We start from the raw sequence: 121896 nt of genomic DNA on the forward strand, positions 1-121896 counted from the left end.
TCTGCTAAAGGTTCAAGCCTAAAGAGACAAATCAAGGTTCAAAGTAGAAAATGAGGTACGATTCCCCACAAGTGATATGAGACAAAATAGGAAAGGAATTAGGGCTTGTCTGCACAGGGAAATTCACAGGCACAACTATTCTTCCATAGCTATTCTAGAATAACAGTGTACACATGGGGAGTCATTCCAGAAGAGCTATAAAGCTTTAAATTCTCACCCTGCCTTATCCAGAATAGCCTCCCCATGTAGACAAGGCCTTAGACTTGATCAGTGCTACCTGCCTCTGCGTATTTCCTGAACATTGCCATTGGGTCAGATGCCTAAAATAAAGCCAGGGAACCCCACTTAACATATCCAGATGGCGGATCAGTGAATGGTGCTATTGGCTCATGCTTTGTTCTACTTTAAATAACAATGTTTCAGGGGCAAAATGCCAAATTTTCCACATGTTTTTCATTAAATCTGCTCTCTGTTCCTTCTCAGCTATTTTCATTGCTGGCTGTGGCATTTGCTGGGAAGTCTTACTTCCCAGCAAATGACACAGCCAGACAGATCATTGCCTGTGGCTTGTTCTATGTCTAGCATACCTTTGAGGCTTTTACCACACTCTGCTAAGAACCTTGACAAGTGGACTGCACCATGGGGCATTCTCTGTTGTTTGAACTTCTTGAGGTGTGGAGCACACTGTTACTGGTGAGCTTTAAGCTGTATTTAATCCTGAATTTTCTGTATGCATTCTTGTTTGTAGGCTTGCTGTGGGATGAGACAAAGTGACATGCACTTGGTCTCTCTGCCAAAGGAAGAGAGCTCTGTGTAAGCTCGAAAGCTTGTCTCTCTCACCAAAAGAACAGGTTTCAGAGTAGCAGCCGTGTTAGTCTGTATCCGCAAAAAGAACAGGAGTACTTGTGGCACCTTAGAGACTAACAAATTTATTAGACCACTGATCAGGTCTTAAAAACATTAACAACCTGAAGTCTCTTGTCCACATCCACATGTGATAGCTTACACACACACACACATTCAATAAGGAGCCCTCACTACTGGACAAGGTTACTTATCTCAGCAGAGGATTAAATCCCATTGTACAATTTGTGGCAAAGACCATTTAGCACATTTACATTAAATGCTATTCATTTAAAGAGTATTTTGTTTGCAGAGAGAACAGTTGCATCTCTATAATTAATGGTGATATCAACAGAGGTTGTTTTCCCATTCCATTTTTTTGGTTACATCTTCATGTCATAGCATTCATAATGTTGCTATGGCTGGTCTACACTAAGGCCTGGTCTACACTAACCCCCAAATTCGAACTAAGGTACGCAACTTCAGCTACGTGAATAACGTAGCTGAAGTCGACATACCTTAGTTCGAACTTACCGCGGTTCAGACGCGGTCCACACGCGGCAGGCAGGCTCCCCGTCGACTCCGCGGTACTCCTCTCGCCGAGCTGGAGTACCGCAGTCGACGGTGAGCGCTTCCGGGATCGATTTATCGCGTCCAGACCAGACGCGATAAATCGAACCCGGAACTTCGATTGCCAGCCGTCGAACTACCGCGGTAGTGTAGACCTGGCCTAAGGTACCACAAGTACTCCTGTTCTTTTCACCAAAAGAAGTTGGTCTAGTAAAAGATATTACCTCCCCCACCGTGTCTAATATCCTGAGACTGACACAGCTAACAATACTGCAATTCAGTGTTGCCAACTCTCATGATTTTGTCAGAGTCTCATGATCATTATTGTTTTTCTTAAAGTCCCAGCTCCTGGAGTCAAGTGGATATGTGATGATTTCAGTCTTCATTTGTAAAGAAAAAGTAAGTTTCTAGCCCTTGTGGCGGTGGAGAAAGCTTCAAAATGTGACCCCAGTGCACCCTAAAGGTTCAAAAAGCAGAAGGCAAATAAAAATCTATTATTTTTACATAATCTCATGATTTTTAAAGTCAATCTCATGATTTTTGGTGAGCCTGACTCAGGATTTTTGAACATTTGGGGTTGGCAATATTGCTGCATACTATTACAGCCCTGACATTCCTCTGTATCAGGTTACTCATAGCCCTTGTCTACATGGGGATTTCCCTTCATCTGAGGTGCCAATGTCGCTGCACCAGTGTTAACTCCTAATGTAGACAAAATACGTGTTATTTTACTGAAGCATTTTTCTCTTGCTTGAAACCAGGGAAAGTTGCAGTGGCACAAATTGCAGCTTGCCTCGTCTATGCTAGGGGGTTGCATGGGGGAGCTACAATTCTTGCTGGACACTGATGGCTGGAATCAAGACAAGTCCCCAGAGTGCAAATCTGCGACTCTGTAATAACAGAAAATTACAGCAACAAAAGCAACTGTGATACAGCTTCAGTGGGGAAATTGCCCAGATTTAGGCTTGTCTACATTGGGAGGTTGACCAGCATAGCGAATCAGGAATAACTGTTCCACTACATCTGTTCTTGAATAGCTCCCCACATGGACCTTCTCATTCCAGAATAAGAGTATCCAAACAGGCAGTTATTCAAGAAGAACTATTGCTCTTTAAATTCACACCCTACCTTATTCTGGAGTAACTTCCCTGTGTAGACAAGCCCTGAAAGCTGCAGGACTTGGCCCTTTGAACGTAAGCATCATTGATGTCAGATTAAGTAGTGTCCTGGGCTGTACATATTCTATGAATTGTAGGCAATTCTCCCACTATTGGTCCCATGCCAGGGCAGCTTCATTGAAATGAACAGAGCAGTTCATATCCCTCGTGACTATAACTTCAGTCACTCAACAGACTTAAAAAGGCAACACTGCATAAGTAACACTCAGTTCACAATTTCATGAAAACTGATTCCAAGCCATGCATTACAAACATCTCTGAGGCCAAATAAATGATGAACATTGCAATGTAAACAGAAAGGGTTATAACTAATAGTGTTAATGAATCAAATATTTTTGCATAAATAAACTTAGTCCGTGTGTTAGATTTTGAAATGGTCTTCAACCATGCCATCTTTCAACTCTCCAACCTCAGGAACTTAGTGAAAGGATCTGAAAAAAGAAGAGACTTCCCAGATAAAACTATCAGAAAGGGTGATTTTTAAAATAATAATAACTTGCTAACTTGCAAGTACTTTAGGGAAGATATTTATATATTATATATTTGGGACAGGGACCATCTTTTTGTTCTGTGTTTGTACAGCAACTAACGCAATGGCGTCCGGACTAGGGCTCCTAGTCACTAAGATAATAATAATCATTCAAACAACAAAAGGATTTAATATGTGTTTTTAATGCAAATCTCAATGCTACCTTTAACTATGGGACTATTATGGTGCTGGATGATGCATTGTGATGTCTTGCATTACCACGAACTCCATTAGCACCAATTAATTGCCTAGACAAGATTAATGATTTATCAAGCTCCTATAGGTATTAATACTGCATTTAATGATTGTACAGTACGGCACTTGATATAAGGATCACAAGAGCCCTGCCGTGAGGTTTAGACTCTAATTGTTCTCACCCTCCCCCCGAGTGCTTATACTTTTCAATTCTTCAAAGCTGGTTGAACATGCCATACGAATAGAGTGGAGGGAAATGAAAACATGCTGCATATTTAAGACATTAATATCAGAATGTGTATGAAACAATAACAGTCAGTATATAGTATACATGACCAATCTAGGACCCAATATTTTATTTTTAATTATATCTATCCATTCCTAGATGAAAACTATATTAAACTCAAATTAAAGGTTGAGTACATATCACTAATTTAAGGGTGAAAAACATACAGGGGTGTTGTAATTATCTGAAAAACAAGCATCATAAACCCAGGAAAGTCAGAGTTAAGGTTAAATTTAAAATAAATCCAAACCTAATGAGTTATAGAAATGCACAGTTAAGGAAGGCCAACAACTTTAACTCTGCCCTGCAGCAATGCCATGCATCAACATATGCTGACTAGCACTTAATAGTGCTCTGCGTCCCAGATTAGATGGAACTGATCTTTAAAGGCACATTAGATAGTTTCAGATTTTCCCCATCATCATGTCTCTACAGGACAGATTTCATTAAGAATTAAACTCAATTGGTATAAGCTTTAGATTGCAAGCTCTGTGGGGCACAGACTGTCTTTTTCTGTTCGTACAGCACCTACCTACTGCAATACAAATAAATAATAATTAATATCTAAGTGTTTAAGGGTTTAAACCAATTTATAACTATTAGGAATTGGGATGATAATCTTCACAGCAGGCAGATGTATTGTAGGGTTTTTTGCGTCTTCCGCTAAAACATTTGGTCCTGTCCACTGTTGGCCACAGTATACTGGACTAGATAACCAGAGCCAGTCTGTCAATGTCTGTGTCTCTATGTTCGTCCACAAGATCTTTCTTCCTAAAGCTTCAATCCCAAATCAATTAATTAAGGAGCTGAATTAAGGGGCTGATCCTATGCCCACTGAAATCAATAACAAAGCTTCCACTGATCAGGTCTTAAAAACATTAACAACCTGAAGTCTCTTGTCCACATCCACATGTGATAGCTTACACACACACACACATTCAATAAGGAGCCCTCACTACTGGACAAGGTTACTTATCTCAGCAGAGGATTAAATCCCATTGTACAATTTGTGGCAAAGACCATTTAGCACATTTACATTAAATGCTATTCATTTAAAGAGTATTTTGTTTGCAGAGAGAACAGTTGCATCTCTATAATTAATGGTGATATCAACAGAGGTTGTTTTCCCATTCCATTTTTTTTGTTACATCTTCATGTCATAGCATTCATAATGTTGCTGCACTGACTGATTTAGATCATGATCTCTTTGGTGCAGGGATCATGACTTCTTCCTTTATATTTGTACAGAGTCAAATGCGCACTCAGTCATTAAGAATGATATGCAAAGGGTTATGCATGTTAATGGTTACTGACCATGTCCAATAAGAACAAACAGCTAAATTCATGCACCGTGTAATATGGTATGTTTGCTCATAGGCAAATAAGCCCAGTGGTGGTGTATTTTTGTAAAAGATTTTGACCAATATTCTTAAAACAGGGCCTGATTCTGCTCCCCTTGAAAACAATGGATGCCTTGCCACTGATTTCAATGGATGCAGAAATGAGCCAAAGCCCACTGAAGGCAGTGGAAAAACTGCCATTGACTTCACTGGGCCATTGACACAGGGGCAGCGCTCTTCATTTGTATTTCCTAGCTGATTTAGGCCTTGTCCTCGTAGAACAGTTGCAGCCATTTCACGTAAATTGATTTTTTAACTGACATAGTTAAACCAGTGCAAACTCCTAGGCTGACATTCTTGTTTTGGATTCAAATGGTTCATTTCAGTTTAACTTCAACCTGTTCCCAATTGACTTAAGCTAAAGTGAAAAATGCCTCTCTTGTGCCAAAATGAGCGTCCACACAGAGGGTTTGCATCAGTTCAACGATATCTGTTTAAATTCACCCATCAGGTTGTACCAGTGCAACTCCCCCGTGTAGACAGGGCTCAGTCTGAGTAAAATGAGGCTGGAAGCAAAAAGCAGCAGTGCTGAGTGGTGACATGCCACAGATAGGTGCTCAAGGATGTGACATCTTGGACATGTCCCTAGGAAATGTACTGTACTCAGTGTACAGGGAAGAGTACTACTTGAAGCAGCCCATAGTGACTCACCCATGGAGTGATAACATACAGTGTGTGCTAGAAGAGCTCTTTTCCTGCTATCTGGCAGAAAGAGAAGTTTTCCAAGTGGGAAAATGGAAGGAAAGGGACAAAGAAGGGGGAGTTCTTAACAACAACAAAAATGATGGTTGTACAAGTGAGTAAAGCCTGGCTTTATACAGTGCATAACCTTTGGAAACAAGGCAACTGATTTTTCTTCAGTAGCTTCTGTGTCTTTCTACAGTAGGTACTTCTATGGGCCTCATCAGGATGGTTTCCTAGCCACTGCCTTTGTATAGTGGTGAGTCAAATCACAATATACAACTTTACAAATCAAATTGCCGTTCTATTAACCCCTTGTGTGCTATGACTCTGCAAAGGCCCAGAGCCCTCTAATATCTGCAAGATGATAATTTTACTTAAAAATTAAGGGGCTACACACTGAGGGACAAGGCGCTACATACCCGAGGGACAAATCCACTGCGGTGGAAGTGGGTGGCACCTCCATTATTTCATGAAAATAACAGGAGTACTTGTGGCACCTTAGAGACTAACAAATTTATAATTTTGTTAATAAATTATAACTAATTATAACTAATTATTATATTAAATTATTATAACTAATAAATTTGTTAGTCTCTAAGGTGCCACAAGTACTCCTGTTATTTTTGCGGATACAGACTAACACGGCTGCTACTCTGAAACCTGTCATTATTTCATTGGAGTTACACTCAGTTATGCCAAGGGATTATGCCCTACAAACCCCTTACCCACTTGAGTAGCCACTGCCTGTGAAAACAGCCTTGATGTCAATGAAGTATTTGAATGAGCCAGGACTATCTGTCTAGGAAGAGATAAAGGAACAGGCTCTTAAATGCTGGGTCTAAATTGACCTGAGAGTCCTTGTGTATGGTGTAACTAAGTCAGTACTTAATCATTTGTAGTAGCACTTACTGGCATGTTTAAGTTCTTACAATTAGACCTTTGACATAAACATCCAGGACAAAGCCTCTCTGCTTTAAATAGCTTTTGCCTCTGTTTTGCCCTGTTGCCTAGGTTTCTGTGCTGCTCTCCCCGGGCTCTGAGGAAGCTGTGTCATCATCCACCTACAGCAGCAACTGAAAGATTTTCCAAACCCCCAGTATAACTTTTGTTTTATTTCAAACTCCGACATCCTTCTCCCATTCCTGCCCTCTTGGGTGATGTCCAGAGAGCTCAAGTTACTTCTGAGTGAATATGGAAAACATTTTTAAAATCAAATCATTCTGGGTCAAGGCAGTTCAGAGATGCTTCTCACAGTTTCAACCCCAGACCAGGTCTACACATAGTTTCTGTAGCAATTTAACTATTTATGTTAGAGGTATGATTTTTTTTTCCTACCAAAATAGTTAAATGAGTACAACCCTCGGTGTGGACCCATATAAAGATGCCTTATACCAGTAAAGTTTACTCCTTTACCATACAGGAATAAGCTATACCAGTATAAAAGCACCTTTATACCAAAATAACAGCATCCACTTTGGGGGATTGTATCATTTTATAGTACTATAGACTTCCCAAAGAGGAGGTCTGTGCAGCACGGTTCTGGCTGGGTCCCCCTATCCTAGCTCTCAACAGGAATTGCTCCAAAGGCTTCAAACACTGGACTGTGGATACAGGGAGCGAACTTGGCCTGCACATCCTGCAGCTGCAGTGCTACTTCAGATTCCTTCTTTCCCCAAACTACCAATCCAAGCAGTGACGGATTAGCCACTGGGGCCCGAGCCCCGGGGCCCCGGCCAATTGGGGGGCCCTGGAAAAATGGGCACCCCCTTGCCCTCACCTCGCTCCCCCCGACCGCCAGGCGCTCCTGCCAGAGAGCAGGGTCAGGCTGTGGGGGCTTGCCCCGCTCTGCTCGCCTGCCCAGCGCTCCTTTCCGGGGAGTGGGGTCGGAGCGCAGGGGCTTGCCCCACTCCACCCGCTCAGTGTTCCTGCCGGGGAGCGGAGGAAGCCCCTGTGCCCCAACCCTGCTCCCCAGCAGGAGTGCTGGGCAGGGGGACAGGGCTGGGCAAGCCCCATACCCTGACTCCACTTCCCCAGCAGGAGCGCCGGGGGGCGGGGTGGGGGGAACTGCAGGCGGAAGGAGTAGGGAGGGCCCCCCACTTGCTCTGGCTCAGGGCCCCACAAAACCGTAATCTGCCTCTGGCTCCAACAGCAGTTTTTTCTTGGGCCTCCAGATCCCCTACAGTGCCACAACACTGCAAGGATGACTTTCCCTGACTCTAGCCTAATGGAACTTCTGCTTATGACTGTTTGGGAGGGTGACTTTGTGAGAGTGGATGGTTGTGTGTGGTGTGTGATTGTTGGGGTACCATTAAAAGCAACTATATATCATGGCCCAAAAATTGAAACACCCCTCAAAATGCATGCACAGGAAAATGTCTAATGATTCACAAACAAACCTAAACTTTAAATAAAAAAACAAACCCATGTTTAAAGAAGATAAGAAATGTGGACATTAATGAATCACCAATTTCCCCTTCCCTTTCTAGTAGATTCCGGGTAGCTGAGATATACTGAGATATATAATTGAAATATAAAATGAAGAATTATGAATTGTAAAAATAATAGCTTTGGTAGTTGGGTAATTGAAGTTTGTGCATGTATAATGTACGGGTTATCTGAAGTCCAAAGGGCTGATGTGCTAAAAGTCAATTGGACAAAGATTAAGGAATCTGTAATGTAGAAATGTTTTAAAAAAACAAACAAAAACCTAAGTAAACATGAAAGGCTGGACCAGAAACTAAAGAATGAGACTGAAGGATCAGAGAAGGCAACAACTACCATAGAAAGTAAAAGAACTTCCTGGTGCCCCAGAATGTGGTAAATTGGGCCCATTTACCAATTCTGTCTTGTCTGTTATTATTTATCTGGCACAAACGTATGTCCAGACACTATAAGTGACAATAATTCTGTCTGAAATTGTATAAATAAAGGCAAAAATTGATAAAGCCTAAATTGGGTAGACTTGTGACTCAGTTTTCCAACTTTTTACCCCCAACAGTGATGGAAAGAACAAGGGTGGGGGAGGAGGAAGAGAATGAACATGATTGAGAATGGATGAGTGAGGGAGTGAGAGAGACAGGATGAGTGACCCCTGGAAGGGAAAGGCTAGGGCAGCTGGGGATTACGTGGAGGTAACAGTAAAGGCAAAAGAAAGTTGAGATGAAGATTGAGTAAAGCAGAAAGTTCAGGAAGAGCTGGACAGAGATCACATGAAAAGTAATGGTGCCAAGCAGGGCAAAGTAAACCATGGACCAAACTAAGGGTACGTCTATACTACCCACCGGATCGGCGGGTAGTGTTCGATGTATCAGGGATCGATTTATCGCGTCTCATCTGGACGCGATAAATCGATCCCCGAATCGACGCCCGTACTCCACCTTGGAAGGGGGAGTAAGCGGAGTCGACGGGGGAGCCGCGGCCAGGTAAGTCGAACTAAGATACTTTGACTTCAGCTACGCGAATAGCGTAGCTGAAGTTGTGTATCTTCGTTTGAACCCCCGCTAGTGTAGCCCAGGCCTTAAATAAACCAGGCAGGAAGAAACAGGATAGAAAGTACTGTAGAGGGTCTGGGAATATGAGCACAGCAAAAGGCATGCAGGGGAGCACTTTCCAGTAGAGCTGGTTGGGAATTAATGCTTTTTCCTATGGTAAATTTCAAGAAAAATTATTTTTTATTGACATTGTTCAGGTTTTCATCAAAAAACCTAAACCCCCCACATGATTAATGTTTCATTTTTCACCAACTGAAAACCAACATTTCTTAGCTTAAAGTGAAGTTTTTGGGTTTTTTTTTTTGACAGAAACAGAAATGTCCAATTAATTTAAAAGCCATTATCCGTCAATAAAAAAAAAGGAGGCGGTCCAGTGGAAAATTTTCTATCAGCTCTAGTGTTTACTCCTTCCCTCCCCTTCATTGTAATGTCTCCCAGCATCCCACTGGAGGAGGTTCTGGTGCAGGAGAATAAAAGGGGGGGGGGCTTTTCCTTCTCCCTTCTCCCCCATAAGGGGGCAACAGACACAAAGGGGCTAATGGATAGAATGGTTATCTCCCCATCTGTAGGGTCACCATATGTCCCATTTTGTCTGGGACAGTCCCTTTTTTAAGCCCTGTCCCAATTTTTTTGGCAAAAGTTTTGGCAAAACATTTCTACATTTTTTTGAGTGATCAGTTGGCAAGAGCAAATGGAACAAATGCCCACGTTTGTCAAAAAGTGGGTGTGGAGGAACATGCGGGGGGAGGGGAGGAGGGCAAGTGGTGACGCTAGCCCCGTGCAGGAGGGGAGGCAGGGCTTGGACCTGGGGTAAGAAGGGCTCGAGGGAGCAACAACGCCAGCCTCAGCCTCGCACAGGCGGCAGGCAGGGCTCGGGTGAGCAGCAATGCCAGCCCCACATGGGGAGGGGGGCTCGGGCTAGCCCCACACGGTGTCCCATTTTCCCTTTGGGAAATATGGTCACCCTAGACTAAACCACCTCCTATTTGTCACAAACTGTTAAATTGTCTCGTCACACACAAAGAGGAGACACTTTGATCTAGAGAATACTTCAGTCTGTGCTAAGTAGTTGCTGCTCATAACAATTTCAAAATAATAAAATAGAATATTTCAGCTATTATATTATGTCATAATCTGATATGCTTCAATGTGATGGAACACTTCATATTATGCACTGCTACTAATGACACTCTCAAACAGATCCTCACAGCTCCTACCACTGTGACGGAGGCAGGAGAGGATTGTTATCCTTACTTGACAGAGGAAGAAACTAAGGCTGAGAAAAGTAAAGCGATTTGTGTTAGGTCACCCAGCCAGTCAGTGGCAGAGTTGGGAATAGGACCCAGGAGTCCTGACTTTAAAACTAACTGTCACATTTTGAATTTCATACATCGAATGATCAGAATAAAGTGCTCTCAGATAAGCTACCGACTAACAATTGTAATTATTCAGCAAGTATACTAGAACATTAGACAGAATCATGAACTGCTCAGAGACAATTATTGGAGAGAAGCAGCAAGATTAATGAAATACATGATTGGTTATGACTTATATGCTTGGTCTTAAAAGAGAACAAAAGGACCTGAGTCTCCTCCCTGTCAATAGCCCTCTGCTCAGCCAATCAGTATTGAGAGTCTGAGAGATGGGAAGTTGAGGGATCTCACCAGATGTCCCGAAGGATGGCTCACTCTCAAATCACTATTCCAGCCCTACCTCTTGGTGAGGGCCTCCCACAATGAGAGCAACCCCCCACCCCAAAACACAAACCTCCTTGGTGCAGGGAGGGAAGCAGGTAAAGGGGGGGAAAGCAAGAGAAGAAGAGAAAGGAGGGAGGAAGGAGGAAAGAGGAAAAGGGAAACCTAAAAGGTCAAACCCCAATGTCCCCAGTGATTCTACCGGACAAAGTCCTAGGTAGGAAATCAAATCCTGCCACCTTAACCTAGTGTTTTCTGTGCCTAGAAATCAGCCAGCGCCAGGTGGATCAGACTGAGCAGGTTCCAAACCTCTCTGAGGCTCTTACCTTCTAAACAGGGACATTCATTTTCTAGAAAAATCAGTAGTAGGAAAGGAGAAAGTTCCGAAGAGGTTCCTCCTCACATTCATGTATGTGACTCCTACTTCTCTCTCAGTCCTCAAGGAGAGAGCTCAAGAAGGAGCCTTGCTGCAGCAAAGCCATGGGGGTCTCTGAGGTTGCCCCTGCCCTGCACCCCTGTCCTGCCGGGCTGATGTCAGGGTCTCTCTGTGAGGTCGCCACCTCCACACCACCTTTGCCCAATAGGCTGAGGTCCTGCAAAAGGCCTTTGTGATGTCACTGACACACCCACCCCTCCTCTGCAAGGCTGATGTCATGCCCCTGGCCAGCCCCTTTGGATACATTGACTGATCAGAATAAAGTACTTCCAAATGAGCTACAGTTCAACAATTGTTCATAGTCACTATTCAGCAAGTATTTTAGAAGAACTAGAACATTAGAAAGAATCCTGAACTGCTCAGATACAACTATTGGAGAGAAGTAGCAAGATCAATCAAATACATGATTGGTTATGACTTATATGCTACGTCTTAAAAGAGAACAAAAGGACCTGCGTCTGCTCCCTGTCAATAGTCCTCTGCTTGGCCAATCAATATTGAGACTCCGAGAGCTGGGAGGTTGAGGGGTCTCACCAAATGTCCCAAAGGATGGTCCAGTTCACCACCAGAGGGGATCATTCTCAGAGTTCTATTCCAGCCCCACATCTTTGCGAGGGCCTCACACTATGAGAGCAAAGCCCCCTGACACACACATACTTTCTTGGTGGAGGGAGGGAAGCAGGGAAAAGGGAAAAAAAGAAGCAAGAGAAGAAAAGAAAGGAGGGAGGGAAAGAGGAAAAGGGAAACCTAAAAGGACAAACCCCAATGTCCCCAGTAATTCTAAGGGACAAAATCCCCAGGTAGGAAATCAAATTCTGCTATCTTAACATAGTGTTTTCTGTGCCTAGAATTCAGCTGGTACCAGGTGGATCAGACTGAACAGATTCCAAACCTCTCTGAAGCTCTTACCTTCTAAACAGGGACTACAAAATCAGTAGTAGGAAAGGAGAAAGTTCCAAAGAGATTCGTCCTCACGCTCATGTACGTGAATCCTAATTCTCTCTCAGTCCTCAAGGAGAGGCCTCGAGGAGGAGACTTGCTGCAGCAAAGCCCCCAGAGTCTCTGAGGTTGCCCCTGCTCTGCACCTCTGTCCTGCCTGGCTGTCCGGGTCTCTCTGTGAAGTCAACACCTCCCCACCTCCTTTGCCCAATAGGCTGAGGTCCTACAACAGGCCTTTATGATGTCACTGCCACACCTACCCCTCCCCTGTAAGGCTGATGTCCTGTCCCTGGCCAGCCTCTTTGGATGTTTGAGTTGCTTCCCCTGGCTCACCCCACTTAATGACTTCTGAGTATGGGGATCAAGCCAGCTACACAGTAAAACATCAGAGGTTGATCCCCAGGCCACAATAAGTTTTTAATAAAGTAGTAGTCTTTAAGGCCAGAAGGGACCATTAGAGCATGTAATCTGACCCCCTGCATATCACAAGCCTCCTGTATATCACAATAGCTCGGTTTTGATCCAAGCATGTACCAGATAGGCAGCTAGTCTTCATTAGAAGACCTCAAGAGATGGAGAATCCATCACTTCCTGTAGCAGTTTGTTCCAATAGTGAATCATCCTCACTGTTAAATATTTGTGCCTTATTTCTAATATGAATTTGTCTGTTTTCATCTTTCATGGGTTTTGTTATGCCTTTCTCTGCAAGATTAAAGAGCCCTTTAATACCCAACATTTTCTCTCCATGAAGGCACCTAAATACTTCAATGAAGTCATCTCTCAATCTTCTTTTTCATAAACTAAAGAGATTGAGCTCTTTCAGTAGCTCACAAGAAGGCATTTTTCTCCAGCTCTCAAAACATTTTATGGCTCTTTGCTGCCCCATCTCCAATTTTTCAACGTCTTTTTAAAATATGGACATCAAATCTGGCTGCAGTATTCCAGTCAGTCTCACTGATGCTGTGTCACTTCCCTACCCTACTCACTACTCTACTCAAATGTCTAATGATGGCTTTAGCCCTGTTCATCACAGCATCACTCTGGGAGCTCATGTTGAGGGCTTGCCCAGTATGACCCCTACATCCTTTTCAGAGTCACTGCTTTCCTGGATAGAGTTCCCCATTCTGTAGGTGTGACCTGTATGCTTTGCTGCTAGGGATATGACCTTGCATTTGGCTCTGTTAAAACTTATTTTGTTTGAATGCATCCAGCTTCCCAAGTGCTCCAGATTGCTCTGTATGACTGCTTTGTCCTCGTTATTTACCACTCTGCCATAATTTGGTCACCCACACATTTTATCAACTGTGATTTTATATTTTCTTCCAATTCATTGATAAAAAATATATTTTTTAAATTAGTTCTTGAGAACCTCTTCAGACTCCTAGTACCAAGTACCTGCTCCCTACAGTACAGTGGGAAAAAGCCATCCAGCCCTGGTGTTACATAGGGGCCAATTACAGAACGAACACATGCTTAGGAGCTGTGTTATTCATAGGTTCTGAACGTGTGGGGGTCAGCAGCTTACAAATGCTCTACAATCCCGTAGTCTAGACAGACCTCAACTCTGTGTCTTAGTCTCCCACCCTGTGAAATGGAGATAATACATGAAACCTTAATTATCGCTATTTTATAGTTGGTGAAACAGAGGCACACAGAGGTTAAGAGACTTGCTCATGGTCACAAAGCCAGGAATAGAAAATGGCAGGTCTTTTGATTGCCAGTCCTGGGCCCTAGTTCTGATTATCATAGACTCATAGAAGATTAGGGTTGGAAGAGACCTCAGGAAGTCATCTAGTCCAACCCACTGCTCAAAGCAGGACCAATTATCCTGGCTTCTGTGCTCTAACTTTAGTCTCAGCTCAATTAGAGTTTTTCTTCTCTGTGTCCCTTAATTCCACATCACTACAGAAAAAAGATTTTCTGTTATCCATCTGGCGCTAATGTATGTGGATGCCTTTCCAAAAGACGTGCTCTGTCTCAGTCACATGTTATGGGTTTAATAGAGGAACCACTTAGTGACATTCTATGGGCTGTGTTATATAGGAGGTCAGTCACCAGATGGACATAATGCTCCTTTCTGATCTTAATATCTATGAATCTATACATTTTTCTGCTTCTAGTAAGATAACTCTGGTCATATTTTCTATCATTCACTTTCAGTTGGAATAATAAAGCAATACTGACAAGCACACTGTATTCAGGGAAGTTTATTTATCCACTATTGACTCCTAATCCATAACACCAAATTAGCCTTCTTCCTTCTCTGAGCACGTGCTTTATCTTGCCCTTTATCTTTTCCCACCTCCTCCCGCACTCTCTCTTCTAACAATTTGCAGTAATACAGGATAGAAGCAGGCAGAGTTATATAAAGAGAGCTTAGGAGAGACAGGGTGAGTTACCAGCAGAGTCACACTGATTATAGCGTCATCTGTTTATTTTTATTAATGAACAACCTCAGAGAGGGGTGCATATGTTTAGCACTGGAAAAGAAATTACATGTTGTCTGCATCCATACAGTAGTGTGCTGTTGTAATATTTCACAAGCAAAGCAGCGTCAGGGTTGTTGGTGCTTAGATAAGTGACCTCTGAAGAACACCATGTGCTGTTGGGAGTAGTGTGGATGTTTTAGTAGGAAGCACTTCTGTTTGAGTTAGTTTGGAATTAATGTTCCAGCAAGGTGCTGCTGGACATGCAGCTTTTTGGAAAAGATGGAAAACGGTGCTACTGGCCACACTGGCGCTCAAACATCCTAGTCCCAGTCTCCTGGCCACATGCCAATGTAAGAAGCTACAATCTGCCTTCCCAAACCCCCTTTGAATATAGTATGTTTTCTTAAATACCTGTCCTCAACAGTTTCTCAACAGTTCACGTTCATGCTGCACAACTATCACCTTCCACCCCAGAGGAAGCTGCATTTTAATAGACAATAAAATGGTTCCTCTTTCATGAATTTGATTCAAATCCCAGTGAAGTCAATGAAGTTGACAGAAAGACTCCCAGTGAGCACTGATGCAGGTCCTATAGGCATTAAGGATAAGCCTTATTTGATCATAACCTGATCAGACCTTTCCAAGAGTTATTTTATATAAGAAGCACCTACTGTAAAGGTTAATCCTATGGTAAGGCATTTATCAGCCTTCTGAAGATCCCTTGATTATGTCTGGAATGGATTTCAGGCCAGCCAGAGAAGCGAATGATTCTAGAGTTTAAACACCTCTATGATGGGCTTCATTGTAAAACAGGAAAGTGAACGTCGAGAATGTTTTTATTTATTTTTTTACTATAAATTAACTTGCATTTCAAAATGCAGTTGTATCAACGCCAAAAAATTAGACCTTCTTTGTTTAGAAAATGTTGAAAGTGGGGAGTCTTTTGATAATATTTTTTCAATTTTTTGTTTAAGCGGGAAATTTGTTACAACCATTCTTTTCCCACGAATAGTTTCGGTTTCAACAAATCAGCATTTTCCAACGAAAAAGCCTTTCATCAAGAAATTCCCACCATGCCCTAGATCCAAGGGTTAGCCCCACTGCTGCTGTGAAGCTCCGAGGGGCCAGAACACAAAAACGATGAGCTCATCTAGGAGGTCCAAGGTGACCTCTGGCTACTTGCTTAATACAATTCAACTAAAAGGCTACAATGCTGGATTCAGACACTGCCAATCTCTCCTGTTGGAGCTGTTCCACTTTGTATAAATATTCATTGAACCAGAAACAAAGACTGACCCTATAACTTGGTGGGTAGGAGTCTAAGGGTCTAGTCCCTGCGCTCGCTGATTCAGTTCAGGGACTTGAGCTGGGGTCTCCCACATCCGAGAACATTGTCCCAGCTACTGGTTATTCTGGGGTCTTTCTTGTGTTTTTTCACAACAAATTTCAAAAGGCCTCATTTTCTTTCTGCATTGGAATGAAAATAAACTTCAAAACCTGGCCAATTTTTACAAAACAGAATTGCTGTTTTTCAGTCAGCCCCAGTTACTACCCCATATGCACTTTGTGAGTCACAGAAAAAAACAAATACATATTCTATGGCAGCCACTTCTAACGCCTGACTGCCTCGCGGTGCGTAGCTCATCATGACAGAATGGATAGACGGTTACGCAGGGGCACCACGCAGCCTCACAGCTCAATTCTCTCCGAGCGAAATTATAAAATACATTTTCTTCTCCAACAGGAAGCGTTGGGTGACCATACATTCCACTTTGGCCAGGACAGTCCCTTTTTTTAAGCCCTGTCCTGGCTGTCCCAACTTTTTTGGCAAAAGTGGGCATTTCCAACTTGAGCAGTTGACAAGAGCAAACGGGACAAATGCCCACTTTTGTCAAAAAGTGAGGTGCAGAAGAACGTGCGGGGGGGAGCAGTGATGCCAGCCCTGTGCAGGGAGGAAGGCAGGGCTTGGGCGAGGGGCAGGCTGGCCTCCAGCAAACAATGACACCAGCCCCACAGGGGGAGGGGGACTCAGGCGAGTGGCTTGGGCCAATCCTGCATGGGGGAGGAGGGACTTGGGCAAGCGCCATGGGCCATTTCTGTGTGGCGGTGGGAGAGGGGGAGAGCTAGCCCCATGCAGTGTCCCATTTTCCCTTTGGGAAATAAAGTCACCCTAAACAGCTGGGGTGTAAGACTGCAGCTCAGGCAGAAGGGGGCAGCTGCCAGAGACGCTGGGGCCTACCCCGAGGAAGCTTCTCAGCAGAGGCTGGCCAGGAATCACCTAAAGCACAGACCCAGCAACCCCACAGGGAGTGGGGCGAGATTGCTGGGAATAGCAGCAGATTTCTTCTCCTCTACCCTGCCAGGCAGGGGAAAGGGCCTGGCTTTCTAAGGCCTATGTCATCATCTTGAAAATCTGGTCTCCCCACATGAGTACGAATGGAGCAGTGCGGGGAAACCCTCAGCATCATCAGGGACAGAGGTGTCATTTCAGAATAATTCGGGACAGGACCGGGGGAAGCTGTTTTAGCATACAGAACATGATGTGTGATTATTTTATAGCCTGCGAAGTTGCGGAGGGGTGAGGAATGGAGCTTATAGACCTATAAAAAGTCTGGGGGGCTTATCAAGGTCAGCGGGGACAACTGCCCCCCCTTTTGCCCCATAGCAAATAACACCCCTGACCTAAAGACCAGAATAGGTGTGACAAGGGCGTGAGGGTGGAGCTTCAGGAGACAATCCAGGGGGCTGCTAGTGAGGAGGTGGAGGGTCTGCTTTGACACCTTGTTCCAGGCCCTGTCAAAGCTACTGAAGACAATGGGGTTGCATGGGTGTCCCTCATGGCCTGTCTGTCCTGCAGCACCTCTGAGTGATGATGTTTGCATCAGCGTGTGTTCGCAGGGCTGGCTGTTAGAAGAGCCATAGTCTCCCTTCTAAACTGAGCGCATCTGTGCTGGACTCCTTTGGCAGCATTAAACGTGACACACCCTGATACCATTTTGGAGTCACTCTTCAGCACTCTAAGCCATTTGTACCCATTCGCTTTGTTTAGGTCTCAAGTATTCCACCTCCAAGACTAGTCAAGTCACCGGGAAATATTAACTGTGGGACTTTGCCTGGATCTTCCCCAGTCCAGGCCAAGCACAATGGCATAGCTTGAAAATATAACAGCTATTCTGACTTTCATAAGAACTATAAAAAGAGTGCACAAAACATTCCCCCATTGGACCTAAGCCCACTGAAGACAATGAGAAAGGAATATACACATTTTAACCTGCCAGCAAAGAATGAAGACAGCAGATTTACGTGCTAGGAAGGATGGCCTTGTGTTTAAGGTATTGGCCTGGGAGCCTGCAGTTTTGAGTTCAATTCCTAGCTCTGCCATTAGCTGGCCTTTGGCAAGTGATACGTGAGGGCATTTTGGACATGCAGCAGGGAACGCAAGCACTCGGTTAAGAATGCTCTGCAATCCAGAGACATTCCCAAACCTGAGGATGGGCGCTGCAAGAGTTCTGAAAATTGGGTCCCTGAACTGGGTGCTCAGAGCCTGAGCTAACCAAAAGGCAGCTGTCCCAGTACCAAATGTGACAGCTGTTGCTAAATGCAAAAGTGTTCCTCCACTGATGTTGGGCCCCCAAGCTCTGAGCAGGAAGCTGGCCATGCTCTTTCTGGGGACCCCATACATGACAAGAAGGGCCCACAGAGACCACCCCCCACGGCAGAAGAGAACAGAAGATACACGGGTATTCACTCCACGGGTAGGCAGGACCATTTCAGAAGCATGAAAGTAAAGTATGTGGCTTCTCAAGGGTTAAAACAGATTAGGAATTGCATCCAGTTTGAAAAAGATCCAGGTCCATTTCCTCAGTCAAGAACCTGGCCCACAGCTTTTAATGTAAACAGCGGGTGAATAGTCACTATGAGAAAGTGACTCTGGGTGTGTTTTCAAAGTGAGAACTTCTTAGTATCCCAAAAGGAAGAGAAATAAATCACAATGAACAAACATTGCCTGACTCAGGGTCTGGAGAGCACAAGCTGTCCTGGGCATTTTTAAATGCGCACCCTTAAATGCTAGGGCAAAGTAAAGAACTTTTAACCCCCCCAAATCCTTCAAATGAAAGGATCAAATTCTGCCACCAGCTGCATGCAGCCAGGGCCGCTGAGAGCGGGTTCGGGCCCTGGTGAAAAAAAATTTTCGGGCCCCCCAGCAAGGGCAGACCGGCTAAACAGGGCCAACAAGGCGGGGGGGGGAAGCCAGGGAAGCCAGGCCCCGGGCCCCCTTCCGGACTGCCGGGCCCCGGTAATTTGTACCAGCTTCCCCTCCTCTCGTCGGCCCTGCATGCAGCTGCCAGTGAAGTCAATGGCAGTTGTGCATGTGTTGTGTATCTGAGGGCAGAATGCACAGCTTTATAAGTAATAGACTTATTAAGTAATAGTACAGAAATCTGACTTCTGCCTGGGCCTGTGGGCATCCTCAAAATTTCTTGTGGCGGGGAGGGATCGTAGTTAGTTACTATAGTGTTGAACTAAGGAAAGGAGAACTGGATTCCATTCCCAGCTGTACTGCAGCCTGTGACATTGAGCAAATCCTTTACTCTTCTCCAGAGCCATGTGTAAAAAGGGATAATCCTTATTCACCTGTAAGGTGTTTTTAAATCCCTGATGAAAGGCACTGTTGCCAAATGTTTGATATTAATTCTCTGGGGTGCTTGTTATAAGAACATAAGAGTGGCCATTCTCGGTCAGACCAAAGGTCCATCTAGTCCAGTATCCTGTCGTCCAACAGTGGCCAATGCCAGATGCTTCAGAGAGAATGAACAGAACAGGTAATCATCAAGTGATCCATCCCCCTGTCATCCACTCCCAACTTCTGGCAAACAGAGGCTAGTGACACTCAGAGCATGGTGTTGCATCTCTTCCCATTGTGGCTAATAGCCATTAATGGATCTATCCTCCGTGAACTCTAGTTCTTTTTTGAACTACTCCTGTTATAGTTTTGGCCTTCACAACATCCCCTGGCAAGGAGTTCCACAGGTTGACTGTTCATTGTGTGAAGAAGTACTTCCTTTTGTTTTAAACCTGCTGCCTATTAATTTCATTGGGTAACCCCTAGTTCATGTGTTATGTGAAGGAGTAAATAACATTTCCTTATTCACTTTCTCCACATTAGTCAAGATTTTATAGACCTCTATCATATTCCCCCTTAGTTGTCTCTTTTCCAATCTGAAAAGTCCCAGTCTCTTTAATCTCTCCTTATACAGAAGCTGTTCCATACCCCTAATCATTTTTATTGCCCTCCTCTGTACCTTTTCCAATTCCAATATATCTTTTCTGAGATAGTGACCAAAATTGCACGCAGTATTCAAGATGTGGGCATACCATGGATTTATAGAGAGGCATTATGATATTTTATGTTTTATTATCTATGCCTTTATTAATGGTTCCTAACATTCTTTTTTGACTGCCGCTGCACATTCAGCGGATGTTTCCGAGAACTATTTACAATGACTCCAAGATCTCTTTCTTGAGTGGTAAAAGCTAATTTAGACCCCATCATTTTGTATGGTACAGTTGGGACTATGTTTTCCAAAGTGCATAACTTCACATTTATCAACATTGAATATATGTTATAGTACTACTTTAATTATTTATAAAGAAGGATAGAAGTGCAGAGTGCTTTATAGGTGTATAAAAATAGGGGGTTTATCATCTAAATTCAGGAAAGAACCCACGCAAACTGCAAAGCCGGTTACTGTGCATGGAGAGTACTTTCCCACCTCAAGCAGTTATAACACGTCACAAGTAGCGTATGTATCTGCTTAGTGTTGTAACACAAAAATGGTAACTCTGTGAATGCTATCACAGCAGCAACCCACCAGGACCTAATAAACAGAAGCCCAGGCAAAACAAGAGACTCTAGGATTATGCCAGGTTAGTGGGAAGGACTCCAGGTACCAGCTGATGATTGCTAGTGAGGTGTGGACAGTGATCATTGGGAGAAGACAGAGAATAATTGCACATCTGAAAGAGTTTACACAGATGTGAAAATGTTAGAGATGAGGCCTAAACCAGATGTCCTGTTCAAAGCACTCCCAAACTTTAGACTAGTTCTGGACTGGATCACCACAACTATTTATCCATGACACACAAGGTCTTGAATGTTTGTATATATTTGAGTGCTCCAAACCCACAGCATCTTTCAAGGAAGGAGGTGGGGAGTCTGAGAAATATATGAAGATGTAGACTACCCACAGAAGGCAGAGTTAAAGTCAGTCTAATCAATCTATGGCTGCCTGTGAGATCTTCTGTTTTGACTAATAACAAGTCAACCTCAAAGGATTCATCATCATGGACTGGATAAGCAGCCAGACATTTGGCAATAGAGCTGAGCTATCCAAACCCTGACTTTGCAAAATAAGCCTGGCACTCTCACGAACAGACTTTCTTGTGAGACTTCTGGCACTGCTGCTTATTATCCTGGCGGAAATGCTATGGGTAAAACCTCTCTTGTATTAGTCTAGCAATTGTGCTTGCAGTCCCAGCTAGCAGTACAGGCAGACAAAACTGAAATGCAAATCTTACCTATTTCAGAGCTTCAAAAGCACGTTGGGGTTAAGCTGTGACGTCTGGATTCAGCTCTGTATTGAAGAATGGCTATGGTTCCAAGGACAGGGTGGAAAAGTTGGTTGTGTTCCTGTCCGTATTGCTGAACATGTAAAGAACAGGCAGCATTAGAGGAGAGGCACAATTGTGTAGGTTGCCAAGTGAGGACAGGAAAGATGATGGTCCCTAACAAGGACTGAACATCTGAGGTGCTTCAACAACAATGGTCCCAGGAGACAGCAGACAGGTTTGACGTTTAGGATCACCTTAAATAACTCCTGATTTCTGACGTCAAAACTGAAAGTGTTGCAAAGTACTGAGGCCCATACTTTAAGGCAGTGTGTGGTACACCAGATGTACTGTAGTAGAACACAGAGTGACATATACACATTCAGTTATAAGCAATTCCCCGTGCATCTCATCATATGATGTTCATCTAACAATCTACCCATTTTACATGACTATAAATTACTGAAGATGATATAGTGAGAAGGGGCCTAGATTCAAAGATTCATATATGGGGGATGTGCATGCAAATGACAACATGGGGTTCCGAACTAAATTTAATTATGGGATCTTTTCATCTACTCACAGTGGCTTTCCCACAAACTGTCATTCTAAAATTCCCAGACTGGGAAACCTTAATTAGCAAACCTTGCTAATTAAGCCAAGCCGAGACTTTTTAAAAAGTAATTGCTGCCTGGTAGGTGATATGATGGCACGATGCTACGCTGTACTTCTAAAGACATGCAACTGGTTTTGGCAGCATAAGTAACGTAGGCCTTGGCTACACTGGCAATTCACAGCGCTGCACTTGCTGCGCTCAGGGGTGTGAAAAAACACCCCCCCCTGAGCGCAGCGAGTGCAGCGCTGTAAAGCGCCAGTGTAATCAGCGCCTGCAGCGCTGCACGCTCCCTCGCAGCGCTGCAAGCTATTCCCCTCGGAGAGGTGGAGTACTTGCAGCGCTGCGAGAGAGCTCTCGCAGCGCTGGCGGCGCGACTATACTCACGCTTCACAGCGCTGCCGCGGCAGCGCTGTGAATCCGCGAGTGTAGCCAAGGCCAGACATTCTGAATTCCAGCAGCGAGGCTCTTTTGCAGCATTCCCATGGCAACAAAGGTTACTAATCTAATGTACCTACAGTTATTATACCTAGGAAAAGCAGTAACGTTGATTTTATGTGTTCAACGTTTTCCATATGGATTTAGAGCTGCTGCAAGATGCCATTCGAACAGCCTCCATCCTTCATGGAGTCATTCTGCCCTGACCTTGAGGGGATCACTTCTAGGGATCAGACGATAAATCAGTCTCTGTGTCCATTCAGTCCCTGATCTCTCTGCTGAGACTGCAAATAAAGGGACCAGTTGCAGTGCTGGTAGCACCTGTTCATTGGCAACTGGTCTGATTGCCAAACATAGAGCCATGAACAATCCTCAGGTGGTTATGACTTCTGGAAATGAGTCTAGGTTCCATCACCACGCCCTTGAACCAACCAGTCCCCTTATTCAGGCCCAATAGTTTTAGTAATGATCATAGAGTGGAGCTTCCTTGTTCCAGAGAGTTGGTTCTGTAACAAGCAGGTCTTTGAAAGCTCCTTTGTGCCCACTTTATTTGGGAATTAGCTCAGTGAATTATTATGAAAAAGCTACTATCTAGGATGAGACTATTTCAGGCAGAGCAGGGCAGCCCAGCTTCAGCAGGGTTGGGCAGTCAGAGCTCCTACAAAGCACATTGCAAAGTCCGTGGATATGTCTACACTGCATCTGGGACAAAGCCTCCTAGCCTGGGTCCACAGACTTGCAGGAGCAGGGCTCATGCTAGCACGCTAAAAATGGCAGTGTAGATGATACGGTTTCAGAGCCCAAGCTCCAGCCGCAGTGTCTACACAGCTATTTCTAGTGTGTTGGCATAAGGCCTGTAGCACAAATCTGTGGCCCCGGGCTGGGAGGCTCACTCCCAGCTATGAAGTCCCCAAAAATCCTTTTGAAACAAGATCCACGCTACAGTACTAGTTTTCACACAGGAAAGACTGAACCACGTGCTAACTAGGCCCATTGCAATCGACAAAATTCTGCCCTCACATATGCACATGTAGCTACTATTTAATTTAATGAAAGTGTGTGTATCCAAGAGCAAGGATTTGTACAAACCACTGATAAGCCTCTGAAAGAGAGGCTATATATTTTCCCACCATTAAATATCTGGAACTTCATGGCTTTATCATGGATAATAATAGCATTCTTGTCATAGTGCTCTTTACTTTTTCACCACAATATACAAAATTGATGTAGTGTGGGGAAGGGGGGGCATTAATATTACTATGCTGATGATTACTGTCCGGTAGAGATGTGTGAATAATGCATTTTTTAGTTCACGGACAATTAAAAAAAAAAATTTAAGTTGTTTTGGGCTAGATGGAAAACATTTACTGGTGAATCAAAAAGTCATAGAATCATGGATTCCAAAGCCAGAAGGGACCATGGTAATCATCTAGTTCGATCTCCTGTATCACACAGGCCATAGAACTTCCGCAAAATAATTCCTAGAATAGATTTTTTAGAAAAACAGTCCATCTTGATTTAAAAATTGTCAGTAATGAAGAATCCACCATGACCCTTGATGAATGCTCTAAAATGACATATTTCTTTTCTATTCCAAGCCTTTTTGTACCTTTTTAATTTTTAAAAAATAAAATTAAAGGAAATTTCAAAACAAAAACTCCATCCTAACTAAAAAATCAAAACATTTTGTTTCAAAAATGTCTAAACAAAACATTTTGATTTTTCTGGATTTTTTTGGGGTGGGAGGGTGTTCAGCTGAACCAATGCAGCAAAACCATTTCATGAAATGTTTCAGTGTTGCCAAATCTGCACTTTTCATCAAAAAAAATTTCAGATGAAATATTTTGCCCACTTCTACTGGCCAGTCACATCATACAAGCAGTTCACCTTAAAGGGTATGTGTGTAGCGTTCCCCCAGAACATTTTATGATGTCACACAGCAGTTTTAAAAAAGATAGGGCTGAAACAGTGGTGAGTCCTAACATGGTAAAGAGATGCCAAGAGAAATGAAAATGAGAACTTTGGAGTTCCGTGAGGACGTTTGAAGGAAAGGGCACATTTTATGGGGCCTGCCAGGGGAAAGTGCTTCTTTAGTTTCACCTAGATTCTGACTTAAAGGAAGATTCGCCATATGGAACTCAGAAGGCATGGCAGGGTCTCACCCTTGTCATGGACTTCTGTGTAAAGATTGCAGCCCTGCCTATGAGAGCTCTGGCTGTTCATTCACTAAACTTCAAAAGCTGGAGCAAGGTCACTTAGCAAGTCCTGGGGAGCACCTGAGCACACTCAAGTAAATCAGCAACCATGTCAAAGAGGCAAAACTGTTTTTAAAACACCCTCCCCTCTTTCATGAATTCTTCTGAATATACTGGAATGACTCCAATAGAAAAAGAAAATCCTTTGTTAAAGGAAGCAAACAGAACAATGACTGGCACAGGCAGCAGGCCAGCCCTCGGCTATCAGTACCAGCTAAGGGCTCCTAGTTAACAATAGAACGTGCTCCAGAGGTCTGGCTGCCAGAGTCAATCACTCTGAGCAGGAACAGTTGCTCCAAGGGGAGGAAAATACACCATGATTAAATGTTAGCCCTCTACTATTGACTCTGTTCATGCTTCTGAGGCAGAGCTGACATCCACAGACAGACATCTACTTCCTGAGCAAATGCAAGAAACGAAACATCATCCCCAGAGGTCTCACTATCCAGAACTCTCTGACCACTGCATATAACGCCAAATAGGCTGAACACCTCTGCAGACAGACCGCAGAAAAACTGAGGAACCATTTACTACACCTCACATGCTCCAGAAGGGATCACCGCAAACAAGAACTCATCACAGACTCCCACACAATGGAAGAAAAAAATCAGGAAAGTTACCGGGAAATCATGCAAGGAATCCAAAACAACTCTTAAAAAAAAAACCTGATGACAGCCCTCCAACCCAAAAACAAGAAGTGGAACCAACTACAACTACTCCACAACCCACAGAACACCACCTCAAGGAGAAACCATGGCATCAGTACCCACCACACGGACACTATATGACACCCGAACATCATCAATTTATCAGGACTGCCCCTAACTGGAGCTGTATTATCTGTATTCTCTAAGGCAGGGGTGGCCAACCTGAGCCTGAGAAGGAGCCAGAATTTACCAATGTATATTGCCAAAGAGCCACAGTAATACATCAGCAGCCCTCCCCCCCATCAACTCCCACCCTCCAGCGCCTCCCACCTGCCGCAATCAGCTGTTTCGCATGCGCAAGAGGCTCTGTGGGGGAGGGGGAGAAGCGAGGGCATGGCAGGCTTAGGGTGGGGGGAGGGATGGAGTGGGGGCAGGGCCTGGGGCAGAGCAGGGGGTTGAGCAGCGAGCACCCCCCGGCACATTGGAAAGTTAGCATCTGTAGCTCCAGCCCCAGAGTCAGTGCCTATGCAAGGAGCCACATATTAACCTCTGAAGAGCCGCATGCGGCTCTGGAGCCACAGGTTGACCACCCCTCCTCTAAGGGACAGAAATTCTGCTCCACCACAGAACCCGATACCATACCAACATGTGGAGAACTAGAAGAATTCTTTCTCCTCAAAGAATTCTTCCACAATGACAACACCACTCACAATTACCATGTCCCCATGGAAAATCATCAGAAAAAAGAATCATCATATGACTGGACATCACAGAGCTGGCGAAACCACACTCTTGATCATTACATTGATTGCTTCAGGGGGAAAAAAATCACTGTTAAACCCTTAAACATCACATCCACCACAATCTCACCACTGCCGAGAAGACAGCTCTGCAGTCACCACCAGATAGATAGTGATCAAGACAGCAGACAAAGGGGGCACCGTCGTAATCCTCAAATGTGCTGACTACATTAATGAGGCCAACCAACAACTTTCTGACATCACCTACTATAAAGAACTCAAAGAAGACCCCACACCACAATTTACCCACAATTTAAGGATATCATTAAATCCTTCCCCAAACAACCCCAAGAGAAACACTATAAACTCATCCCCCACAAACCCACCCCAGGGACTTTCTGCATGCTTCCAAAGATTCACAAACAAGGGAACCCAGGCAGACCCATCATATCTGGCCATGGCACTTTTACTGAAGTAATATTGGGACTCATAGAAACCATTCTCAAACCACTCACCACCATAGGCTGACTCCGTGGGTGCTCCGAGGCTGGAGCACCCACAGGGAAAAAATGGTGGGTGCTGAGCACCCACCGGCAGCCCCCCTATCAGCTCTTCCCTCCCCCCCAGGCACCTCTCACCCGCTGGCGGGACCTAACGATCAGCGCTTCCCCCTCCCTCCCCGTGCCTCCTGCCTGCCATAATCAGCTGTTTCATGGCGTGCAGAAGGCTGGAAGGGAGGGGGGAGAAGCAAGGACACGGCGCTCGTGGGAGGGAGTGGAAGAGGGTGGGAAGAGGTGGGGCAGGGGTGGGGCAGAGGCATGGCCTTGAGGGAAGGGGTGGAGTGGGAGTGGGGCCTGGGGCAGAGCCAGGAGTTGAGCACTCCCTGGCACAATGGAAAGTCAGCACCTGTGCTCACCACACAAAGGGACAGCTTCCTCCAGGACACAACCGACTTTCTCCACAAACTCTGTAACATTAACAACCTCCCTCAGAACACCAACCTTGCCACCATGGATGTCACCAACCTATAAACCAACATCCCTCACAAAGATGGCATAGCTGCCTGCCTCAAATATTTACCGGACAATGGACAACTCTCAGATATCCACCCCAAACACATCCATTTCATCCTCACACAATGATTTTACATTAAACAACAAACACTTTGTCCAAACCATGGGAACAACTATGGGTACTAGGATGAATCCCCAATACGCCAACCTCTTCATGGGTCACCTTGAAGACATTCTGGACAAATGTACCACAAAACCAATGATATAACTGAGATACATCAATGATATTTTCATCCTCTGGACAGACAATTTAAACTCCCTTGTAGATTTCCACCACAACTTCAGCAACCACCACCCATCCATTAAACTGTCTCTGGAACACTCCCACACCAGCATCAACGCCCTGGACACCAAGATCAGCTTCAACAATAGAACCCTACAGACAATTATGTACAAGAAACCCACAGATCACCAACCTTAACTTGTATGGGAGAGTTTCTTCTTTGTTCAATTTTTCCTTTTTTTTTTTTTTTTCTTTAAAGACCACTATTCCAAAATCTCAAGTTATTCATAGATCCCGTAACCACCCCAAACACACCAAGAAATCAGTTATCTACAGCCAGGCACTCAGATACCACAGAATATGCTCTGAGAACAAAGTCTGGGATATAGACCTTAACACACTCAAAACTGTCTTCACCTAACAAGGACATTTCACCAGAGAAGTAGATCGCATCATGGAATGGGCCACCCAAATATCCTGAGAGAACCTGCTTCAAGACAGATACCCCTTTGTGATGGGGTGTGCATATCCCGCACTGGACAAGAGAGGATCAATCCCACGTTATGGATGGCGGAAGTCCCACTCCTCAGACGTGCTGGGCATGCTCCAATTGCTGCCTCAGTGTAAAAAGGGAGCAGCCCAGCTCCTTCCACCGCAGAAAGAAGATGCTTGGTGGAGGCTCCAGGCCAGGAGCTGCTACAGACAGGGCAGTCCTTACCCCGACGCAAAGTATGCAGCTGCGTAGGGCACCAGGAAATTTGGGGCACCAAATTTCCTGGTGCCCTGCGCAGCTGCGTGCTGCTCCAGCCCCTGCTCCGGCTCTTCCCCAGGGCCCCTGCCCCTGCTCCTGAGGACTTCAGAAGCAGTCGGGCCTGCACTCACCAGTAAGTAGAGTGACCCGGCCCCAGCCTGCTCCGCTCCTCTGGCTCCCAGCCGCGCCGCGATTCCCCTATCCCCCCAACCTGGGAGCCAGGGGAGCAGAGCAGGCTGGGTCTGGGTCACTCCACTTCCCGCAGGAAATGGCCAGCCTCCCTTCCCCCCCATCCCCCATGGAGGCCTGGGGCCCCAGCCTCCCTCCCCCCCCCGATCCTCCCCGCGGAGGCCTGGGGCCCCACACAGCCCCCCAAAGCTAGGGACGGCCCTGGCTACAGCCACAGACTGCAGGAACCAGAGAACCCAGGGACCAGATACGTGAACTGCTATCTACAGCGGACCACCAGGAGTCGGACTCTCAGGGAGTTACCTCCCCCAGGGAACCGGGAGACCCCGACGCTGTATGGACGGCTACATCAGGAGATGCGGTAGGAAGTGGCCCAGGAAGGTGGAGGGAGTGGTAGGTCAGTGTGTTGTGGTAGGATTCCCCGATGACTGGGTGACGACCACTCCCATTGCCAACAGGGCCCTGGGCTGGGGCCTGGTGGAGAGGGAGGGCCAGAGTCCCCTTACCCAGCCGCCATCCACCCCAATGGTGGCCCGCTTCCCTGACTCTGGCCATTAGGCGACACATCCTTGACTCCAAGGGCAGCTGCATAGACTCTGGTCACTAGGCTGCGCAGTCCTGACTCCAAGGGCAGCCGCATAGACTCTGGCCACTAGGCCACGCAGCCCTGTACTCAAGGGCCGCCATATTGACTCCAGCCTCTGGCCGTGCTCCTCTCAGCCTAAGAACAGTCCGATAGACCGTAACCATGGTGGTTTCATTACCCCAACCCACCCCTAAGGAGGACAGGGTGTGCATACCACGTGACGCCCCTCCATCCGCACACCTCTAGTTGTCACCTACCACCCCACACTGGAACCCATACAGGGTATCATCAAACAACTACAACCCATACTCAATGGGGATACCATCCTGAAATCTTTCCTGAACTCTCTCTTCTGGCCTTCAAACAATTTCCCAACCCCTCCAAGCTCAGCAGCAAGCTCCCCACAGACCAGGAAATACTAACTCAAAGCGGCATCAGACCCTGCCAGAACAACAGATGCAAAACGTTCAGACATAGCTCCACTGCTTCAAAAACAACCCTCCCCCCAACACACCTTTCAAGATCCATGGGTTCTACACATACCTATCACACCATGTGGTGTACCTCATCCAGTGGCTGAAACAAGACAATCACTACACTCTTGAATGAGCACACAGAAAAATGATAAAAGACAAAAACACCACATCACTTGTGAGTGAACACTTCTCACAAAGCGATCTCTCCATATCTGACCTATCAGTCCTCATCCTCAAAGGAAACCCGCACAACACTTGCAAAAGGTGAGCCTGGAAACTTAAATTCATAACTTCTCTAGACACTAAAAATAATGGACTGCATAGAGACAACGGCTTATTACAGCAATCGATAACCCACTAACAACCCCACCCCAGCTGCTTTCCCCCCACCCCTCCTCCCTTCCTCCCTATGACTGGAGGGGCCGTCTACATTTTGTTCCTTGTTAAGGATTGCAAGGGATTTGGCCAGCATGGCAGTTTTGAATCTGCTTGTGGCCATGCTTGTGTGACAACCATCCTACCCCAGGGACTGAAGCAGGGACCTCCAGAGCTTAAAGCAGAGTTGCAACAGGTTGAGCTAAAGCTCACTAGCTGGGGCTGTAACAGACTCGTATCCTCTGCGGGTCAGCACAGAAAGGGACCTGTAACATACACTCACCAGAGGGTTACATTAGGAAGATGGTGAAGGTTGTGGTTCCCAAGGAAAGCTGGTGGAGCCTAGAGTATGACACACTGTTGCTGTACAGAAACCACAAAATATGGGATGGGCTTGGGGGTTAGGGTAGGCTGAGATGGCAAGTTGGGGGAGATATCAAAGAAAACAAGGACTGTGAAAAATATCCCTTTGGATATATAACCTGCCTTCAATTTCCTCTCACCCCCAGTCCTCTCCATGATGCACAATCACAGCTAATAATGCTCCTGCATTTACGGTACAATACACCCAGCTGTATCACCAAGCACATAACAAACTGTACTAACTCGATACAGGAATGGCTTTGCCCACCTCCAGTGTGAGCTTAGCCCTTGTTTAACAGGGCATGGTGACACTTCAGAACAATGTGAGGTGGGGGAAGGATAGCATAGATAGGCAAGAAATAAGACTCAGTTACCTAACCTGGAATTTGGCCACCACAATGGAGTTAACTTCTCTGCTCTTAGAAAATTAGGACAACCCTGTGCAGGCTCAGCTGTGTTGGTTATTCTCCCTATGCATTCCCTGTCCGCCTGCTGGAGGAAGGGGATTTAGCAAGCATGCTATAGTTGCTTACTCTTATGTGCCTACACCCAATGTCCAGACAGCACATGCTCGAGTTTAAGGTGAGATCTTACTGTTGTGCACTGCCACAGCGTCCAAGTAACAATTTACCCTATAACAGTATGATCCAAGACCCCATTTCAGCAAAACACTTAAGCACATGCCTAAATTAAGCACTGAAATCACAGGACTATTCAAATGCTTCAAGTTAGGCACATGCCTAAACACCTTGCTGAACTGAGGATGTAATTCCTAATTCAGATCTTATGTACATTAACAAGAAAAGACCAAAATAGACCCTGCAGCTCTTCATTTTTCCCATTACATGAGCATTTTTATCAATAAACTGAAATCCAAAGCATTTCTTGAGTCACCAACACTGCAAATTGGAATGTCAAGTAAAATGAAGACGGATAGGGTTATAATTCCTCAGGAGAAAAAAGGGTTCTTCTATAAAACACTTCTGTCAGCTCCTTGGAAATATTTCCAGCAAACTCAGCTTCTGAAGGGGGAATTTACTGGTGATTATTAAAAAACAGACTGGGAACGGCCAACAGCCTTTTCTTTAAAGACCTCCTCTGTACAATGCAATACGAGAAGTGCTAATGGTATGCCAGCAAGCATGCAACACTTAACTACATCACCTGTCAAATAACATGAAGCAATAATAAAATGCTGGCTAGTTTATTCTTATCATATGCTGCAACTTTGTGTCAAAACTTAAAATACAATGTGCTTGCAGATTCCTCTCCTAGAAACATTCTGGACCATCAGAAGTGTATTTAAATGTAAGAAATGGGACTAAATCTGCAATTAAGAGCAGGTTCAACCAACCTTATTCACGCTGAGTAATCCCATTGAAACCAATGAGCATGAGGTCGGGTGGCAAAATCTGTCTCTAACAAGCCTGCCGATGGGGGGAGGAGGAGGGCAAAGGGGGCAATTGCCCAGGGGCCCGGGTGATGTAAAAGGGCCCGGGGTCCCTTTTAAATTGCCCAGGCGGGACGCAGGGCTCCCGGGCATGCGCGGAGTGGTACTGGCGGCGGCGAAAGCTGCCAGGCGGGCATGTGGAAGCCCTGGCCATGCCCATTGACTGTTCTGCCCTGGGGCCCGGAATTGGTGTCAGCTGGCCTGGTCTCTAATATACTAGAACGGTACACCCACAGCACTGCAGCCAGTACAGCAGAGGCCGAGCTACATGTGCCCACCCCTAGCTACTTTCTCAACCAGCCAGGCAGTGCTCCCCAATTGGCAAATTCATCTCTTTTCACCTTTGTAGCCACTCTATTTCTGCTATCTAGTGTTCAAAAATAACCTCCCCTTCCTCTCTCCTTCCCAACCTCCCTCCGAGGAGGCAGCAGCCTTATAAATAAACTTGAGCAAGGTGCCTAAGCCATAATGAAATTCCAACATCAAACAGTGGCAAACCTGGCAGCTCTTTGAGACCCCTTTAAAATTTGCCTTTATGGATCCACAGTGCTACATGTATACAGATAAAGCAGTGGCTTGGGTAGTCACTTTTTAACCTTCAATATATGTGCAGTTTCTAAATGTGTGTTTGAAAATCAAGGCTATATTAGCTCATCATTATTTTAATGACACATATGCCAGTAGTGTTTAGAGCAGTGACACTCAGGCTACATCTACACTACAGGGGGGGGTCGATTTAAGATACGCAAATTCAGCTACGCGAATAGCGTAGCTGAATTCGATGTATCGCAGCCGACTTACCCCGCTGTGAGGACAGCGGCAAAATCGACCTCCGCGGCTTCCCGTCGACGGCTCTTACTCCCACCTTCGCTGGTGGAGTAAGAGCGTCGATTCGGGGATCGATTGTCGCGTCCTGACGGGACGCGATAAATCGATCTCCGAGAGGTCGATTTCTACCCGCCGATTCAGGCGGGTAGTGTAGACCAGGCCTTAGACCTCAGTGGCTCAGGAGCCAAATTAGAGATCAGCATTACCCAGAAGAACCACACTAGTGTGAATTCATTGTTTCCTTTACTCTAGTACTATATATTCATATTTAAACAGTATGACAGGGGAAATATTTAGTTTATAATCTCACAGTAAAATGACTGCCTGAGTATTATTATTTTATCAACTACAATTAGCTAATAACATAGTAAAAGCATCCTGTTTGGTTAATAATTAAATCACAGTGTTTTAATATCATGTGCTGCAAAGAGCCGCAGGAGACATTAAAGAGCCACTTGCCATTCGCGAGCCTCAGTCTGAGTATCACTGGTCTAGAGGCTGCAGATGAGACCTGGGACCCATTGTGCCATGCACTGTACAAATACATAGTAAGAGACATGAGATTGGAAACCAAGGCACAGAGAGGTTACTTGGGGAGCCAGGATTAAAACCCAGGTCTCCTGATGCTAGCCAATGCACCACGGCTACCTTCCAACTTCTTTTTTTTTAAAATTAAGTAATATCAGATTACAGAGAATATACACATTTGCACAGATTTAGTTATTGCTTAGAGCAACACCCTCAGTCCTGCCTACAGTAGGCAAATATCAGCCCTGAGTGAAAGTTTTACCGCTGAGATGAACATTAATTGGGGCTGCTCCTATTTAGCCTCTTGTGATGCGAGAGCCAGGGATACACAATGAAATGAAAAGGTAACATTTTAAAACGGAACAAAGGAAATACCTTTGCACTGTGCATAATTAGCCTGTGGGATTTACTACCACAAGATCACTGAAATTCAGAATTTAGGCCTTGTCTACACACAAAAGTTGTACTGCTTTAACTACTCTGGTATAGTTAAAGCAGTACAACCCCCTTGTACAGATGCAGTTATATTGGTATAAAGGTATATATACTTTATACTGGTATGGCTATTCCTGTATGGGAAGAGGAATAAGCTAGAACAGTATAAGGCACTTTGTACTGGTATAACGGCATCCACACAGGGGTTGTACCAATACAACTATTTTGGTAAAAAAAAAAAAAATCACTCACTTACCCAAAACAGTTATACCTGACCAAAAAGATTATGTAGACCAGGTCTCAGTAGAATTCTAAAAAGGGTTAGATATTCATGACTAATGAGGATATCAATCACATTCACACTAGGAATAATAAACATTCATGAGGGATATTATCAACCTTCCTGCTTCAGGATAAAGAAACCACTGAGGAGAGGAACAAGCTTCCCTTGTGGAAAGGCTTTTGCAGAAATGTCCAAGCTTCATCACCTTTCTAAAATGCATCTGGCACTGGTCCCTCTCAGAGAGCCTGCTCCAATGCCCATTGGATGGGAAAGTTTCCCATAGGCCCCAACACATTACACTGTACTCGATGGACTACTGGTCTGATCTAGCATGACAATTCCTATGTTTCTATAAATCTAAGGGGAAAAAAGGTGTTATAGCAAAAAATGCTGTCAGACAGCAAACTATGGAACTGCTAGCTGGGGTCATTCTAGAAGGGGTTTGCTCTGCATTTATTTTGTTGGTGTTGGTGAATCCTGAGCATGTGCCTTACAGAAAAAGTAAAGACATGGAAGGAAACAAGAAATGCTATAAAGAGGATGGGACACAATCAAATGTAAGATGGGGAGTTGAGAGTCCAGCAATCAGCTTGATCATCTAACACCTTCCAGGCTGGTCATCTGATGCCATAAGGGCATCTACTTTTGCATCCTGTATACTGGGCCTTTCTATAAACAGCAGGCTCTTTGTTATCATCACAGTTGCAGGGGGAAAAGAAATGTCTGCAGGGGAAAAGGCCTTTAAGAAGACAGATATGAATGCATATGAGCAAAGGAAAGGAGAAGCAGGTGTAACAACTGGGACCCTCTTCTCATCATTGGTTTCTTCTTATCTCTATAGTAGAAATTGCATAAATAAGAATAACCAAGAGTTTCCTCAGCTAAATAGAAACACAAGTTGAGGACAAACATGGCAAAACCAACATCTGTAGCTAGATCAGAGCTGTGCAGTGATGCTCTTTCTTATCCAGTTATCAGGACTGGGAGTTTGGCAAAGGAGACATGTACTTAAGGTGAAAGGAAAAGAATCCCCCACTCCTCCCCATATTGACTGTTCCGCTGGAAAGCACAGCAGCGGCCAAGTGGCAATTTCCCCATTCACTAAGGAATATTGCCATTTTGGAAAAAGGGTATGTGGAGAGGAGGCATTAATAAGCTGTAGATTGCAGCCAGATTCATTGGACTCCATTCTTTCCCCTGGGGTAATGAAAGAAGAGAGGGAGGGTTAGTCAAATATTTTGCCTCTGTAGTTCAGAAGTTCCAGTAAAACAGGATAACTAAGCCACATGGAGGCATTCACCAGGCACAGGAACCCAGACCCTCAAGGGTATTTAGGCTCCAACTGCCCAGGGATTTCAATAGGAGTTAGGCACCTAAATACATTGAGCACCTGGGCCCCAGGGCTGCAGCATTTTGCATTCCATTCCTTTATTTCTAACAGCCCAGTCCTAGCAATCTGCTTCACAGCCTGCTAGGCAGTTACCCAAGCTACTAATCCTGGAACAGGCTCAAGCAAAAGGACAAGAAGTGCATGCACTGCCTCAGCTGCAGAGCAGAGCACTTACTTGACTCAGGGATGAAACATCTTTGTCTCTCACTCCAGATTAAAAAATTATCCCCAAAACACAATGTTCTGGAACAGATCTAGAAGTGTACAGAGTAAAAAGGAACATACCTAACCTGCCCCTATTTTGGGATAAGAGATTCCATGAATTTAAAATGACTTATGGAATGACAAACACCCGGAAAAACATCCTGTCCATTGAGTCAATCAGTCCTCAGTATACACACGCATCTGGGTTATCCTTCTTGTGTAGCTGGGCAAGTTACTGAAAGTGGGAGAATTCAAATACTTCAGTGCTAATTCTCTGAGGAGAAGGCTGTGGAGAGAGAGAGTTTGCAGCAGGGAGAAAAGAGATGAAGAAAGCAGGGAGTAATTTACATTGCCCTGTGCCAAAAACACTTAAGGTGAAAGGCTTGGGAGAGGAGTGGGGATAATCCAAACAAAAAGAGAACATTTGAATGCTGATTTAAAAATAAAATAAAATAAATTGCTTCTATAAAAGACTTTCAGAGTTGACTGAATTTTGGAGCAAACTTGAAAAACAAGCCATCCCCTGCACACACACAATTTATTAAATTGCCTAGGAAGCACCTTTTCATTATACTCCTCGATAAGACCTGAGTGTGATGAGGAAGCACACCTCAGACTTGACAGCACAGTCTCAGAAAAGTAATTTGTTGATCCTACATGAAGCTGAGTTATTGCAGGAGTAGGAGGAATTACACTCCATAAGTGCAGTCTTACTCCATCAGTCATAATCATAGACTCATAGACTTTAAGGTCAGAAGGGACCATTATGATCATCTAGTCTGACCTCCCGCATGATGCAGGCCACAAAAGCTGACCCACCCACTCCTGGAATAATTCTCTCCCTTGACTCAGCTGTTGAAGTCCCCAAATCATGATTTAAAGACTTTAAGTCGCAGAGAATCCTCCAGCAAGCGACCCCTGCCCCATGCTGCGGAGGAAGGCGAAAAACCTCCAGGGCCTCTGCCAATCTACCCTGGAGGAAAATTCCTTCCCGACCCCAAATATGGCGATCAGCAGAACCCCGAGCATGCGGGCAAGATTCTCCAGTCAGACCCACATTGACCATTGATACTAATTACCAGCGATGGCACGTTATTGACTTATTGACTAAAATCACATTATCCCATCAAACCATCCCCTCCATAAACTTATCAAGCTTAATCTTAAAGCCAGAGAGGTCTTTCGCCCCCACCGTTTCCCTCGGAAGGCTATTCCAGAACTTCACCCCTCTGACGATTAGAAACCGTCATCTAATTTCAAGCCTAAACTTCCCGACGGCCAGTTTATATCCATTTGTTCTCATGTCCACATTAGTACTAAGCTGAAATAATTCCTCTCCCTCCCTGGTATTTATCCCTCTGATATATTTAAAGAGAGCAATCATATCCCCCCTCAGCCTCCTTTTGGTTAGGATAAACAAACCGAGCTCCTCGAGTCTCCTTTCATAGGAAAGGTTTTCCATTCCTCGGATCATCCTAGTGGCCCTTCTCTGTACCCGTTCCAGTTTGAGTTCATCCTTTTTAAACATGGGAGACCAGAACTGCACACAGTACTCCAAATGAGGTCTCACCAGCGCCTTGTATAACGGAAGCAGCACCTCCTTATCCCTACTAGAAATACCTCGCCTAATGCATCCCAAGACCGCATTAGCTTTTTTCACGGCCACGTCACATTGCCGACTCATAGTCATCCTGCGATCAACCAGGACTCCGAGGTCCTTCTCCTCCTCCGTTACTTCCAACCGATGCGTCCCCAGCTTATAACTAAAAGTCTTGTTAGTCATCCCTAAATGCATCACCTTACACTTCTCACTATTAAATTTCATCCTATTACTATTACTCCAGTTTACCAGGTCATCCAAGTCTCCCTGCAGGATATCCCGATCCTTCTCCGAATTGGCAATACCTCCCAACTTTGTGTCATCCACAAACTTTATCAGCCCACTTCTACATTCGGTTCCGAGGTCAGTAATAAATAGATTAAATAAAATCGGACCCAAAACCGAACCTTGAGGAACTCCACTGGTCACCTCCCTCCAACCTGACAGTTCACCTTTCAGTAGGACCCGCTGCAGTCTCCCCTTTAACCAGTTCTTTATCCACCCCTGGATTTTCATATCGATCCCCATCTTTTCCAATTTAACCAATAATTCCTCATGCGGTACCGTATCAAACGCTTTACTGAAATCGAGGTATATTAGATCCACCGCATTTCCTTTATCTAAAAAATCTGTTACTTTCTCAAAGAAGGAGATCAGGTTGGTTTGGCACGATCTGCCTTTCGTAAAACCATGTTGTAATTTGTCCCAGTTGCCATTGACCTCAAGGTCCTTAACCACTTTCTCCTTCAAAATTTTTTCCAAGACCTTGCATATTACAGATGTTAAACTAACAGGCCTGTAGTTACCCGGGTCACTTTTTTCCCCTTCTTGAAAATAGGAACTACATTAGCTATTCTCCAGTCCAACGGTACCACCCCCGAGTTTACAGATTCATTAAAAATTATCGCTAACGGGCTTGCAATTTCTCGCGCCAGTTCCTTTAATATTCTCGGATGAAGATCATCCGGTCCGCCCGATTTAGTCCCGTTAAGCTGTTCGAGTTTGGCTTCTACCTCGGGTACTGTAATGTCAACCCCCCCTCCTTTATTCCCCTCTGTCACGCTGCCTCTATTCCTAAACCCTTCATTAGCCTCATTAAAGACCGATGCAAAATATTCGTTTAGACATTGTGCCATGCCTAGATTATCCTTAATCTCCACTCCATCTGCAGTCTTCAGCGGTCCCACTTCTTCTTTCTTTGTTTTCTTCCTATTTATATGGCTATAAAACCTCTTACTATTGGTTTTAATTCCCCTCGCAAGGTCCAACTCTACACGGCTTTTGGCCTTTCTCACTCCATCTCTACATGCTCTGACCTCAATAAGGTAGGTTTCTTTGCTGATCCCTCCCCTCTTCCACTCTTTGTACGCTTTCTGCTTTTTCTTAATCACCCCTCTGAGACACTCGTTCATCCAGCTCGGTCTAAATCTCCTGCCTACGATCCGTTTTCCCTTTCTCGGGATACAGGCCTCCGACAGCTCCTGCAACTTCAACTTGAAATAATCCCAGGCGCCTTCCGCCTTTAGATCCATAAATATGTTAGTCCAATCTACTTCCCTAACTAGTCGCCTTAATTTATTAAAGTTAGCCCTTTTGAAATCGTAAACCTTAGTCTCCGATTTAATTTTGTTAATCCTTCCATTTAGTTTAAACTAAATTAGCTCATGATCACTCGAGCCAAGGTTGTCCCCTACAACCATTTCCTCAACGAGGTCCTCACTACTTACCAAAACCAAATCTAAAATGGCATCCCCCCTCGTCGGTTCAGCAACTACTTGATGAAGGAATTCATCAGCTATCACGTCTAGGAAAATCTGAGCCCTATTATTGTTACTAGCATTTGTTCCCCAATCTATATCCGGGAAGTTAAAGTCTCCCATGATTACACAGTTCCTATTAGTATTTACTTCCCTAAAAACATTAAAGAGTTCCCTGTCCATATCCAGGGTAGATCCCGGCGGTCTATAGCACACCCCAAGCACTATCCCAGGGGAGGCTCTAGTAGTTTTTTTACCCAATGTGAGTATTGCCCAGACAGACTCCGTCTTATCCATTCCATCACTTATTATTTCTTTACAGTTTACCTCATCATTGACATACAATGCTACTCCCCCACCTTTACCTTTGTTCCAGTCGTTCCTAAACAGCACATACCCTTCCATACCTGTACTCCAGTCATGACTACCGTTCCACCACGTTTCGGTTATTCCTACGATATCCGGTCTCATTTCTCGGACCAGGAGCTCCAATTCCTCCATTTGGTTACCTAGGCTTCTCGCATTGGTGTATAAACATCTTAATTTATGCCGTTTAGCCTCCCTCCCATTAGTTATCCGATTTGGTACCGACACCGTACCGCCAGTATGACCTATTAGTCTAGTATCCATCCTCCCCGTTTTCCTTATGTCCAATCTCTTCCCCCTGGCTATATCCGTTCTTGTCTCGTCACCCTCCTTCTCAATGTTGTAATGTGGCGTGGAGATTAACTGGACATCTCCCAACCGTCTCCCCTGAATTCCTAGTTTAAAGCTCTTTTGATGAGATGAGCCAGCCTCCCTCCCAGAAGTCTATTTCCTTCCCTACTTAGGTGAAGTCCATCCCGTGAGAACAGTTGTCTGTCCCCGAAAGCCTCCCAGTGGCCATACATCCCAAAGCCCTCCTTATAGCACCACTCCCTTAGCCAACTATTTATCATCACAATCCTGTCAGCCCTTTGCTGCCCTTCTCTAGGAACAGGCAGAATCCCACTGAAAATGATCTGAGCCTCAATTTCCTTAAGCGTCTTCCCCAGCCTGGCATAATCTCCCTTGATTCTCTCTAGCGAGAACCTAGCCGTGTCATTCGTTCCTACGTGAAGGATGATCAAGGGGTTCTTACCTGCTCCTTTTAGGATCCTTTTCAACCGCAGGTCCACATCCCGTATCTTAGCGCCCGGCAGACAGCACACCCTTCTGTTCTCTGGGTCCGCCCTGGTCACAGGCCTGTCTAACCTCCTCAGTAAGGAGTCCCCAATCACATAAACCTGCCTTTGCCTGGTGACAGTGCGATCTACTAATCTATCCCCTGTTCCCTCTAGTCGCAACCCCTGTCCGTTCCTATTTTCCCTTATAGTCTCTCTTATGCCACCCTGTACCGTCCCGGGGCCCAGATTTGGTGCTGTCTCCATCAACTCCTCCCCTCTTTCTATGGGACTAGCTGCTCTTCTCTTCTTCCTCACCCTTCCCCCTTCAGTTACCATCTGCTGCACCCCTTCCTCGTTATCCAAACACCCAAACCTGTTCCTGAGCTCTATTTCTCCTTCACTGACCCTCCTTTTCCTTGGCCTGCTTCTCACGGTCACATGCTTCCACTGCCCTTGTTCCCCGCCCCCCCCCCCCCCCCCGACATTCCCCCCTCACTGATAGAAGTTTGCAGGCTTTCAATGCCATTATTCCTTCCTTGTTTAAAAAAAAGAAAAGAAAAAAAAACCCACTGCGCAGACAGCCCCCTAGTGCAATGGTTCTCAACCAGGGGTCCAGGGCCCCATAGGGGGCCGAAAGCAGGTTTCAGGGGGGCCACCAAGCAGGGCCAGCATTAGACTCACTGGGGCCCTGACCCTGCCATAGGGTAACCAGACAGCAAGTGTGAAAAATCGGGTCAGGGGGTGGGGGGTAATAGGAGCCTATATAAGAAAAAGACCCCAAAATCAGGACTGTCCCTATAAAATCGGGACATCTGGTCACCCGACCTTGCCACCTGGGGCTGAAGTCAAAGGCTGAGCAATGTAGCTTCACGGCGGCCCCCTGTGGCATGAGGCCCCAAGCAATTGCCCTGCTTGCTACCCCCTAACGCTGGCCCTGGCTTTTATATGCAGAAACCCAGTTATTGTGGCACAGGTGGGCCATGGGGTTTTTATAGCACGTTGGGGGGGGGGGCCTCAAAAAGAAAATGGTTGAGAACCCCTGATCTAGTGATTTAGTGTACATTCTCACTGCAAAGCTGTTGGGTTACCAGCCTGAGTGAAAGCCTCACTCAGGATTTAGCCTGTAGCCCTGAATGGGCTGGCTAGCTTGTATTAAAAGCACCATTAAACTTCAGTCAGAGGGTTTTGTGAGTGGACTAGAGGGGGTTTAGGGAAATACCTGAGTAAGGGTACGTCTATACTACCCGCCGGATCGGTGGGTAGTGTTCGATGTATCGGAGATCGATTTTTCACGTCTCGTCTAGACACGATAAATCAATCCCTGAATCAATGCACGTACTCCACCTTGGCAGGAGGAGTAAGCAGAGTTGACAGGGGAGCCACGGCGGTCGACTCGCTGCCGTGAGCACGGCCAGGTAAGTCGAACTAAGCTACTTCAATTTCAGCTACGCAAATAGCTGGCAGGCGCTGGGGGAGGGGGAGACGATGATCGGGGGGGGGGAAGGGATGCTATTGGGTGCTAAGCACCCACCATTTTTTTTCCTGGGTGCTCCAGCCCCAGAGCGCCTAGGGAGACGGCACCTATTCATTAAGGTCTTGTCTACACAGGAGATTTACAAGCATTACTAGACCAATATAATTATAGCAGTATAGCTAAACTGAGAAAAGGCCACGGTCATTGCCAGTAAGAATGTCTACACAGGGAGTTACACTTCTATGGCTATTGCGGTATAATTAATATGGTGTAGCAATGCTGGTAAATTTGACAAAAATAATTGTTTAAATGGAGATTTTGCTGATACTGTTGTGGCTGAGGTTGCATTGTAAAGTTTCTCAGTTTTAGCTTTGCTGAGAATGCAAACAATCAAGATTTAGACAGACACAAACTAGGACAGCCCACTCAGGGGTGAAATTACGCCTGTCCAAAGGGCCATCATGAGGCAAGATGAATTTCATTCACATTCCTTATTCAGGGGAAGGTGCAGTCCAGCACTGAGCAAGGATCCCATTATTTGATCTTTAATTATCTAGATTTTTAAAGATCTGAAGTATTCAGATTTACTGGGCATTTCTTGATGCCCAATTCCTAAAACATTCCCTGTTTTGAACAGCTAAATTACAGCTTTGATGTTGCTTAAAGGGATGCTGTCAACCTGGCCCAGGTTTAATTCTGTAAAAACAAGCTGCTGAAAAACATCAAAGAAAAATAGATGCATATCCATGTTTAATTTGCTGGGGAATTAGTGGGTTTACTTTAAAAAGCTGACCATAAAAAAAATGCAGTGTTTGCAAACCATAAATTGCAGCATTGTGCTATTGCAGGGGTGTTTAAAGGTTAATTGGACCAGACACTGAAGCTGACTAAATTTTAGGTTGTTACTGGATTGCCACATAATTTTCACATGTGTAGAATTCTGTTAGATTTCTGTTAACCCTAACTTAAATTGCTCTGTGCATTATCTTAACTTGTCATGCCTACAAGTTTTGAACTGTAAATTTCTTAGTGGCTTTGTAGTCTGTTTGCGATGCACAAAGCAACTGTAAGCCCGGTCCTCTGTCCTCAGCACATTTAAAATATGCCCTTTTCTTGCTGTGTAGACAGGATCTAGCCATCTTTAAACTGTGTCTCCAAGTCATGAGAAAGTCCTGGTACAGATTTGAGACACACCAGAACCTAAGTATTCTGGATAAATAAAGCCGTGTCCATATTGTTGTTGGAGGCATGCTAGTAATCACTGTGGACAGCACATTTGGACTATCACTGTTCTAGCGAAAATCTAGGTCTCGGAAATCACATGCAAACAAGGTAACTGCTAGTAGTATTGTTTCAACCATAGGACGAGAACTGCCCAGAGTGTGTGCGTTTCAAGTGTGCTCCACAGAATTTCCTGACCATTTTCAAAAAACTTTCCAGGCTCTTTTTTCTAATTCGGAACACACAGCTCCCTTTGGCTAGGAGAAAAGTTGCTGAAAAAACTCCTGAGAAGAAAATCTAAATTCTGCAGGAAACTTGTGATTTCCCAGCAACAGTCTCCAAATACAAAAGGAATAATACCAGTCTGCAGCTGCCTGAGTTGAGGCTCTTGTTATTATGGTGCTTTATGACTTCTCTGGGACCGATTCCCTGTAACTCAAGTTCCTTGGTCAAGGGCTTCTGCTTCTCGAATACAACAGGCCTACTTCCTCGAGTCCAATTCTTCATTTGCTGAAGTTTTAGTTAAAAAATCCCCAAAACTCTAGACAACTTTTATTTTCTACTCAGAGGCTGAGATTCTGAGCTGTGCCTCTGGGAGGCGCAGCACTGAAAAGCACCTCCGGGAGGGAGGAGTTGGCTTTAAGGCACCTCTGTGACCTCCCTCTTCTGAGCTTCTTTGGGGCTTGGTGAGAAAATTGGAGCAAACTATTTACATCAAAGCATGGCGGCTGGAGTCTGCCAAAACAACAAAAGGCCTGTCCCCACAGATAGAGGCGCCCCAGAACTTAATTGAATATGGGCAACAAAAAATGAACAAACAGGGACAAGGCTGCAAGCTGACAAACCTCTCAACCCATATGATGGGGCTAGCTACAGGCTCTGAGCATGGTGGCTTATGGCTGTCCTATACAGTGCCTGAACTGGGGAAACTCTTTCCCCAGCCAGGTAAGGGGATTTAAGGGACCATACCAAGCGAGAGAAACCATTGCAGAATGTTTATTCCTGATTCCAGATTAACCCAAACTCAGAAAAAAGTGCCTTGCTACAACAGCAAAACTACAGTCTCTCGACTGTTATAACATGGTTTGATGTCTGCAGAGTTCAGCATATAGTACATTACTGGAGGTGACTCATAAGCTAGATCATTGTTAGGTACCATGGTTACAGCAGTGTCACGGAGTCAGTGGGCCAATGCTCTGGAACTACTCCATATGAAGCCAGTCAGGACTCTGGGGTAGCATGCCTCTTCTCTCTGAGCATACTGTCGCCAGGGCAAGACGCTTACACAGCTTCGACCTTCCTGGGTCTGACCTCGGAGCATCCCCTTCCACACCATGCACTTCCCACAGTGAGTCTACCCATGCAGGGTGTTCCGGGGGAAGCCAGAGGGCCCTGCGCTTCAACTCCACAGTCAACAGTGACTCTCTGCCAGAGTAAAACGAAGGTTTATTAGTCAACAGGAACACAGTATAGAACAGAACTTGTTAGCACAGAAATCAGTGACTTTCAGCCAAGTACATCTTGGGGGAATCCCGGGCCAGATGCCCTGGACTCCCCCCTTTAGTTCCCCCAAGCAGACTGCCCAGCTACCAGCGACCCAACCTCAACCCCCCCTCCACCCACCACCCCATTGCATCTCCTCCTGGTCTTTGTCTTGCTTCCCAGGCAAAGTGTCACCTGGTCGTCACCCGGTCACATCCCCCTCCTGGGGCTCAGGTTGCGAAGGGCACTGGCCATAGCCTACATACAGGCAGCTGGAGCAACCTCACCTGTCCCCAAGGGTCTCAGCCAAAGTTACACACCTTTATTCCCACTGCCTAGGCATTGGTGCAGCACACAGGGAAACTGGGGCACACACAGTATTCACTCAAAACAGTAAGATTCACATAGGCTCATATACAACATAACAAGGGAAAATCCCCACTTCATCACAAACAATTTGGTCCCTTCTACAATGTTACCACTGTAACGATTTTATCATGAGTCTCACGGTATTTTGGTGATTTTTCTTAAAGCCCCAGCTCCCAGAGTCATGTGATTACAGAGGACTCAGCTTATATTTAAAAAAATAAACAGAAATTTCTAGCCCTCTTGGTTGCAGAGAAAAGCTTGAAAACATGACCTGAGTGAACCCTAAAGCCTCAGAAAGCAGAATGCAAATAAAAAGAAACCATAATGTATTAATTTTTAAAATCTCATGATTATTTTGGGTCTCTTTCATGATTTTTTGATCACTCATAGTCAGCAAGACTGCATGGACCTGAGCAAAAGCAAAATCCTTGTAACGTTCAAAGGCACTGCTTTGCTATAGCATTATCTCCACTGCCCACCCAACAGCAGGGTAACTTTGCTAGTGTAGCTGGGCCCCAACAATAGGAAAAAACATCTGACCGACTCACCAGTGTTGTGTCCAGGTGTCCTACCCATCTCTACTGAACTCCACAGGGGACCCTAAAGACCTTCACCTGAGCTCAGACCCAGGGGGTCGGGTGGCCCAAATTTGGGTGACTAGCCTGGTGCCGCAACATCCTCACTGATATTTTTACTGTCAGCAGAGTTTTGGGCTGGCTGATAGAAGACAGAAATGAGGAAGACCTATTAGGTGATCCAGGGCATCTCCTGGCCAGTGCAGGATTGTTCCATGCTGTCATAACTATAAAGGGAAGGGTGACAGCTCTCCTGTGTACAGTGCTATGGAATCCCTCCTAGCCAGAGACTCCAAATCCTTTTACCTGTAAAGGGTTAAGAAGCTCGGGTAACCTGGCTGACACCTGACCCCAAGGACCAATAAGGGGACAAGATACTTTCAAATCTTGGGGGGGGAAAGGCTTTTGTGTGTGTCCTTTGTTTAAGGGGTTGTTCGCTCTTGGGACTGAGAGGGACCAGACATCAATCCAGGTTCTCCCCATCTTTCTAAACAAGTCTCTCTTATTTTAAAATTGTAAGTAAAAGCCAGGCAAGGCGTCTTAGATTTACTTTGTTTTCTCAACTTGTAAATGTACCTTTTACCAGAGTGTTTATTTTTGTTTGCTGTACTTTGAACCTAAGACAGAAGAGGGGGGTCTTCTGAGCTCTTTAAGTTTAATTACCCTGTAAAGTTATTTTCCATACTAATTTTACAGAGATGATTTTTACCTTTTTCTTTAATTAAAAGCCTTCTTTTTAAGAACCTGATTGATTTCTCCTTGTTTTAAGATCCAAAAGGGGTTTGGATCTGTATTCACCAGGAGTTGGTGAAAGGAAGGAGGGGGGAAGGGTCAATTTCTCCTTATTTAAGATCCAAGGAGTTTGGATCTGTATTCACCAGGGAATTGGTGAAGGTCTCTCAAGGCTACCCAGGAAAGGGAATTAGCTTTGGGATGGTGGCAGCGGACCAGAACTAAGCTGTTAGTTAAGCTTAGAAGTCTTCATGCAGGCCCCTACATTTGTACCCTAAAGTTCAAAGTAGGGATACAGCCTTAACACATGCACTGCATATTCAATAGAATCCTAACAGAGATGGAAAAGACCTTTTAGGCCATCTCCCTGCTGGGAGCAGTTCACCCATTCCTAATGTAAACAGGCCCTATGTAACTGCCAGCTGTGAACATGTAATTGCACCTTTGAGCTTAGACACACAGAAACATGCCCATACAGTGCATTTGTCTTTTGGTCTACAGCTGTACATTCAGTTAAACCTCACTTCGCTGCTGCGTGAGTTCGTAACATAGCCATTTTCCTTTCTGAATGAAACACCATTGACAATATCCTGATTGCCACAAACATCTAAGAGGAAAACCACTCACCGTAGCTACTAAAGGGGTCCATATTCATACACTATGCACTTGCAGTTTCAAAATGTGGTTGTGCCTTATAACAATTGCTGTCACACTACAGTTAAGGTATCACTATCTGTGGGGGCATTCTAGATTTTTTTTATTGTTGTGGGCCGGCTCACTCCTTCTGCAGTAAAGCTCATGAGATGGGCTAAGGCTGAGGAACTCCCACAGGTTCTCCTCATGGAATTTCCCTTACATTGTTCCGTGTGGGTGTGTTTGGTTTACCCCACGCCTTCTCCATATAGAACAGACCCAGGGCTGGCCCCTAAACAGGGATCCCCTGGGATACACAGCGTATGTCTACACTGCAGCTGGGATCCAGGTTGGCTTGAGCTAGTGTGCTAAAAATATCAGTGAGGATGTTGCGGCACCGGCTGAGGCTCAGGCGAGTCACCCAAATTTGGAGCCACCTGACCCCCTGGGTCTGAGCTCAGGTGGCTAGCCCAAGCCTCCACTGGTGCTGCAAAGGCCACATTGCTATCTTGAGCTAGCACAAGTCTGTCTACCTGGGCTGGGAGGCATGCTCCCATAGGGGATAAGGAGACTCTGTACTTGTGTACTGGCACTAGGGGCAGCACACCCATCATCTGCTCCCTAGCCACTCGGGTCCCCCAGTCTTCCCCTTCCATCCATCCCTGGCATGCCCCCAATGCACTGCAGTCCCCACCTTCTCCACCCACATGGATCCCAACTGAACAGTCCTTTTAGGGGTTCCAGGAACAGGGGCAAGTGCCACAGAAGTAGCTGACCCCGCCACACTCCTTCCAAGTGGGAGACTTGAGATCCAAATATAGATCCATGCATGGATCACAGGAGCATGAGCAGGTCCTTTATCATTTTTCATTCATTATTTATAGGATGTTGTATATGTGTGTGGAGCTTTACAAATAAGACATGGTTTAGGAACAGGAATTCTTTCTGGGAAAAACAAACAAAAAAAGTTATATATAAAGTTATTTTTGTTGGCACCCCCTCACCTTGAAATCCAGTTAGTTTCAAAAAGTCTACATCTATCCCTAGGGTCCCCTGACAATGTTTGTGGCTTTACAAGCACATTTTCCTATTGACTTCAAAGGCACATCCATCTTTGTGGATCTGATTGCAGGATCACAGCCAGTGGTGCCAGCTCTCATGATTTTATCAGAGACTCACACTATTTGGTGTTTTTCTTAAAGCGCCAGCTCCTGGAGTTGTTTTTTCTGTGTTTGTACAAGAATCTCAGCTCTCATTTAAAAAAAAAATTAAAAAGTCAGTTTCTAGCCCTGATAGTTGTGGAGGAAAGCTTGAAAAGGTAAAACCTAAAGGCTCAAAAACCAACAGGCAAATAAAAAGCCTAAAGTTTGTTTGGTTTAAAAATCACGAGTTAAAAACCATCTCCTGAATTTTTAGGGAGCCTGACTCATGTATTTTGAATGACTGAAGTTTGGGGGAGGGGTTTCCACTCTCATAATGATTTAAATTACATTTTTCATGGGTTATTCCATAATTTCACTAATTACTATAGCTCTCAGGGAAAGAAACGACACAGAGGAATGTAAAAATGAACATGTGGCTTCATTTACAAAAGTAGCCACTGTGCCAGGATAGAAAATACACTTCAGGAAACATTTCAAAGGAGCTTGTCAATACACAGAGTTACTGGACATACATCTCAGCTACACAAATATGAGACATTGCAGTGGTTCCAAACAAAACATTACTGTCTGCTATTTCAATCACGCTCTAATTAAAGAATCCTTAACTTTACTTTAAAGGTGACCTGCAAAGGAAAAATATGGACTTGTGCCATTTTTTTTCTTTTATTATGCTATATAAGACGACTTAGACACGTTCTTTCAGGTTTTGTCTACACTAACACTTTGTCAGCAAAACTTTTGTCGGTCGGGGGGGGTGTTTTTTCACATAAGTTTCACCGACAAAAGCGCCAGTGTGGACAGCGCTATGTCGGCAGGAGAGCGTCTCCTGCTGACATAGCTACCACCACTTGTTGGGGGTGGTTTAATTATGCTGGCAGGAGAGCTCTCTCCTGCCAGCATAGAGTGGCTACACAGGAGACCTTATAGAGGCGCAGCTGCAGGGGTACAGCTGTGCCACTGTAAGGTCTGTAGTGTAGATATAGCCTTAACGTGTTTTTTTTTTTTCCCCCCCATAGAAAAGAAGACCTCAATTTCTAATGAAGACTCAGTGGATGATATGAGAACTGATTGACAACATCTTACACCTAAGAAATAAAACAGTTAATTGAGAGAAGTTATTTTATTCGTATTATTTAAAACTCTTTGGCCCTGATCCTGCAAACACTTATGCACAAGAATAACTTTACATACATGAGCAGATCGCCCTGAATTTAAGGGGACTATTTGCTTGTGAAAATCTTTGTGGGAAGACAATTAGAGCTGTTAGAGAATTTTTTGACAAAACTGGATTTTTATTTTATTTATTTATTTTAATTCTTTTTTCAAACCCAAAAGCATTTACAAGAAAGAGTCGGTCTCAATTCATTTCTCGTCAGAATTTTTTTTTTAAAAAGTTTTGAAATTGTTTAAACATCCCATTGCAACATTGTAAAGGAAAAAATCCATTTTTTCAGCTCAAAATGACTTTTTATTTAGAAATTTAAGCTACTTATAATTTTTTTAAAAAAATTTAAGAGGTGGAAATTGAAATGAAAGATTTGATTGACCCAAACTGAAATATTTTTCAGATTGTTGGTTCATGAAAAATGTTGAGATGTCGCCTTCTTGTCCCAATTTGGAATTGGAACATTTTTCAAAATCTTGAAAATTTTCCTGGGGTAGGAAAACTGTTCCCTACCCAGCTCTAATGACAATTTCTTTAGGAGTCTACTATATACAGCCCAAGAGCAGGGGAAATCTCTGAAGAAGAAATCCTCACCCACCCCACTCCCTCCTAAGGCCATGGAATGGCCATAAAGAGTCCCTGGGGACACCACAGGGATTTCATTTGCTGTTATCTCTAAATGGTTAAACTACTGAATTAACATATTTCCTGCCTACCCTTATTTAAATGAGCTATCCGATTAAACCAATCTGAACATCCCAAAGTACCACCAAAGCTCCAGTTCCACTTTAGGGGAGGGGATGGAATCTTCCCATGGCTTTTATCTTCCCTCTGCCTACATTAGACTGAATAGCATCTAGCTGTGCTGGTGACACTGAGGATTTCAGATTAATCCTGTTTCCAGATAAATGAATATCTACAACTGTAGGATATCTGCACTGACCTCAATGGGACAACCTTGTGCCTGAGGACACAATTTGACCTTTAAACTGCTGTATACCACAAGCTATAGCTAGCTATTGCCTTGAAGAAATCTCTGCAGAATTCTCCCTTTTGCTGGGGATGTGATGTGTTTAAGTTCAGCAATTCATGTTTTAAACACTTATATTAAATACTTCAAGAAAAAATATGCACTGAGACTCATTAGTATCTCAATGCTTCAAGGAATACACACACCTTTGCTAAAGTTCAAATTGCAAGCTAACGATCATATATGGCATGTTTTGTTTTGTTTTACCACTTCTTGGGTTTTGGCAGGGTCTCTTCATGGCTCATTGTTATGTGTTTTGTCCAAGATCCTGGAATCATCATCAGTAAAATGTGTAGCCGTGGATCTCTCCTTTAGGAGGAATTCAGATATCTAACTCTTTTCCACGTCTTCCTGGTTGATGGGAAAAGCAAAAGAAGATGCATGGCACTGACAAGTCTCTTAACTATCAGCTTTGAAGAAAGGTGAGAGGCACAGGACTGAAACCATGGGCTTGTCTACACTTGAAATGCTACACTGGCACAGCTGCAGCTGCGTTGCTGTAGTGCTTCAGTGTAGACACTACCTACACCAACGGGAGGGGTTCTCCCCTCAGCGTAGCCCACCCACCTCACCAAGAGGCAGGAGCTAGGTAAATGGAAGAATTCTTTGGTCATCGTAGTGCTGTCTACACCAGGGTTAGCTTAGCTTACCTACATCACTCAGGGATGTGGATTTTTCACAGTGCTGAGCAACATAGCTGGGTCAATCTAACTTTTAAGTGTAGACCAGGCCCATGTAGGGTGACCAGACAGCAAGTGTGAAAAATCGGGACAGGAGGGGGGGAGGGGGTAATAGGAGCCTATACAAGAAAAAGCCCCAAAAATCAGGACTGTCCCTGTAAAATTGGGACATCTGGTCACTCTAGGCCCATGTCTTCCTGCAGCAGCTTGACAGCGTGAAGAGAGATTGGTGCAGAGGATACCTGGATGTCAGCTGCCTCTGCTTTGGGCTCCTCAGTGATGAAGACTGGTGATTTTAGCAGCAATCTATGCCAATACCCCCTCCAGTGTCAGGGAGAGTCCTGGGGTAAGAAAACCCCTCATGAACAATTATGAAGTGACCTGCACCTAGGGGAAGTTTCTTCCTAACCTCAATCAGTTAGTGGTTTGCTTAAGACCTGAAGAATGAAAATTATTCCCAGCTGATGGTAAGAAAAACCAAGTATGTTTCCAGGGCAGCAGCATGATTCTCATTACTGCTAATGCAAGTTATATATGCAGAAAGAGCAATTGTATGGTAAGGTTCTGGAGGTAGGTGTATTATGCATATATAATACAAAAGGATCTGTATAGTACTACAGGTATTTGTTATAATCTTCTCTAGAGGAAAAAATCCGACATGTTTGGATTGAATGCTATTGGACCAGTGCTAAGACCCTCCGGTAAGATGCTGAGTGCCCTCATCTCCCATGGAAGTCCATGAAACATAAGGCCAGATTCTGCATTCCTGGAACTGTAGCAAAGAAAAAAGTGCAGGTTTGGACCCCAGTATATATTAAAGAAAAAATAACTGCATGAAAACTTAAAATGAGGAGACAAGCCTCTTCTGCAATTCTGGCTTGTAAACACACACATCCCCCTGCATTGCCCCCACATGCATCCTCAGGGCTTTCAGTTGGTTCCCAGAGCAGGGGCACCAGCATTGTTATGAAAGGGCTGTGAACTGGAAGAAAACTGTGGGTATTATCATGCAAATGAGCCCACCAAGCAACCCACTTTGTTTCCAAATTCTGAATCCCCCCTCCCCCACACTGCCACATCAAGTTTTGAATGAATGAGTAAATGAATAGTATCAAACCATGTAATAAACATTTAACGCTAAATCCAACCCATCAAAGGTGCTTCACATGGAACCAAGATTTAGCTCAAAAAATAGACACTCAGTCAAGCTTAATATGTATAAAACTATAGCTGGCTAAACATGTGCTGTAAGATCCCAGCTAATATCCAAACCATACTGCTGTACTGTCAGCATTAGACCACTGACAATCCATCAGTCCCTCTGGTTCTAAAATTTCTTACTAATTACACTCCCTTTTTAGCACTAGTTTGATATTCCATTCATGTAAGTGAAGCAGATTTGCCAGTGCTTATTATTACAGCAAATGGTTACTTGCTTCTGAATTATGTATGAATGATAAACTGCACACACATATATGCACCTCATGAAGTGAACTGCAAAGAAAGAACGATAAAAGAAGGGATGAGGTCTCCTTTTCTAAACAGTCTGCAATCCTCTGGCTGCCACCAGAAAAGGCATTAGACCGGTCTGCTGCTTTTCACAGGCTGTGGCACATTAGATGTTAATGTGAAAGAAAATTCCTCCTTCTCAACATGAGCTATGATAAACTTGAAAAAAAAAATCTTATTCCCTTCCTCTTCTGTGTTCTCTACAAGTGTATGTACAGTATTGCTTAAAGTTATGCATTTGGGGGATGATCCAGGGCCCCACTGAAGTCTATGGAAAAACATCCACTAATTACACTGGACTTTGAATCAAGCCCTTATAGACATATAGATGGTGAGAAAGACACACACTGCAGACCAAATCCTGGTCCTGGTAATGTCTGGTATGTCCATACTCACCTACTGTAGATATATAGATTCTAACATTCACGTGGTTTAACTTCCTTGAGTGGTGGTCGACTCATGGTAGTAAAGTGAAGGATTACAGAAGTGAGATCTCTTGTGGCTCCTGAGGGAGAAGCATCGCCTCTTTGAGGTGGCCATGTAACCTGCGTCTCTACCTAGTAGTCTCTTATGTCTGTGTAAACTTTTTCTCTCCCTGCAAAAATAGCATAAGAATTTTTTCAATGCACAGAAAAGCAAAACAAACTAAATTAAGCTCTTTGGGGGGGTGGGGGCAATAAAAGACATTGGGCCAAATTCTGCTCCCAGTTACACCTATGCAATTCCAGTGCAGTAAATGGGGTTACACCAGGGTAAAAAGTGAAAGAAGAATTTGGGCAAAATATGTAGTTTAATTTCAATGGATAATAATGAACAAATTATTTAAAATAAGTTTTTACCCAAACTATTAGTGACTCACCAACTTCTATCTCCCCAAAAGGTCATCTCTATCTTTTGCTTGTGTTGGTGAAAATACATTCTAATAATGGAATATCAAAATAAATACTTTTAAAAATCCTTATTCTTTTAGTGCTGTATCTGCTACCAGGTAGGGGGAAGGAGGGAAGGGAAGAGGAAAGTAACAAAACTTCCCCAGGCTACTTCAGGTTCAGTATATCCAAATCACAGAAATCTTTGGATTCAAGAGACTTCTAGTTGGAATCTTGGGCCTGAAACTGCACTGGTTACTCAAGCAAATCTCCCACTGACTTCTCAAGTTGAAACCAACAGGAGTTCTGGCTATGTAAATAGGGTGACCAGAGAGCAAATGTGAAAAATCAGGACGGGGGTGGGGGGTAATAGGAGCCTATATAAGAAAAAGACCCAAAAATCGGGACTGTCCCTATAAAATCGGGACATCTGGTCACCCTATATGTAAAGGAAGATATGATTAGCTTTATACTCTGTTCTCCTTAATCAAGAGTATTAAAGTTAATGAATATGCACAGTGTACAGCACAAGACAAAGCAAACTAAGGCTCCGATCCTGCAATCTGATCCACACAGCTGGACTCTTAATATGATCTCACTATAGTCTTATTCGTAAGTTAAGAGACGGTATAAGAAGGTGATGCTCAGTTAAAACATTCTTTTTCTTACAGGATTTATTTTTCCCCTTGAGCCAGATACTACAGCCCTTACTCAGACAAAACACAATTGATGTCCAGCATGAATGTACTTGTCTCCTACGCACATCAGTAGTAAATACTGATACTGAGTTACAGGGGTAGGCAACCTATGGCACGGGTGCCAAAGCCGCACGCAAGCTGATTTTCAGTGGCACTCACACTGGTGGTCCTGGCCACCAGTCCAGGGGGCTCTGCATTTTAATTTAATTTTAAATGAATCTTCTTAACACGTTTTAAAAACCTTATTTACTTTACACACAACAATAGTTTAGTTATATATTATAGACTTATAGAAAGAGACCTTCTAAAAACATTAAAATATATTACTGCCATGTGAAATCTTAAATTAGAGTGAATAAATGAAGTCTCGGCACACCACTTCTGAAAGGTTGCCAACCCCTGCTGTATTATATAAGGATACAGTAGTTAATTCCTCTGCCTCAGTTTCCCAATGCATAAACTGGAAACATTAATACTTACCTCACCGGGACACTGGAGATTAGTTTTTTGGTTTTTGCACAGCTTGATAAAACTGTAAAGTGCTACTGTAAGTAGCAAGTATCAATATTATTATAATCAGATTAAAGAAAAAGGTCACATGTTGGGTTTACCGACTTTGGCTCAAATTATACAGAGGGTCTCCAGGCTAGAGAAAGGATCTGAGTTTGTAGTTCCTGTTGCAGAAATAGTCTCTGACAATAACCCCCTTAAGCACAATGCAGGAGATTTTCAAAAAGGGACTAGTGATTTTTTGGGTACCTCAGGTTTTGGGTGCTCAAATTAACATACTTTAAAAGGGCCTGATTTTCAGAAAGTGATGAGCATTCCTCCATAAAAGTCTCTCCCCCCCCCCCCTTAGAGTGTCTAAAGTTTGAAACCCAAAAACTGAAGCATCCAAAATCATTAGTTATTTCTGAAAAATCCTGGCCAATTATTTTTGCCTGAATTAAAAATGCCAGTATTTTCCACTGAAAATCATTAGAAGCAATTACATTCACTAAGGACATTTATTGAATGTTTTTTTAAAAAGTAGTTTAAATGTAATATGAGGTATTTTTCCTGTCTGCCTACTGATTGAATTCCCAATCAGCAGAACAAAGAGCCCAACCCTGCTCCTATTTAAATCAATGGCAAAACACCCATTGAGTTCCATGGGATGCAGCCTTCTCTGCTGAAACAAAGCAAGCGCTACAAAAGGTGTTGTTTTGACAATTGTCGTTACTGTGTTTATAATCCAGAAGGTACTAGCAAATGTTCAGCTTCTGTATACGTGACGGGCCTGATTCTCCAGTCACTTGTTACTCCTGATTTACACTAACTCTGCAGAAGTCAATGGGGTTACACTGGTATAAAACTGGTTTAAGAGGAGAATCAGATCAATATAATCTTAATATGATGAGACCGCTCTTTAGGACTCAAAGTTTTTACTAAAATGACAAGAAGGATTATAATTTTGTGCGTGAATCAGCAAGGCATGTACTGCATTGCATTAGGATGAATTGATATTTTGTACCTACCTAGTTATCACTCAGGAAGGATTCCCCTAAAATAAATGAAATTTGAATATGTTCTATAGTTGCAGGTGTTGTCACCCCACCTAGTGCCATTTTTATTTGAACATCCAACAGTAGAACATAGTACCTGTCAAAGAAAAATCCCAGGTGAACCAAGCCAAGAGGGAAAGAAAATAAAGATGGGCATTACTAGCAGAAAGTTAATTAGGTCCACCCCCTCAACCATACATGAAGATCAGCGACTAAACTTGATGCTTTGAAAAAAATAGAGATCTTTACTGGGCTGCTCTGGTGCAAGAGTGTCCCCTCCCTTTTTGGGCTGTAAGCAAGTGAAGCCTGTAGCCCAGATGTGTTATGCAGGAGAGTAGTTCAGCAGTTAAGGGCAACCTATGGAAAACAACATTAGGAAGCAAGTGGGGAGAGTCACTGACCCCGCCCTGCTGCAGGACAAAGGAGTTTTGTGCTTCTGAACTGGTTACTTACTGAGGAAATGAAGATGACATCACAGACAAAACAAAAACAAACACTTCATATAGGAACAACACTTCCCTCCCCCAACCCGACCTCAGAAAATTTGGTCTCCCTATTGCAGAAGCTGATGTCTCTGGAAAGCTCCCCCGAAAAGGATACCCAATGTTGCAGAAAATACACTTATTACAGAACTCTGCTTCAAAAGATGTGCAATCCAGAGACCATACATATCAAACCCCACCCATCCCAAATTTTATCTGTGAAGTTAGTCACTATATGCAGATAGTAGCTTCAGCTTTGTTCAGGCAATTCACTGAACCACAAGAAACTTCTCATGAATGTCATCATAGAGTCTTTTAATACTTTACATAAAAAAAACTGCATACACAGCTTATATAACTTTATGTAAACATCATATAAGTCTCATTGCTTTTGCCATGTCAGTTCATTAAAAAACAAAAACCCTAAACAAACTGTCAGTACCACTGTCAAAAAGGGAAACCAAAATACCTCATAAAGGACAAAAATAGATGGATAGGTTTGTTCTCTGAACCAGAGAAGCACAGGTTTAATGGCTGCCCTGTAAAAATAAATTTTAAATAAACCCAAATACTTTAAACTGCTCTGGGAGGGGAGAGGAAGGAGCCAGTGTTTCCATTCACTTTTCAAAGAAATACAGTGGTTTTATTTCTTATTTGACATTTTTAAAAGAAATCCAAAACAGATGAGGTTACTATGTCAACAGTGTTCATAATGCTACAGTGTTATATGCATTTGACAAGTGTTAACTTTTAATTTTAACACCTAGTTGTGCAAAGTAAGTTCTCACTGGAAAATGATATTTTTTAAATTAACCAAAGCAACACAATTGCAGAAAACAACTGTAACTGAAGGAGCAGGCACCAAGATAATACATGGCAACATTGGGCTTCTCCCCACCCTTTCCCATCCTGCTGTGACTGCCATCAGGAGACTAATGTCTAGGGTAGATCAATCTTTTCCAGTTCAGCTGGACGACTTCTACAACTGGAGTCAGTTCAGCTCTTTAAACAGCAGGCTTTAGTCATTCTTGACTGTGTTGGGGAAGGGTGTCTGTTCCTTTCAATGACTGAAATTCAAGCTGGGCTGAGTAGTTTGGCACCCACTCCCCAGTTTACTTTAAATAATAAACACACCTTTCAGTATCCCAGTTCAAACAAAAATAACATTTAGGTATATACACACTGGATAACCCACCCTTCCCTGATGCCCCTTTGGATCCAAGTCCTTAAAGAACTATGTTACACAGCAGGTACATCGGAGGTCAGCTCAGTCCAGGAAATCTGCCCCATGGGAGGTACTGCAGGAAGTCTGAGAAATGCAGTCCCCACCCCAAAGCACTCAGGGCCTGGGGTAGGAAGAGCGCACATACAGGAAGGAGGAAGTCTCTTCCGAGTGTCTCATGTGCATTGATTCCCTCTCACAAAGGAGACTGTCTTGGTGCAGTAGATACTGGGTTAATAACCCCAGCTGGAGAGAAGGGAGAGGAGCTGGGTCCATTCCCCCCCCGCCTAAATCTCAGCAGCAGTGGCTGCGTTTCACAGTCCATGAGCCATTGGTTTGCAGGGGGTGGGAGCAGCCTTGGTCTCTGGACGATGGGCGCCTCCCCCAAGGCTCAGGGCATGCAGGCGCCCTCCCGCTCCGCAGCTCTGTCCCCCGCACGCTCCCTGGGCTAAGCGCGTGGGTCTCCCCGCTTCACCTCCAGTGCGCGGCTCCTAGCAGGGGCAAACCCCCCAGTGCAGCGTCCCCCCGGTCCCGGCGGGCGAGTGACCCCAAGGCAGCCCCACGGCGCGCCCTATAGCACCTTGCAGCAGTTGAGGCAGCCGCTCGGGGCGCCGTAGCGCTTCTGCAGGGCGGCGCGGGTGGCCGTCTCGAAGACCTCGCGGACCCCTTCCTTGGTCTTGGCCGAGCACTCCAGGTAGTCGTAGGCCTGGATGCGGACGGCCATGGCCCGCCCGTCCTCGGTGCGCACGGGCTCCTGCTTCATGCGGGCCAGCTCGTTGCGGACGTGCTCGTCGTTGCGCAGGTCCTTCTTGTTGGCCACCAGGATGATGGGCACGTTGGGGCAGAAGTGCTTGACCTCGGGCACCCACTTCTCCGGGATGTTCTCCAGCGAGTCCGGGCTGTCCACCGAGAAGCACATGAGGATCACGTCGGTGTCCGGGTAGGAGAGCGGCCGCAGGCGGTCGTAGTCCTCCTGGCCGGCCGTGTCCCACAGGGCCAGCTCCACCTGCTTGCTGTCCACCTCGATGTCCGCCACGTAGTTCTCGAAGACGGTGGGCACGTAGACCTCGGGGAACTCGTCCTTGCTGAAGACGATCAGCAGGCAGGTCTTGCCGCACGCCCCGTCCCCCACCACCACCAGCTTCTTGCGGATCGCGGCCATGGCCAGGCTCGCCAAGCTAGCCTTGTGGTGCAGCAGGATGCTGGAAGCGCCTTCTTCGCCGCCCGCCCCCCTTCCTCCGCCTCCCTCTCGCTGTCTACAGGGCACCGTGGCGAGCTGGGATGGGCGAGGCGAGCCGGGAGGTGGGGGGTCTCTCTCGCACCACGCGAGCTGGGGATGAAGCGGGATCGCTGCCTCCTCCCCGGGGCTTTGTTACTGCCGCGCTCTCCCCTGCCGGGCTGCGATGAAGGAGGGGGATCGCTGCACCGCCCCGTTCTGCAGGCTGCCGGGCTCGCTCGCCTCACCGCCTCCCGCAGCCGGGGCTCTCCGTAGGCAGCCCGCCGTCTCCTCTCTCCGTACGGCTTGCGCCTCTCGCCTGCCCCCGCTGCTGCGGATCCGCCGCGCGCCTGAAGCAGCCTGGGGTGTATTTTGTGGGGCAGGGGCTTGAGCAACGTGGACAGCGAGCGCCCAACGCATCCACCGCTCTCAGTCTGGCTCCACCAGTGCTGCAGGCTGCCGCTGGGCGCTGCTATTTAAAGGGGCCGGCTACTTTCTTAATATAGCCGGCCAATAGCAAGGCAAAGAGTGAGGTCATCTTTTTGAAGGCGCTCAGCCATTGGTGGGGAGCTGCAGGCACTGCAGGCGGGGCCGGGCCGGAGTGACTGGCACTCTGCAATGAGGGAGGCGGCTGGCTCGCTGCAAGTGGCCGGACTGAGGTGCGCTGCTCCTCGGACCTGAGCAGGGACTGCACCGTCCTGAAGGGTGGAGCGGGAGGGCGTTAAAGGGGCCGTCTCTGCTCTTCTCCCCAGGGCCAGGTGCCGTCAGTGTTTTTCCCAGAAGGGGTCCCGCTTCCTGGGGGCTGGAGGATTGATTCCCCATAAACTTTCCTGAATGGCACAGATATTTCCCTGCCTCCCTCCACTGCAGTGTCTCCACATCAGTGTTTCTCAGAGCTTCACAAGCAGCTATGTGCTGTAGATCGCTCGGAACATGGCTCAAGCCAGCTCCTTCCCAGCCCCATCTCCCCTCACTCACCGGCCGCAGTTAGTTATTGATACCAAACGTCACACTTTCCACATGCTAAACACTTACTTACCAGGCTGCAAGGGATGTGGAAGCAGATGAAGATACTTTGAGGGATCCAGGGCCAGCTCTACCATTTTTGCCACCAAAAGCAAAAAAAAAAAAAAAACACGCAGGGACTGTGCTGCCCCAAGAATGGACGGAATGCAGCCCCTTAGCATGTGCCGCCCCAGTCACGTGCTTCCTCCACTGGTGCCTGGAGCCAGCCCTGGAGGGATCACTGTTCCATCATGCTCCCCACCCCACAACCTGCCTAGGAATAAGTAACCAACTTCATATGATCAGTTTTGGCTTATTACCCTGTGCAAACATTGACCTGTAATGAAATGATCCATCTGTGACAGAATTGCACATGGTTAATTGATGTGCAGTGCACACAGCTTCCATCATTTAGAGCCCTGACTAGTTAAAAATATTTTTCATTCTTCTGTGTGTGTGAGCAGTGAAACCTGTCTTAAGAGGCCACTGCAGGGACCAGCAAATAATAATAATAATAATAAGCAATCACACTGCCTAGAACAGAAAGTCTTTAGAGGTTGGACAAAATGGAACTGGAGTCCTCTGGGATTATTTAGAGGGGTTAGTTTAAAAAGTTACATTTAGATCACTGACTAATAATAAAAACAGGACCCATCCACTTCCCCCCTTCAAATATAGTGATAATTTTTCCTTTAGTCTAAGATCCTCATATGCCAAGTTTCAGTCCGGAAGGAATATTTGTATGGAGGGATTATAAAACCCTAGAACTAGTAGACTTTAATTGAACTGCCCTCTGAATCTTAATTTATAGTAATATTAGTAAGTCTACAAAATGACGTGGCTGATCAGTGGTAAACAGACACCAACAAACACTCTCATCAGGAACAAACAAGGCCACCTACTAACAACCGAAAAAGAACAAGATGTGCACTGGACAGAACATTTCAAAGAATTGCTGAACAGGGAACCACATAAAGAGGAAGCAAACATCTAGGAAGCAGAAGAAGATCTTGATATCAACACAGACACTGCAACTAAGGAAGAGATCATTCAAGCCATCAAATCCTTAAAAAATAAATTAGCAGCATCTATCCTGGCCACTCTATTTACATCAGTCTGGGAAAGGAAAAAAGTGCCAGATGAGTGGAACAATGGAGTTGTAGTGAAGATACCAAAGAAAGCAACTCTCAGTGATTGTAATAACTGGCGTGGTATCACACTTTTATCTGTGCCAAGCAAAGTATTGTGTAAGATCATAGTCCAGCGTATATCAGAGGCAGTTGATAGAGTTCCCAGAAAAAAGCAAGCTGGTTTTCGGAAAGGTCGTGGATACACAGACCAGATCTTCATTCTACGAAACATAATAGAACAGTGCTTAGAATGGCAATGACAACTCAACATAAATTTCATAGACTTTGAGAAGGCTTTTGATAGCATTCACAAGACCAGCCTTTGGAGCATTCTGTGGGCATATGGAATTCCTTTCCATATAATCAACGTCATCAACAGCTTCTATTTCAGCTTTACCTGCAGTGTTGATCACAGTGAGCTCAGTTTTGAAGTCAAAAACAGGAGTACGTCGGGGTGTGTCATGTCTGCAATCCTCTTCAATATTGCCATCGACTAGGTAATGTGGCGTACAACAGAAGACATGCCAAGAGGCATTAAATGGACACTCTTCTCATCCCTTGAAGACCTAGACTTCACAGATGATGTCGCTCTCCTATCATATACCCAACACCATATACAAGAAAAAACAACTCGACACAATGCATTCAGCCAGCAAATTGGACTGAAAATCAATCGCAATAAGACAGATATCATGACCTTTAATTTTGCCTCACCATCACCAGTACGGATAGAGGGTTATGTTCTCGCCAATGTAGAAACAGTCACATACTTGGGCACCACCATCAGCCAGGACAGTGGAACAAGCCAGGACATCTGGAACAAAAATCAATAAAGCCAAGAACACCTTCAAGAGCTTAAATACAGTCTGGAAATCATCAAAATGCAACACCAAAATCAAACTCAAGAATTATCAGAGCTGCATACTTTCAACACTACTTTATAGTGGGGAATGAGAGTATGACATGTCCAAACTGTCTTTACTCCATATAACCTGCCTCAGAAAAATCCTCCATATCTTTTGGCCCAGAACAATCTCAAACCAAAAATCTATTGACACAGTGCAGCAATGAAGATCTGAGCACCATCATTGCCAAGAGGCGTTGGAGATGGATCAGTCATGTGCTTCAGATGGAAACTGATTCCATCACCAGAGTAGCAATAAGATGGACACCTGAAGGCAAGTGAAAACGAGGCCGCCCGAAAACAACATGGCGAAGAGCTGTGGAAGCTGAGCTGAAATATATATAGGGTGGTTTGACAGGGTACTTCCCTTAGACTATTACAGCAGTGTATTGTCAGTAGGCCAAAGATGTGGTTATCGTTCATTTAATCCTATAGATTTGAATAAAATTAATCTTCTATAAGGATCTCTCTCTTTCCCATTTCCCCCCGCTGTCAGGGGACTATATTTTGCCTTTGCAGGGTGATGGATTTGATGACTTAGTAGATCATTTCCACTTCTGATATATGCGATCCTATTTTGTAACTGGCTGTAAATCCTCTTAGACTCATAGACTTTAAGGTCAGAAGGGACCAATATGGTCATCTAGTCTGACCTCCCGCATGATGCAGGCCACAAAAGCTGACCCACCCACAACAGAATCTTCCAGCCTGCGACTCCTGCCCTATGCTGCGGAGGAAGGCGAAAAACCTCCAGGGCCTCTGCCAATCTACCCTGGAGGAAAATTCCTTCCCGACCCCAAATATGGCGATCAGCAGTACCCCGAGCATACAGGCAAGATTCTACAGCCGGACCCTCATTTTACCCGCGATGGCACGTTAATGACTAATTGACTAAAATCACATAATCCCTTCAAACCATTCCCTCCATAAACTTATCAAGCCTAATCTTGAAGCCAGAAAGGTCTTTCGCCCCCACCGTTTCCCTCGGAAGGCTGTTCCAAAATTTCACCCCTCTGACGGTTAGAAACCTTCTTCTAATTTCAAGCCTAAACTTCCCCACGGCCAGTTTATATCCATTCGTTCTCGTGTCCACATTACTACTCAGCTGAAATAATTCCTCTCCCTCCTTGGTATTAATCCCTTTGATATATTTAAAGAGAGCAATCATATCCCCCCTCAGCCTTCTTTTGGTTAGGCTAAACAAACCGAGCTCCTCGAGTCTCCTTTCATAGGAAAGGTTTTCCATTCCTCGGATCATCCTAGTGGCCCTTCTCTGTACCCGTTCCAGTTTCAGTTCATCCTTTTTAAACATAGGAGACCAGAACTGCACACAGTACTCCAAATGAGGTCTCACCAGCGCCTTGTATAACGGAAGCAGCACCTCCCTGTCCCTACTAGAAATACCTCGCCTAACGCATCCCAAAATCGCATTAGCTTTTTTCACAGCCACGTCGCATTGCCGACTCATAGTCATCCTACGATCAACCAGGACTCCGAGGTCCTTCTCCTCCTCCGTCACTTCCAACCTATGCGTCCCTAACTTATAACTAAAATTCTTATTAGTCATCCCTAAATGCATCACCTTACACTTCTCACTATTAAATCTCATCCTATTATTTTTACTCCAATTTACAAGGTCATCCAAGTCTCCCTGCAGAATATCCCTATCCTTCTCCGAATTGGCAATACCTCCCAACTTTGTGTCATCCGCAAACTTTATCAGCCCACTCCTACATTCGGTTCCGAGGTCAGTAACGAATAGATTGAATAAAATCGGACCCAAAACCGAACCTTGAGGAACCCCACTGGTGACCTCCGTCCAACCCGACAGTTCACCTTTCAGTACTACCCGCTGCAGTCTCCCCTTTAACCAGTTTTCTATCCACCTCTGGAATTTAATATCGATCCCCATCTTTTCCAATTTAACCAATAATTCCTCGTGTGGGACAGTATCAAACGCTTTACTAAAATCAAGGTAAATTAGATCCACCGCATTTCCTTTATCTAGAAGGTCTGTTACTTTCTCAAAGAAGGAGATCAAGTTGGTTTGGCACGATCTGCCTTTCGTAAACCCATGTTGTAATTTGTCCCAATTGCCATTCACCTCAAGGTCCTTAACTACTTTTTCCTTCAAAATTTTTTCCAAGACCTTGCATACTACAGAAGTTAAACTAACAGGTCTGTAGTTACCCGGGTCACTTTTTTTCCCCTTCTTAAAAATAGGAACCACATTAGCTATTTTCCAGTCCATCGGTACCACCCCCGAGTTTACAGATTTATTAAAAATTATCGCCAAGGGGCTTGCAATTTCTCGCGCCAGCTCCTTCAATATTCTAGGATGGAGATCATCCGGTCCGCCCGATTTAGTCCCATTTAGCTGGTCAAGTTTGGCTTCCACCTCTGATACTGTAATGTCAATCGCCCCTCCTTTATTCCCCTCTATCCCGCTCCCTCTATTCCTAAGCCCTTCATTAGCCTTATTAAATACCGATGCAAAATATTCATTTAGATATTGTGCCATGCCTAGATTATCCTTAATCTCCACTCCATTTACATGCTTCAGCGGTCCCACTTCCTCTTTCTTTGTTTTCTTCCTATTTATATGGCTATAAAACCTCTTACTATTGGATTTAATTCCCCTCGCGAGGTCCAACTCTACACGGCTTTTGGCCTTTCTCACCGCATCCCTACATGCTCTGACCTCAATAAGGTAGGTTTCCTTACCGATCAGCCCCCTCTTCCATTCTTTGTACGCTTTCTGTTTTTTCTTAATCGCCCCTTTGAGACGCCCGCTCATCCAGCTAGGTCTAATTCTCCTGCCCACTAACCGTTTCCCCTTTCTCGGGATACAGGCCTCGGACAGCTCGTGCAACTTCAGCTTGAAATAATCCCAGGCCTCATCTGCCTTTAGCTCTCTAAGTATGTTAGCCCAATCTATTTCCCTAAGTAGTTGCCTTAATTTATTAAAGTTGGCCTTTTTGAAATCGTAGACCATAGTCACAGTTTTATTTCTGTTAATCCTTCCATTTAGTTTAAACCGAATTAGCTCATGGTCACTCGAGCCAAGGTTGTCCCCTACTATCATTTCCTCAACTAGGTCCTCACTACTCACCAGCACCAAATCTAAAATGGCATCCCCCCTCGTCGGTTCAGCTACTACTTGCTGAAGGAATTCATCTGCTAGCACGTCTAGGAACATCTGAGCCCTATTATTGTTACTAGCATTTGTTCCCCAATCTATGTCTGGGAAGTTAAAGTCCCCCATGATCACACAGCTCTTATTAGTTTTTACTTCCTTAAAAACATTAAATAGTTCTCTGTCCGCATCCAGGCTAGATCCCGGCGGTCTATAGCACACCCCAAGCAGTATCTCAGGGGAGGCTCTAGTAGTTCTTTTACCCAGTGTAATCATTGCCCAGACAGACTCTGTCTTATCCATTCCATCACTTATTATTTCTTTACATTTTAGTTCATTATTCACATACAGTGCCACACCCCCACCTTTACCTTTTTTCCGGTCATTCCTAAACAGCACATACCCTTCGATACCTGTACTCCAGTCATGACTACCGTTCCACCATGTTTCGGTTATTCCTACGATATCAGGTTTCATTTCTTGGACCAGGAGCTCCAGTTCCTCCATTTTGTTACCTAGGCTTCTCGCATTGGTGTATAAACATCTTACCGTATGCTGTCTGTCCTTTCTCTCCTTAGTTATGCATTTTGGTACGGACCCCCTAGTGTCCATCCGCCCCCTCCTTCTAGTGTCCAATTCCCTACCCCTATCTATATTTGCGCTTATCTCTTTGCCCTCATTTTCAGTGTTGGAATCTGGCGTGGAGATCAACTGGACATCTCCCAACCGTCTCCCCCAAGTTCCTAGTTTAAAGCCCTTTTGATGAGATGAGCCAGCCTCCCTCCCAGAAGTCTATTTCCTTCCCTACTCAGGTGAAGTCCATCCCGCGAGAACAGCTGTCTGTCCCCGAAAGCCTCCCAGTGGCCATACATCCCAAAGCCCTCCTTATAGCACCACTCCCTCAGCCAGCTATTTATCCTCACAATTCTGTCTGCCCTTTGCTGTCCTTCTCTAGGAACAGGCAGAATCCCACTGAAGATAATCTGAGCCTCAACTTCCTTAAGCGTCCTCCCCAGCCTCGCATAATCTCCCTTGATTCTCTCTAGCGAGAACCTAGCCGTGTCATTCGTTCCTACGTGAAGGACGATCAAGGGGTTCTTACCTGCTCCCTTTAGGATCCTTTTCAACCGCAGGTCCACATCCCGTATCTTAGCGCCCGGCAGACAGCACACCCTTCTGTTTTCTGGGTCCGCCCTGGTCACAGGCCTGTCTAACCTCCTCAGTAAGGAGTCCCCAATCACATACACCTGCCTTTGCCTAGGGGCAGCGCAATCTACCAGTCTATCCCCTGTTCCCTGCGGCCGTAAGTCCTGTCTGTCTCCATTTACCCTTATAGTCCCCCTGTTGCCACCCTGTATCCTCCCGGGGCCGAGTATTGATGCTGTCTCCATCAACTCCTCCCCCCTGTCTATTGGACTAGCTGCCCTTCTTTTCTTCCTCTGCCTCCCACCATCAGTTACCAGCTGCTGCGTCCCCTCCTCGTTAGCCAAACACCCAAACCTGTTCCTGAGTTCTATTTCCCCCTCACTAGCCCTCCTTTTCCTTGGCCTGTTTCTCACGGTCACATGCTTCCACTGCTCTTGTTGTCCTCCTGACGTTCCCCCCTCACAGACCATAGCCCCTGCTTCCACCTGCACCCCCGAGCATTCCCCTTCAATTACCCCTTGCCTTTGCTCCATTAGCTGTTCAAACCCCCTTCTAAACTCTACCAGAGTCTCTACCTGCATCTCCAACCCCCGAACCTTTTCCTCTAACAGAGCAAGTAGGCGGCATTTCATACAAACATACCTCTGATCCGTTGCACCTGCTAGGACTATATACATACCACAGCTGCTACATGCTTTCATCTGCATTGTGTCCCCTGCTGCTTGGCTCATGGCTGCTATGGTCTCTGCCTGCAGCCCCTGAGGGAACAAAGCACACCGACCACCGCGCCCTCCTGCCTCCCCTTCCAACTCCCACTTAAACTCCCCTGTTTGCCGACCGCTGCTCGCTGCTAGCTGCTCGCTGCCTGGCTGGGAGGCCTCTTTTATAGGTCCCCTAATCAGCCAGGCTCCGCCCCCTAATCAGGGCTCGGGGCTCAGCACACTGCCCCTACAGGCCTCTACACATACAAGCACCACAAAGACAGACGCAAGTACAGATACCTTCTCCTCCAATGAGACTCACTCCCACTTAAACTCCCCTGTTAGCCGCCCTGTTTGCCGACCGCTGCTCGCTGCTAGCTGTGGTGACCATCTTGTGGTGATTGATGCAGTATCTTTCACATTAAAGCTATTAAAACTATACAGAGCACAATCATGTACTCACTTTGACTGATGTTGGGGTCATGTTGGTATTAAAGGGACATCACCACTTCAAAATCTCATTTCTTGCTGAAAGCGCCCCCCCCCCCTCAGAAAAATATGATTGTAAAGTTCCAAAACTTTACAGGGGGATACAATAGCTGATACACTTTTAATTTTTAATTGGTTAGATTTCAAGGTGTTGGTGTCCCTGTGAATCCATTCACTGGGCTAACTCTTTCTCCATCGTGACAAGAGGTAAGCCATCTCTGTAGAAAGAAGATCTCACTTCCCATGAGGACAGATCCTTCTAATAGTGGAGCATTTGTATCTTGTACTATAAGGAGATCATTGTTTGGGGGTTTTTTGTAACAAGTACTTTATGTATCGTTTTAAAAGATAATCCGAGTTCATTTGCTGTGTAATTTAAACCATATTATCTACCTTTACCGTTTGCAAGTTATTTGAACCTCTTTGAACATGTGAACAAAAACTATGTTTGTTTTTTTCACTGGAGGTTAGTGCCACCATGTGGCAAGCCTAATGGTCTGTTCTGGTAAGTCAGAACTTTTGCATCTGGGGAGGCAGAAAGAAATAAACTTACAAAATAGTCACAAATTCTGTGTATTCAGTTTAAGATTTATTGTTGTTGATGTGATTTTTAACTTGCTTTTGGACTCCATGAAGAAACATAGCTCAAATTAGATTTTATCATTTTGTAAAAAAAAAGAAAAAGAAAAAGAAAAAAATAAATGAATTAACTAGGGTTAAGGAAGCAGCTGACTGGTTAGTTATGTTTGACATATCAACTGTGCTCTGAAATGAGGAATATAAAAATGTATTGCTTATTAATTTCAAAAGAACACGGGTCTGTTCTTCTCCCAAAATGTCAGTGGGAGTTATCTGTGTTCATTTGAGTCCAGCTTCTGCTCTCCTAACTCACATGAACACGGGTCTGTTCTTCTCCCCATTGAAGTCAGTGGGCCTGATTCTGATTTCATTTGCTTTTCAAGAGAAAGTCCATAGAAGTCAACAGAGTTACTCACCAATAACCAATGATTCAAGTGAATAGGATCTATTCGGGTAAAATTCTCACTGAGCACTGAGACTTTTGCCCAAGAATTTTGTCCAAGAATTGGAGCTTCCGTCTCCAATTAAAACATCAGCATCAGTGCAATTTCTATCAAGGTACTATACCTTTAAAAATGCAAATTTAACATAAGGCCGGTGGGCCACATTCAATGAAACATGCTCACTTACACCAGCAGTGACATCAGTCCATAAACGTTACCTTAAAGTCAAGACATAGACCCAGAAAAGCAATTAGATTCTGAGCTGAGGCTGCTGGAACAGCTATGTGGTACCTGCAATGAATTGTCTTCCTTGGTGCTTAATATATTCAGCGGGTCCAGGAAAATGTGAGGTGAACCTGTTTCAGGAAGGCAGTGATTGGGAGTGGAAATCTATTTATGTCCTTTTGATTTCCTGTTTGAGCCATGCATCAGGGCGAGTGACAGAGAAGGGGTGGTCAGCCTCAGATTTCTGTGTGTGTCGGAGTTGGTGGTATCTGTAAATTGAGCTAAATGGATAATAACACATATCAGTGCCTGGTCTTCCTTCTCAAGAAGGTGAGTGAGGGCAATGGTGGAAAAGCAGGAAAGTAAAATTAAAATAGGCGGCTGGGACCAGATGGCTTTTCCTCCTTCCCAAGGTATTTTATGTTATTAAAGGGCCAGTTCTGCCTTTAGGTGTGTACTAATGGGTCCCACTGAGGTCCATACACATTTTTCAGGGCTGAGTTTGGCCTGGAGTATCTAGTTCTGATGTTCTTTGCATTTCAGATATTGATGCTTTGGAAGAAAACCTAATTGTTTAAAAATTAAGCAAGTAAAGAGATAAAGGTGAGGTAGGGGCGGAAAATCCCACTGGATAATGGTGTTTCATTTCACTCCCTTCTACCCTTGATGAAATTGGTAGTAGTATTTATTTAACCCAGACAATTTATGTTCAAGTACAAACATACACTAAAAATGCAAAAACCTAGCCAGGAAGCAATCACTTCTCACTTTGTAAATGATTAGGCAAGTAAGCTCATTTCCTGCTGTGGAGTAACACTTATTGAGGAACTCCTATTTGCTAATAACATTATATGTTCACTTGTATATTGAGTCCTCCATGCTTTCTCTTCCCATGATGTTAAGACCCCTACCCTACAGTCCTGATGCAGGCAAAAATCCCAGTGAAGTAAGATAAGCAGGATTTGGCCTAATATGGTTATTTTGCAATCTTATGCTAAGAAGCCTCTGAGTAGATGTGGGAAGAAAGGCTCAGATAATTAGTATGGGGCTATTTGATGGAAGAGGAGAGCTTATGGCATTTATAAGGACTGGGATGCTCATTTCATGATGTGGCAGGCTTATTGCTGTCACAGGTCCATGAGAAAAGCTGAATTTAACACTCAAATACTGAAAATGGAGGAATAAAGTAGATACATTCCTGGAATGCAAATACACAAAACAGGAATTGAACAAGAATAATATATTTTTGTATAAAAAGCATACAAACAGTAGGTGCGGTACATGTAAGAATATATTCTGAACGAAGAGGAATTAGCCCGATAATATGTTAAATAAGTGTATAAACAATCAGGGTGCAATCCTACAAAGCACTTAGCACCATGTAGAATCGAGCCCCAATGGGTTCACAGTCTAAATACTTTTACTTTGGGACGTTACCTTACACTGTGAACTATAATGGTTAGGCTACCAAAAATATCCTTGAATGCCACCCATGAGGACTTGTACAATCAACCATAAACGTACTTAATCATAGTAAAGTAAATGGACTCAGAACGTCCTCAGGGCTCCAACTTAAAACAAAAAAAAGTAAGTCATGAATTCCATGTTCTTATGCTAAAACTATTTTAAACCTAAAACCTTGTTACAAACAGATAGCTCTTTAGTAGCTTCGCTAAAATTAAATGAAGGGGTTGCTTATATCCAGGCATTAGCAGATAAGGCCTGCATGCACAAAAGGAGCTGGCCAGAAGTCCCCAAACTGTGGGGCGTGCCCTCCTAGGGGCACAGAGGAACATTTGGGAGGGCACGGTGGGGGCCTGGGTCAGCCCCCTTGCGGAACGGGGAGGGAGGCCACCCAGCTCTGCTCCTGGCCCCAGCCCCAGCTAGCGGCCCTGCACCAGGGGCTCTACTTGCAGTCCCATGCCTGAGCCCCAGCTGCCGGCCCTACGACCAGGGCCCTGGCTCCCAGCGCCATGCCCGGGGCTCCGGCTCTCAGCTCCGCACTTGGGGCCCCAGCTGCCGGCGCTTCACCTGGGGCCTCAGTTGCTAGCTTCGGCCCCTGGACAAGGTTCCACTCCTGGCCCCGCCCCCAGCTGTGGCCCCAGCCTCAGCCCCCTTACCCCAGTCTGTGTCCCACCCTCCCAAAGCTGTGGCCCTGGCCCCGTCTCCTGGGGGGAGGGCATGGATAGAGGTAAGAGGGGACGGGAGGTAAAAAGTTTGGGGATCACTGAGTTAGGCAGTCTGTGACACTGAGCGCCACAGTGCCTCACTTTTAGGCACCTAGTACATCACTGCGGTTCACAAAGTGTGAGTTCGACACCTAAGCTCCTATACAATGAATGGGAAGAGATAGGCACCTTAGACTGTGGTTCACAAGAGCCAGTGTGCTAGGCAGGAAGCCACCTAAGCTAGGTCAGTTGGAGATGCTGACCATTGGGGTGCATGCTAAGTACCACTCCTCTCATGGAGTAAGGCGTCTAAGTCCAGGCTGCAGGGACTGTGCCTATCTCTGCTTGCAGTTCTCAGCCGGGAACCCTCATTGGAGTCAGGCACCTATGCTATTTTTTGCAAGAAGCCAGGGAGGGTATTTGGGCCAGAGAGACAGAAAAAAGTGTGTGTGTGTGTATGAGAGAGAGAGAGCGCACCAGCATGAGAGTGACTCGATAGCCTGAGAGCACTCACCCAGAATGTGCGAGACTCAGAACCCAACTCCAGTTACTCTTTGATTATGTATTCACAGAGCAACAACTTCAACAAGAGAGACTGAGGGAGGCCCACGTTAGAGTATCCCACCCATAGCCCACTAGTTAGGGCACACCCCTGAGAGGTGGCAGATAAATAAATAGAGATATCCTATCTCCTAGAACTGGAAGGGACCTTGAAAGGTCATCAAGTCCAGTCCCCTGCCTTCACTAGCAGGACCAAGTACTGATTTTGCCCCAGATCCCTCAGTGGCCCCCTCAAGGATTGAACTCATAACCCTGGGTTTAGCAGGCCAATGCTCAAACCACTGAGCTATCCCACCCCATGAACAAATCCCTCGTCAAGTCCCTTCTCCCCCTCAAGCAGAGCGGGGACTTGAACTGGAAGTCTCCCACACATCCCAGGTTGAGTGCCCTAACCACTGGGCAAAAAGTTATGAGGGAGTTCTGCCACCTGTCTCTGCTGCCCCCAACTGGCATGCTCAGAGGGTGCCAACTGGATTGGGCCCCACAGGTGACTTAAGTGTCAAAATGCCTGTCTTTCCCGGTGCATGAATCGCTCTGAGGCTTAGGTGGGAGATAGACAGCTGGATGCCTAGCGTAAGGTAGAAGAGCGCATGCCTGGAGGCAGCAACTTGGGTGCCTAGGGAGCTTTTCTGCAAAAACTTAGGTGCAGAGTGAGGTGCCTAAAAGGTTCAGCAGCAGTTTTGTGCCTTGCAGTAGTGCCAAAACTGGGACTTAGGCACCTAATTCCTTTTGTGTATCCAGGCTTAAGTGTCTGCATTACAAATAACCCCTGCAATTGATACTCTCAGTGGACGCCAAATCTATCTATCGTAGCTGCTTATGTAGCCCACACACCACCTGGGTGTGGTGTTCTATCCCATCTAGTGGCACTGAGACCACTTAGAGAGAGCTTAATGAGTCTGCTTTACAGCCTTAGCTAAGGGCCATATAGCTTTTAGCTCATGCAGTAGGCTCATGCATTTAGCTCCAGAGGTCCCAAGGTTCAATCCCACCTGCCGACAACCGGGATCTGTCGGTGTTACACTTATATAACCCTCATTACCATAGTATCTGAGTGCCTCGCAATCTCTAGCATATTTATCCTCCAAACACCCCTGTGAGGTAGGGAAGTGCTGTTTTACAGATGAGGAGTTGAGGCACAGACAGGCTAAATAACTTGCTCAAGGCCATATAGGAAGTCTGTGGCAGAGCAGGGCATTGACTCCAAGTCTCTGAAGTCTCAGGTTAGCACCCAAACCATTGGACCATCCTTTCCCTCTAGATTGACTGGGTCGTGGAGACTGGACTAACCTCACTTCTCTAAGTTGTCTCTCCAGATCAGAAAAAAGGTATATTGGTGTGATGGCATGAGGAAGTTTGATCTGCTACTGTCCCCCATGCTCTGTTGGCTACATAGCTTACTAAAGAGCTTCAATCTCCTGGACTGACAGTTCCAAAGCACTACATTAGTTGGAACTCTTAATAATACAAACATAATTTACTCGGGGAGGGAATTTTGAGCAGCAGTCTTGTACTTCCTCATTTCTATTGTACATGAAGCAACCAGTATATGCATTGCATAATTGATGTTGTAATCCTCTCCAGGATTGTGGAATTGATGTTTTCACCCTCCTTACGTTATTACAAGTAAAGCAGTTTGCTTTTAAAAGCAATGATCTCATTCATTGCTCTTTGCTGATTGGCTGGCTAAATTAAGAAACACAAACATTTATTTAAAAAGAGTGCTTATCATGAGTGTCCTGCAAGAGTGGTGGAGAACTGTCTTCATAGGTGAATTAGTGTTCCAAAGAAAACTGGGGAGATAAGATTAGAGAAAAGCAAATGTCCTGCTGATCTTCAAGAAAGGGAAGAAAAGTGATCCTGGAAGTTACTACCTGTAAGTCTAACTCCTATTGCTGGTAATAAAATAATGGTATATGTATGAAATTGGGGGGAGGGTCGGCTCTCTTAACTTCTACATGATGACAGACCCCTGACCAATAAGCAACATGGGTTTATAAAGGATAGATGGTGCCAGCCAAGCTTGGGGTTTTTTGGTGATAAAAATTATGCTGTTGGTGGCTGATGGGAAAGCAGGAGATGTAATCTATTTGGCTATTAGTAAAGCATTCACTGCAGTGTCTCACACACAATCACACTTTGAAAATGAAATCAAATTGTCTTGAAAATGAACACTGTCCTGGGAGTGAGAATCGGCTGAATGCGAACGAAATATAAAATGAGAAACAGCAATAGTCTGAGTTAGGAGAGTTATCTAATGGGGCACTGCAGGGATCTATCTTAGGTCCAGTCTTATTTGACATTTTCATTCTGTGATCTAGAAGAGAGAGTAAATAGCATGTCAGTGAAAATTGTGGACGATGCTAATCATGAAGGACTTGAGAGGACATATAAAATGACGGGGTCTAAATTAGCTGTTACCACTCAAGAAAGAGATCTTGGAGTCATTGTGGATAGTTCTCTGAAAACATCCACTTAATGTGCAGCGTCAGTCAAAAAAAGCTAACAGAATGTTGAGAATCATTAAGAAAAGGATAGATAATAAGACACAAAATATCATATTGCCTCTATATAAATCCATGGTATGCCCACATCTTGAATGCTGCGGGCAGATGTGGTCGCCCCATCTCAAAAAAGATATATTGGAATTGGAAAAGGTTCAGAAAGGGCAACAAAAATTAGTAGGGGTATGGAACGGCTGCCATATGAGGAGAGATTAATAAGACTGGGACTTTTCAGCTTGGAAAAGAGATGAATAAAGGGAGATAAGATTGAGGTCAATAAAATCATGACTGGTGTGGAGAAAGTAAATAAGGAAGTGTTATTTAATGCTTAACACAAGAACTAGGGGTCACCAAATGAAATGAATAGGCAGCAAGTTTAAAACAAACAAAAGGAAATATTTTTTCACACAACACACCCTCACTCTGTGGAATTATTCGCCAGAGGATGTTGTGAAGGCCAAGACTATAACAGGGTTAAAAAAAGAACTAGATAAGTTCATGGAGGATAGGTCCATCAATGGCTATTAGCCAGGATGGGCAGGGATGGTGTCCCTAGCCTATGTTTGCCAGAAGTTGGGAATGGGCGACAGGGGATGGATCACTTGATGATTACCTGTTCTGTTCATTCCCTCTGGGGCACCTGGCATTGGCCAGTGTCGGAAGACAGGATACTGGGCTAGATGGACCTTTGGTCTGACCCAGTATGGCCGTTTTTATGTTCTTATCACAGATAAACAACACAAAGATCAAGAAATCATAAATATGGGCAGAAGGGAATAATACAAAGGGACAGATTCTAATCTAGTGTGATTTGCCGCCTCCTCCTCTCCCTCTCTCCTCAAAGAGTATTTACAAAGCATTGGAAGCTTGAAGCTGGAGGGGTTCATTCTGCACCACATCCTATTTTTCAGAAGATGGCTGCTGTTTGGAAAAAGCTAACTGTCGTGGGAGATGTTGCCTGTGGCAAGACATGCCTCCTGCTTGCCTTCTGCAAGGAACAGTTTTCCAAATGCTATGAGCCAACAGTGTTTGAAACCTACATCAGTGACACCAAGGTTGATGGGAAGTCAATGAAGCTGATGCTCTTCGATGTAGCAGGGCAGCGCCAAGGTAATTATCAGCACTTCCGTTCGTTGTTCTATCAAGGCACAAGTGTCATCTTAATGTGCTTCTCAGTGGACAGGCCAAATGCACTGCAGAACATCCTTGACAATTGGATTCCAGAGGTCAAACTGTTCTGCCCCACAGCTCCCATTGTTCTGGTGGCTACCAAGAAAGAACTGAGGAACGATGAGGGTGTGCTGGAAAGACTTGCTACACTGGAACAAGAGCCAATAAAGACGGATGAAGGAAAAGCCTTGGCTGCTAGCATTGGGGCATATGCCTACCTGGAGTGCTCTGCGAAGACGAAAGATGGCATTGAGAGAGTCTTGCAGATTATTGGTCAAGCTGCAATACGAGATGGAACAAAGAAGAGAAGAAAGCATCATGTGTTCTTCAGATTGTTGTAAGAAAAGCAAAAGTTATTTTTTTTTAAATGTATAAGTACATATATAACTTATTGAGAAGTTAGATGGTATGTGGGAGTTTTATGAGTATTGAATGAATGCTTTCATGGGGCCAGATTGTCCTCCTCTGTGAAAAAAGCTGGGTAGAGGAGAGGAACATGCAACATTTCTCTTGAAGAATTTCTACCAGGCCATTCTGCTGGGGAGTGAGTGGGGTTTGCCTCCTCCCACCCCCTCAGGAAGGGGCGTGGGTACAAACTCCAAAACTGTAGCAGATCGAGCACTCACCGGCGCAGCGCCTCCTGCTGTTCATCCAGGAATTGGCTCTTTTTCAGCCCCGGAGCACCCCCTGCTGGCCAGTGTCTCTTCTGCCTCAGGTCCCCGTGTCCCTCACGGACCCCGGTGCCGCTTTTCCTTGGGGTTCTGCCCCACGGCAGTCCCCACGCTCTGGGTCTCCTCTCCCAGGGGAACTCCCAACCCTCTAAGCCCACCTTGCTACCAGTCGTCATCTAGCTCCCGTTCTCTGGGGCAAACTGCAGTCTGTAATGGCCACTCATCACTGGCAAGGGGGTTGGACCAGCTACCTCTGCAGCCCCAGGACCTGCCTCGGGCCTTTAACAAGGCCTCAGCCTGGGGAGTTGCCAGGCTGGAGCGCCCCAGCTCCTCTTGCCCTTCCCCAGCACTGCTCTACTTCTGGTACCCTGTGCTCCCAAGCAGCTAGGTCCTTCCTACTCCAAGGCTGGAGTGAGACTGACCCAGCTCCTCCCTAAGCCCTTCTTATACTGGCCCAGCTGGGTCCTGATTGGCTGCCTCAAGCCTGCTCATGGTTGGCTCCCCGGGGCAGCCCTTTCCCAGGGCTGTTTTTAACACCTTCCAACCCAGAGCAGGGTGACCGCCCTGCTACAGGAACCCATAGATGAACTGAGATTTGCACAGATCTTGAGAGATGAAAGTGAGGCCAAAGCCATAATTCTCCACAGAAGTATCGTGATTCTGCATTACCTCCTAGATCTCACGGCTCTCATTGCAGCTCCCTGTTAGCACAGATTTAGTGGCAAGGCACTGTGCTGACTAGGCTTCCCCCTGTTCCCCTGCAGCTTCCTTACACATACTCACATGGAGCGTATCCTTAAGGCAAAGAGGCTCCATGCAAAAGTACATACAATCACAGGCTATATTAACTTGATTGTTGATTACCCACTGCTTTCCTGCGAGGACAATGCACGTAGCACCAAAGCCCAGCCTTCTCCATGTTTAGATTCCCTATGCCACAGGTCTGGAGATGGACAGTAGACTGCTGTGAAGGCGGCCCCCACCCTTTCCACATACACAGAGGGACAATCTGGTCCTTAACAGGATTCTTACCTTTAGCATGTATTCAAATAGAACCTGATAGGTACATGATAAGAGAGGTCTGAGAGCTCTACTGAAACAGAGCTTTGATGACATCTAATCCTCAACATCCTTACTTTTTTGGAGACCTCTTACATATTTTTCTCCTTCTCTAGCACTTGTGGACAGAAGCAATGAAGTAAAAAAGAATGCCAGAGATGCGGCCAACAGTTGAGAGAGATTTTCAACCTAGGGTGAGATAGGGACATCCCATCAGCAGCAGTGGTGAGTCTCCAGAAGCCGTATGAGATGTAGTTGAACTTGGATGCATGTATACACACCTCCTTTCTTTCAAGCACGGATATTAAGAGCATTGCTGGCAGTCCTGGAAAAGAGATTTGAATTTTGGCTATAGATGCAAAGATGGCTGGTAAATAGCATGACTAGCATTTATTAAAGACATACTCTACAGATCAGAAGGTGGATTAAAAAAAAAACAATCCTGGAGTGAATAATCTTAGGATCCTGGTATAAAGGGACAAGGAGCTAATTTATTGAGCCTAGCTCATCATACAGAAGGACAACATCCTTTGGTATCTTTCTCAACGGCAGTTCCATCATTGAAGCATCTTGGTTATTGTCCCTCTAGAGGAAACAAAATCAGAGTAACCAAAATCTTCATCTTGATATTTTAACAGAATAGCAAATCCAAAAGAAGGATAAGTAAGTTCCAACTGCATTAAAAATCTTCTTACCTATTCTTCCCAACTGATAAGAGTTCCACTGGCTTTAGCACTAGTAGAAGTCCGAGTGTAGATCAGGCATTGGTTGTTGTACAACCATGGCTATGAGTAGAGTCCCCTTCCTCTCTGTAGTTGCTGCTAGTGGTCCTTCTTGAAGTGAGTTTGGTGCTAATACTTTGACTTCCACTCTGTTCTTCCAATACCTGCACCAACTGATTTTCAGCAGGAGCCAGCTATTCATCCCCTGACTTTTTCTTCAATCTCTCTCTGGATGGGTGTAGTCCCCAGCAGGTTTGTCTGTGGGCGCATTTTGTCTGCCCCTGGATCCTGTTTTTATTTCCGTCATTATTTAGATCTCTCTTGGTGCCACACCTTATCCTGTGATTGGTCTTCTCTTTCTTACATTCTTATTGCTGCTTCCAACACTGAGAGTTAAACTTAAGTAATTAAACAAACTAGTAATTGTTAGCACCCTGTCCACTCACATGCAAAAATATTCAAATGGCAAGTGGGCTGATTTACCTGAAAGACCAAGGCATGGAATTTATAACAAAAAAAAAAAGTTCAGCCCTATCAATGAGAAAATTAACTGAGGTGCTTGGAAAAGATCTTACAGTGTAAAGCGAGATACAAAATATTTGGGGGATGACACCCTTTCCTGGATAGCATGGGACATGCTGCATCTATGCTACATCACTTTCTACTAGCAGTGGTAAAATCCCCTCTACTTCAATGTGCAATTACATCAAAATGTTTTAAGAATAATACTTCACATTTCTAAAGCACTTTTCTTCCAAGGATCTCAAAGCCATTTTAAATATGATTTACTAAGCCACATTCCAGCTCTCTGTGATAGGCAGGTAGTATCTCCATTTTGCAAATGGGGATACTGAGCAACACCAAGAGTAAGTGAGTTGCCCAAGGTCATCCACATCCATAGATCTTTCCTCTGCTTTGACTCTTCTTTCTGTACTTACCTTGTCCCTTCTCTTTTCGCTTCTAGTCTCTTCAATTCCTCCTCTACTTCCCTTGCTACTCCCCTGCCTTTCAAATAATATTTACCTGATATAGGTCCCAAGATAGGAAAGGATTCTCTGGAGGGCTCTTCAGCTTAAGTGCCTATTGAATTCAAATCACATGCTTAAGCGCTTTCCTGAATCAGGGCCATAATGCTTTTTTTTTTTTTTACATCATAAAGAGCTTTATTTATTTGGGTGGGTAAGCATTGTTATTCCCATTTTACAGCTTGGGGGTAGGGGGGAACTGGGGAGCAGAGAGGCTAAGGAACACATTTTCCAAAGTGGTCTCTACTTTTTGGCTCTTCAGCCTTTGGATGTCCAACGTGAGACACTTGGGGCCCCATTTTCCAAGGTGCTGAGTGCCCACCACCCTGTAACATTCAAAACACAAGAGGCCATTTTTGAAAATGTGGACCCAAGTGACTTGTCCAAAGTCATGCATTGTCAATTGGTTTCTCACTCAGGGCCGGCGCAACCCATTAGGCAACCTAGGAGGTCGCCTAGCGTGCTACAATTTGGGGGGCGGCGACCGCGGCGGCATTTTGGGGCGGGACCTTCCGCCACCTAGGGCGGCAGAAAAGCTGGCGGCGCTCCTATTCTCACTTGAATATATTTAACAAACCACAGAGAGGCGTTTGTTTTCAGTCCAAATCTTTAGGTATTTTGCCTTAAAGTAACAGTGAATTCACTTTTGTGTCTGTCAATATTTACCTCTGTATTAATCAGTCCTTGCCTTGACCTCAGTGGTGGCATCTTGTTGGTTAGTTACTGGTTAACACCAGGCCTTCAGCCTGCTAGCATTTTGCACACACAGCCTCTTCTTACTGAACACACTTATGGAACTGAACAAGGGAAACAATGCGTTTTTTGCTAATTTCTCAGGCTATTGTCACATTTCACAGTAGAAATCTAATCCTCCCCTTTTTGGCCACAAGCTGTTCAATAGGCTCTTAAAGATGATCAGAGTATTGATGCTGAGCAAATATTTTTTCCCCAAAACCATGCAAAACTTTACTATAAAGTTGAGGTCAGCAAAGCTTAATTTGAATGCTTTGTCAAAACTCAAAACAATTTTTTCCTAAGGCTGTGTCTACAGTACAGGGACTATGCTGGTATAAACTTGCAGTGTAGACACAGCCTACCCTGGCAGAGGGAGTTTTTCCATTGGTGTAGGAACACCACCTCCATGAGCGAAGTTAGCTATGTCGATATAGCTGCATCTGCACTGAGGGTTAGGTTGGTATAGCTATGTCGGTCAGGCATGTGGTTTTTCACATCCCTGACCAATGTAGCTATGTGCATCTAACTTTCAAGGGTAGAGCAAACCTAAATCTCTGTCTTAGCACACTTTTTCGAGAGTAGGTTTCAGTCTGGCTATACAACAAAACCTGTGTAACAGTTGCCCACACATCAGGCCTCTGGACCCCATAAGCAATGCATGGATTAAAACAAAATTACCCCGTCTTGTTTTGAGATTTAGCTTTGACGTATGAGCTATACAAGAGGAAGGATGGTCCAGTGAATAGGATGCTGGTGTGAGACTTGGGAGGCCCAGGTTCAATTCCTTGTTCCACTACAGGCTTCCTATATGTCTTGGGGAAAGTCACTTTGTCTCTCTGTATGTGAGATACTCAGCTACTATAGAAATGGGGGATATAGAAGTATGTATAAGGGAATACTGAAATCTCAAATAAAAATCAAGAGTTATTGTGAATTCAAACTACCAAAGTTCAAAATCTGTGTAATGCCAAGCCAACAACATGAGCCCAGCTCTGCAGTCCATAAATCCTTTCAGACAACTGTTTCTTCCAGGGTAGCTGGCAATCAAATAGTCCTTTTGTTTTGTCTTTTTTAAAATGTGTTTTGTCCCAGTGGCACTCTAATTCTATGTGTTTACATAAATACAAGATACAGCACTTTTATTTGGCAGAATTGCCTCCCAGTGAGGGAGAGAACAAGAGAAACTAATGGAGCACTTTACTTATCACTAAAATAAAGCAACTTGTGGGATAAATGTAATGCGTTTTTTTTGTTTGTTTGTTTGTTTTTTACCAGCTCCTACAACACTTTAGGACAGATTTCCAATTGAAATAGCAAAGGAAATGTATAGTACTGAATGTCAGATGAATGTGACTGAGTTGCAGCTAGGCCAGGATTTCTTCGCAATTTCAATAATGCAATTATGTAATTAAATGATGTTGATGTTTTTAACGCTTAACACTTACATGAAAACAACATAGTACATAGCAATATAAGATACTGGGCAGGAGCAGATTTTCAATTTCAGACCAATGTCTCTATATAGTTCATGGGGAACCTAGGGTGAAATAATACACATTTTGTTTAGAGATTTTGGAAGACATGGTACTTTTTATATCATCTACAAAAAGCGCATTTTAGTAGACGTTCAAGTTATGGAGAAAAGTTCCTGAATAGCCCCCAACTCAGAGCTTGAGAAGAAGGGAAGGTATTTCTTTCAATGTGAAATAAAAAGACCCCCATAAATTATTTCACATTTTCAGGATGCTCTGCATGTACACTGACCTTTATGTGAACTCTGGACTATGTGTGGGGAGAGAGACATGTTTTGTGCTGTCCAACATTGACCTATAATTTTGAATTGATTTTCTCTATGTAATTCATGTTTCCAGTGCATTCTTGGAACAATATTGGCTCCCTCTTGTGGCCAATTTATCATCTGCTAATTCTCATACTCACCAAAGATTAGCACTGTCAATACTGTGCCTTGTGTTGAAAATACATTTTCTTATGTTTTTGTAGCTTGATTTTTTTTCATGATGTCTTGCTACTTCATTATCCAAACTGTACTGCAGCTGATTAAAGCATTTTACAGTGTATAGCAACAAACACTCGTGCAACATCAGACTGGGGTAAGAGCACAGGACTTGTCATTATAGTTTGATGGAAATGAAGGGCCCAATCAAAGCACTCCACACTTGGGATGACCATAGTAGGCTTCTGTGCATAGAAGGATGGAAGGATTGGGATTAAAGTTTGCAATGAACAAAGCCCAGACGAGACCAGAATGGGTAGCAAATAACTCTGTGCTCCACTCACCCATCACATGCAGGGAAACTAATGGTCATTTTTAAAAGCATGTCTGATAATTTATTCTAAAGTTGTTATGGGCCTAAGTGGCTAGTTCAGGAGACTGGTAGAAATCAGAGTCTGTTGCTTCTTGGGAACAGATTGCCCCCTCCTGGAGTGTCCTCTGGATTCTTTACTTGTGGAATTTGAGTTTCTTTTATACACAGGGGAAGAAGCCTGAGGTTTGGCTCTCAAGCCCTAGGGAGTCTCCTGAGATTGGTGCAGCTCTTGGTGGGGAGGCACAAGACCATATGTGCAGAGATCTGCACCAGCTCAGGGCACTCTGCACACCCTCCTGTTCCCTGCCTGGGCCCCCCGGAGGACCTGCCTCCTCTAGAGTACTCCTGGAATTCCCCTTTTCAGTGGGGATTCACCTCATGTATCTGTGGAAAAGCAAATAGAGCGCCAAGTTGTACAGTGTCTACCCCACAACCAACAGGGGCCAGGATATCACTTGGGGTGAAATTCACCCCTGGGTAGAGGCCAGCTTAAGGCCTATGCATTACTTAAATTCTATTTAAGCCCTAAGTGGTGCATAAACTTTGTGTTGCCCTCTCCAGAGTATATTGGGCCCTTAGTTTAACTGCTATTGTGGACATGAATCACAACTGCTATTGTGGACATGCATTTTTTATTTGGGTGTATTAGAAAGCTGTTTCAACCGTGGTTCCAAGCACAAGCATGGGCTACACATTCCCATATGCAGAGAGGAGGCAGATACTTTCAGTCTCAATTACCTTTATAAATAACAGGAGTACTTGTGGCACCTTAGAGACTAACAAATTTATTAGAGCATAAGCTTTCGTGGGCTACATCCGAAGAAGTGGGTTGTAGCCCACGAAAGCTTATGCTCTAATAAATTTGTTAGTCTCTAAGGTGCCACAAGTACTCCTGTTATTTTTGCGGATACAGACTAACACGGCTGCTACTCTGAAACCTGTAATTACCTTTATGTTAGACTCAGATAGGTGACCAGATAGAAAGTGTGAAAAATCTGGACAGGCGGTGGGGGGTGATAGGCGCCTATATAAGAAAAAGCCCCAAATATCGGGACTGTCCCTATAAAATTGGGACATCTGGTCACCCTAGACTCAGAACAACAGAGAAAGAAAGAACAACAGTGAAATGTGCAGATGAGAGCACAGTGTGTGTCTCCTCTCTAGCAGTCTGCACTAAACACACAACACTTTCCGATTCCGACCTCAGAGTCTTTGCAGGTGACAAATACAAATGCAGAAACAGAGTCAAAGCAGTTAGCTAGCTACATGTACCACATACGGTCACCACATTCAATTAACAGTAGCATGACCCCAGTCAATTTGTATTTGAAGAACAGTCACACTCTTCCTCATCCCCAACTTACATACACTAATGCAATATGGGTTTTTGTCCCCCCCCTAGTGGCTGGTCTATATAAGAGGTTAAGGACTCTGCATCATCTAACTACTAGTGGCCATAGTGCTCTAGTTCAGGCAGTGGTTAATGCTTTTAGTGCAGACCGTCACTGCTTCAAACCCCAATGTTGGCCCAAACGGGCTTGGATACATTAACTTGCCATAAAAAGCTCATTTTAATGTTTACTTCTGAAGAGTCTCCCCAAATTGCTAGCCATCATTGACCCACAATCACCAGTACTTAAACCTGGAAGGAAATGATGTGTCTGTTCTCTAGATCTTTTCAATGGAAAGTCTAAATAAATTATTTATCGCTAACCATATGTAGGAAAAGACAGATACTAAAAAATTAATGTTCTTGGAAGGGTCTCTCACCACTGTTAAATAGTTTAATCAGCTTATCTGGTGGAGGCTAACTTTAAATTAATGTTCCACTTAAAGCGCTATTTTTTATTATTCTTTAAAAATGATTCATGGATCCAGCTACATTTTAATAGCCTACAGTAAACATCTTATATGGTGCATTAGTAATAAATTGTTAACAGATGGCGATGTTCTAAAGCATACTGCAGGCAGCACAGCCTGGTGCTTTTCATTCAGTCTGACCTCACGATGAGAGGTACATGGGCACTTTTTTGAGCTACTGGGGGCTCAACTCTGGTAAGCCACGGCCAACTTCCACCTGGGATTATTAGATCCATTCTACCCTGCTTTGCATTGTGCTTCAGACAGCGCGGCTGAGAGTGCTGTGCGAGGAGAGCCTGGTATGGGACTTTGGCCCATTTAAGGTCAAGTCGATGGCTCGTGAGGAAGTGGTGTCCCATGTTTGTAAAATGCATTTGTTATTATTTCCTTCTCCTAAGACTCAGGCGCTTGGTCTCATGGTAAGAAGACACCCTGGCTTTACAACTGAAAGGATATGAAAAATAGTATGATGGTAACAATTTTCAGAATTCACTGTGATGCTTCTAAAATAGTTTTACTGTATAATGTGGGACAAGCAGATTGTAATCTCTTCAGTGCAGGGGCCATCTTTTTGTCATGTGTTTGTACATCATCCAGCATCATGGGGCCCTTTAGGCCTGCAGGCAGCAGCACCATGCGAGGAAGATGAGTAGCTCTCACCAGTAGCAGCCTTTCACTCCCTTCCCTCAGGGCTTTCTCTGACTGATTCATAAACAAATGATTCCAGACAAAAACACTAAGTCCCAATTACCAGAGACCTTTCCAACTTCTTAGTTTGCTGGGAGGGTGTGACATACCTGGGTACAATCCACACTAATGAGCAGCTGTGCCACCCTTGCCCTGCAACCTTGGGTGCCTTGTGATGCTTTGCTGAAGGACTTCCTACCTGGGCCACTCACCAACAGCCTTCCAGCATGCAAGCCACACCCTGAGTGTTTGTGTGTAACTGCAGCCTGCCAGCCACTTGGGTTCTCACCAGCCTGGGTTATGCTGCAGGGTGACCCCAACGCACTCCCAGTCTTAGATTTCCCCCAGGAAACGTATGTCCTGTACTATCCACCCTCTCCTGGACAACACAATTTTATATAAAGTCTGTTATTTCTTTAATAGAAATAATATGCCTACAACTTGCCACCCAAAATGGAATAAAGAATTCCCAAAGGAATAAAGAACGTTGTAAAAATGAAAGCTTTACTTAATGCTTTACATTTCAAATGCTCTGTTGTTTTCTTCTTCTGTAGCGTGAATATAAGATTTTTTAATGGTGTGTTTGCCATGGCACTAAGCAGGCTGAAGTCTCCGCATGCCAAACCCCGAACCTTGTTTAAAACTCTTTCATGTTGGACAGTAACTGGGGCATGCTCAGTAACACTGCTGAAGCTGGCTGCCTTCAGTCTACTCCTCCCTTCCCCCACTATTGACAGGCATGGGTCCTCTCTGTATTCAAGATGTTGATCCCCAGCCTTTGTTAGTAGAAACAGGGTGTGATAGGACCTAACCCCCATCACCTGCAAGGTACGGGATAAAACGCCTATCAGTTATGCTGGGGGGTTGCTGATTAACTAATTGCCTCCTGGCTAGAAGAGGAAGAGCTAGGCCTTATAAGTAGACTGAGAGAGCTGAGCTGTGGAGGGAAGACCCAGAAAAGAGGAGTGAGAGAGTGAGTGAGTTCCTGCTCTCTCGGAAAGGCCTGGGATAGGCAGACTAAGGAAGGTCACAGGGACAGGATTAGTCCCTGTGGTGGGGGCAAGATCAGGGGAGAGACTGTGGAGAAGGCAGGACTCTCCTATGGAGGGAAACTCACAGGAAGCAAAGGAGGCTCCTGTGGAAGGAAGCCCTGAGATAGGGTTTGAGAAGAGAAGACTTCAGTAGCCCAGGAGGGCAGAAGAATTATTCAGTGTCACTTGGACTTTTGTATGGGCTTGTGATACCCGGGAAGGGGTCTGAACTCCGGTGACTTGGCCAGAGGGCTGAGCTGCAGAAGACCTGGAGCTAGAGGCAAGCGGCCTGCAGGAGGTGCTGGAGCCGAAGATAGTGGCAACATACCGCACCCATGCAAGGGGTTGCTGCGGGGTGAGTGAGCACTGCCACAGAGGGCATTTACACTGATAGTGGTAGTTACAGTAGTCTTTGAGCAGATGCTTTCAGCTTTAAAGACCAAGAGCTACACTTTGGTAAAAGTGCTCTTAATATATCATGAAGCCTTCCATAGACATGCGTGAGTAGACATACAGCATGGAATATGCTCGGTGGCTGGAATCCTGGTAAACAGGCTCGGTGTGGGGACCTGTGCACAGGTGGGGAATGGAATTTTCTCTCAGCCCATGTAACATCATGCAGTCACTCCTGCACTTTGTCTACAGCCCAGAAGCTATAGCACTGGCAATGACTCGCAATATGACAACCATCCCCTTTGTGGAGCTTCTGGTCAGGCCTCTCTATATTGTAATTCATGGAGCCCTGTGCCTTTCTCAGCCTGCTTCCCATTCACCCGCTCTATGAATCCCCGTGTGTGACATCTCTGCAATGTGCCCCACCCAAGACAGGGAATTCACAACATGTTGGGTCACCCTGTAGGGTGTGTGCGAGTGGAGTGAGGTGGGGTGGAGGAGCAAGGGGACATGGTTTCCCTCTCTATTGTTCACCAATGGAACATATCCCATCCATGCTAGTGGTGTTGGCTGGGCCAAGGAAGTCCCAAAGGAAGCTCCTCCCCTGGTCTCCTTGCTGAAGAAGAGTGCTGTGAAAAGAGGAGACATCTTAAAAATGAGGTAAAAATTCAGACCCAAAAACTTACTTATTCACCACAGGCAATTGGCCCCATCTCACAGGCTCTTTCAGCTGCAGTGCCCTCAAGCATCACTAATCCATTTCTGTAGGGTGCTGATGGGAAACCATTTATAAGGGCATCCAAATCATAATAGGCTGCTTGGCGCTAGGAGTTAGAATTGGCTGAGCAAATGCTGTAGCATTCAGTAGTGGAAGCCCTGAACTGCCAGCCTTGGCAATTCTGTGGCAGTCATCAGATTCTTTATTTCATCTCACAGAACACACGCTGCAGATACATTCATCAATTTGTAAAAAGGCAAAGCAGGGCCTGATCTCACAAGGGTGCAGTAGGCCTGGTTAGATGGGGGAGCTTCGCAGCCCAGGGCACAACTTAGGCTCAATTGGCATTCAGTCAGCAGATTTCAGTGAAGAGGAGGAGAATGTTGCCATTCTCTGTACATGGCATAAGCAGGTTTGTTATTACATTTGCCATGTGTTCCCTCTAGGGAATTTGCACAGATGTGAACACCTGAAAGGGAAACGTACATAGTCACAAGAGAAATTAAGTTAAGTGAAACCAGGGGAAATGCTATGGGAAAACTCCTCGCAGAAGAGCAGCAAGAAGCTTAAGGACATCTGGATCCCACTTAGTCTCCATAGACTCTGAATGTTTGAAAGGTCTCCCCCAACCTCCCATTAGCAGCTTGCTACAGGAAACATTGAGCTAGGTTCATCCCAGGTTGGTGTATGCTAAATCCAGGCACAGGGCACCCATTGCCGAAAGTCCCTCAAGGGAGGAGGTTGTAGTGAGACCAGCACATCTGCAGAAGTGTGCTGCCCTGGCTGGGAAGGGGATGGAGCCAGGCTGATTAGGAAGACTTAGGCTTGGGCTAAAAGCAGAAGTTGCCCTGGTTTAACTGAAGGTGTGATTTTTAAATTGATTTAGTTAAACTGGTGTAACTTTGTCTGTGACTTCTTTCTATTGGGTTAGACCTGGTTTATATGAGTCAAGCAAGCTTGCCCCTTTGCTTTACAAACCAATACAAGCCAGGTCTAAACCCACAGGGGGTGTTCACACCAGGGTTTGCACTGGTTGAAGTTAAGCTGGTGCAACTTCTGTGGGTAGACAAGCCCTTAGATTCAGCACCTGCTCTCAGTAGCCTCCACTGTCAGCCTGTTGGGCCCAGACACAAGTAAGGCACATGAGGCCAGCAGACCAAAGCAGGGGGGGACAGATATGAAGTCACCTGTTTCTCCTAAGATGAATTTCTCTAGGCCTGTTGCTGGGGCAAAGAAATGTAATTTATTCCTCTTGACCCAGAATGACTGAGTCTAGCCCAGGGATTTGAGAGAGGCACATTGAATCCTGCACAGCGATAATCACCTTTATTCCATTGTTAATCCCTTCCACTTAGTTTAGCTCATCTAGTCAGATTGCACACTCTTCCCATCCTCTCAGGATCTTAGGAAGATACTGGGTGGCCACTTCCTCGATCATCCCTCTTTCCAAGAAGTCACCTGGTCAACTCATTGACCCCTTAACCCAGAAAAAGTCCTCTGAAGAGTGAGAGAGTCTCATAGTTCCACCCTCTCCTGCAGGAAGAAACAGCCCCATCCCTGGTTCTGTAAGGTCTGAGGAAACTCCAGAGCCCTTTGCTACACAACTAGAGAATATCCAGGGGCTGTAACTATCAGTTCTGCCTTATAGCACATGGTGCTGCACAAACCTCCAGATACCACTATCCACCAAAGGAAGATTGGTCTTGTGGTTAAGAGACTCAGGCACTCTTGATTCAATTCATGGCTCTGCCACAGATTCTCCTGTGTGACCTTTCCCATGTCAATTAATCCCATTGCGCCTCAGTTCACCATCAGTGAAACTGATATAATAATACTTCCTTTGTCTGTCTTATCTCTTTTGAAACTATAAGGTCTTCAGGGAAGGAACTCTCTCTCTCACTATGTGTTTGTACAGCACCTTGCACATTGGGGCCCCAATCTCAGTTGAGGCCTCAACACACTACTGTAATACAGACAATAAACAATGAAAAACAGAGCAGTGCTGAATGGAAAGACTATGAATAATTTTCAGGGGATGCCATTTAAAAAACTTCCAAACATTTGTACATTGCTTTCAACTCCCTTCTTTCCTCATCTCTCCACAGCCAGGCTCCCACCAAATTCTCCCACTTCTTTCTCTACAGTAGCTCCAAAATCCATCCTTTCCTCTCTCCTCCTGCTGCTGAGATACTAGCTCGTGCTGGGATCCCTGGCTCAACTCCATTCTATCCTTCTCTGGCCTCTTCCATCTTTCCCTCCTCCAGTGCATCCAAAATGCTGTGCCATGTTCATTTGCGGCTGTTTTTGTTTCTCTCCTCTGTAGATCTCTGCTTCTCCTCTTCTCCTTAGTGAAACTCAAGGTGTTCCTGCATTTCCAAAGGTCTCAATTATGCTGCCCTCGTCTTCTCCTACACATCTGCCTGCTTTCTGTGCTCCACCCTCGCTTTCCTTCTGACTAGTCTCTTTGGGCCATATGCTTCTGTGGCTTGTACACTGAAAAGCCTAGCAACTATACAACAAAACCCCACCATGTGGGCGGACTTAAGCATAAGCCAAAGCCCCCCACATGGTGTGATGCCATACCAGCCTTCCCAATAAGAATTCTGCCACAGAGAGGATCCTCAGACACACGGATGGTGGGGTGTGTGCTGTGGCAGGAGATAGGGAAAAGCCAAATGAAGCATCATATTCTGGAGAGCCACCAAGGTTTACCCCAGAGTGAGCAGTGTCAGTTACTTGGCAGCAGTAACTTGCTAATGTCAGAAAAGCTTTAGCTAATGCTTCTCATGGCTGGCTGTGTGAACCTGCTTTGCACATTTTCAGAAGAGATTGTTTGATGAAGACTTTGCCCTGTCTGCACCATTTATTTTAACTGCAAAGGGGAACAGACAGGTGGCTCTTTGTCTCCGCTTACTCCTGACTTTGTGGTCTTTGTGACACCATACCTGCAGACTCCCTGGATTTCCATGCAAAAATCCAGACCGGTCCTAATACAACTTCGGGCTGTGTTAACTCCTTCCGGGACACCTCTGCGGCTGCTATTGTGCAGTGCCCCAAACATTTGTACATTGCTTTCAACTCCCTCCGCGTCTCTCCACAGCCAGGCTGTGACGTTATTGACTTGAACTGTGACCATATAGATCATTGTTGCAACCAAGGTCCTGTAGTGGCACCAAATCTTGTACAAAGGAGGTCAAATGAGGTGTTTGTGACAAGGTTATGATTTGCTGTTTATGATTATGCGATCTGTATGCATGTATCGTTTTTGTATTTAAAGTTATAAGTATTGGCTCTGTATTGTCTGTATTTTAAATTTGTGCTATGCTTCTGGGTGACACCCCAGATAATTTGGCGTCAGCACTGCCTAGCCTGCTTGATGGCCCATTAAGGACCATCAGCTATACAATTGACCCATTGAGAGAAGGTAGATACACCTTGTGACTCAGCAAGGCATGCAGAAACATGCCTATGGAGAGAACTCTAAGGTTTTTCCATGCCGTGTCCTGGGTAGCTTGTGTTTGGAACAAAGGAAGCACAAGCCACATGGCAAAAGGACTATAAAAGGCACCTGAATCTTCTCCATTTTGGTCTTCAATTCTGCTTCTTACCTCTGGAGGAACTTTGCTACAAACTGAAGTTCTGAACAAAGGACTGAATGACCCATTCAAGCTGTGGATGTACTCCAGAGACTTGATTTGAACCTGCAGTTTATTCCATCACTCCTACAAGCCTAAACCAAGAACTTTGCCATTACTGTATGTAATTGAGTCCATTTAACCAATTTTAGCTCTCATCTATATTTCTTTCTTTTTATGAATAAACCTTTAGATTTTAGAGTCTAAAGGATTGGCAATAGCGTGATTTGTGGGTAAGATCTGACTGGTATATTGATCTAGGTCTGGGGCTTGGTCCTTTGGGATCGGGAGAACCTTTTTTCTTTCACTCGCGTATTGGTTTTCATAACCAGTCATCCACATAAGGAGTGGCGCTGGTGTCTTCAGAGTCCTATTGTTCTCCCTAATGGCCCATCCAGTCTGATTGCCTACTTTCTGATGGGCGTTCCCTGGGTGTAAACACAGTTCTAAATGTTACATAGTCAATATTCCTAACTTCAGACACAGAAATGATACATGCATACAAATAGGATAATCATAGTCAGTATATCATAACCTTTCCAATGATACCTCACATGATCCATCTTGCATAAAACATATCTTAGTTATGCCATATTCATATCCTAACAATATCTCTATGAAGAATATGGGCGTAGTGTCACGCAGAAAGGCACTATTAGTCCCATTTTTACAGCTGGAGAACTGAGGCACAGACCAAGTGACCTGCCCAAGGTACACAAAAAGTAAACTAGATCTCCTGAGTCCTAGCCCACCACAAGACCATCCTTGCTCAGAATCTCTTTATATAAAAAAAATTCCAGGATTGTTACTTTGTGTGTCACTCGAAAGCCTAGAATGTCTGAGTCAGTGTGAAGTGATGGAAACAGCTACAAGCATGGCTGAGAGCTCTCTTTGTTTAGAATATCACCAGGTTCAATCATCCCTGGGGTTCCTGGTCTGTTACGGTCCAATTTCTAAGTTCTCACGCACTTTGATTTTACAAATTTACACCCATGCGGTGAACAGCCACAGTAAGAGTGCTATACCATTGTGATATCAGAGGTAACTCAACCAATTGCCACCCTTACTCTACAGCTAATTTGCATGCAACAATTTCATTGGTTGTATGAGGGAGACAGCACAGATGGTGGATTATGTGATCCAATTGCCCTTTCCATGTGACAGCATGGCTTTCCATTACTTGTATATCACAAAGATATAAGAACAGAGAATGTAACAAGGCAATATCTAGCAACCACAGTGAATGCTTTTGACATTAGTGTTTAATAATTACAATAAGTGTACATATCAGGGTGGGAAATGATTCCTTGTTTCTCCTCTATTGTTTTATGTAAATAGTAGTGAAAGAAAATCCTCCTTACCAGTATTTAAACCAATAGGTTTAGAAGAGCAACACATTCAGAAGGCCCTAATCACACCATACCCAAAAAAAAAAAAAAATGACTGCATCTCTGTATCTATATCTGATGATGCCGCCACTCAGAGGGATGGCACTGGCACGATCAGCAGAAAGGCACTGTGACACGGTCAGAAGGGGACGTCTACGGGGAGCTCCCCTGGTCCAGGAGTTCTGTGGCAGGCACAGACATACTGACCAACACAGGCAGAGGCTGAGGGGGAGAAATTAATCCCAGGATAACAGCTGGTGTCTGGAAAACCCCTAAGCTATGGTTCTCTTTAGTACTTAGGACCTCAAGGGGCCTAGTCATGTAGGGTAGGACAGGCCTCCTCCCCCTCTCAGCCAATCAGGGCAAGTTCGGGGAAGGAGGGAAGCATATAATCTGCCTCTACCCTCCTAACAGGAGAGACACAGGTAAGCAGAGGACTGCCTGCTGGTGATTCTCTCTCAGATCAGGGAGACTGAACTGGTCTGCCTCTGAACTGTGGAGGAGCACTGGGAAAACCTCAGTCCAGCAGAGATGGTTGGGAAGCAAAGGATGTTTTGCTGTGGAAGGTTTCTCCCTGCCCCTACGGTTTGTTTATTTGTAAGGCTGTGGCGCCAGTCTGGGCAGAGCTGGGTAGAAGTAACTTAAAGGGCCTGCTGAGAGAAGCTGGCTCATGGCTGTAGCCTACTGCAGGGATAATGGTATGTTACCAGTGATAAGACCTTATTTCCTTGATTGAATAAAAGTATGAATCCTTCATGAGAATTCCTCTCCCTCTTTGCCAGGATAGAAATATACATGATGCACTGTGGAGTCTTCAGCAATGGCAGGGGGTCCAGAATGTGTGTGTGGAAGGGAGAATGTCTCCCCAGAAAATACACAAGGAATCTTCCATTGGCCCATATCTATCTACCAGATGTTTTTGTTCCATTTTCTTCCAATCTACTTAATGTAGTTATTCTGCTTCCCCTATGAACAAGCTATTTTGCACATATATCTCAAACAAATATGGTCTTCAATATTGGAATAAATAAGTAGGAGCAGCCAACAGTATAGTACAGTGAATGTTAAATCAGTTCGTGTTCTTAGCAGTCGGGGCAACTTCCAGGAGCAGCTGGAGATGCAAAGTGATTCTCTGTAAAAACTGGGGATGGCGTTTGTAATGAACGAATGGGAAGTAAACAATGATACCACTAAGGATGAATAGGATGACATAGAGGAACTCGATCTGTGGTTGGTCGATGACTGGAGCTAGCACCAGGTACACAGATGCAATCAGCACAATTATTGGTATAATAATTGGAACCTGTGAAAGCAAAACATCTCTGTAAAGGACCATATATATCCTGGGCCTGACCCTGTGAAGTTCTCAATGCCCTCACCCCCACTGGAATAGCACTTTCCAGGAAGCACTCAGCACCTTGCAAAACGGGGCCTTTGGGCACAAACTCTTCAGCCAGCCATTAAACCTGTGTGCGCATGTTCTAGGTACACTGAGGATTATGAACACAGAACCACAAATCCTATAATGGTGTCTGATTGATCACTTGTACAATGCCGACAGACCTGGTCGTCAGCAGGCAGGATCAAACCTGGGACAACTGAAGCTTTGGTGTACAGCCTAAGGCTGTAGCAGACTCATTAATCTCTAGATCAGGGGTAGACAACCTACAGCACGCGTGCCAAAGGCGCACGCAAGCTGATTTTCAGTGGCACTCACACTGCCCAGGTCCTGGCCACTGGTCCGGGGGGCTCTGCATTTTAATTTAATTTTAAATGAAGCTTCTTAAACATTTAAAAAACCTTACTTACTTTACACACAATAGTTTAGATATATATTATAGACTTCTAGAAAGAGACCTTCTAAAAATGTTAAAATGTGTTACTGGCACGTGAAACCTTAAATTAGAGTGACTAAATGAAGACTTGGCACACCACTTCTGAAAGGTTGCCAACCCCTGCTCTAGATGGTCTAGATGCCACTAGAGGGGGACAGAGCGCCACACCAAGCAGACAGGGGTTACACATGCACCGACGGGTGGATGCCCAAGTAGCTTATTTCTGTAAGTTTGGCCTTAAAAATATTCAATCCAAATCTTAAATTTAAATTAAAATTAAATTGAATTTAAAATTTCACCAAAAACCTGTAAATAAACAAGAGGGAATAATCCTGCACTGACAGGGAGATGGGTTAGGTGCCCCAACTGTTCTTTTCCATCTCTAAATTCTGTGATTCCTTCCTGAAAGTAGGGTATCAAACTGCCAAGGGCAATGGTGTTGTGCTTGTTTAATATGTAAGCGGGGAAATGGTCCCGCTATTGTGGGGAACTTTCCTGGCTTCTGCACTACCCCGGTGAAGTGGGCTAGCGAAAGGATCTGAGTCCTCCCTCCCACTTCCTTTACCCAGAGGCCTCCCTGCCCTTGAGGACTCCCCTTCCACTCTCCTGTCTGGCAGAGTCCTCGTAAACCCCGACAAGGCTGGGCCCAGGATTCCTGGGGGGCTCGACCCGCAACCCTGCTGTGGTCACCCAGGACAGGGGCTAGGGTGTCCCCACTCTGGGGTAATCTTTTTGCACTGGGCACCTCCCTGACCCACTGATCATTTCATACAATTTAAAGCAAATACAAGTTGTTTAATTAACAATTAATTTAAAAAAAGAATGGGAAAAGTTAAAGGAAAACCCATCACCCTGCTCTGTGGCCGGGAACATCACAAGCAGTGTCTCTGGAACGTCAGGGCAGTTCACAGTCTGTTCCTTGTAGGTCCCAGGCCTCCTTCTCAGGCCCTGGCTGTGCTGCAGAGACACTGCGGGTTGGACACTTGCTCTGGTGGTGGCCACACGCTCTCAGGCTCTAGGTGGCAGGACCCTTTTTCTCAGCGTCGCCCCTGCCCTATCAGGGTTACGATCCCCCTCCAAGTCTGGCCTGCAGAGCCTCTTGGCTGAGGCGTCTCCCTGTGCTGGGCCAATGCCCAGGGTCCCTCTTCTCTCCCCAGCTGCTCACCGCACCCAGCTCCGGACTGCTCCAGCCCCAGCCCCAGCTCCAGATCCACTCGGCCTCAGCACGGCTGCTGCTGCTGCTCTGCCTTCAGCTCCCTGGGCTGCATCGCTGGCCTCTCTGGCTCTGGTTGCTGCAGCTCTGCCCCCAGGACAGGTCTGCTCTGCAGGCTGCTTCTGTGACTCTGCTCCCAGCTCTGACCTGCTTCCCGGCTGCTTGTCTGGCCCCTCTGGCTCTGGTTGCTGCAGCTCTCCTCCCAGGGCAGGTCTGCTCTCTCTGGGCTGTGCTCTGGCTTTGGGGCTGCAGCTCTGCTTCCAGCAACTTAGCTCGGGCCCCTGCTCTCTCCTTAGCTCGGCCCCACTCTGTCTGACTCAGGCCATTCCAGTTCACATGGAGGACAGGACCCCCCTGGCCTCCTGACTCCCTGATTAGCCTGCCCGCCCTGTCAATCAGGCTGATCTGGAGCATTGGCCTCTCCCCATTGTTCCTGGGGACTGTCAGTATCAGGCTCCTGATTTCCCATCGACCCTTCCCCTTTTAGTGCTGGGGGCTAGCCAACTAAAACAACCCCACTGAATGTTAGTAAGGGGGCAACAGTCCCCTTACAAATAGGGAGAGCATGGATGGGACCCTCACAGATCTCCCTAGCCTTACTGCTCAGCAGCACTGCTCTGCCTGCCTCAGCCCCTGCTCACTCCCAACTGGGCCCCAACCCTTCTGGCAAAATTCTAATAAAAACTCTAGTTTTACTTTGGGTGTGAAAATGTTCCTCTTGCAGCCAATGGTGTGTCACAAGGACAGATCCTTCTATGGCCACTGCCATGTTAGCCAAGGTCAGGGGACCTCTGGAGTTAGTGACATGAGTTGCTACAGTTTGAGCTAAAGAGCCTCAAGTTAAAAATTGTAACAGGCCCATTACCTCTGTGGACTGAGACCCAGGAGGCACATAAAACACACTGAATAGGAGGTTGCACTTCCACTGTTTCACTCTTCTTTAGCCAACAACATGGAGTTCGCTGTCTTAGTTTCAGGACAGAATCACAGGTAATAGGTGCCTTACTGGGACTTTTCCATCACCCTGCCAGTGCAGGGCCATGCTCTACTGTACCGTCACTAGTGCTTTGTCAAGTCTAGCTTTAAATATTAAACCTGCTCCACGCCTCCTGGAGAACCCCAAAATCTACGTATTGCCCCTATCCCAAAGAAAAGCCAATGGATTGTGAATGGAGCCTGCTCTGTGTTCTCTTTTTCAGTGAACCCCTCTATGCCTAGGAACTCTCCTTTCTAAAGAGTTCCCTGCCTAACAGGAGAAGCCCTACAGCACATCTTCTCTAGAGCTGCGCAGTCTGTCGGGGCACTGGAGAGAGGAACAGGTGACTCCAGAACAGGACCTCATATGGATCCCATGAGCTAAGCTGTATTGGGGAACCAGTACCCTAGGAAGCAAACATGTGCCCCAGCCATGGCAAAATGACTCAGGAGCTCCTTTTAGAGCACTCCTTTTCCTAAATCCTCTTCTCACAGGTTTACCTACAGAAGGGGGTGACCCATCCCAGGAGTAGCCAGAAGTAGCTTTTGAGATCAGAATCTGATTTTATTTTCCTCTCCCATCCGTAAGAAGAAGCAGTGTCTGAGATCCAGGCCTAAAGATAAACCTTCCCTGGTGTGAGGGGCAGTGTTTTTTTTTATTTTTTATATACAATACATATTTAATTAGCTTTAGAGCAGTTTCCTTGCAGGTAGCTATTTGTCTCCATAGTACACTAATGTTCAATCCTGCCAGATGGGATTAAAGAGAATATTTGGTAGAGTCTATCAAGGGTGCAACATCATTCTCACTTCCATGGGCAACAAATACATGTTTTTTAAGTTTTACCTTATATGGTCTTGGCAGTTCTGGTTTCTTAATCTTCAAGTACAGGAGACCAGCAATAGTTGTGCCATAGAAAAGCCAAGCTGTAAAACTGCCACACACACACAAAAAAGTTACCACCATTGAGTTCAGGAATTAGATCAGCTGACTATAAAAGCCTTGCTTTTCAGATAGCAACTGTATGTATCTTTAAGAAAGTGCACTGCTTAAAAAGGAAAGGAATCATTAACTTTAGTACAAAAGAGCCCCTTTTAATTGTCCTAAATCCAACACTTATCAACATGCACTCCATTTTTCTCACCTACAGTGATCAAAACTTTAAAATGGAGAAAATATCATTAGCCATTGGAACAATTTACCAAGTTTGTGGTAGATTCTCCATCACTAGCAATTTTTAAATAAAAGATTAGATGCTTTTCTATATATGCTCTAGTTCAAACAGGAATTGATTCTGAAAAATCCTATGCCTGTATTATATAGTGTCAGACAAGAGGATCACAGTGGCTTCTTCTTATAATCTATGAAAACAGCAGGTATGGATTCATTTGTAAATTACTATGAATCACAGCAGCATTCACATGCCACAAATTTGCTAGTCACACACTTTCCCTTCTTTCCCCCTCCCCCCAGAAATTGTTAGCTAGAAAACGATAACCTGAAGGCAGCAGGTAGAGAGAATGTATTAAAAATGTAAAAACAGATTCTGGGAGGGGGAGGGGAAATGGAAATATTAACCATACCTGAAGAAGTTTACTATGCTGCTGAAGTTTCCTGGTATTATCATTATTAAAGCCATGGCTGATGTAAATATCAGAGCAGGGGAAGGCGTGAGGCATCTCACATGAGCCATGGACAGAATATCTGGCTGAAAGTCAAAGCAAAAGGTAACAGACAGACAATTCTGAAATGCATACTCATGCTCCCATAGGCTGCAGTGGGAGTTTTGCCTGAAGCAAGAGTTCAGGATTGGGACCTTAACCAGCAGCTAAGCACTCTAATTAAAACTCAGTTCTACTCTGAAGGGTGTAAACATGGAACGCCTCAAGGCTATTTTTATCATGGCTCAGTGATTTCGCATCAGATTTGCTCAGGCTGCAAATAAAAGAAGGGATTCTGTCAGTCTGTAGCCTCTAGCTGGTACCTGAAAGCCAAGTCAGATTCTTTCTGGATCATTAATCATCATAAAGATTCTGAAAGCAAATTCTGCCTTGTTACATCTGGGCAGCCTCACTGTTCTCCAGCTCTGCTACTTTCAGTTACTTTCCAATGGGACTTGACATCAGTGGGACCATTTGGGGAACTAAGCATCTAGAAACAAAAGATTATTGCAACCAGCCCCCAAACAAACCCTGGTTTGTTACAGAATGTGGGGTAACTTGCTAGCCTTTCCATTGCTTGGTTCTGAATGGGAGGGTTTAAAGAGAGCACTTTGTCTAATTTCTGAAATGACTATCAGGTGCTCAGTTATAATACTACCCTACTGCCTGAAAAACTGGGTAATGTCATACATTCTGAACTATCTGTTAATGCACATGCTCAGAGCTTTCAGATCCCAAACTGCCCAGAGCATCATATGCATCCCAGAACTTTCTATGTATGGATGACACCATCTTTCATTTCTAAAAGGAGCCATGCAACACATAACCTCCTGAGTTGTTTGCATGGGCCCAGGCATTTAAACACACTGAAGAGTCCATGAGCTGAGGGCGTAGGGGATGCAGAGTCTTACACTTATGCAGGTGGGAAGAGAAATGAGGGAGAGCAAGAACTATACTAAGAGGGTGCTAGAAGGAACACAGCTTCCCTGCTAAGTGCAGAGAAAGAGCTCCCCTTCTTCTCCTTGGCATAGGGATCAGCACGCCCTCACAGCTCCCCTCCCCCCCCACCCTGTTTCAATTTACTTTAACCATTGAGAGAGACCCTTAAGAGTAAAAGACTTTGAGACTATGTCTACACTCAACGTTTTTGATAGTTCCCCTCGACCCCACCCCACAATTGATCTAATACATGTGCAGCTTCAGCTCCAGCAATGGTGTGAGCACGAATGTAGCCAATGCGTAGGCATTTCCACCAGGGTAGATGACCTGGGGGTAAAAAAAAGCCCACACCTCGTCTGCACGCTCTGTTGCTGGTGCTCAGAGCCGCACCTTTCCACATGCAGACAAACCCTAATAGGGAGAGTTTATGAACAATGTCTGATTCCGCATCACCTCCCACTTCAGCTGTGGCTGGGCCAACAGCAACTGAAGAGTCAGTCCACAGAGCTTTCTAAAATCCTGCAGCAAAAGGGGAGTTAGGAGCCAATATTTCTAATGCGTGTGTTTTTAAAAAAACTAAATAGACTGGGGGGGGGGGAAATCAAACAATGAGGATGTCTTTATATATATATCAGTAAATGGCTCAAAGAAGCTTTTTCCCCTTTTTGCTTTCACATGCCACCATTGGGGGGGGGGGGAAAAGAGCACGAACCTGATGTAAGCAGAGTCAGGATGAGTTCTACCCTGACATCTGGTGGTGAATTATGGCGAGTGTGGAAAAGAACTTCAGGGGCTGATCTTGTTTGCATAGGCACACCCACACGCCTAGCATGAGCCCACAGCAACTGAAAGTGGTTACTTTGGCTGGTGTGGGATCCCCAGTTTCTCTGTTATTGGGGCAGGAAGAATAAAGTGTTGTTACCCTGATTATGTGAATCAAGGCCAGTGGAACTGTTGTATGACAGAGGGACTCACCATTAACTAAGTAGCACACGCTAGACAAGGGACATGGGTTCCAAAACCCAGTGAATTGAGAGAGGTTGGGGACAGGTATGTGTACCTGATGGGATGGGCCTGAAACACCAATTGCACTTATCCCCCCCTCCACTGTTGAATAGCAGAGCTAATTTTGCTTCCATTAGGAGTCTAGCTAGAGGTTGCTGAGCTGAATTGATTTTGGGCCAATGGTGCACCAGCACTAGGGCTCCCCTACTACAAGCTAAAATTGCTGAGCTGAGATCACTGAGTGCTGTGTTAACTAGTGGGGGAGCCTGCAGATATATTGCTAAGCAGCTGGCAGAGTGGAGCAGTTTGCGGGACGGTTGGAGCAGCCCATGGAACAGCGAGCAGAGCAGTTTGCAGGGGCAGCTGGAGCGGTTCATGGGACGGCTGGTGGAGTGGAGCGGAGCGGAGCGGCTAGCAGAGCCGAGCAGTTTGTGGGACGGTTGGAGCGGCCCATGGAACAGCGAGCGGAGCAGAGCAGTTTGTGGGGACGGCTGGAGCGGAGCGGCTGGTAGAGCGGAGCCATTTGTGGTGAAGGCTGCAGCAGAACTCCACGGAGAGGTGGGGCAGTTGGCCTTGGACCACGTAAGGTTCCCCTTAACACCCAGTGTGCCCCCCCCCCATTTCCACCCAGGCTTGGGGGGTAAAACTCTGCAGATAAACTTTTGAACTCTGGGGCGGCACTGACCAGGGACAGAGACTTTTGGGTTGTTGGACTTTGGGGTGATTGGACTTAAGACCCTGAGGGGAAAAGGACACTGCCAAACTTACTTGGAGGTGGGTCTTTTGCTCATGGTTTGTATTATGAATCCTGTTTGTGGTGTTTCCCCAACATAATGCTGCATTGTTTCCCTCCTTTATTAAAAGGCTTTTGCTACACTCTGACTCCATGCTTGCGAGAGAGGAAGTATTGCCTCCTAGAGGTGCCCGGGGGGTGGTATGCAATTGTCCCAGGTCACTGGGTGGGGGCTCGAACCGGTTTTGCATTGTGTTATTGAAACGGAACCCCTAGATACTGAACCCGGCCCTTGTTGCTGCCAACTCAGAGGGGCAGAAGGGTTACACTTAAATAGACAGTTTCCACTCCCTTACCATATGGCCTTCCCTTGAAGCAATATAGCACACACGGCCTCCACTGAAAAACGTTCCGTTCGCTGACCCAAATGAAGACAGCGCAACTGACAAGGAGATCACCCAGACCCAGTTGCCCAGGACTTTATTCCTAAGTGACAGGGAAATAAAAACAGCAAAGCCACAGATCATGCAAAAGCAAATGGTTTTAAACATGACAGAGGAAGACAGTCTCACTCCCTTAATTCCTCCTTAACTAGTTGTGCAATGCTATGGCCAGCAGAGGCGGTCATCCTGACCAACTGGAAGAATGCCCTCAAGGAATGGTAGAGGATTGAGCCCTGGATTGCATTAATTCAAGGAATGCAGTGCGACTGTCACACCATGGGCCTGTGTTCGCTGTCATTGAAGTTAATAGCAAAAGTCCTATTGATTTTAATAGGAGTAGGATTGGGGTCTCTTGTTTAATTATCTAAAGAGGCAGGAGAGAAATCCTGGGAAGAATGCTGACGTGAAACCGAAGGGTTGTTGGAGGTTTTTTAAATTATTATTATTATTACTACAACAACAACAACAAAAAGAAAGAAAAGAAAGAAAGAACAACCCCCTCAAACATGCATTAAAAGCATAGTTCTTTAAATCCACTTGTACATGTCTCAACATTTCAGCATTAGTTACTGCCCTGTTGCTTTATGATTCCAGAGTACATTGTCAGAGGCTTTGTCTTCACTACCCGCCGATCTGGCGGGTAGCAATCGGTTTTTCGGGGATCGACTTACTGCGTCTAGTGAAGACGCGGTAAAATCGATCCCTGATCGCTCTGCCGTCGACTCCGGAAATCCACCTCGGCAGGAGGCGGCAGCGGAGTCGGCGGCAGCGCAGCAGCGGTCGACTTTCCCGCGTCCTCACCGCTAGGTAAGCCGACCTAAAATACGCAACTTCAGCTACGGTATTCACGTAGCTGAAGTTGCGTATCTTAGGTCGGACCCCCGCTGCAGTGTAGACCTAGCCAGAGACATGCTAGAGTTACATTTCTTTGAGTCCAGAAAACAGTTTATGGATTGCCCAAGGAAGGTTGCTAGACACAGGGGACCTGATTCTCCTCTCTCACTGGAGTAAATCAGGCATGACTCCGTATCAGTCAATAGTTACACTGGTTTAAAATCAGTAAGAGGATAATCAGAACCATAAAAACTGGGGCAGGCTCCATCCAGCTTGGTGTTACCCTAACAAACCAAACGTAAGGTTGCAGATGTCTCTGGAGGCAGATGCTGGGATGATATCCTCTTGTTCCTGCCTACAAACTGCCGTCTGGTATTTAAAACAAAACTAGATTCTACCTTTGGGGATGATGGAGGGTGAAATTAACAATAGTAAATGTGTTACAACAACATTGGCCTGCCAAAGAAATCACCATTTGTGTGCATTTAATGGACCAAAATCCCAGATCCAAACATCTTCAGGGGGTTAAACTAGATGACCCTTGCAGTCCTTTCTAACCCTATCATTCTATGCTTGAAATCTCAATCTGAATTTTGTGGCTTGAACCCATCTGTACCACTATAAAGAAAAAGGGAGAGAGAGAAAAAGGGTGGGGGAGGAGGAACATGGCCACACTTGCGGCAGAATGTATTGGAAGCCACTAGATTTGGATTATACTTTCAGCCTGGCTAAGGCTCGGTCACCCTGTTTCAGTCTAGTCAATTCCAGGAGTTCAAAAATCATGAGTTAGGTCCCTTCCAAAATACGAGATGAGCTTAAAAATCATGATATAAAAAAATATTAAAAGGGAGAAGGGTGTTTGCCTTCTGTTTTTTGAGCCTTTATTGTTCATGATTTCAAGCTTCTCTGAAACTAGGAGGGCTCCACCTTTTAAAAAAAAAAGGTGAGGGCCTCACGTAATCACATGACTCCAGAAGGTGGGGCTTTCAGAAAAAACTCCAAATATCACCAGGCTTGCAATAAAATCACAAGAGTTGGAAACACCACTGTTTTGCACCTACAAAATTGGCAGCTGCACTTCTGGGGCCCTGAAAATGAACTGCAGGTGCAAATCTGATAAGCTTTCTCAAGGTGCAACCATTTAGATTTGCATTTGCTGCCCAACTGCTGACTCAAAAGAAATGCTGAGGCAGTTTTGTGGATGCAAATTATGCCCAAAGGGAAACCATGCTTCTGAAATTTCAGCCATAATTATCTGAGGGAGGACAAGAGTTCAGGAACTCCTATCTCCCTGTCCTGTGTTCTGGCCACTAGATAATGCCTTTCTCTAGCAGCTTTTTTTACTTTAACCAGCAGTTAAAGCATGCTACTGTCAGAGTTCTTGCACTGCTGCTGGAATCTTCACTCATGCTCCAAAGCATCTTGCCCTACCCACCTTCCTGGTCGCCATGGGCCTCCCCCTCCTCCCTCAGACATGCACTGCACACTAGCCCACCTCCTGGTTGCTGGGGCCATGTTTCTTCCAAAGCTGTGCTCTCAGGGTGAAAAGGTTAGTCAAGCAGGAGAAGGAGGCAGGTTATAAAACAGAGAACTCACAAATAACTTGTTAATCAGGAATGACAGGAAAGGAAGTGCAGAGAAAGTTCATGCCCCCATAACTTAATGGGGTTTTGTAACTGGTTTGAGCAGAACACTGGTCCTTTGAACTCCTGTTTTCAATTACATTAAGGGTTATTAACAATGCAATAAGAGCATAAATGAGTTCTTAAAACCTGAGATGTTGTCTCATACCCATAGAAACAAAGGTCCTGTTGCATTTTTAATAAGAATAGAGATTGCCTCAGTGTTTGTGGCCAAAATTTGTCCTCCCATCCCATGAACAACTTATTTAGAAGTGTAGTGGATTCTCTGTCATTTGAAGTCTTAAAATCAGGGTTGTATGGCTTTCTAAAAGATATGCTATATCTCACCCAGAAGCCATGGGCTTGATGCAGAAATCACTTGATGAAATTCTATGGTCTGTGTATGCAGGATGTGGAGAATGAGGGAGTGATGTGTTGGCTTTTTATAAATATCTTTTGTACCTCAGATTATCTGTTTAATATTATCCTGCCTAACAGAAAGGAGTTCAATTTAAGGATTTGTTAGAGTGGGGACAAACAGGAAATGAAACAGTGGCACTATCGTGGAGAATGCTAGAGGTCCTTGAGGAAACAATGGGGAAGATGTTAATGGAGGGATACCCCCTGCTTGGCTCCAGCCAGGCTAGAATGGTTTACTTTTCCCAAGGCAAAGCCTAGGATCAAAGAAGAAAACCAAACCATCGCAGGAAATGGGGCCTTGAAAAGATACACAGGGTGAGCAAGTTGGAGAGGCTGTCCAGGGAATGTCAGTGAGCAGCAATGAAAGGAGACACATGGAAAAAGACACAGAAGCTGCAGCAAGCAGGCCATCTGCTTCTCCTGTCCCAGAGATGGAAGTAACTGGGAGCTTGCAATGAACGGTTAGGGGATTTATTATTTTTATGAATATTGTGCATGCTCTGTGTGTTTATTTATATGAAGTTAGATCAGAAGGGGGAGACCCAGTTGGAGAGTGTTTGAATTGTGGGTCTGTAGCGGGGCGACAACTCACCCCTGCGGTGCCTCCTGCTGATCGTCCAGGGAATTAGCTCGCCAGCCTCCAGAGCGCCCTCTGCAGGCCGGTGTCTCACCTTGCCGCTGGCCCTGTGTCCCTCCCCTTCACTCAGGGTTCTGCCCCCTGCAGTACCCCACAGTCTCGCTGGGTCTCCCCTCCCCAGGGAACCCCCAATCCCCTATCCCAACCTCACCTCAGTCTTAGTCACCGTCTAGCCCCCACTCACTGGGGCAGACTGCAGTGTAATTGCCACTCATCATCGGCAAGGAGGGTTTGGACCTGCTGCCTTTGCCTACCCTTGGGCTGCCCCTCTGCAACCCCAGTTCCCCTTCCGGCCTTTGTCAAGGCCTGCAGCCTGGGGGTTTTCCAGGCTGGAGCTCCCCAGCTCCTCTGGCCTTTCCCCAGCCCAGCCCTGCTCCAGTCTAGGTACCCTGCTCAGCTCCCAGCAGCCAGGCCCATCCCTCTCAACTCTTGAGAGAGACTATGCCTGAGCTCCAGCCTAGCAGCCCCTTTATAGGGCCAGCTGCGACTTGATTGGGGTGTCATCCCAGCTGTGGCTACTTCCCCAATCATCCCAGGCTTTGCTTCGCAGCCTGAGCCCTATCCCAGGGCTGGCTTTGACCCTTCCAGGGCCAGAGCAGGTGACCACCTCGCTGCAGGGTCCCATTCCCAAGAGAAGTGGAGGCACAGGCCTGTTACTTGAAAGGGGTGCACTAAGGGGGTTGAAAAAGGGTCTAAGAAGACACAGTTTACCCAAGGCCTGAGCCAGAGTTCAGAATAGATCAGACTAGCCCTTTCTGGCCTGTGAGCCTGTTGCGTGGCACTATCCCACTCTATGGGTCCATCTCGGTGGTACTGTGTTTATATGGCTTGGGAGGTGCTCTGGAAATCTTTGGGCTGACAAAAATATAAAAAATAATCTAGCTCTCTCATAATAGTATAGCACTTTTCCATCAGTGGATCTCAAAGCCTCTTACAAAAGAAGTTAGTGTCATTATCCCTATCTTACAGGTGGGGAAACAGGTGAAGTGACCTGCCTGAGGTCACTCAGCAGGCCAGTGGCAGGGCTGCGAGTAGCACTTAGTTCTCCAGAATGCCAGTCTGGTGCCCTAGCCACTGGGCCGCAGTGACCGTGTTAGTACACGCATAGCTCACCCCCAGCTGACGGCCACAGCGCCCGAAGACAGAAGTTCGGCTGGAGTCAGGGCTGCGAAGTAGCTCACGTTTACCAGCAAATATAGGCATGTCACCAAAGGAATGGCAATCATCATTGCTCTTGGAAGGTTCACCTAGGGAAGAGATAAAGAAGGATGAGCTAAGGACTCCAACACAGTGATGCATATTTACAGCTGCTTCTTGCTGATGGCCAACTCACTCTGGAATTGAAATCTTCATTGACAATTAATGCACCGCAAAACCTTTGATAGGGTGAGACTGGACATGGTCACATGTACATTCTTGTGCCATAAGCTATTTTATTGAATTCCCATGAACCACTGTAAAGCATTTAGCAGGGGCTATAACAGAGTTCCTGTGTGCCTGAGCATTTGTTGGCCAGCACGCTGAACAGAGCTAGAGACTGGACCAAGCTGACCGAAGGGAAAGGGATGCAGGTTCTGATAGGGCCCGGATGGGAAAAGAACAATTTTTTGACGCTTATGGTTACGGTTGCTCAAAGACTGAAACCCGCCCCACTTCCCTCTCTTCCACTTCCTGCCCTTTGCAAATGGGAGTTGCATGGAGGGGGAGGAGAGGTGGTGGCTTGGGTATGGGTCCGGGAAGGGAAAGGAAACCATTTGTTGGTCCAAGGAAAGGCAGAGCAGTCTATTCTCCCTGTGACCATTGCAAATGTTTATTACCATTCCCAGTCCATGTGGCCTCTCTCTCCACCGAGTCACTTTGCAGAAGTGGGGAGAAGTGGGGGTGAGTGAGGCATCTTCTCTGGCAGTTCCGACAGAATGCCGTGGCCCTTAGCAGTGGAGAGGTGTTAATCCAAATAGGGCCGGCTCCAGGCACCAGCCCACCAAGCAGGTGCTTGGGGCGGCCAACGGAGAGGGGCAGCACGTCCGGCTCTTTGGCGGCGGGTCCCTCAGTCCTTCTTGGAGCAAAGGACCAGCCGCCGAATTGCCGCTGGAGACTGAAGCGGCGGCGGTAGAGATCGAGCTCGAGATTGCGATCGCGGCTTTTTTTTTTTTTTTTGCTGCTTGGGGCCGCAAAAACCCTGGAGCCGGCCCTGAATCCAAAGGTGCAGTGAAGAAAAGGCACTTCTGTAGTTTCCCTGTCCCTTTCAGTGCTGCTCACTGAACACAGGGGTTGGACTTTCTGGTGATGCGGGAGGTGTGGGATGAGTTCAGGGGTGAGTGGATGTTTTCTGTTGTTCTTTGTTCCTTTACCATGGGAAGGAAACTCTGTCTGCTAGCTAGTCAATTTCCTCTCAAATTTCCACCCAGCCCTGAGGGCATAATTCAGCAAATATTTGGTGTAGCAGAAATTCAAGCTGGTTCCCCGGGTTTAACAGCAGGGCAAATGGGTGTGGTCCAGCTCCGTAGCTCACCAAACTCCTCCACTCAGCAATAGAGGGGTCACCCTTATTAGAAACATCTCTCTAGCATAGGTGGCCGGGTGCCCTCCAGAGTCTTTTCCATTCTGGTCTATTCAGGACTGCTATGTTCTCCAAGTGATGGGCAGCCTTTAAAGAACAGAAAGGTGACTCGTACCATGACCCCTGAAAGAACCGAACCAACCCCACACGCTGTAAACATTGCATTTTAATAAAAGTAAGGCAGGTATCTTACCATTTTTAATCTCAGCTGCTTCCTTGTGGGCTGCCAAAGTAGTATGAAAGAAGGGGACTGTAACAGCTGCATTGCCTGGATTCTAAAAAGTATCAATGCTGTGGCCTTCAGCAGTACAGTTGTGTTATGTGGGGGGATTTAGGTCCCTTCCAAGGAAAAAATGAAATATAATGCTACGCGGGTCTTTGTCGTGGCAAGACATTCTGCTGCTGAGAGGGAACCCATTCTGGTGGTAGGGCAGAGGGGCACCCCAGACATAGCAAAGGAAGACGTCAAGGACTCTGGAGGACCTGCCTGTTGGTGTAGACAGGAGTCAGGGGCAGTTGGACTTTCCTAGGGCAAGAGAGGATCAGGCTCTTAGGCAGGATGAGGCATTCCTGCAAATGGAGAGACAGCACGGGCCATGGGAGCATGCACAGAGGGAACAGAATCATGCACTCATGCAGCCCCTAGTCCAACTGGTAGCAGAACGCTTTCAGGGCCTGCCCACTGCTGGGGCCGCTGCTCCTTTACGGGAACAGGCAACACCACCTCTTCCTCCTCCAGCCGCAGTGAATCCCAACTCCCTCCCTGCTGGGGAGGGACATGCTGGATGCCCGACACCATGTCCTCCTCGGGCACCAAAATCCCCTCTTGAGGGAGCCCAGTCCAGTCCTAGCACAGCCTGTGTTCGGCCCCCAAATGCCACACAGGAGATGTCCCCATTTGTCACACCACACAATAGTCCACGGGCATTCCCCCTCTTCTCAAGGAGAGGAGAAGGTTGTGGAGATGTCTTTGCATAAAGTAATTTTTGCCCACTTATAAGAGAATTTGGCTTTGGGGGGACGGGTGGGGGTAGGAGGCTCATTTGTTCCTGTTACAAACCATTCTTGTTCGATGTATATATGTTAATACAGGGGTCTCAAAGTCCCGGCCCATGGGCCATCTGCGGCCCAAGAACCTCCCCACTGCGGCCCACGGAAACTTTTTTAAAAGTTCTTTCATCCGGCCCTCGTAGCTGCCGGCCGGGGGGAGGGAGGGCGGGAGGGCAGCGGGCAGGAGAGATTCACATGCCCCTCCCCGCAACATTGCTCCATCCTGCTGTTCCTGGGACCCTCCCAGGGGTTGCACTCGGCAACGTCTCATTCATAAAACTTTTGAGGTCTGTTGCCTGGGGGACATTCACCTCGGGCAGCTTGGCTCCCGCAAGCAGTTCCCTATCCCTGCTGTTGCTGGTGGAGCCGTGACCCATGCAGCCACGCTGCCGGCTCTGTCTGCTGCAGGCGCTGCCCCCCGCAGCTCCCATTGGCTGGGGGAGAGGGACAGAGATACCATTATTAGTCGCCGGGCAGAGTCAGCCATGGAGGCAGCATCACTAGTTGCAGGGCAGAGTCCGCCGGGGCAGCATGAGGCCAAGGGAGCGAGGGAAAAGAATGGGAAACGGGCTAGGAGGTGGCGTGACTCATGAGGCTCCAATAACAGCGCAAGGGGGCACACTGTCTCCGTCCCCCCTCCCCGAGCGCTGACTCCATGGCCAATGGGAGCTCCAGGAGCAGCGCCTGCACGGAGGCAATGTGCCTGGTGCTGGCAGATAAGATAAGGTGAAGATAAGAAGAAAGGAAAGAGGTTCTTTCTAGCTGTCAGCACTGCAGGTCTGGGTAATGAAATGGGGCCCTTTATTTACTTTTTTACCCACTGTCCCATGTAATGTTGGTAGGTTGTGTTGGAGAGGCCATCTCAGCAGGAGCATCAGGAGGCACTGAACCTGATGAGAGCATAATCCCAGACACACAACACAGGGAGGGTTAGAACCACCCACTGCCCCATCTCTTTAGGGTAGTAGCCATGCTCCTCACTCCCTGCATCTGACCAGTGGGCAGACCATGACTGTGCCTCCTCAGCCACTTTTGTGCCCAAGGAGGCCCAGCCTGGCAAGGTCCTGCTGTCAGCAGAGCATGGAGTGTGGAGCAGGAACTGCCTCATGATAGGATGGTCTTGGTGAAGGTGCTTGGTGGTCCCTGAGAGACTTTGTCATTGAGTACAAACAGACTAACTCGTGTGTGAACTGCAAAGACCAAGTTGCTGTTTTAAAAGACTACAATATCAAACGACGTTACACAACGAAACATGCACAGCAATATGATAAATATCAGGGAGAACACAGAGAGAAGATGGTTTTACAATTGAAAAAAGAATTAGCAAAGCAGCAGCAGCTTTTTCAGAAAGCGAGAAAAGAGTCAGAGTCAGCAGTTTTGGCAAGTTATGTCATGAGTGAAATGATTGCTAAGTGTGGGAAGCCATTTACTGATGGTGAATTTATTAAACAATGCTTTATTAAAGTCAGTGAGATCATATGTCCCAATAGGAGAGAGGTTTTCAGCAATATCAGCCTAGCAGAGCGTATTCTTGAGCTCTCTAAAGATATTGATGGGCAGCTCATTGAGAAAAGCACAGCTTTCCGCGCAAATTCAATCACAATTGATGAGAGTACCGATTTGGTTGACAGTGTGCAGCTTGCCATATTTGGGAGAGGCGTTGATGAAAACTTAGCAGTAACTGAAGAATTGCTCAGCTTTTCAACAATGCGTGGTAGAACAACAGCCAGTGAAATTTTTCACAGCCTCACAGAAGCACTGGAACAATACGGTCTGCCATAGCACTTGTTAGCAGGCTTAACCACTGACGGGGCCTCAGCAATCATTGGTCAAAAAAATGGATTGGTAGCATTAGTACAAAGAAAGATAGCCAAGCAAAACGCTGAGCAACCAATAGCGTTACACTGCATCATTCACCAACAAGCACTGTGCAGTAAATCTTTGAAATCTGACAATGTCATGTCAGTTGTTGTGAAATGTGTGAATTACATTCACTCCAGGGGCTTGCAGCACAGACAGTTTCGTGCTTTCCTGGAGGAAATTGAATCTAAATACGGTGACTTGCTCTACTTCACTGAAGTGCGCTGGCTAAGCAGGGGTTCTACTTTAAAGAGATTCTTTGAATTGAAAACAGAGGTGAAAAGATTAATGGAAGAAATTAAAATGGCTTTACCAGAATTTGAAGATCACAAATGGATGACAGATCTTGCTTTCCTTGTTGATGTAACACAAGAGCTGAATACCCTAAACCTGAAGCTGCAAGGTCCAGACCAGCTGGTGACAGCAGTGTACGATAATGTGAGAGCATTCACAACTAAACTAAAATTATGGAAAAATCAGATTTCTCAGGGGAATCTCACTCATTTCCCAGCATGCAAGTCACTTGTGGAAGAGCTCGGCTCTGAAATACAGTTCAGTGGTTCTGAATACACTACTAAGCTTGACCTGCTTTTGTAAGAATTTGATCAGCCGTTTTCAGATTTCAGAAAGCACAAAGAAAGCTTCGATATGTTTGCTAATCCGTTTTCTGTTGATGTGGAAACAGCACCATATGATTTACAAATGGAACTCATTGATATGCAGTGTAACACATCTTTAAAGACTAAATTCAGAGAAAACAAGGATGTCACAGAGTTCTTCAGACAACCACCACCATCTTTCCCAGATCTTTGCAAAACCTTCAGAAAAATCATGTCCTTGTTTGGCAGTACTTACATTTGTGAGAAACTTTTTTCCACAATGAATATAAACAAGTCAAAATACCGAACACAACCTTCTGATGCACACCTTGCTGCAATCCTGAAGGTTTCAATTGCTCAGTCACTGAGGCCAAACATCAACAAACTGACAGAACTGAAGCATTGCCAGGTATCTGGCAAACACTAAAAACTCTCTGGCAGGTGAAGAATTGTTGTATGACAGTTTTATTATTTCTAAGAAATTCAAAATAAAAAATAAAATATCAACGTTTTCTTTTCTGAACACCATCTTCAGTGACATTATTGGCCCGCTAGGAGGATTTGAGGACTGGCACTGGCCCTAAAGTAAATTGAGTTTGAGACCCCTGTGCCGCTTCCCCAGTGACTGGTAGGGGAACCTGGGCCCATCCACGCTCCGGGTACCAGTCCAGGCACTCTCAAATCAGCAGCCAAGGTCTGCACCATCCTAAACCTTGCTGCCATTTTCCTGAGCCTTTTCCTACTCCACCCCATCAGGCTTCTGCTCCACCACCCTTGTGGTTAAACCTTTCTTTCAGGGCCAGGATCCCAGGGCTTCTACTCTTCCCCTGGGTCTCCTTCTCTCCCTCTCTAAGCCCAGAGCGTAACCACAGACTTCCACAGCACTGCCTCCTTCTGCCCTCTCTTCCTGACCCTATACCAGCCCTGCCTGCTCCTGCCCAACTGGGCTTCATCCTCAATCAGTGCTTGCTCATCAAGCCTAACTCTCCCTCAGGTGTGGTCTACCAGGTTACTTAACCCCTCTTGGGCCACATTAATCATTTCCGGGCTCGTGTGGGGTGAATACCCCATCACACTTCCCATAAACCGACCCCAAACAGAGCAGTTAACATGAAACAAAAACATTGCTCAATGATGGTACTGAAGTGCATTAAAAGTCTCCACAATGCAAAACCATGACCACAGATGTTAACCCTGAGGGTCCTCTCCCAATTGTCTGCTTTCAGTTAGAACATTCACTGCAGGGGATCAAAACCTATCAAGGTATCCCTTGAAGTATGTGGCAATGCTCTATTGCGCTTGTCAAGCAGTGCTACATTGTCATAATAGTGTACCCCAACACAGTCCCAATTCACCATCTGGCTCCTCGTTATGCCATTATGTGTGAGCTCACAGCATCATGAATTTTGCTGGCCCTCCAGGAATGAGGACCAGTGTGCACATGGGTGGGGGTTGCCTGTATAGGCTTGGAAAAGCAGTTCTGTCTTGTGCCCACTGGCTGTGGAAGTATTCCCATTGAGCCCCACATACTTTATACAAAGCAAGCTCACCACGATAATCCAAACCCAGTTGGTCACATTGGCATCCAGATGGGTACAGAGGCATTGCCCAAAGGTGCACTTCACTACCATTCTGTAGCTACTCGGTCTGTTGTTTAATTCCCTTTTTCTTGGGTCAGAGATGTTGGGGTGAGGCTTCATGAGCCGTGGTAGGAGTGGGTATGTGGAGTCCCCAGAATAAATGTCGGCACAGAAGCACCATACGTAGTCACATGGTTTTGGAAGAATAAATTCCCGTCTTTCCCTTGCAGTACAACCCCAATCTCCTGAGCACCCTGGCATCATGGACCTTCCCTACTGCAGCTGGAGCCCCAGGCCCTTTAAATCTGGATTTAAAGGGCCCAGGGGATTTAAAGGCCCCGCCTCTTCCGGTTGAGGCCCCGCCCCCGCTGCTCAGGAATCCGGCGTACCAGTAAGTCCTTTAAGTTACTTTCACCCTGGATAGATCTACAATAAATAAATATAAATTAAATAAATTTAATCACAGTACCTGGTACCACTAAGTGTTTAAAATACAAATAACAATATCAGTCTCGTCCTTCCTTCCCATCCTGTAGGAGAATTGGCTGTATCATGGGGAGACTCCTGCTAGAGAGACTGTATGCTGAGGAACAAAGAGGAAAGACATCTGCACCACAGATAGTCCCAATTTTGGAAATACCTCTGTGATTCCTCCAAAGGACCACACAGACGCATGCCAGTTTATCCTGGTCTGAACCAAAGAGTTAGTGTGACCAGTAGCTAGTGCAGGATTTGCTAACTGCGTTATACCCTAATGACATTTATTGTTTAGTGTAACATTCTCACTAACTTATGACTTTCATTCTATCCCTGCCCTGGGAATAACGATCTCTTTTTTTTTTTCAGAGCGACTGTCATTCTTGGAGTGACATCAAATGTTAAATGCCCACCTGGCTCTTATAGCTGCACAGACAACACTTGCTCCAAAGCTTGTGGTGTAATGTTTGTATGTGCCGACACCTGTGCCATTGCACGGGCCTGAGACAAGATGGGGGTCAGTTACACTTATAATTATTACGTGTATGGCAATAGTGCCTAGAAACCCCAGCTGAGATCAGGGTCCCCTTCGGTTAGATATCATACAAACACATAGACAGCCCCTGCCCTGATTGATTTACAATCTAAATAGACAAGACCGACAAAGGGTGGGCGGGAAACAGGGACACAGGGAGGTGAAATTACTTGCCCACGGTTATACAGTAAGTCAGTAGCAGAGCCAGGAATAGAATCCAGGTCTCTTTGAACCCCAGGCCAATGCCCTACCCACTAGACATACTATCTCCCAACATGTTCTCATAAAATGTCTCTTATTTATTGGTTAGTTTCTGAGGGTCCAATTATGACTGAATAATGATTTTCCAAGGGTGCCATCTGTTTAACCACAACTCTTTAAGATTACAAGCTATCATTTCCCACCAGAAAGTACTCCTTTCCTAATGGAGAAAAAAATTATAATTATGTTGTCAAGTTAATAATTAAACCAGGCATTTACAAAGTTGTATTGTACTTTAATCTGTTGCATGACTCTTGATCATTTTAACGTTAGCTTATTTGCTGCCAATCCTGAAGACCCCTTGTTTTGCTGCATCATCCAATTAATGTTTCCCTGAAATTGATGAAATATCAGTGTGTATTGCTAAACATTCAACATGTCAAAGGGTTAGATCACATGTAGATCACAGCTCATTGGTGACAATTAGCCCTAATTGTCCTATGGATTTTTGTGATGTGAATACTTGTCCATTGGGACCTGGACTGAGAACATGGTGAGGATTTTTGGGCTGTGTTATGCAGCAAATCAGATTAGGCGATTGCAATGGTTCCTACTGGCCTTAACATCTATGAACTATCAAATAATAAACACAGGGGTTTTTTACTGAAGATATCACAAGTGGAGAGCACCTGACCAAAATTCTTCCTGTTCCTACCTGTGCTGTGAAACAGTGTGCTGTATTTCCGTAGATTGTCTGCCTCTCAGTGTTTAAAATTCTTCGGGAAGAAGTGCTGTGTAATGTAAGATATTCATTGTAATTTAAATTACTATTGAATTGTGCACCTTCTATTAGATCTGTAAATTTGTTTGGTGCTGCACTGGTATGAAATATGCTCTGTATACTTTTGCACTTACATGGCTCCATTCAACCAAAGATTGGTGACTATTTTAATCCCCAATTTATGGAGAGAGAAAATAAGAACATAAGAACGGCCATACTGGCTCAGACCAAAGGTCCATCTAGCCCAGTATCCTGTCCTCTGACAGTGGCCAATGGCAGGTGCCCCAAAGGGAATGAACAGACAGGTTATCATCAAGTGATCCGTGCCCTGTCACCTAATCCCAGCTTCTGGCAAACAGAGGCTAGGGACACCATTCCTGCCCATCCTGGCTAATAGGTCCATCAATGGCTATCTTCCATGAATCTAACTAGCTCCGTTTTGAACCCTGTTATAGTATTGGGTTTCACAACATCCCCTGGCAAGGAGTTCCAGAGGTTAACAGTGCGTTGCGTGAAAAAATACTTCCTTGTGTTTGTTTTAAACCTGCTACCTATTAATTTCATTTGGTGGCCCCTGGTTCTTGTATTACGAGAAGGAGTAAATAACACTTCCTTATTTACTTTCTCTATACCACTCACGATTTTATAGACCTCTATCATAGCTCCCCTTAGTCGCCTCTTTTCCAGGCTGAAAAGTCCCAGTTTTATTAATCTCTCCTCATACGGAAGCTGTTCTATACCCCTAATCATCTTTGTTGCCCTGTTCTGAACCTTTTCCAATTCCAATATATCTTTTTTGAGATGGGGCGACCACATCTGCACGCAGTATTCAAGGTGTGGGCGTACCATGGATTTATATAGAGGCAACATGATACTTTCTGTCTTATTATCTATCCCTTTCTTGATGATTCCCAACATTTTGCTTTTTTGACTGCCGCTGCACATTGAGTGGATGATTTCAGAGAACTATCCACAATGTCTCCAAGATCTCTTTCTTGAGTGGTAACAGCTAATTTAGACCCCATATGTAAATGTATTAGGATTATGTTTTCCAATGTGCATTACTTTGCATTTATCAACATTAAATTTCATCTGCCATTTTGTTGCCCAGTCACCCAGTTTTGTGAGCTCCTTTTGTAGCTCTTCGCAGTCTGCCTGGGACTTAACTATCTTGAGTAGGTTTCAGAGTAGCAGCCGTGTTAGTCTGTATCCGCAACCCACAGAATCCTCCCTACCAGCACTACAAAAAAAAGGATTCTGCATGGACTCCTCCGGACGGTCGAAACAACAGACTGGACTTCTACATAGATTGCTTCCGTCAACGTGCAAAGGCTGAAATTGTGGAAAAGCAACATCACTTGCCCCATAACCTCAGCCATGCTGAACACAACGCCATCTACAGCCTCAGAAACAACTCTGACATCATAATCAAAAAGGCTGACAAAGGAGGTGCTGTCGTCATCATGAATAAATTGGAATATGACCAAGAGGCTGCTAGACAGCTCTCTAACACCACATTCTATAGGCCATTATCCTCTGATCCCACTGAGGATTACCTAAAGAAACTACACCATCTGCTAAAAAAACTCCCTGACAAAGCACAGGAACAAATCTGTACAGACACATGCCTAGAACCCTGACCAGGGGTATTCTATTTGCTACCCAAGATCCATAAACCTGGAAATCCTGGACGCCCCATCATCTCAGGCATTGGCACCCTAACATCAGGATTGTCTGGCTATGTGGACTCTCTCCTCAGGCCCTACGCTACCAGCACTCCCAGCTATCTTCGAGACACCACTGACTTCCTGAGGAAACTACAATCCATCGGTGATCTTTCAGAAAACACCATCCTGGCCACTATGGATGTAGAATCCCTCTACACCAACATTCCACACAGCTAGATGGACTACAAGCCGTCAGGAACAGGAGCCGATAATGTCACAGCTAACCTGGTGGCTGAACTTTGTGACTTTGTCCTCACCCACAACTATTTCACATTTGGGGACAATATATACCTTCAAGTCAGCAGCACTGCTATGGGTACCCGCATGGCCCCTCAGTATGCCAACATTTTTATGGCTGACTTAGAACAACGCTTCCTTAGCTCTCGTCCCCTAACGTCCCTACTCTACTTGCGCTACATTGATGACATCTTCATCATCTGGACCCATGGAAAAGAAGCCCTTGAGGAATTCCACCATGATGTCAATAATTTCCATCCCATCATCAACCTCAGCCTAGATCAATCCACACAAGCAGTCCATTTCCTGGACACTACTGTGCTAATAAGCGATGGTCACATAAATACCACCCTATACCGGAAACCTACTGACCGCTATACTTACCTACATGCCTCCAGCTTCCATCCAGGACACACCACATGATCCATTGTCTACAGCCAAGCTCTAAGATACAACCGCATTTGCTCCAATCCCTCAGACAGAGACAAGCACCTACAAGATCTCTATCAAGCATTCTTAAAACTACAATACCCACCTGCTGAAGTGAAAAAACAGATTGACAGAGCCAGACGAGTACCCAGAAGTCACCTCCTAAAAGACAGGCCCAACAAAGAAAATAACAGAACACCACTAGCTGTCACCTTCAGCCCCCAACTAAAACCTCTCCAGCGCATCATCAAAGATCTACAACCTATCCTGAAAGATGATCCCTCACTCTCACAGATCTTGGGAGACAGACCTGTCCTCGCTTACAGACAACCCCCCAACCTGAAGCAAATACTCACCAGCAACCACACATCACTGAACAAAAAACACTGACCCAGGAACCTATCCTTGCAACAAAGCCCGATGCCAACTCTGTCCACATATCTATTCAAGTGACATCATCATAGGACCTAATCACATCAGCCATACCATCAGGGGCTCGTTCACCTGCACATCTACCAATGTGATATATGCCATCATGTGCCAGCAATGCCCCTCTGCCATATACATTGGCCAAACCAGACAGTCTCTATGCAAAAGAATTAATGGACACAAATCTGACATCAGGAATCATAACACTCAAAAACCAGTAGGAGAACACTTTAACCTGTCTGGTCAGTCAATGACAGACCTGCGGGTGGCAATTTTGCAACAGAAAAGCTTCAAAAACAGACTCCTGCGAGAAACTGCTGAGCTGGAATTGATATGCAAACTAGATACAATCAACTTAGGCTTGAATAGGGACTGGGAATGACTGAGCCATTACAAACATTGAATCTATCTCCCCTTGTAAGTATTCTCACACTTCTTATCAAACTGTCTGTACTGGGCTATCTTGATTATCACTTCAAAAGTTTTTTTTCTCTTACTTAATTGGCCTCTCAGAGTTGGTAAGACAACTCCCACCTTTTCATGCTCTCTGTATGTGTATATATATCTCCTCAATATATGTTCCATTCTATGCATCCGAAGAAGTGGGCTGTAGCCCACGAAAGCTTATGCTCAAATAAATTTGTTAGTCTCTAAGGTGCCACAAGTACTCCTGTTCTATCTTGAGTAGTTTTGTATCCTCTGCAAATTTTGCCACCTCACTGTTTACCCCTTTTTCCAGATCGTTTATAAATATTGTAAATAGGACTGGGCCCAGTACAGATCCCTGGGGGACACCACTATTTACCTCTCTCCATTCTGAAAACTGACCATTTATTCCTACCCTTTGTTTCCTATCTTTTAACCAGTTACCAATCCATGAGAGAACCTTCCCTCTTATCCCATGACTGCTTATTTTGCTTAAGAGCCTTTGGTGAGGGACCTTGTCAAAGGCTTTCTGAAAATCTTAATACACTATATCCACTGGATCTCCTTTGTCCGCATGCTTGTTAAATAAGGCATAGAGAAGTTAAATGGTTTGCTCAAAATCACAAACAAGTCAGGGACAGAGCCCAGCTTGCTTGGCTCCGTGCTTTAACCACTAGACAGTATTGCCCCTCTCATTAGCTTAAAAAAAATCAAGGGTGCTATTTGCAAAATTAAACAAATAAAGTAAAATCAGTATAATTCACTCACTTCAGGCTTCCTAAGTTCCTCGGTCACAAAATTCAGGTTGTTCCATCCATCATAGGACCACAGTCCCTGATAAAATGCCACTCCAACTGGCCCAATACCTGTAGTTGTGTTTTGAAAGGCATCCTGGAAACTTTGTGTATGTCCATTGATGAGCAACACCACTCCGCCTATCACGATGACCAGCAAAACTAACAGTTTGGCCGCTGTAAATATGTTCATAATGGCTGTGGCCAGCCTCACATTGAGACAATTAATGATGGTTAAAAGCAGGATACAGCTAGCGGCCGTACACTTGACCACTAACTCAGGGGTTGAGCATCCTTGGTAAAATGGAGCAACAGCATATTTGGCAAAGCTTAAAGAGACACCTGCCACACTGGCAGGCCTTACCACGATGATGGAAGTGTATGCGAAAAGAAAAGCAGGAAGAGAGCCAAAATTCCTTAAGATATAAATATAGTCCCCACCTGACTCTTTAATTATGGTCCCAAGCTCAGCATAAGACAGGGCTCCAAACATGACCAGCAGACCACAAGCAGCCCAGATGATGAGACTGCCTCCAGGGCTACCCATATGGTACAGCACCCACTCTGGAGACATAAAGATCCCAGACCCTATCATGGTTCCAGCAATTAACGACACGGCGCTAATCAGTCCAACCTCTCGCTTCAGCCTTAAAGTCCCCATCCCTTCACTCGGATCTGCAGCCGAACTAGAAGAGTCTACTGTCCTCCTTTCCCTCATAATGGAGCTGTTAGTATATGTTGCTTCAGAGAAGATGTAAAATAGCAGGACTCAGTGTCTCAAGTAAGGACTGTCTCAATCCTTAAGGTCACAGTTAATAATTACAGCAGTTAAGTTACTTCAGATGTTACTGTTCAGTGATTTATAGACTGTCGAGCTATATGAACTTTTTTTGTTGCCTTCCTTTCCTTTTATTACCATCTTATGATGTGTTATAACACAATGCTGCGTTACCCTGTTTCACCCCGGCTCAGGTGCTGAGCCCCTTTTACTCCCATTGCAGGCTATGGGAATGGTCTGCCCTCAACACCCCAGAGGAGGTGCTCAGCATCTTGCAGGATTGTGTAACCCTGATTAGCTTGCAGTTTTGCATGTTATATGTCTGTAAATCCAAAGACAAGCTGTAGACAAGCTAAATTCCCATACAAATATGCACTTTATTCTCTGCGGCTGATTAAAAGTCACTATTCAAGCAATTTTCAGAACTGGTACCGTAGACCCTGCACACTGCTGGAGCTTCGGACTTGGTTTTTCATTCCATATCAAGGAGCTGTTTAACAGGTTCTTCCCCAGAAGGCTGGTTATTGCGTCTTGTTTGGAGAAGCACCGAGTTCAGTTTCGAAATCAAGGACAGAGCAAGTGAGGTGAATGTTGTGTCTATGGACCTTTGACAGAATGCTCACAGTTAAGGGCAGATTCTTGCACTGCTTGAACGGTTGAAGGGAGAAAGTGTGTGCAGGCAGCTGTCTTTTCCCTACACCCTTCTGACTGGGGCAGCTAGTGTCCCTCCCCATTCTGCATGAGCTGGTAATCTTATATATGTGGTATAGCAGCTGCTGCTCCTGCCTGTGTTCATCTTGCATTCTGGGGCCATTCTGCTTGCATCTACTAATTTCCACTGGTGCTTTGTTCCCAGAAGAGGCAAATCGTGCAGCTTCAATTTCTTGGCTTTAATGGAAATTATACCTGACTAAGGACTAGTTTCACATATAAATTATTCATTTTTTAAATCTTATTCATTTCAATGTCTATGATATAGAAAAAGGCTTCGATCCAGGACTCTAGACACTTTTAACATATGGTACAAACAGGAATAAATCCAGCAAGCTCCCCAAACCAGAGAATAACCGAAAAAATCAACCTCCCCAGCACCCCACCCAGTCATACACACAAAGAAAACCAAACTCCACCCACTCACAGGTATCTCAACATTGGTTGAAATTTTTCCACCAAGTTCTTTCCTCAGAAAATGCCTTTTCAGCCAAAGCAGAAATGTTTGTGAAGAATTTCCAAATAAATTTGTTAGTCTCCCAGGTACCACAAGTACTCCTCATTTTCATAAAAAAATTCATTTTATCAATTAAAAATTGTTAAATTTATGAGAGGAAACCCCCACTTTCACTCACACCTTAACTCCCTCCCAGAAGTAGTGATTTCCACCCCCCACCTTAAAAAAACATCTTTTGGAAAATTTCCAAACATTTTGTTTCAAAGTTTTTTGTTGAAAACCAAATATATATATTGTGACAAAGCTCTGTCCTTATCTCCATGGTCCTGCGTTTCCTGGCAGATTTCACTGGCCTCAGAGGCTCACTATGACCCTCCACGTAGCCCTTCTCTTTCTAGAGGCAAGGGTCAAAGACTACTGAGCCATTTTCATCATAAGCCAGCAAGGGAGGTGAGGAGAAGCTATCCTCCCTTGCACAGTCTGTTGTCTCCCAGTCTCAGTGATTAATCGGGGGGTGAAGGGGAGAGCCCGGGCCCACCCTCTACTCTGGGCTCCAGCCCAGGGACCTTAATAGTATCAGCTATGGTAGCTGACTTTTTAGAAACAGGATGTGTACAACTCCCTGGGCCACTTCCCCACAAAAGCCCACACTTCCTCAATATCCAGTTCATCCTTATCTCAGGGCCTCCTTCCTTGTGCCTGATACGGTTTGTACTGCTCAGTCTCTCCAACAGCGCGGCTTCCTCCTACAGCTCCTGACACATGCCCCCACCTGACTAACTGGGAGCCAGCCCCTGATTGGCTTCAGGTATCCCAATCAACCCAGCTGTCCTCACTGCCTTCTGGAAAGATCTTAATTGGCCCCAGTTGTCCTAATTGACCTGGAGCAGCTGCCATTTGCCTATCCTAGTAACAGGGATTTGTTTAGCCTGTGGCTAATATATCTATCTCCCACTACTTTACTATAGCCATCTGGCCTTGCCCCATCACAATAGATATATATATAAATGGAAAATACTGAACAAAATGAAACAAAATGTCTTTTGGGGGGGAAATTTTTCACAAAATACACTGACCTTTTTTGACCAACTTTAATCACAGCAGCCATCAATGTGCCACTCCATCCTCAAAATTATAATGAACTCTCAGCAGCCAGGCAGATGCCTCTTTGTACAAATGATTTTAATGGAGCATGGAGCCATACAATATGCTGTACATCCAAACAGCTACTTTGTGGGACACACATTTTAGGTGAAAAGACTAAGACAAAGTACACTCCATCTTTCAGCAAGTCCAACTTAAAGAGACATAAGAACATAAGAACATAAGAAAGGCCGTACTGGGTCAGACCAAAGGTCCATCTAGCCCAGTATCTGTCTACCGACAGTGGCCAATGCCAGGTGCCCCAGAGGGAGTGAACCTAACAGGCAATGATCAAGTGATCTCTCTCCTGCCATCCATCTCCATCCTCTGACGAACAGAGGCTAGGGACACCATTCTTACCCATCCTGGCTAATAGCCATTTATGGACTTAGCCACCATGAATTTATCCAGTCCCCTTTTAAACATTGTTATAGTCCTAGCCTTCACAACCTCCTCAGGTAAGGAGTTCCACAAGTTGACTGTGCGCTGCGTGAAGAAGAACTTCCTTTTATTTGTTTTAAACCTGCTGCCTATTAATTTCATTTGGTGACCCCTAGTTCTTGTATTATGGGAATAAGTAAATAACTTTTCCTTATCCACTTTCTCAACATCACTCATGATTTTATATACCTCTATCATGTCCCCCCTTAGTCTTCTCTTTTCCAAACTGAAGAGTCCTAGCCTCTTTAATCTTTCCTCATATGGGACCCTCTCTAAACCCTTAATCATTTTAGTTGCTCTTTTCTGAACCTTTTCTAGTGCTAGAATATCTTTTTTGAGGTGAGGAGACCACATCTGTACACAGTATTCGAGATGTGGGCGTACCATGGATTTATATAAGGGCAATAATATATTCTCAGTCTTATTCTCTATCCCCTTTTTAATGATTCCTAACATCCTGTTTGCTTTTTTGACTGCCTCTGCACACTGCGTGGACATCTTTAGAGAACTATCCACGATGACGCCAAGATCTTTTTCCTGACTCGTTGTAGCTAAATTAGCCCCCATCATGTTGTATGTATAGTTGGGGTTATTTTTTCCAATGTGCATTACTTTACATTTATCCACATTAAATTTCATTTGCCATTTTGCTGCCCAATCACTTAGTTTTGTGAGATCTTTTTGAAGTTCTTCACAATCTGCTTTGGTCTTAACTATCTTGAGTAGTTTAGTATCATCTGCAAACTTTGCCACCTCACTGTTTACCCCTTTCTCCAGATCATTTATGAATAAATTGAATAGGATTGGTCCTAGGACTGACCCTTGGGGAACACCACTAGTTACCCCTCTCCATTCTGAGAATTTACCATTAATTCCTACCCTTTGTTCCCTGTCCTTTAACCAGTTCTCAATCCATGAAAGGACCTTCCCTTTTATCCCATGACAGCTTAATTTACGTAAGAGCCTTTGGTGAGGGACCTTGTCAAAGGCTTTCTGGAAATCTAAGTACACTATGTCCACCGGATCCCCCTTGTCCACATGTTTGTTGACCCCTTCAAAGAACTCTAATAGATTAGTAAGACACGATTTCCCTTTACAGAAACCATGTTGACTATTGCTCAAGAGTTTATGTTTTTCTATGTATCTGACAATTTTGTTCTTTACTATTGTTTCAACTAATTTGCCCGGTACCGACGTTAGACTTACCGGTCTGTAATTGCCGGGATCACCCCTAGAGCCCTTTTTAAATATTGGCGTTACATTAGCTAACTTCCAGTCATTGGGTACCGAAGCTGATTTAAAGGACAGGTTACAAACCTTAGTTAATAGTTCCGCAACTTCACATTTGAGTTCTTTCAGAACTCTTGGGTGAATGCCATCTGGTCCCGGTGACTTGTTAATGTTGAGTTTATCAATTAATTCCAAAACCTCCTCTAGTGATACTTCAATCTGTGACAGTTCCTCAGATTTGTCACCTACAAAAGCCAGCTCAGGTTTGGGAATCTCCCTAACATCCTCAGCCGTGAAGACTGAAGCAAAGAATCCATTTAGTTTCTCCGCAATGACTTTATCATCTTTAAGCGCTCCTTCTGTATTTTCATCGTCAAGGGGCCCCACTGGTTGTTTAGCAGGCTTCCTGCTTCTGATGTACTTAAAAAACATTTTGTTATTACAAAATGGACAGGGATAGTGGAGGTTGGGGATATCTGAAAACACTAATTAATAATCTCACTAAGCAGCAATTCTACAGTGCCTTCCATTAAGGATCTCACAGTGTTTAACTTTATGGTAGATGGAATAAGTCTCACAACATCCCAGAGAGGTAGGTGTGATATTATAATCCCTGTTATACAAATAGGGATAAGAAGTCACAGAGAATCAAAATTAAAGGTATTTAGGCCCCTAAAGATGCAGATGGGGGCCCAGCTCCCAATGGGAGTTAGGTGCTTAGGCACTTTTGAAAATCCAGCGAGGTACTGGATTTTCAAATCTGCATCTTTAGCTTCCTAAATACCTTTAAAAATCTGGTTTAGAGAAGTTAAGTGACTTGACCAAGATTCCTAAATTTGACTACTTTAGTTTGAGTCTCTCCCTGCCTCGCAAATGGAGATATTACTGCTTCCTGACCTTGCAAGACTGCTAAGTGGGTTAATTATTAATATTTGTGAATGGCATTACAATCCTTGAATGAATAGCCATTATATACATATAATAAGTATTTATTGCCCTACATTTGCATTATAGCACTAACTGAG

The 121896-nt window shown here is 45.2% G+C and overlaps 3 protein-coding genes across 4 annotated transcripts; 1 reads left to right on the forward strand and 2 right to left on the reverse strand.

Moving 5' to 3' along the window:
* Positions 1 to 57051: 57051 nt before the first annotated feature.
* On the reverse strand, positions 57052 to 57642 carry RHOB (ras homolog family member B). 2 transcript variants are annotated; one of them, XM_065400415.1, is made up of 2 exons: positions 57514 to 57642; positions 57052 to 57453 (listed from the first exon to the last, which is right to left on the reverse strand). In XM_065400415.1, exons 1-2 carry the CDS (start codon positions 57640 to 57642, stop codon positions 57052 to 57054), a joined length of 531 nt encoding a protein of 176 aa, XP_065256487.1. The 2 variants fall into 2 exon arrangements, with proteins under 2 accessions (XP_065256487.1, XP_065256486.1); XM_065400414.1 differs by having other exon boundaries at positions 57052 to 57642.
* Positions 57643 to 73559: 15917 nt separating this feature from the next.
* Positions 73560 to 75725, forward strand: LOC135876031 (ras-like GTP-binding protein rhoA). Its single transcript, XM_065401158.1, has 2 exons — positions 73560 to 74194; positions 75704 to 75725. The coding sequence occupies exons 1-2, from the start codon at positions 73602 to 73604 to the stop codon at positions 75723 to 75725; spliced, it is 615 nt and encodes a 204-aa protein (XP_065257230.1). The 5' UTR covers positions 73560 to 73601.
* A 15452-nt stretch (positions 75726 to 91177) lies between these two features.
* On the reverse strand, positions 91178 to 116772 carry LOC135875750 (b(0,+)-type amino acid transporter 1-like). Its single transcript, XM_065400745.1, has 6 exons — positions 116086 to 116772; positions 103540 to 103673; positions 98827 to 98956; positions 95716 to 95840; positions 94979 to 95066; positions 91178 to 91411 (listed from the first exon to the last, which is right to left on the reverse strand). Exons 1-6 carry the CDS (start codon positions 116770 to 116772, stop codon positions 91178 to 91180), a joined length of 1398 nt encoding a protein of 465 aa, XP_065256817.1.
* Between the last annotated feature and the right edge of the window lie 5124 nt (positions 116773 to 121896).

This window comes from Emys orbicularis, chromosome 3 (assembly GCF_028017835.1).
Source record: "Emys orbicularis isolate rEmyOrb1 chromosome 3, rEmyOrb1.hap1, whole genome shotgun sequence".
In the NCBI taxonomy this organism is placed as follows: domain Eukaryota; kingdom Metazoa; phylum Chordata; order Testudines; family Emydidae; genus Emys; species Emys orbicularis.

Bases quoted from the DNA above. Each gene is read 5' to 3' on its own strand.
- LOC135875750 (XM_065400745.1), bottom strand. From the start codon at position 116,772: ATGGGGACTTTAAGGCTGAAGCGAGAGGTTGGACTGATTAGCGCCGTG. The intron at 98,957-103,539 runs GTGAGCTATGCG...CCTGTCACTTAG, and splicing joins GCTGTGGCCGTCAGCTGGGG to GAATAAAGTCCTGGGCAACT. The intron at 95,841-98,826 runs GTAAGGGAGTGG...TTTGACTTTCAG, and splicing joins CTTCAAGGGAAGGCCATATG to CCAGATATTCTGTCCATGGC.
- LOC135876031 (XM_065401158.1), top strand. From the start codon at position 73,602: ATGGCTGCTGTTTGGAAAAAGCTAACTGTCGTGGGAGATGTTGCCTGT. The intron at 74,195-75,703 runs GTAAGAAAAGCA...CTCCTTCTCTAG, and splicing joins CATGTGTTCTTCAGATTGTT to CACTTGTGGACAGAAGCAAT.
- RHOB (XM_065400414.1), bottom strand. From the start codon at position 57,642: ATGGCCGCGATCCGCAAGAAGCTGGTGGTGGTGGGGGACGGGGCGTGC.